This window comes from Struthio camelus, chromosome 2, assembly GCF_040807025.1.
Source record: "Struthio camelus isolate bStrCam1 chromosome 2, bStrCam1.hap1, whole genome shotgun sequence".
Classification (NCBI taxonomy): Eukaryota; Metazoa; Chordata; class Aves; order Struthioniformes; family Struthionidae; genus Struthio; species Struthio camelus.
Window position 1 is genome coordinate 62,579,807 of NC_090943.1, and position 144,179 is coordinate 62,723,985.

Sequence of the window (144,179 nt, forward strand, 5' to 3'; positions counted from 1 at the left end):
CGCCTTGCCTCCCTGAAGTGTCTGCAGTTCACAGATCACAGTGCAGCTCTAGAAGAAAATCCTCGCCTTCTAGAAAGTTAAACACAGAGGCAAAAAGCCCTGTCTAGTGCAGGATGGCAATGATGATGGTGCTAATTCAGACCTTCCTCCTCCCCACATCTTCCTCACTTTCTGTCAGGCTTTTTTGTCGTTCCTCGCTTATTGACGGCCCTATCTTTCCCTTGTTTTAGGATTTTAAAACAATGATGGCTTTACCTCTGTATAAATACAAATTTTGTAAAGTACAATTTAAAAAATTAGCTTCCAAGGTTGAAAAAACAGTCTTTATTTTTAATGATCAGTCCCCCTCCTTTGGTTCCCCCCTCCTTCTCCTCCAGTCTGTCCTTTCCCGGCTCTTAACGCACCGCGCAGAACTGGCCGCGCTGATGAGGTGTGCAGCGCAACGTCCGCTGCTACCCTCTAACGTAACTCCCGTGTGCTAACAAGCCAGAAACGTCAGTCATGCCTAGGAGCGGTATTTGCAAAGCACGTCTACAAGGGGCCAAACTAACGTGAGCGCTGCGATGCCATCCCGCTGACGGCGTCCGTGCTCTGCTATTAAACCAGCCCCTAAAACAGCGCTGCGGTGAGCGTTAGGCCAGAACTGTTTCATCAGAAGAGCCGTGTCCACGAGTTTGCTAGCGCCCACTTCAGTGGGTTGCGCTGAGGTAAGGCGTTATTACACAAGGAAATAATTTTACAAGCACTTAGGTGACTAAGGGCCACCCACTTTGAGAAAGGCCAGTTTTTGAAAATGGCGCACAGCTGCTGGAGCCAGGATGCAAGCGAAGCACTTTGCAAAGCAAAGATAATGTCTCTCTGTTTCTCCCTATTGTTTCCCCATTTTCTTTCCTTAGAAGCTATCGCACTATCGCATTTTCTGGAATGAATTCCAACGTTCTTTATTCTAACGTAAAGGAGTTAAAAAAAAAAACAACAACAAAAACCTCATCTGAATTGCTCCAAGTTTCGTTTGGCCCAACTCAGACCCAGAACCCGACCCCCTCTCTGCAGGGGAGCTCACTCAGCACGGTTTGTGATGGTGCAGCACAGAAAACCTCGGCAAAGCAAAACACAAACATCCACGTGAGGATAACTTAAACCCCATCCTTTTCTTTTGCAGCACAGCTCCACGAACGTAATTCCGCAGCTGCCCGGAACAAAGACGACGACAGGACTGACTCCAAAACGTTACTTTTCCCCGAAGCCCGTGTTAACTGTGGTACGATGCCGCACCACCCGCTCCGCACTGTTACACGCAGAAACCAGCCGCCCCCGCGTGCCGCCTACACAAAGGCGATGCTACACGCGCTGCCGCGTTTCACCTTTTCCCTTCACACACTGGAGCTCGCCACCGGAGCTGCTTTAATTTAAGCCTGCCCAGGGGGTCTCCCGGGGCCAGCACCCCAGCCGGCTGCGCCCCCCCCGGCCGCCCTCTCCCCAAACCGCCCTCTCCCCTGAGGCAGCGGCCGCCTGCCCGAGCCCGGGGTCGGGGCGAGGGGCGGCGCGGCGCGGCGAGGGGCGGCGCCTGGGCGCGCTCGGGGCCGCGCTGGGGGGAGGCGGCGGCGGCGGCGGCGGCGGCAGAGGGAGATCCGGGCCCGGCGGAAGGGGCGGGCGGACGCGGCCTGACTCTGCGGGACGCGCGATGCTGGTGAGTGCGGGGAGGCCGCGGCGTTGTGTCGCAGCCAGCCCGGCGGCGGTGGTGGTGGTGGGGCCCGGCCCGGCCCGGCCCGGCAGCTGCCAGGAGGGCCGCGGCCCAGGCCGAGGCGGCGGAGCGGAGCCCAGCACTGAGTCACGCCGCGGCGGGAGGCAGCGGGGCGAGGGGCGCCGGGCCCGGCCCGGCCTGCCCGCCCTCCTGCCCGCCCGCCTGCCTTTCTTCACCGCGCCAGGGAGGCGGCGGGCGCCGCCATGGCGGCCCTGGCGGCGCGGGCCCGGCGGCGGCGCGGAGGCCTCTAGCTACGCACTGGAAATACCTCGCCGCCCTCGGAGCCGGGAGCCCGCCTCGGCCCCTCGCTGCCCGGCTCCGGCCCTCTGCCGCCTCCTTGCCCTCGGCCCGGCTGCAGGGAGCTTCCCCCCATGTCCCCCCCCGCTGCCGGCCCAGCGTGTCCCCGCAGCCCCGGCGAGGCGCCGCTGCGGCCGGACAAACCCCCGCGTGTCCCTGGTGCCGCCGTGGCTCCTCGGCGCCGCGTCCCGCGCGTCCCCCCCCCGGCTGGGGTCGTGCTCCGGGCTTGCCCTGGTTGCCCCCTTGCTGTTGCCACCCCCCCCCCCCCAGTAGCCTTTTCTCTGTCGCCCCCGTCCAGGTGAGCGGTCCTGCAGGTTTTGGTCGTGGCTAACAGGCAGCTGGTCAGCCTCCCAGGAACTTGGTCCGGCACTGGAAGCTGGCTGCGTCTCTCCTGGCATCTCTTCCCATCCTTCTTGTTTCCCCTTCGAGTTGTGTTCTTTCATCATCGTTATTCCCTGATTACCTTTTCCCCCTTCCAGCTTTCTTCCTCCCCGGTAGCTGTTTCCTTCACCGCGATTCTTTGCCCTTCTGATCTTATTTTCCTGTTGTTAAATCCTTCCTCGTGATCTCACCTAATACCCTTTCCTTTTGACATGTTCCTTTTCTCCATCGACTCCCATGCTGTCTCCCCCCACTTTGTATTTAAATCCTCCAGCTGTGCTTTTGAGGAGAGGAGGAACTTCAGCCTAGATTGTATTTGTCAGCCAGTACTAGGAGAACACGAAACAAACATTTTTAAACCTGTTTTACCTTATTTTATTTGTTTCTTACTGATTTCCTCAGCAGTCTTTGCCCCAATACATGTGTTTGTGTATATTCACATTCTCTTCCCCCCTTTCTCCACCGACACACACACCCCCTAGTGTTAGTTTAGAAAAACAGCTCTCTTGGAAGACCTTTTGGTAGGACCTGGGGGAGTGGTCTGTGGGGGCAAGAAACTTCCAGCGGCTGTATAACTTAAATTAGTGCCAAGCATTGTTTCTTAATGCTGTATTGTGAATTGGTACTTCAGTTGAGGTACGGTATGTTTGGGATGGTTTCTCTTTGGGGAAGTCCTAAGAGGCCTCACTGGGCCTCCCTGCTACTCACTAGATGCATATTTTTTCCTCAGGAAATGATCACAGCGAACTGCTGCAGTGTTGAGTATTGGTGGCTGGGAGTCTGTGTTGCACTGGCACTTGTGTCTCTGCTAGTGACTCTACTGGAAAGTAGTCTTTTCTTTCTGCTTTGTGATTTCTTTTGTTTCTCAGTAGTAGGTTACCCAACTTCTTATTTTACATCTTTCTGAATTGCTTTAGTTCTTAACATTGGTTGCATTTTATAATCGCATCACCACGACGTATTTGAGGTCCCATTTAAACCTTGGACGTAGTTGTGCCATGGAGGTGTCAGGACTAGTTTCAAATTTTGGAAGTAATTTATACACCTAACTTAGAATCCAGAATGAGTATCTAACATTAACAGCTTATTCACAGTAGGATCTGTTTCTTCCTCATTGAGAAAGTAACTGGAAGACAGCTTAGAGTAACTGAATTAGACTTCTAGTCTGAATTACTCCCCTAGAGGAATCTTTTTCCATCGCCTATCAAGGGGTCGTATGGAGGAACAGTTTCTTGGTTTAGGCACCTAAATAAGACACATGTGCCAATACAATGTTGACAAAGCAGTTGTGCTGATTAAACTAAATGATTCTACTTCTACTTTTATCCTTTCTACACTGGTTTACACTTGCCTTATAGCTTGAGCCTGTTACTTAGTCTGTCAGCATGAGAAAATTGAATCACTAATTTATATCATTTAAATTTAAGCTCAAATGATTCATACCCTTATTTGGAAACTGATGTGAGGATGGCTTTTGTGATTTCAGCTTATTCTCATTATTAGCTTAAAGTCTTACATCCTAGCCATATTGTTATGGATATAACATTGGATCCTCGGAGAAAGTTGTTATATCAGATATTATATCAGATATTAAGAAAAGGTTTTTTTTTTTCTTTTTGTAATTTAGATGTCAAGATCTCTGAATACTGCTTTTCATCAGTTATGTTTCTCAGGTGGTGTCTCCTTTTACATAGTTGCACAAAACTAACTTCTCACTTCAGTGAGACCCAGCTTAATGATGAGTCACATCCTGGGTGTTAGCGGTGAGGTGAATTGAGTGTACCTGGAGTCTTCTCTTCTGGCATTGAAACTGTTTTTATGTATTTATTTTTCCCAGTGGATGAAACAGGTTTAAAGAAGTACTTGTAGTTATACCACTGTCAACGTCAAAAAATTTGCGCTGTGAATGTGACGTGAGCAGATTGTCCTAGTAAAAGGTTGCCTGTATGTAACAGGTAGGTACCTAAGTTATGTGTACTGCACTTCTTAGCCGGGATTTTCTAACTTGCTGAAGGCAGAATCAGATGGAAGTGTAATTAGTGGTTAGATCAGTGCTGCTGTTTTGCTCTGGTGATGATGCTTCTGTATGTAACGTGCTGTCTAACCTGGTCTGTCTTGAGAGGGAAAACTGGGCAGGGGTCGCACCTCTGTCAGCATGCCAGGAGGACGTGTGCCGGCAGTGCCAGTGGTGCGTAGGTCAGTATGATCATCTGCTTTCCTGCTCTACAGAGCATAGAGAAAAGAACAGTAGAAATTGCTAATAAACTTGATCTTGGAAGTCCTGTGGGCGCTTTGAGAATGCGTGAACTTGTTTCATACTGACAGCTTATGTACCAGTATTAGGTTTTGGCAAGGGTGCGCTCATATATGCTGTATAATTACTGCCTTTTATTTTTTTATTTTTTTGAGATAAACTCCACATAAGCAACTGGTGACTGGAACCAACATTTAGAGGCCTAGTTAAAAGTTGTAGCCCACACATGGTGCAGAATTAAACTATTCTTTAAATTTGCTGTGGAGACCATTCAGTTCCTCTTCTTAGTGAAAGTTCTCCTTTTAAGAAGTGTGAAGGCAAAGATCAAGAAAAATAAATGGCTGGAAAATTTTAGAGAGCTCTTGAGCTCATCTACTTTTGGATTCTTCTTTAAGTAACTTGCTGTTTTATTATAAGAGAGTCAGTGAAAGAACTACTACCAGTTGACTGCTGATGGTTGTACCACAGTGCAGTTCAAACCTCCTATAGCCATGACTAAAGGACATGGTAATAAAACTTTCTGGAGCTGATGTGCACTGCTGTAGTGCTGTAACTTGTAGGCTTACTTTAACGTAATTACAGAGCGAGACCATTGTTAGGTTTAAACATTCTTTGTATTATTCAGCATGAGTAGTTATACAAGGTTTAATCATGGAATAGTTGCAGTGCTGCTGGTAGGGAAAAGTACTGTTTTAGGAAATAATCTGTGTCTCAGTGGGTTATTTTCTGATGGGTTTTCTTTTTATCCCCAAAACCTCTGATGTCACAATGGTGAACTGCTTCACATTGCTAAATCACCTGTTCTTATAAATGATACAAGTCCACATAAAATGTCATTTTTTAAAAAATAAATCTACTATTTCATTCCACTTTATTTCATGTAACATTTTCAAAGCCACTCTTCATCTGAGAAGCTTAAAAAAAATTACAAGAATGAAGGCTAATGTGAAGATGAGAAAATGCTGATTCCATTTTGTGCTGCAGGAAACTGTGGCACAGAATAATACTACAATTTGTGTCAGCTTTGGGATCTCTAGGTATTTTATCCTCAAGATTGTCCTACCCTGAATAAACAGTGTAGTTCTGATGTGGTGCTTTTTCAAAGACCTGGATCAAATTAATCTTATCTCCTTTTCTTTCCCTTTGGTTATTCTGGTTTTGGAGTCAGAAGGTTTGCTATTACAGGTTGCTCTAGCAGGTATGAGGTGTTGCTTTAAATCAGTACTCCGAATAAAGGATCACACATGCTTGGTTTCTTTCTAGTGTCCTCCTAATGGTGCAGTAGGTGCCAGTCATAGTTCAGTACCTTTGACTTCTGTTTTTATTAAATTAGAAATACTCAAGGTTGATAGAAAATGCCCCTTATCCTTGGTTCCATTAGATTTGCTCTAGTTAATGTTGCTGCACACCAAAAACTTGGTGTTACTGTCAATGAGAAACTGAAGTTTTTCATTCACACGTAGGAAGGTGAGGATCATGGTTATTAAAAATTTCGCAGTCAGTGTGGGCACTCTCTGCTCTGATGCTGTCCTAATTTTCAGGAGAGACAGAGGTGCTTTTCTTCTTCCCATGGAGCGGCTGGTGGCTTTGCTACAGGGACCCGGGTGTATGTTATTTGTTAGCGCACAAAGTAGACAAAAGTTAATGTGAGGATTCTATTTAAATGTAAAGCAGGAAAATAAAAGAAATTGGGTCGTTAGGAGTAAAGTTTTCAGCTGTAGCTGACCTCAGAAATTGCTTGTTTGTATTTTTCATTTGCGGCTGATCTAACTTGACTTTTTGTGTTCTGTGTGTTTAAGGTCATGCAGTATCTTAATGTTGATAGAATTTAGAATTGAGGCTGCTGTTCTGATCTTAGTTCATCCTGGTTTGCTCTGTAATTTAATCTTAATTTCATATGTAAATTTACAAGCTCCTCTTGTCCCACAGTAGTGGAGACTGTCATCTATGGAAATTTTGCCTATAGTTTGGAGGAATGAATTGGGGGGTGGGGGAGGGGGAGTAAGGGTAAGGATTGTAGGAAGTACTTCTTGTTTTATGTTAGATGCTAGCCTTACTTGCGATCTTTCTTCCCATGGTACTAATGTTGCAGGAAAACCTTCCGCTTGCCTTTTGGTGGCCAAGGGAGAAATTTTTCACTATATAATTTGAAATGCTCAGTTTTTTAAATTTCTGCATTTGCTTAAGAGGACAGTCTGTGTTCTCTTACTGCAGATATTTTTCCAAATGCTGTTTTCTTTCAAAGTGTTCCTTTGCTAAAATCCCATCACTAATAGGAGGAGTGTAACACCAAAAAGTATGTGCTGAGGTAAATTCTTTAAAACTGATTTGGCTAGATTCCAGTGCAGGAGTAGCTTTGTAACTTAATGGTGCAAGCTGCCTCAACGAGAAGCAAGATTTAAGTGTGGCTGTTAGGGATTTGTATCGGTGTTTAACCTTTACAGAATTAGTGTTTCGCTTCTATACTACACATGTGCCTCTTGCAGTTGTTGTGGGACAGAACTGATTAAAAATTTGCTGAATTGTATGTGGAACAAATGTTTTAGGAGATATAAATTCTTTGCTGTGAGAAAGTTAAATTTGTGTTTGTTACAGTTAAGATATTTGAGTTGAACAAGAAAAAACACATATGAATACCTTTTCAGGCTTTAATGAGAAAGTTCACATTGTTTTCTTGTTAGCTCTGGAAGTATGTGGATAAACATTGTCAATATTTAGGCACCGAAGCTGAAATATTTAGGAGCAGCACTGTTTGTCGCTAACAGTGTCGCAGCAGAAGATCCTACTAGGAAGTTACATCACTAGCAGGTGTATGGGTGAGCTTAACATGGACTTACAGTTAGAGTGTAGTCAAATGTAGAAGTTAAACTAGATTTTTTAAAAGTGTGTAAAAGGGGCATCTTTCCCAGAACAGCGATTTTGCCACTTGCAGGAAACGAATGCAATTAATCACAACATTCCTGAAGATGAACTTTTTCAAAACGTGCTACTCCTTGTTATTACGAACGATTTTAACTATGTGCTAGTTGTAATGCCAGTTACTCCTGAATAAAACATTAGTACGAAGACAAAAAAGGAGGAAGCACTTCAGTATTTAAGCCATACTCTTGTGATATATTTGGACATCTAGAAACTGCAGACTGCTTGCAAGACAAATCAGTGTGACTGTTATTTATAAACTGAAGTGGCAAACTGCATTGCCTTGGATCAGTTGAGCCCTTGCACAAGTAAGAAGATGGAAGAAGTTGTAAAATTAGCAAGCCTCTGGGAAGAGATTCCAGCCAAAATTGGATGGCACTGGTTAACATTACTACTTTTTTAAGGTACTGCTAAAAATCACCCTTTTCCAAGAGTGAAGTGAAAACATGATATGCCAACATTGTTGCAGGGAAAAATTCCTGTTCGTCTCTAACAGGTCAGTATGAAGTTGTAAGAGGTGATGTGCTAGATTCTATTACAATTGAGAGCCTTTTGTATCAGGATTTAGAGACTCGTCCTACAAGTTTTGTTTGAGATTGCCTTGCATGTTATGTCGTGACTGAAGTGGATTGTCTGGCCGCGCCAGGATGCTCTTGGTGGAGATCAGCCAGATCAGTGTTGCAGGTTATTAAATTAGTTTCAGATAATGTTTTGATGGCTGCTGAGAGCTTTTTAGGAAATCAGTTATTTGTAAGAATTTTCCTCCTGGAATCATCAGGATCTCTGCACTGGCCCAAGATACTGCAGAGTTCCTAGTCTTTGGTGTTTGTTCTTGCTAAATTGCATTTGATGTTTCTCCCTGCTGCCTCCTGTTCTTTGTTCTATAGGAAAGACAAGGTGCACTGTTCTGTCTTCTGCTTGGAAGGGTGGATATCTAGCAGAGTGCTTTTTTCGTCTGTCTTCCCTCGCCTTTCTTTTCTGCATGTCCTTGGCTAATTCAAGAAACATCTTGATCCATGTCGTCCTTTGAGGCTGCCTAAACTTTTCTTCCTTCGCTTTAGTCTGCTTATTCCTTGACTTGATTTTCTCTGCACGTGATTCTGCTCTCTTCCCAGGCTGCTACATCCCTTTTTCAAGATGCAGGAGTTGAGCACTATCAGTCTTTTAAGAAGTACAAAGCTTATCACTGCAGGCTCAGTTAAAAAGTGGTGTAGGGTCTGCATCATGTGTGTAGTGTGGGAAGACCCGACCACTCAGGTTAAACTGAACGTGTCGTTTCTAAGAGTAGTTCTAACTATTTTGTGTAACTATTACTTGTATGGCAAAAAATCCCTGAACTCCTGTAAGATGGCCAAAGTAAAAAAGTTTTACCAGTATATTAATGATAAGGGTGTGGTTTCTCACAATATTTCTGCATAGGCAAAGGTATTAGGGTTGATGCAGTCACAGTACCTTTTTATTTTTTTGCAAGATTGTTTTTACTGACAAATTTTACTTCAGCTCTGTATGCAGAAAGGATTGTTTGCTTGTATAGAGACATTAGTAAACCTTACCTAGTCTGGAATAGCTTTAATGTATTAGGCAGTACCTACATGTTTTTGTTGTTTTGTATTAGTTCTTGCATTATTGTAATGACATCTCTGTCATATGCTGCAGGAACTTTTTTTGCTCAAGAAAGGCAAGGCTAAAGCTGAAACTAAGAAATAGTGAAAGAATATTAAAGAATTAATAGAAGAAGATGCAAAGAGACAATGTGGAGAAGAGACGCATTCAAACTGGGTGCTTTTCTGAGGAATACTCGTTTATGTCTTGGAAAAGTCTTTATAATTGGGCATGCAAATTAAAACCCTGTTGAAAAGGTCATGATAATGTGCAATTTAAGTAAAAGTCTAAAAACTGCGATTCCAAATTGCATTCATATATTGTGTTTACATTTGAAAATAAAGGTAGCCTTGAGTGTCTTTCTGGTTGTGAAGAACGCATCCAGGGTCTCGTTTTTCTTTTTCTTTTTTTTTTTTTCAGCTGGCAACTGTGTCCCTGGCATATGAAGTAATGTAAGGGTGTATTCTTTATACAGCTTTAGATGTTATTGATCAGAACTGTAATCCGTAGAAAGGAAAGGAGGTAGGGGAAGAACACTAGAGTCCCAAAGCCCTGAATGGGAGCGTTGTCATAGGAGTAAATCGGCAGCTGTTCAACTTTCATACCAAATTTGCACATCTTGGTATTAAACTGCTGGCAAATTGAAGCTCTGCTTCTTAAAAAAACATGCCATGCAACATGCTTTTCCCACCGAAAGACAGCTTTTGGAAGGAAGGAATATATGCATGTATACTTTTTTCATAATGAGCTGTGCTCAATTTAACCCTTCAGAAAATAAGGTGAGCTGAAGCTTTTCATGCTGTATCTAACTCAATATTTTCTAATAATACAGGAGAACTGAACACTGTAATTTGTGTAACTCATCTCTTGAATATCTTTGCCATAGTTGAAAGAGGGGGGAAAAAGTATTCTAATATTTCTCTTCTGATATTGATATGAATTTTGGAATAGCTGTTTTTTGCAGTAATTATGGCTTCATTTTGCTGGGATGCAGTGGATGCCGTCTGCTGTAGACAGTCTCCAGATTTTGTGTAATGACAGAAGTGTGGGGTGTAAAGTGCTAAGGACACGATGCGTGATCCCAGGCTTGACATAAGGATTGGGTCATTTGATATGCTTCTGCCTAGTTTATACTCCATATATTTAGTGACCTGAAATACTTCTGGACAGAAGCGTCAATGCTATAAATAAACAAATTAATTTGCAGGCATATGCATGTATAAAGTATCCTCAGAATCCTAAATTATGAGTGCAAGTGATTGTAAGGACAATATAATAATTTCTTCTGCTTCTTCCCACCCCATCAAATCAGTGTGCTGGAACAGAGGCCATGTCCTTTAGGATTTTAGAGAAACCTTTATAAACCTGAAAAAAAAAAATCCCAAGAAATAGCTTATATACATTTTAAAGGTGAGGAAGTACTTCATTTTGCAGAGGATACTTCCATATGAAAATTTCTAAGGTTTTTTTTTTCTCCCTCATGCTAATGCTTATATCTGATTAAATATGTAGATTGTATCTTACAGTTTTACAGGCTAATGAGCAGTGAAAGTATTGTTCTCATCTCTTCACTTTGCATTTATGTTGTGCTTTCAAAAGGTGTGTGTGTGTTTACATGACTTCAAGAAGAGTCCTAAGTGTATGTGATTTGTAGGATGGAATATTTTCAGTATCATACCTATGGAGCCGCCCATCTTTGGTAAGAAAGGCTATATGAAAAGTAAATTGACTTCTTTTGACTGTGAGAGGGGTTTGGCTTTTTTTTTTTGGTATGTTTTCAGTGTTAGGCTTGGTGCGAAGTAATAGACATGCCCTTGGAGACTTGCAAGACACAAACTTGCCAAATATGTTGTTGTGGTAATAATACTTTAGAGTCATTTCAACTACAGTAATTCTGAAGTATACTGGAGCTGGAGTGGAAACCAGCATTCAATATATTCAGTTGTTTTTAAAACAAGTATTTAAAAAAAAAAAAACAACTTGCGTTAAACCAAATACAGTGTTTAATGTGCTCCTGATTTACTTTTGTGAAAATACTTCTTGTGTATTTGTTTGGTAGGGAGCTGATTTGATCCATGTTGTGTATCCTAGGTAAATAACCTTAATAGTTACCTTAGTTGAATGTGCAGGTAGCAGAGACTTTGCGGGACTAAAATTGTTTGGGAACTTTCTCAAGGGTTGCTATTAGCGGAATACAAGAGTGTCTGTTGAATTACTGGATCAGACTGTTGCTGAAATACAGCAACAGGAGAGGGGGATAAGATTAGTTAGAAAAGTCAAGCAGGAAAAAGGGGAGATGAAACAATTTGGCAAGAGGAATTTTCATCTTGCATTTTAAGTGTGTGGCTGTAATTTTGATAAATTTTGACTTCTGAAGCCAAAGATTGATTACACTTTATGCTTTGAGCAAAGAAGGTTACTGTTTTGCTTATAGTAGTTGTTCAATGAATATGGTCAGTGCACAAATTTTTACCAGAGTAAGAACTGCAGCTGTTTTCAAAATGAATTTTTGTTCCTGGGAAACTTGCATTCAGTTTTATAAAAAGAAATTGGATTTCGAGCATCGCCCAGAGGGTAAAAAGTTCTGACTTTTATTAGGCGCATGTAAATTTTGGAATCCTCATAGTGTTGAGGATTTTTTTTTTTTTTAAATGGATTTCATTGTGTTGTAGATTATCAGTGAAACTTGCTTCTTCTCCACAATATATTTATTTTTACCGTGATGAAATCTGGTCACCTTACCTCATGCTGTTAGGAGTGACAAGAGTGGTGTTCTTATGTTTGAAATTAGACAAGGGATAAAATATTTGGAAATGACTCTGTCACTTATGGTCCTGTGCATCTCTACTGTGTCTCTAAAAAGTGCTGTTTAGTGTCCTGAGTCAGTTAGAAAACCTTACGCTGGAGCTGCAAGTTCTTACTGGGGTCAAGAAGCTAATAACTAACTGTATAAATAACTCTAGATTTGGAAGTTAAGTAAACTATCTTTAAATCAATAATTTGGAACAATGGATGCGTAGGCGTTGGGGTTGTGAAGTAGGAAGGTATTGTAGTAGGACGTCAAAATAGGGTAATTAACTCTTGCAAGATAGCTTTAGATGCTGTAAATTCAGTGGGTTTTATTATGTTTTTTGAATAAAAGTAGAGTTAATCTTCGGAGATGTTCTTGTAGACCTTAATTAACATATGTATCATTTGCCTCAGATGGAATATAGTTTACTATTAGAAGTTTTGTAAAAGCAAAGATATTATCAAGTGAGCTCATCTGAGCTGCATGAGAGTTCTTGTGTGTTTTGTTTTGTTTTTTCTTTTTTCCAACAAGTCATAAAAGGGAGAGGAATAACACTTGTCTCTGTCCTTCAAGGATGTAGTTTTGAAGTTTTGGCAGGAATATTACTTTTGACATTGGTATGAGCAGAAATGACAATTCTGTTTCGACTGTGGTGCTTGAAAGCAAGGTAAGAAATGGGATGGTGTTGAAAAAAATGCAGATGTGATATTTCCATGCTTCTGCATGGAATTGTATCTAAATTGGAAAGTGCCGCAGTAATTATTTTGTTGTTAATTATAGTTGGGCCGGTGGAAATAGTTCAGTCTGGATTCTCCGATCCAAAGCTACAGAGCAGATGTTGTGACTTGGGCAGGTAGTCCTGTTCATGAAACTTTGTGGGAGGAAGCATGGTGACTGTCAGGTCAAGACTCACTTGTACCTGCTCCTACTAAAAACATTTACCAAGGCAATTAATTTGCTAATGTGAAGTTTACGACTTAATGTTGAGCTTTTAATTCACCTGTAGCAGCTTAAGATTCTAGGGCGGGCGCCATGGTCTTGGCAATTGCACATAGACCTGGCATCTAGAAACTGTTGACTTTTAAATTCTAATACTAATTTTGTTATAGTCTCCATACATTCTGCTCTTTGATGTTTCCTAACATCAAGAGCAATGAGGATCGCACTAATAGATTTTCTTGTGTGTTTTCAAAAACATGGAAAGCATCAGCAAAATCAGATTATTGTACGATTTCAGATAGTCCACGCAATATCATCTTGTCAGTCAGCTCTAAGAGCTTAAATCTCTATATAGCTTATCAGAGAATTCACATAAATATTGCTGTAGATTTTTGACCTTTCTTTCTCTTTTTCTCCCTTTTTAGAAGCTTAACATTCAGGACCTTAGGTAAAGAGATGCAGAGTAACTGCTGTGGACCACATTTGACCTTCCAGAATTGTACGTGTCGGAGAGGCTTTCTGTGCTTGAGTCATAAAATCATTTTGAAAGCTACACTTAAACTTGGCATATGGAATAGAGTTTCATATTTGCACTGGATGCTTGTATACAATAGCTGTGCTCAGTAACAAAGCCTCACTTCTCCCTCCCCTTTCTAAAATCTAACTAATCGTATCTTAGTTTAGCAGCTCAGTACAAAAGGCTGCTTTCATAAGTAAGCTTTTGTAATTAAAGTCATCTTATGTAGTGATACTAGTCACTTTTTACTCCTGTGAAAAGTAGTTTATAGCTTTTTTTAGTCTATTGCTTTTTTCCCCTACTGCGTTAACTAACAGCTAACTGGAACAAGCCAATTTATTTACTCTGGTAAGTTAGTGGTATGGTGCTATTATGATTCTGTGTTGATGCATTTAGTTGCAAAATTCAAACTGGAAATCAGCCAATGGATAGTCAGGTAACGTAGTCAAATCCAAATGTTGTAGTGCAAATTACTGATTGTAAAGAGAAGATATTTCTAAGACGTGCAGGGCGTGAAAAAATAAGTTAAATAGAACATAATTTTGATTTGTTTTGTTTATCTTTCTCTTTTCTTTTAATGGCCACATCCTAATATAAAAACAGAGGGTAACTTTAGGGGGATGGCAGGGGAAATAAAGTATGGTATGAATGAGGAATGCTTTAATTCCAAAAGATTGTGGTAAAGGTGGTATTTGTAGCTGCACTTGGGTGCATAAACAATTAGGAGAGTCTTAGTTGGGGAAGGAAGTTAAATATTATTATTATCATAGGGGGGAAAACTCCACCTCTGTTAGGCAGCTGGTGATCACGGGCTTACGTGGAAGAGTGGTTGCCTCTTACTGGCACCTAGAGAGACGTTTGAGTAAGAACACTGGCCGTTGCGGTCTGCTTGGGAACGGACATGAGCTTTGGACCTTGTCCCAGTTGTAAATTATTATATCCTTAGTTCTACTTACTGTGCTTTTTTAACCCTGAGCTAGTTACAGGGTTATTCTTTTGCTGAGAATTTCTATATGGCGTAAAGTATTTTGTTACCCCAAAATATTTAGTAAAATACATCCTAACCCAAGGCTGCTTACTTTTTACAGATTAATAAAAGAATAATAATCAGTTACTTTTTACAGATACTATTGCAGTATTAGACTTTTAGTTTCTTAACCATGTTTTCTCTTGCTTGTATGGAGAGTTCAAGTAATATTAGATTTAGGGAACTAGAAAGTTTCTTCTCGCTTGGTTTATAGGCATAGAATGCATTCTCTTGCTTTGTATCACAATGCTGATCTAGGATCATAGTCCATGTCCGTAGGTGTGTTACCTGCACAATCTGTTTCCGCCAATAAAAGCGAGAGGCCATTAGTGGACTATTGTTCTTCTTGTCCTCTGAGCTGTGGGACTCTGTCCATCATTGGTACTGTAACAAGTTCTACTTGCAGAAATTGAAGAAGTGAAAGATGAACAAGGAGTGATCTGCATTACACTTCAGCTTGGTGGTATATCATTCCCAAGTGTTCTTAATAATCAGTTTGCTGTAGTTATAGAAACACAGAATGGCAAAGTTAAGATAAGTGTGTGTTTTATAAGATATTGATTAAATTCTTGTTTTCTGCCTAACGTTCCAGTAAGTTGCTGCTCCTGTAAAAAGAAAAGGTACAGAAGCAGTTTATGTCCGTAACTGCAATGAGACAGTACTTTCTGTTTAGATCAGCATCATGAAAAAACTTCTCAGTGGCAACTCTCAAGCTTGAGATTTAAATGCTTAAAGGTGATGGGTGGTAAAGGACTCTGAGGAATGGTAACGTCCATGTTATTGCAGTAGGGCTGGTGGTTTTTGGCTGAAAAAAGTGAACAAATGTCTCAATATTAGCTGTTTTTAAGGGTCAAGGGAGAGGGAGAGTCCTGCAAATTTTGTTGTTGTAACACAATATTAGATCTTGAACGTAGAGTAAAATCTGGATTGGAGCATGTAACAGCCCAGATGTGGCTATGGCAAAGCACCTATGAAATATTGTAGATCCTGAAGGAATGTATTTTCCACTGCTCAAAGATCACAAACAAATAGTATGATTAATCTGACCTTAGGTATACTATTCTTGAAGTTTTGTAAGGGTTCCTGTGACACTTGGCCCATAGGCTCCATTGTAGGACAGACTGGCTCATCATAAAACTATATTTATCCTGTCCACAGAAGGATGGTGAAGAATAATCATGCAGTGTTTCACTGTGTTTTGTGTATTATGATATTTCAGTAATAGACAGTAGGGTAGTTGGTTCTGATTTATTACAGCTCTGCTGTTTGTGAGTTAATGTTTTAATTGTATTATCTCTTTTGTACTTTGAGGAATCTTTCTAATTTTGTTGCTACATTGAATGAGCTGTGTTAAAATTGCAAAAAGTTTAAGGGCTTTTCTAAAAATGACTCTTTCTGCTTGAAATTCTCAGTAGTTCTTTCTCAACAACTGTTTTTCCTACTCTCTGTCATTTCATGAGGTTAAATGGTAACAGCCTTTGCGCTAACTTCCAAACTTTGTATGCTCAAACACTTGCATGAATAGTATATTTTCTTAGTTTCTTATTCTTCATTTTACGTTTCACCCAATATTTATTTTGTGCGCTTAGTTTTTCTTTCTTCCCCCGCGTTACTGGCTGCATATTCTCTCACTCATAAGATGACATGCAAGAGAAAGGGATGTTTATTTACTTAACTAGAAATTAATGTAAATATGCATTTACCAGATCTGAAAATTCTTTCCCCAGATACTTTGGACTTTTAGATTACTTGTAACAGAATCTGGAGTCTGGAAGAGCTTGGTGATAACAGAAGAAAAATAATGATTTTAATAGCTTCTGATTAATCTTAGATATTCATCAGGATGTTTATTAAACAGTGGGTTACCACAGAACTCTGAACTGATGTTAGTTCCTGGAGTTTTACTATTGTATAAGGAAGAAACACTTTGTAGTAGGATAGCATCTGCTGCTTGGAAAGATTCTTACTGGGAGTAACTCTACTGCATTTTCTTACTAGCATTAGGTTTTTATTTTCAGTCACACTAACCAAAGTAGCTATAATTCCATCCTTCCACAGCTTTGGACAGATTTGGGCACAAATGATTGCATCTTGTAGCAGATTGCTGAATCATAAAACTATGTGTTTTGGCTGTGATATTTCAGATCTCATCATGTATTTCTCATCATTGTGAATGAAAATTGTTTCAATTAAATGATTAATCTCATATCTTTTCATCTGGTATTAATGAAGCGGATTGGGCTGTCAGTGCATGTAACATATGTTTTTTCCTTTTGCAGGTTACCTTCCTGGGAAGCATCACTTTTTGTATGTAAAGAACATCTTTTGAGTTATTGCAACTGGGTTTAGAATGTTACTTGTGAATCTGATGGAGGAATAACCAGATCTCAGACTGCTGCACTGGAAGACTTTACAGGAAATACAAAATGTCATCGAATAGGAGTCAGAACCCTCATGGACTTAAACAGATTGGTCTTGACCAGATATGGGATGACCTAAGAGCTGGAATTCAACAGGTTTACACCAGACAAAGTATGGCAAAATCCAGATACATGGAACTCTACACGTATCCTAACACCTAAGCCAGTTAGTACTTCCACTGTTAGTATACTAAAGATTTTTTTTTTTTTACGCTTTTAAGCTTAAAACTGTCTTTATAATTATGATCTCTGAATTTCAGGTGTGATTGCAATTAACTTTGACAGAACGGATATTTAAAGTGTTTTTTTTTTATTATTATTAAGTTTAATTTTGAGTCCACAATACACCAAAAGAAAGTAGAATTTCTTTTTTCCTTGTATGTTAGTGCTCTGTGGCTTTATGCTACAGGTCTTATTTGTAATAATGTCCAGTTAACTTGAAGAACTTTCTCTTGTGAACCTTAAAGTAGTACTTTTCTCTGCAGAATTTCTTGAGTTGATTTTACAATTTTCTAGTTGGAGTGAGGATGTGCCCAATGGATCCTTTTCTTGAATTCCCAGCTTGTCTCTTGTATGCTGTTCTGGTGATTGTTCCAAGATACAAAAAAAGATGTGTTCATGGTCATCATATGTGCATATTGAATTACTATTTGGAAAATTCCAGGAAATTTTTTCCTGGCAGGCAGCATGTAAGGATCTTATATCACTGATTTTTTTAAGGAGAGGTGATGCCTCTTACTGTATTAGAACTTCAGCGTATTACTTCAGGACTTGGTTTGGAGTGTGAGAAATCCTGCTTCTAGGCTCTACCTATGACGCAGCATGTGAATGGATTTGATGAGGAACCACAATAAGGTGAAGTCTCTCAGCTGTCCTCTCTTTTGCATTTGTTGGTTGTTGTTTGCTCTTAGAACTGTGTGTTTCCCAGCAGAGCACTACTAAAGATGATGGTAACAGCACAGTGTGTAGAGGCGTGATAGGAGAAATGTTACTTGATTAGTGAATATATATCCTCTCTTGTGTTAAGTAGTTCTGCTCTTAATTCACTTTTAAAGTAACTTTTTTTTTCCAGGGTTCTTGTTCTGATATGATACATAAATTAATGTCTAAAACTCTGACACCGATTTGGAATTGCATATCAAATTTTAGTCTGTTGTGAGTTTTTCTGAAAGGTCAGAGCTCTTACAAAAGAAAGAATCTTGACGGCTATAAAATAATTCTGTCGTTCTCTGGACTTTCTAAGCTGATAGAGAGGAGTTTGCATTCTGTACGTGTAATCTCAGAGTGGGTGTGTAATCTTATCCGCAGAATCCATGCTGCTAGGGAAAATAACCTCAGCAGTCTGCTGAATGTTTGTAAGATGCTTCTGTAGTAGTCATGGGAAGCTTAAATAACGTTTGGTTTAGAGTCAGAATTTTTCCTACAACTTTCAAGACTGATTTCTTTCAGCACTAGATCTGTTGCTGTTCTTGAGTGATTAAAACAAATCTGCAGCAGTTGAGCGTGTGCTAGAATTTGAAGTGTAGCAGAACATCCGAGAGATTATTTTCCTCGGAGTACCTTTAACATTTAACTCCTATTTGTGGGTTCTGTCCAGCAGTCCAGCTGAATACTAAGTATGCCTTATAATGGTACTATTGTTTTATTTCCTCTGCATTTGGTGTTTTCAGATATTTGTGGGACAAAGTTGTAAAGGGCTACATTGTCTATTACCTACTCATTTTCTTCTAATTGCTGCTTCAGCAGCAGTTGTTGGGTCTGAAACTTAGGATAGATAATATCCTTGCTTTCATAGTATAGCGGAGAATTTTAGGGAATAAGTTGTATTTAATGATTAATTTATTAGTTTGGTAACTCAGAATATTTGAAACTGGTTAGGCTAAGAGTTTTCAATCCATTATGTAGATAACAATCCTATTTTAGATGATGCTCTTTGTGTTTTATATTAAGTGCACGTTTCCAGAAGCTGTATTTAGAAGAAGGTTAATCTTTATTTTTACTGCCTCATAGATGCAGTTTGTGTAGCGTGTTTACTAAGTCATCACATAAAGAGAGTCTAGTGGATTGACAGATTTTGTTTTGGGAAATTCTGGCTATAGGACAATTTGGTTTTGAAAGCAAAAGAGACCAGTTTCAGCTCCAGCTGTAATGGGTTTGAAGAACAGCCCTGCTTAGAAGCATGTTAAATGAAACAATAGTTTGGAAATCTCATGCTGTGGACAGCTTAATCTTTTCCTTATCCTCATTTAGCCCCTTTTTTTCTGTAAGGCTATTGTTCCTGAGGTGGATTCTGTTTCTTCTCTATAATTTCGAATAGGAGGAGCACCATGCATACAAGTAAAGCTGCTTTTACTCCTATACCTGCTATCGAATTTTCAGGCAGAATTGAATGGAAGTATGGAAGTTTCACACCTCTCTGTATGAAGCAGTGGCGTCCTACATTCTGAAATAGCTTAAAAAACTGGAAGTTTGTACTTTGCCCAAGTGAATCTGAGGAAGAATAGGGTAAGTTACACAGTTCAGACAGTTCAGACCTCCTTCCTATCTTCACTTTTTTTTTTTTTTTTTCCTTTTCCCCAGAGGCCCTCTTCTGTGAGGCACTGGATTCAGTCACTTTCAAGTACAAGCCAGAGCATTTATTTATTTAAATCCCAGCAGGAGAGAGTGGCTGACTGTTCCGGGGGTTTTCTAGATTTGAGAAAACTGAAGGGACGACCCAAGAAATCTCGTTTCTAAACGGTGGTTTTAAGGATTCTCATCCATTCTCTTTGCACTTTGGATAGGTTTGCACTTCTTGATTTCAGGGTGTATTTTCTGTCAGATCAAAACATCCCTGAATGTTTCTTTGTACTCCATTTACTTTTTTGCTTTTGTGCTACCAGCTATGCCAAAGTGCCTTACCAGAAGAGCAGACCTTTATAGAAGTTGTCATGTTTTTGTTTCTCACCCTTTACATGATTATAAAGGTCAGTGTACTAAAATTATCTTCTGAGGTATGTGCTTCATATGTGTTTCCTACTGAGAATTCAGGACTCCTGTATAGAAACAGGATTCCTTTAGAGCAGTGCTTGCTGTGGAAGAAGTGAGCTTTTTTTCTTCCCATGTGAAAGATTCATGAAGGCCTTTATCTTGATGTTTTTCTGTCACTTACCCAAATAATTAAGTTATTTCTGGTACTGAGGGGTCCAGTAGCTCCTGCAATAATAATATGTTATGACAGGCTTTATTGCTAGCTAGTGTAGAATTACACACCAAGCAATGACGTGCAGAAAAGAGAAATAGTCAAGGAGATGAACTAGATTTCTGGATATGGTAGACCTAATTCATTAATGTATGAGGGGCAGTGTTCTTACCCTAATTTTCCTTCAGTGGCAATTAGTTTGGAGGCCGTTAGCAAAACGGCTGAGTTGTGAAGCGCTCTGGAGCTCTCAGAAGCAGAACAGCAAGTTTTGGTACACTGCAGCTGAGAGTAGCTCATTTACTGTTAAGTAATTCTTTCTACCTTAGGCAAAGGGAAAAGACATTCAAGCCGCTGTCGAGTTGATGTTCTACAGTGAGGAAAAAAAAGAACTCCATTTGTTGAAATTAGTCAAGGAGTAATGAGCTTGTAGAGCTGATATATCCCTTCCCGCGAGTCAGTGGGAGAGAGTGCCATGCTTGTGTGTAGCAAGTTGTGAGCTTCTGTTTTGAGCCATTGGCAGAACACGCAGTACTTCCTTTACTAGAACCATTCTTGTAATGGTATAACAGTGGCACGTTGAGTAAGTCACATGCCTTTATGGCTACCTCTTCTTAAACTGCATTTGACAATGATAAGATATTTGCGCACCTTGCACTAAGGTGTTTTGTGGTTTTTTTTGTTTGTTTGTTTTGCTTTTTGTTTTTTTTTAACAGAAGGTGATGCCAGTTTTTCACACCAATTATACAATAAGTCTGCAAATTTTTTGCCTCAGGCCACACATAGCCTGAGAAGATGAATTGGGATTTACATACATTTGGATTTAAATTCTGCACTGGAGAGGATGAAAAAGATTTGGTAAATCTTTTTTATATATTTTAAGCTGATACTCAGACCAGGTTTCAGACAATCACAAAGCTTTCCTGCATGATATGAAACTATGCAATTTTTCATAGTGTCTTGCACAAAAAAGTGAATAGCTTCTTGAAATTTTTTACTTTTTTCCTCTAAGCACACATGAACTTCTTAATTTTGAACTATGATTGATGAATGGAAAGCTCGGTGGTTGTTTTTCTTTCATATCTCTGTACTTTTGATTTGAAATATCACAATGAATTTTGTGACATAAGTTCAAGATTTCACTGTTATGGCTTGCAAAACAATCTGAGAAGCATAATTTTTAAAGAAATTTTTTAGATCATGTAATTCTTATACTGAACAGAGCAGTCTTTGTCCAGCTTTAATTGTTAAAGAAAATCTACTTGGGAAAAATAACACTGTTTAAACATTTTGGATGTTATTAATTTATAATGAATAAGATTTCTATTTGCATGAAACAGGGAGCTATCTTTAAATGTTTTAATTGGTGAGAGGAAGAGATGAGAATATACAGTACTGCAGGTTGGTTTTGTTACTAAAAATGCATCTGCAACATTCAGATTGACTTTCAAAATCTTTTAGTGGTGTTCACATAAAAGTCATTGTTGGTTTCAGAGGTTCCTTTAACACATTTGAGTAGTAGTGTTTGGCTTAATTGTCGTATAGTTTTTATATACAACTCTGAAGGAAAATGGCCAAATCTTATTATGACTTAGTTTTCTTGACTCTCACAGCGCTAAGGTGGATTCTCCAAATATGTTTCTTTTATTATTCTTTCATTATTGACAAAGTTGTCAATAACGAAAACATTAATTACTTTTGAAAAGTATTATGTAAGGGATTTTAAGGTTTGGTAAACCAGAGGTTGTTCTGTCACGTTATTTTATGCGTATTCTTTTACTTGTTTCTAAATTTGTTTTCATTCAGGTTTTGTTAACTTACTGTGGTGAAGTGGTAGTTACTGATTACTTACATTTGATGAAAAGGATAAACGTACAATCACAGAAGGTTATTTTAATCTGTGTCTTAGGAGCTGGTGTATTGCCGAGATGGATATTAGCAAGGAACAGAGCTGGAAAGGTTGAGTTAAACAGTAAATAATTAAGTGTAGTATGTTTACAATTTAGAGCTAGATGACTCGGGATAGTCTGCCTGTTCATAAATTACAATGTATAAACAGATTTAGTTTTTTTTTTTTGTTTGTGGATAGATTCAGCAGCACTAGCAAAAGTTGCCCAAGCAGAGCTGTCAAACCTGTGTCTGTCTGTATTTGCCAAAGGTTTTGCATGATTGCTTCTATTCGAATCCTTGTCCCCATGGCTTTCACTGGAATTCCTGTATTCTAGTAAGATTTTTAGTAAGCGGGTGTATATTCAAACTGCAAGAATTTTTTTTTTTGCTCCCTGATCACATAAATCTGTTGTTACTAGGCAATACAGAGGTTTTTTTTGTTGTGTTTTTTTTTTTTTTTTTTCCTGAGTAGACTATGCTTTTTCTGTACAGGAAAGATACTGGGACATTTAAACGTTGGAGGTTTTAAACCTGGGAAACTGTTCTGCTTTCTTTGGAGATTAATTCATCTCAGCCATCCTTCCACTTTAACATCAAATTGTTGGAGGTCACTTTGGATACATCAAAGCAGCCTCCTCTGTCTTCTAGTATTAATCCTGTTTACTTTCAATGTGATATTTCATAGCATCTCTTTTATACCAGTTAGTACTTTTAAGGAGCATGAAGGTGGAAATAAATGTATGGGTTTACATGTCCAAAGGGTGTTTCGGTGACGGTGAAACACATGTACACATGTACATCTTAACGTTTTGTGTAGGTGCAACTATAGGTATGGTTCTGTGTATATTTATGAACTTTGCTGCTTTGGTTGGAAAGAACTGCGAAATAGGTTTGTATTAGTGCAATCAGTTCCTTGTTTGATTTTCTTCCCCGTGTTAATTACTGGCTGTTCTACCTGCTTTTTATAGTTATCAAGAATGTTCTGTGCAAAAACACTTTGTGTTAATGCAAATGACTTTAAACTTGAAAGCCACTTACATTATGGTGGCTCTTAGGCTTTCTGGCGTAAAGATTGTACACTTTGTACATACTGTGCTTGAAAATTTGTATTTTCCTCCAACTCGGGGCTTTCCTGCTTTTTCCTTTGAGTTTAATGCCCTGGAGATGGCAAAAAGAAATTATCTAGTGGCCTTTAGATGGGTTTTGCTACACTTTAAGTTTCTGAGATCAGAAAGTCGCCTAGGTGAGCGTAAGCTCGGTTATGCTTGGATTCTAACCCCATCTCCTCTCGTTCTCGCTCTCCCCCTAAAACGGGATTTGCTTAACAACCGTGTGAGAGTACGTCGTATAAAAGCTAAGTGTAATTAGTCTTAGGATAAACTGGATCCTAACAAAAATGGAAAATGTATAGAATTGGAGGGAGGGGCTTAACTGTTGTTTGTTTGGTTTCTCTGAACTGTCTTGTGGGGCATGTGTACCCTACCTTACTAAACAGTGAACTGAACACACTTAATATAGGCTCCTGATGATGCCTCCTCGGAAAAAAATTCTGAAGGTTTGGGTTTTTTGTTTTTGCGTTAATGCTATTCCTCACAAAGCTGAAGTCCACTTTTGAAGCGCTCTTTCAGAAAGTAAATTATTTTGGCAACCTCTTGATTTCAAAAACTGGTACAAAATTCCTTTGTCTTTTTGGCTTATGAGACCTTAGGAAAATCACATACATGTGTCCACTTCTCTTAAACGCTTTATTTATGCACAGGGTGATTCTGTTTGTTTTACACAGCGTAATCTGAATTGAAATTGTAATCTTTTTGAAGAAACCATGTGAGTCTGTTTTTTATTAAATATAGTGAGCTGTATTCTTAATATTAGAAGGTGTTTTACAAGAGTATACAATTCTCAATTTTTTCCTAGTAATTCTTCTAACTCAGTATGTTCAGTGACTTTCTACCCCTTGTTCTTGCATGTCTTAGTGTAATCTAGGAAAATATATTTTATGCAAGTGGGACTAATCTGAACTCGTTCCTGTAGGCCAGTTCTTGAGATGACAGAGCGCTCAACATAGAGTTAATTACTTCATTAGTTGTGTGAAATAGGAAAGTAATGCCTAGATTTGGCCTGATTTAAAAGACTAGAAGTAATCAGTGAAAAATTCTGGTCAGAAGACTGTTTGGCATGTTTTTTTGTGCCCTGCTTCCTGCTTTCAGAAAGCGTTGTTGAAATGTGACTCTCCCATAGCTTTGTGCTACATCGTGCTATTTCTGCTCCCCTTTCAGTTCCTTTTAGTTTTACATATCTGCGCCTCAAACTGACTTCTTCCAGTTCTGTTGTTTTTTCATAGTAAAATGGAAAAAAAATCTTGGGAGGACTCGTATGCCCTTCTGAAAGGGCTACCAATTATCACCTCAGAAGAGTAGGTCCTTTTATTAAAGGTTAACATTAGGAACCGTGTGAAACGTCTAAAATCTGAGTGTTTTCCTGTTGTGCATTGAATTACGAAACTGGTATTTGTCTCCCATACTTTTTGTCTGCACTTGCTCCTTGAGGAAGAAAAAGCTGTATTTCGGCATCTTTCTGGGGGAGTGGGTAGATTAGAGGGGACCTTGGTACTTTCCAGCTTGCCTTTTTAATGGTGTATCGGCACAAAAAGTTTATGGGCCGCTACTGGCGGAGTGTGTTTCACTTCCTCTGCGCTGACACAGCAGTATACAACTACTCAGCAAACTATTTGGGAAAAGGGAGAATGATTAGTTGTAACCTCAGTCACTTCCCCAAACCAAATCACTGTTTGTCTGCATAAATGCTTGGGCTGTTTGAAAAGCAGGTGGCCAGGGTGGGGGGGGGGAAGCCCTCCAGGTGGGGTGAATGTCAGGATCATTTCCTTCCGTGGGAATGGTATCTTGCAAGGCTATAATTTAGTTCTGAAAAGGTAGCTTGGGAATTTCTTTATCTTTTGGATTGTCCCGCTTTAGAAACTGAGAAAAAGGTTGTCAAAAAGATTGTAAATGGACTAGAGTGCTGAAGGCCACGGTGGTAAAATTAGTTTTGGAGCAGTCTTTGGATGCTTCTTGTATCGCATGTTAGAAAGTTTCAAAGACAACTGAAGTTCTGAAAGAGATTTTTTTTTCCTCTTAAATTGCACAACATTGAATGAAGTGGAAAAACTGCCTCATCTTCTACCTTGTGTTTACACATCTAAATTAATTTCTCTCTTACCATAGGAAGAGTGTAGAATTCAGAAGAAATTGATCTTGATTTGCTCTTCCAAAAGGTGCTTTGTCCGGTTGCTGGACCACATCCCAAGGTTACTAGGTAGAAGCTGGGGAAGCAGCGCAACTTCCCCGCACTACCAAGCGGTTCGTCAAAAAGTTATCTTCCACTTGTTGGAATATGTGAATTACTAGGCAGAACTGTGGAGATGCCGTTGAAAGTGTTTCCTAATGGCTGCTTGGATATGTATATGGCTCCCAAAGTATGCGAAGGTTGAGGGGATTAGTTTGCTTTCTGCAGCTCAGTACTTTTCCTAGACTTCTCCTTGCGGTTCTTGGCTGGAGCGTGATGTACTTTGTTGTAAGCGGTGCAGTTCTCGTTTTGTTTTGTATCTGTCAGTCCTTGTGTCAGTGGTTGGCTTTAGCAGATGGGGACACAGATTGTAAATGAAGTGTGAGGGAGCATTCTTGTATGTATAATATATTAAAGATAGTTATTTGCGCTTACAGACTGCCAGGTACACTAAAGCAAAAATGTTGTAACTTCAAATTGACTTGCATAAAACAGCTAAAATTGAGCATTTCAAAAGTGCTGTGATGGGTAGTTGGGCATTTGGCTAGCAAGACTCAAGCTGGGATAACAAGCAGAGAAAGCCATTACTGTATCTGATTTGTTTTTTTATTCCAGCTCTGAAGGGGTTACTGTCACGCATGGAGAAAAGATCTTAGTCTCTCTGTGTTTATCAAAACCAGGACTCCTGGTAAATTAGTAAAATGTATAGGATTGGAAGAAGGTGCATGTCTTCTCACCTTAGTATTTTATTATTCTGAAGGCTGTTGGGATTGTTCTTTTGAGAAGAACAGGAAGAATATTTTTGTCTGGCACTATCGCACAAAACCTGCAAGAGTCGCCATCTGGAGAATTGTCATATTTTGACGCTTGTTTAAAAGCCACTTAGGATAGGAGAGTTGAGCGAAGAAGGCGACAAGACTGGCAAGTAGGTTCTTGTGAACTAGAGCCCTGAATTTCTTGCAGAATTACGGAGAGACTTTCCACGCACAATAAACAGCACCTTAAATTAAGTGCCTTGAACTGTGAAGTAAGTTCTGCTCTTCTTGTCTGTGAGAAGAAGGAAAGTTTTGTACCCAGAGGAAAACTGTTATAGTGTATAACATTCCTCACTTAAATGGGAAATTAAGAAATGGAAGCATAGATGGTAAAAGTAATGACAGTGCCAGCGAAGTGGAGAAACAAGTAGCTAGGAATAGATGTTTGTTCTAAAAGAAGTCATTAATATCTAGGATGTAAGTGGCTGGTAGAGAATAAAGTTTCAGTTACTAAGCCCAAATTTAGATTTTACATTATTAGCTAATATTGTGAGAAATCTAATTGTTTGGCACCTGGAAGAGATAACACGTGAGGAATAAATGAGTACTTTCCAAAAAGCATGGATCTTAAGCAAAGAACATTATTCTGTTGGGCAGAATGTAACGAGTTTCTAAAACAAGTGTGTAAATTGGATGGGAAGGAAAAGAGGAAAGTAGTCTTTCCTTTCTATTTATGTCAAATACCATGAGCCTCTTGCTGTGTAACGTGTAGTACGCTCTTAACTGAAAATCCGGTTTAAGGATCTGACTTGTAGGTGAAGCCATCAGTGTAACTTTAAAAAAAAAAAAAATTGGAAGGGAGTTAACTGGATATTTTAAAGAGACTTTTCTTCTTGAGTGTCGCTGTTCCAATACTACAAGTCTGTTTATAAAAACTCTAGTACATCATGTATTTTGGTTTACCTAATTCCCTTGGTATTTAATTTTGCTGCTGTTGTCAGTTTTAGTGCACTGACCTCTCTGAAGGGAAAGGTAGAAGACAAATATTTGCAAAACATTCATTTCCTAATAAATAGTATATTATGGTGGAAGCCTATCTAGCTGTTAGAGCCTAGCCTATTGATTAAACTGCAAGTTGAAACGGAATTAGACTTTCTGAGTTATTTAACCCGGTGTTACTCTTGACAAGGGCGGACCTCAGACCGTAAGTGGAGGCAGGAGTGCTCAGTAGCTCTGCTCCTGTTGAATACTCATTTGCTGAGCGAGTCATTTTGGTAACTTTCCCTATAAGGTCTGAGTCCTGATCCAGTCTAATTTGAGGACTGCTGAGTTTCATGTTTGTGGAGTGCAGTTTCTTTGAGGATACTTTCTTATTTGAAGTGTTTCAAGCAATGTGGCTTCCACTGATGACTTTGGAGGAATGCTGAATATTTGAATATATGTTAGCTCAGGAAACAGAATGCTGTCTTGAAATGTCATGTTAACAAACATCTACATTAAGTCTTCCAGGCTGTGTTCACATGAGAGAAAAATTATTGCCACCACATACTTCAATGTAGGGATTACACTTGCAGCCCAAAATGCAGTTTCAGTGAATCTCATCGTGTTGCTGATGAAGTTCTGTTACCTTGTCCTTTAGAGAGAGCATCTTTCACCATTGCTACTTTCTAGGTTTGTGCCCCTGTCTGCTTGTGTTACTTGCTAAACTTAATTTTGCAAACTCTATTTTTTAATTAAATTTTCCTCGGTGTTTTCAGCTGCTGACTGTTGCTTGACTGTTGAGACTAGCATTGAAATATCTTCTTGCTCAAATGAAAACTTAAGTATTTGTAGATGGCCAATAAAATACATCAAATAAATTCCATTTACACCTTGAAGGTAAGCTTATCTGCAAATTCCACTGCTTTTTCTTGGTCATCTTGTTACTTACAGTGTTAGGTGAGTTTAACTTGCAGTATGGTCTGCGCAGTGTAAAACACTTCTGCTACTGATAATTCTGCTTAAAGAATTATTGTTTTCTTAGTTTTTTGAGGGCTACTGCATCTTGTAATGTATTAAGGTTAGGTCATTGTTTATGGTCATTCTAAGATAGCTTATTAAAATTAACATACTGGTTTTCATTGAATTTTTAAATGTATCATGCCCGCATTATATATGTTCCTTAACTTTCCTGCCAGTCATGTTTATAACTACTGTACTAGCGTACACCAGTCTAATCAAGCACGGGGAGCTGGAGTGCCTCCTTCAAAGTCGAAAAAAGGCCAGACCCCCGGAGGTGCTCAGTTTGTTGGCTTGGAATTGTACAAACGACTAAAAGAATTTCTGAAGAACTACTTGACAAATCTCCTTAAGGTAAGATAAGGCTGTAGATCAATTGGTAATTACAGCAATACAAGCTGGGTAGAGGACAGCTTTTATCACCAAAATTAGAACTGTATGCAGCCATTGGAAGTAAATTAAATGAGCCTGAAATGTATTTTTTTTCTTAAATATTCCTTTAGCCATTAGAAAGTATCACATGCTTTGCCGTGCGCATAGAGCAGTCATTGAGTGTACCTTTGAGTTGCTTTCCCTCTTACTGTCAAAGGAGTGTTTGCACATATGTTTTATCAAAGCTAACATTATATGCCATATTAAGCCACCCTATAGCTTGTAAAAGTACAGCTAGACTTTATAACCAATTAGCCAGCATATTAATAGTATGGAGAAAATGGGAGGGTTACTTATAAGGTTGAAAATGCCAGATGGCAGTCACTAATTTAATAAGTAAACAACTAATGTAACAGTTATGTTGGGCTACTTTTTGAGAGAATGATTCCTAGATACTTTGGAAATGTATTCAGTATGAAGGAACCACACTTGCTTTTAATTTGGGGGATTTTAGATTTAAGCAGTAATATAAGAATTTCTGGAGTCCTTGTGAATTTACCTTGTAATGTGGTGGTGATGACACAGCTGCATCGAAGTATCTGATGTTTATCCAGAATAGGCTCTTGTTACTACTTCCCTGTCCGTTTGAGCTCTACTGGTCTAGTTTGGAAAGATACTTATTTACGTGTGTGCTGTTCCCCCCACCCTCCTGGTAGCATGAGCAAACATGATGCCATACGCAGATCCAAGGATATAGGATTCCATTTACTCCGACTCTTTACCCCTAAAGAAGGGCATGTCTTTGTTCACTTGTTTCTGCTCCCCAGCTAGCAGCAGCAATGGGAATGGCAGACAGATTTTTATGAAGGTTGCAGGGTTGAATGGTTTGGCATTGCACTGGCATGTTTTACATAGCATGCTCATCAGTGTCACTCTCTGCTTCTAATGTGGTACCTTGTTGTTCCCTTCCAAAAGAGAAAAGGGAGTGTCTTCTGGAGCCGTGTACGCTATTTATTTTTTCCATTCATTTTCTAATTTATAAGTCTGATAGTGGCTTTGTACTTATGAATATAAAAGTTAATATATTAGCACTGTTTCATATAAAGCTGCCATACTGAGATATTACAGGATGCAGAAAGACATTGTACATTGAAGACTTCTTACAGCGTGAGTTTGTGCGCCTCTGTATATCTTTGTGTACTTCAGAAATTGTCCTATGCTACTGACAACCTTTCATCTTTTCCAGGATGGTGAAGATTTGATGGACGAGAGTGTGCTGAAATTCTACACTCAACAGTGGGAAGATTATAGGTTTTCAAGCAAAGTATTGAATGGAATATGTGCCTACCTCAATCGACATTGGGTTCGTCGTGAGTGTGATGAAGGTCGTAAAGGAATATACGAAATTTACTCGGTAAGGTATTTTTTGTTGTGAACGAATTGCCCATTTCATCTGTCCTTTGCATTCTCATCCTACAGATCACTCCTTGAAACTTGCTGTATTTGTATGAAGTTCACAGAAGTTTTGAAGTGTGCTTCATCACATAATTAGTTAAAATAACTATTTTCCCTTTTTAAACTCCCACAGCAGCTTCCCCTGCACACGTATTTCTAAAAGCTCCACGGGTCTAACATGTGAGATGTTCAGTCTGCGTTGTATGTGTTGACACACTGCCAGTATGTCATGGGCTGTCTATTTATGAATATTTTCTGCTTATGCAGTTCTCTTGTCTGCATCAGTGTAGCCTTGTCATTCCCACTTCAAACTGAGTCAACTGTTCCAAACATAAAGCAAAGTAAATTGCATTTCTTTCTCTTAACTTCACTACATCTCTGCAGATTTTTTGGCATCCAACCTGCTACGATTCAGTCAACATTTGGTTTGTAATACAAGTTACTTTCGTACCGTTTTGGAAGACTGATATGTGATCTTGATGGAATTTTTTTTGTAATGTAAAGTAGTATTAACAAGGGAAGAACCTGACTGAAGTTCTCTGTCTCCAATAGCTAAAAATATATATTTTTTAATAAAGGCTGAGTGTTGTCTTTGCTGGTAACGCATTAGAAAACTGATGTTTTAGTTTACTGCTTTACTAAAATAACTGTGCATAGGGTAGAACAAGCAGTTGGTGAGGATATTCTTACTTATCTCCCTCTCCGCTGTTCTACCTTTCACCAGTCTAATGCTAAGGAACTATATCAACTTGAAAATTGCCAGCAGGAAAAACTGTATTTGGTGAAAATAACTAGAAAGGCTTGCTGTTTTTCAGAGTTGGTGGTGGATCATTCTCTGCCAGCAAATGGTACACCTCAGATGGGGTTAGCAAAAAATAAAATTTAACTGTGAAAAATTTTCGTTAAATGAGAGGTTTGTGTCTCAAAACATCATCTAAAAAATAAGTTCTGATTATTTAGCATAATATGTCAACTTTTCTTAAAGAATTATTGTGTGTGTGTGTGTGTAAATATATTTTTCTTCTTCTTCCATCTTCCATCTCCTTTCCTTCTGTTCTAGCTTGCCTTGGTGACCTGGAGGGATTGCTTATTCAGGCCATTAAATAAGCAGGTATGTATATATTTCACGACTGTGGTGCTATATTACAGGGTTGATGTTAAATGTCATTAGTAATTGTTCCGATGAGAACTTCAGAAAAATCAGAACTTACAGTAGAGCCTTCCACTTCTCCTTTGTGGTGTTGAAAAGGTAAATATTAGGGGAGCGTTATGTGGTCTCTTTGCTGAGAAGACCCAGCTGAGGTTGCTATTTCAAGCCAGACAGGAGTACTTACTGACCTTGATGCCTTAAGGTTTGAGCCTCTGTGAGGACAGTGACAGGGCTAGGACTTCAGTCTGTTCTAACGTTACTGTGAATCTTTTGAAACTCGCACTGATGCCTGGGATATTCATGTCAAGTTAACTAAATGTTTTTAATTAGTGAATCGGCACAATATAAAACAAGACATTCCATCACAACATACGTTATATTTCAGTCTCATTTACCAGTACTTCATGATGAAAAGACTCTATTATATTGCATTTATATTGCATTATGAAAGTAATGGTTGCATTTTGGTTGTAAGGAACAGTATATGCAACACTTCAGTAATGAGCATGAGCTATAGCTTTCTTTGTGCAAATTGCAGGTGGTTAGTTCAGCAGCGATTGCAAGATTCCCCTGTATTTAAAGTATAAAACACAGTACTTTGGTATAGAAGGTGCCTTTTTAAAAGCTGGGAGTCGGGGGGAGGAACCCAAGCACTGTCATACTCTTCTGCAGCTCACTAGTAATAGACTGTGGTTATGTTGTAGAACTTACAGAGGTAGCGTGCTCTGTGTAGGGGGGAATTCTTGCATTCAGGTTTCCTATTTTGTTCTCAAGGGGCTTGACTTGTCTTGAATATAGGAGCATGCTCCTGATTAAGTACTGAGCTTGACCTACCAGCTGTTTTCTAACTATGATGCTTGACTCACTTTTAATCCCTGTTTTCTAAGGTAACAAATGCTGTGTTGAAATTGATTGAAAAGGAAAGAAATGGTGAAACTATCAATACAAGGCTGATCAGTGGAGTTGTACAATCTTACGGTAAATGAGATTTCTTTAAGGCTTAATTACTTTCCGGGGGGGGGGGAACATGCCCTATCAGAGTCTAGAAATAGCCCCCTACCCCTTTGGATGTCCAGTAAAGATTTTTGCAGTAAGATAAACCTGGTTATGTAAAAAATTAACTTTGTGTATGCAGAGATACTTGACACATACTTCCAGTTAATAACGCAATGCTTGTGAAAGCAGCACTGGTAGACAAGAGTCTGTTCATTGTTTATGAATCAATTATTTATGAGCTAAAACTGGAAGGGGTAAAAAAGTAGCATAGTATGTTACAAAGCAGAGTGGGGATTTTCTTTTTTTTTTTTTTTTTTTTCTATTTATATGAAATTGAGTGTTTTGTCATACTGGTTAATGATCAATCATTAATAAAAATAGATATATACGGATATAAGCTGGAAATCTAAGAGATAAAATGGAAATGGAATTTGAACTAGTATTTGAGATAGTGAAGTTTCCTGAATCCTACAGTTTGCTTCCTAACTTGTCAAAAAGTGCAATTGACATGAATAATATGATTTCTGCTACTTATTTCTAAATGCAGAATAAATGTATACTTTAAAAAGTACTAGAAGGTGGTGCTAACACTATTCCAATTGATCACAATCACTTCTCTAAAGTTAGAATGAGGATGTCTGTCTGTGTGCAAGAGACCATTTAATAAAAGACAGTTTTATCATAATTTACTTTCTTGTAGTGGAGCTGGGGCTGAATGAAGATGATGCGTTTGCAAAGGGGCCTACACTAACTGTCTATAAAGAATCCTTCGAATCTCAGTTTCTTGCTGACACGGAGAGGTTTTATACCCGAGAAAGTACTGAATTCTTGCAGCAGAACCCAGTCACAGAGTACATGAAGAAGGTAAGTTATTAAATAACTTTGTGATTATTGTCTGAGTCCAGATATTTGTTTGAGGTAGAAGTAATGTAAGTTCTTGACTCTTATGATCAGTTTCTTAAAATGCTGAATATTTTATAGAAGGAAAACCAATTAGTTTTTTTTTCCTAAGGTGATTTGTCCCTGTGTTTATCTCCTTAGTGCATTTCAATAAGTACAATGAAAATTTGAAACTGTAATGAGCAAACCAGAAGAGGATGGTAAAATAAATATAGATTTTGTAGACTTCAAGGTTTGCCACCAAAATAGCCATTTTACTTTGGAACTGCAAGCTTACTCTTCTGGTAGCGTGTTATTGAAATCTCTCCCTGAGCAAACTGGCTTTCATAAAGTAGATCACTAATAAGCGTTAGTTCTTTCAGAATATTTTGGTCTAGTGAACACTGCTCAATAATTTTGATCAACAGGGACCAGATTTGAATTCTTTGATAGTTTCTTTGGCCTCTGGGGTCCCAGACAGGGCAATTAAGAACAAGCTGGATAAGCACTTACTATTCCTAGCCTGGTTATTGGGTCAGTCTTACTGAATTTAAAATAAATTGGTCATGTTCATCTTGTACAAGTGCTGCTATATGTATATGTGTGTGTGTGTGTATATATATGTATGTATATATATAAAATATATTTTTCTAGTACGCTTACTTGCTCTCTAAATTGCTCCCTTTTTCCCTTTCAGTTTAATTAAAAGTTAAAGCTTTGTGAGTATGCAAAGAAAATCTGCTCACACACCTTGCACTAATATCTCTGTGCTGCTTTTTTGTAACTCCTTTTGCTACAGAAAGAATATTGTCTGATTCTTGACTTTGAAGTGGACAATTGAAAATAGAAATAATAAAAAAAATAGGCCCAGGAAAAAACACACTAAAATTAATCTGGACGTCAGTGCATTGGGATAGTTGCCCAGAGTCGGTTGTCTCAGACATATCTATGTTTCCTTTTCTGCTGCTGTTGAATTAATGATTTTTTGTTTTGTTACTTCCCTTTCAATTTCTTGTCTTTTCTTTCATCCTCTGAAATTTATATATAGGTAGAAAAAAGGCCTTTCAGTCCTTCATAACCCAAATGACTGTCTTGTCCCGGCTTCCTTGGTGCAGGACACTAAAAAGCTGTCTGGAGGTCATTGGAGCTATTTCAAGAGCTAGGGATTAGTGACAAATAGAAAGAACTTAATAGTATCCCAGACAATCTTCAAGACTTCAGAAATCTACAAATGGGTTGCAGCTGATGATGTTGAAGCTAAACACCTATAGAAAACTATCCAAATTTAGAGGAAATCTTCGGCAAGAAGTAGTAGCCTTATTGTAGCGTTTGATCAAATTCAGATACTGGAGATACGTAAGCCATTTTGGCTAGCTTGGCATCTCCTTACAGAGAATGTGTCTACCTAAGAATTGAACCAAACAAGAAACTCCATATTCATTACTCATTTGCTGGGATTTGACTGATGAAACTGAAAAAGCTCCATATTGGACTTCAAAGTGAATGTAGTAGGAGCATGCAAAATGGTCTAAGCTGGAGCTGTGACCTCAGAGAAAGGGAGAAGTGTATGAATTGAAGCTAGAAGGTGGTCCAATTGGGGGGAGGGGGGAAGTCTCATCGATTTCTCTGGTCTACGTGCTCTGCCGGAGAGATCGTGCAAGTTATCAGAACGGTTCATTTGCACTTCAGATATGATTTCCTTCAGTTTTATCTTTCTTCGGTATGCATAGGGAATTCTCAACATATTTTAGACTTAAACATCACAAGGGAATTTTGTCAATTTCTTAGTTATTTTCTCCATGTGGGTATTGTATCGTGTGCAACCTAAATGCCTGGAACAGAGTAATACTGCCTATATAATTATTTTGTAGCATATTGATAGAATTGAGGTGTTCCTTTTTTCCCTGTTATGAAAAGCCTTAAATGAGACTGATGTGAAAAGCTGTAAGTAGTCCAGTGGTCACATGACATACCGTCACTAAGATGGTCTTGAAAGTCATCTGTTAGAAGTATGACATAAGAAAAGTAGTGTACTATTAGTACTCTTACTTGGCTTTCTTACAGGAGCCCTGTACATTGAGTTCTGATTGGGTTTAAATGGCTTTGCAAAGTAATTCTAAAAAGAAACACATTGGAGTAACTTAGTGCCTACCAACTTTTTAGCATCACAGCAGAGCATTTCCTTAATAGAAGAGGATTCTGGTTGTTTGCTGTAGAAAATTCAGAGAAAACTTAATTAGAATTGAGATGCGTATATGTAGTTATATAGGTAGACTTACTGAGTTTAAAAGCACTGTGAATTTTTCATGTGAGGGCCGGCCTGAGAAGGAAAGCTGGCATGGCCTGGTATGCTGTAGGAAAAGGTTTGTCCTAAAGAGTTGTGAAGAATATCCCTTGAAATAAAGCCTCAAACTGAATTTGTGGTTTTTATAGTTGAAATAACTGGAGGTACTGTTGTGGGAAGTAATTATCTTTCCCTTGGTTATGAAATATGACTTAAAAAGGAAAATGGAATTAGAAGAACACGTAAAGTGAGAGAGCTTAAGCAAATTTGGAGTCAGAGGTGAGACTTTATGAAAATAAAGGAGTTTAAAGTTATCCATAAACCTTCACTTTATTGTTATTTTAAGAAGAAGCATTAGAAGTATTAACTAGTTAAACTACAGAAGTACAGAGTTAGTCAAACATAAGTAGTCCTACTAGTCTGGTTTCAGCTTCCAGTGGTCGTCAAAAATATTTGATGATTTGCTGCTATTTGCTATCGCTGAGGAAGTTGATTCTTAGTCCTTAGTGCTGAGAAACTGGTATGTACTCTAAAGTATGAGTTTATCCCTTCCCAAACTCTTTTGTTTCTTATGTTTTGAGCTGTACTGGTTTAGCTCGGAAAGACATGTCACCAAAGCTAAGTGCAAAATTATTACAAAAATGAGTGAAGTTAGCAATAGCATAGAAGATTAATTAAAGTTGTCTGTGTATGATGCAATGTTCCTGCAGTTAAGTTGTTATTTTGTTGCCCATAATATAAAAGATCATATTTACTCTGTATCCTGAAGTGTTAGGAAAATGCATTAATCTCATTTCCTTCTCTGGATGACATTTATTAATTCAAATAATCTGGACTGATAAGAAGCCATATGAGCCTTATCCCTAATAACGTGTCACTCTTACAGATGGCTTGTAAAGTGAGTCTTTAACATTTTTCACAAACAAAATAGAGGTAATGGTTATATAAACAACTTCAGGTTTACATTTTGGAGTTGAGCACTATACCTCAAGTGACATTTAGAATTTTGGTTTGGCAGGAACATTTTCATATGTAGCATTTCATGTGCCAAATTAAATGCTAGTACAATTTAAAAGATTGTAGATTATTGGGAGACTTTTCTGTGTGGGAACGTACGTGAGAACATTAACATAAAATTACCATTTAACAGTATGCCCATCATAAACTTATGCCTTTTAGTTTTTGTGAAGGCATGAAACGTTCGTTTTAAATGAAGCTAGCTACCTCCGTGGCTGGAGAGCTTGCTGATCCTAAAAGGGCAAGCATCTCATGTTGGCCACTTTCTTTTTTTCTGACAGCAGATTTTTCGTCTGAAAACGTCTTATTCAGAAGCATAAGGGAAAATAAAATTATCATCAATATAGACATTGAACCCAAATGTATACAGTGGGGGAGGAGTCGCATTATGATTCCCAGAAAAATAACAACTATTTATTCAAGTGGCCTGTAATGCCACATTAGGGAGAGGTTTGTTTGTTTATTTTTGTCTTCTGGATGAATTTACTACATAGTCATCTGTTTTCTGCTGTTAGAACTTGACTCTATCTTTTATACAGGTTTCATGTTTACCTGTTTGTTCTGTAGGCTGAAGCTCGCCTTCTTGAGGAGCAGCGTAGAGTTCAGGTCTATCTCCATGAGAGCACACAAGATGAATTGGCACGAAAATGTGAGCAAGTTCTTATTGAGAAACACTTGGAGATATTTCATACAGAGTTTCAGAATTTATTGGATGCTGACAAAAATGAAGGTAAGTTGATTGAAACAGTGGTTTTAGGTTTTCCTGCAATTCCTCTCTGATTTGTGAGTAATGTAAATTCTGATAATGGCTAAATGTGATTTCTTTAGTAATTACATTGAGGGAATAGATGAATGCTGAACCAGTCAACAAGCAGCTGTTGATTAAATGGGGATGGCCTCGAGCTGCCCGTTCCAATCTCAAATTTTAAGGCGAAACAGTACTAACTTTGATTTCTCTTAACATGTCTGGAAGAGCTGTTTTTACTGTTCTTTCAGCAGGAACTGAAGCTTGCATGAGAGAGGCATGAGGCAGAAAAGAGATCACAGGTCTCACCAGCTGTTTCAGTTTAATCCAAGGCTCCTTAGGAGTCGGCAATGAGAATTTTACGATCTAGTTTGTGTAGAAGCATAATTAGGAGATTTTAAAAGTAGAATAGAAACAAACAGGGAGCTTCTAAATTATTGATGGGTATTGTAGGTGGGACAGATAACACAAAAAAGGGGTCCAAATTAGTAATTAATGATATAATTTTAGCGTGAAAGTTAGTCTGAAATGCCCCTAATGTAATAAGTTGCTATCTCCATGGATAGCACACAGAACAGAGGCTTAATTATTTTGGAAGAACTATTGAAGACAAGATTATCAAAAGTTGAGGTATCCCTAAGAAGTTAGGAACTCTATTGGTTTGTAGGTGTTCAGGAGTTAATGCCTAGAAAAAACAAAGCAGTCAAAACTAAGGCTACGTAATTCTTGTATATCATGCAGGTGAGGAGGGTGAATGGTGTTTCTGATTTTATCCTTGGGGATTAAATCTATATAGGAAATCAGAGTAAGGCTCTATATGTGAAATATTTCTTTTAAGGAAGTGATAGAATTGAAGAGATATTATGATTAAGTTACTATTGCTGATGATATTGGCTTGAGAGTCCTAAGCTTCTTAGGAGCTGAAGCCTCTGAGTGGCTCAGGATGGAGGATTAGTAGCCAACATTACATTTGCCTTTTTTTCCAAAGGTGTTAAGAGTTGTGTTTGTGTTCTATGACTGGTGAGCTCTACATATATCAACCTTAAAGAGCAGCTATGAATGATTACCGTAATCATGTTATTGATAATCAAGAGACACTTCAAAATAAAAAAAAGGACATTTAAGTGTGATTGGTAGGTCAGAATTTACCCGTTTCAAATGTAAATTGAAGATTGTTGTCCTCTACTAGCTCTTAAGGGTCAGCTCTTGTTTACATTTCTAAATAACAAATATATTTCCTCCGTAATTGGAACAGGTTTTAGTGTAGATGGATCTTGAATAGTAAAATGGGTTTATTAATATCTTTTGATAATAGAGATAGCAATAGCACAATCCTGAAAAATCTTCTGGACTCAGGAGGCCTTTCCAGGTTATTTTATTATCAATATTACCAAGTCTGTGGGCTATGTGAGCCTTTAATAACAGTCGTTTACCATAGTGATACAGCTTCATATGTGTGTAGGAGCTTAAAAAACAAACAAAAAACACCCTTTGGCTTTGGCACTGTCTTATTATAGGTTTTAGTTTTTACTTTTACTGAAGCTATTTTAAAGAGCCATTTTTTTTTAATATTTCTTTTCCTCTGCTGTATTTCACTTGCACAAATTACATCAGTTGTTCTTTGACTATTTCTGATGTTCATGAATTACCATGATTAGAAACATTCATTTTGATAATGAATAAAGAATGAATTACCAAAGAATCCATGATAGTTCCCTCTCAAAGCCATGGACTTATGAGTTTAGGATAATCTAAAATAGGTTATTTAAGTATACTACAAATTGATCGTCTTTATTGCCTTGTTCTTGAAAGTAAGTTGCTTTTGAGGTCCTCGCATGTCAAGGGCCTCGCTATTCTGTAGCTTCTTAAATACATTGTGCGGTTGCCAAGGTTAACCGGTTACCAAGGTTGTGGGGCACGTTAGTCATTTGTTACTTGTTCACATCAATATGATAACTACGGGAAATAATTATCTTGATTGGGAACGAGATGTTTTATCCTGTAAATCTTTCCTGAGTTTTTGTAGCATCTCTTTCATAATTCACCAACTACAAGCATCCTGATAGAACAACCGATGATCTCTCGTTTGTGGGTAGATCTAGTAGCAAAACATCCCACCCAGGCTTGTCATTATTGTCCTATTGTTTTGCTAAAATCCTGTAGGTAAAAGAAGAGCATTCTTTCCTTATGTTGTTCTAAAAGTATAACATCAGGCCAAGAATGTGATTTTTTTTTTTTCAGAAAGATCATTTTTGAGAAACAAACAATTTTTCAATCCGAAAGATTAAAATTTGCTAAAGTTCTAACTGAAGGCATTAGCTGGAAGGGGCAAGTGGCTCGAACATAAATGGCATAGCCTCACTGGTAAAGGCATCAGGTTTTGAGTGTTGTGTTTCAGAGTTAGCTAGCAGTAAAACTACTTCACTGCTCCATTTTATTTAATATGTAATTATCCTCAGGTGGTAATAGATTATATATAAGCCCTTCAGAGAAGACTTTACACTGTGGAAGAGCTACATATAGTTGAAGACCTTAAGATAGATCCAACAAGTTGAAATACCCTCATTAGTCTACAATAGCTAATTTGGTGGTTTAGCATTTTACTCAAGTGTCTATTAAGTAAGACCAAGATTGCTAGAAGTTACTAGTGGTTTTATGCATCTGGTTTATATCTATATTAAAGTAGTTAAGAGTACTGCATTCAGAAAGTACTAAGACTCTGCCCTGTTTTAAAGGAATAATAAATGCAAAGCCTTCTTCAGTACTACACCTTCCAAAATTACTAATTGGTTTTTTGGAAAGTCTTAGCTGAAAACTGATGAGATTTTAGTATGAGGTTTTAACATGCATGAAGTTATGTCCAGTTTCTTTTCACCTTTATTAGTCTTGAGTTTTGTGGCAAAGCTTTTCTCAATCTTCTTTTCTTCTTCCAGATATAGTTATTTCTATTACTAATCAGGTACCTAAACCTTCTTTTAAAAAGAGGTAGATTTATTGCCGGGAAGTTGGTTTATAATTTTTCCGTTTTTTGTCTTAAACGTCATATCAACACATGACACTTTACCTCAAGTTTCCCACAATTGCTAACTGTTGTTGCCACCAGTAGAATATACAAAAGGCTGCAGGTGTTATATCTGTGGAAACGGTTTTGTTCTGAGCAGGAGGCTCAGAAAGACTGGTGGTCAGTGGGAGAACATTGTGCTCTTAACCAGTAGTAACACTAATGACAGTCCTGATTAAAGGTAGAAACTTTAAATAAGGGGGGTTTAGTTCTATTTTTAAGTTTTTGCACCTCTTTAAATTGTTCATAAAAACTAGAAATCAGAGGTAAATATATCTCTGTAATTTAAATCTTGGGTTTTGTGCTTGAAATTTCTGTAGTGTTGTGAGGGTAAAACACACTACTTAAACAGATTATTTTCCCTTTTTTACTAATCTTAACTTTCCAGGTTAGTGCAAAGATTTACTGTAGCACTTAATTTTTTACTGTAGCTTGTGTGACTTTTTACAGCGGCAATTGCATGTATGTTTTTGTTGATGGTGATGTTGAATGTTTAACTTCTATTGTCGACTTCGTTAAGTGAGGAGTTGGAGTCATAGCTAATACAAATGGGAAATGTTGGCTTTCTTTTTTTTTTCCAGACTTGGGACGCATGTATAACCTTGTGTCTCGAATCCAGGATGGCCTTGGAGAACTGAAAAAACTCTTGGAAACCCACATTCATAATCAGGGTCTAGCTGCAATAGAGAAATGTGGAGAAGCTGCTCTAAATGCAAGTATCCCATGAAAATAAGTCTATATGTGGTTGCTACCAGTTTTAGGTTATCGAAAGGTGGATGGTTACTGATAAAATTTCCAGTTTACAAGTATTTTCTACTGATCCAACTTGTAAGGACTAGACAATTCTCAGATGCTTATAGGAAGCCTAAAACGGTAGTAACACCACTATGTTACTGCTCTTTGAGCCTTGCGTTTGGTTTTTGTTTGGTTGGCTTTTTTTCCCCCTCTCTCTGAATTTTTGTTGTCTCTCAGGATGTATTGTCTGCAGGGAGTGCTGGTTCTGCAATACAACATCCTACATCTACAAATATGCTTAGAATTCCACTATTTCAGGAAGCATTGTCTCTAGCGCACTTTATTTTATTTCATTGTAGTGTAGACATGGATGGGACTGTTTCAAGAAAGTTTTTGTTGTTTTTAGTTTTTCTGCTTAATAACTTCATTCTATTTGGATAAGCATGAGAAATATGGTGGGAGGAAGAGAAGAAGCAACAACTGAGATGTTTGGATAGGGCACAATAAAAGAAACGGGTCCGGTCTTTACTAATGCTGTGGTCACTGAGCCATATAATTGGCTGCTGCCTTGATTTTTGCCGTATAATTGTAATTTCAGGCTTAATACTTTATCAAGGAGGGATGAATCTTAACGGTGAGGAGTTTTTTAAAACATTTACTAAACTTCTTTTTGTCTGTAGATAATGAGACGTTTTTTAGCAAAAAGAATTACAAGACATTGCATAAAGCAAAAATGGGATAGAATATATATTTTGGCAAATCATTAGTTAAAACTGGGTTAAACTTAAGACTAGTTTGAATTTTTTTTTGACAACGATCATTTTAACCAGCTGTTGGCCTCAGGTATTCTTGGAATATCTTCGTAGGTAATTGTTAAAGAAGCAGTCTGTAGTGACTGCGTGGAGAACAGTAAAAAGTCTGTTTTTAGCATAGGTTAAAATGCTTAGCAAGCATAGTTTTCTAGCACAGTGATCTTTTGTGAATCATGAAATAAGCTCAGCAATCTTCAGGTCTGTTCATAGATTAAATTTAGAAATCGTGTGCGCTCCATGGTAAAATCAGTTGGAGCATCCCCTTGGTGGTCATCACTCTTTAGTTCCTTTGTACCTAGGCCTTGAGGAACTTTCTAAGTGGGGGGAAAAAAGCTCTTTCTCCAGGAATTAGTTCTGGCTCCGTCTTAGAGAGGAAGCCTGAGGTCTGTATGTATTAGTTCTTTTGACTCCAACCATTTACACAAGTCTTTCTGATCGCTTCAACTTTTCTTGTTTCCTGAACACGTGCTTTGCCTTTCTTTTGCTCCTTTTCTTTTCGCGTTTGTTTATTTTCGTAACAATATCTTCTGTCATTTTTCCTTGGGACCATCTTGCCGCCCCTTCCAGTGTATTTCACTCCACTGTATCCCTTTTCATCATTAGCTTGTTAATTCTCTACCATGTTTAGCTCAGATTGATTCTACCCAACTTGATTTATCTGTACCTTGTCTAAACCGATAGAACGCTGAGCAAGTTTCTCTGTTTTTCTGTTGTCGGTGGAGAGAGATAGTCATGTTAGAATGACTCAACTGACCCATTTTAGACTTTTATTGTAGCATGAGTTGTGTTCTAGACTCCACTAACTGTATTAACTAGATTTCAGTCAGAAGATTACCATCGTTAATACCTTTGGTTATCTTTTTAAGAGCCCTTATAATCAGGGGACGCCTCTGTGAAAGTCCTTTGAGTACTCTTGAAATTCTTATCTGAGAGGGTGTCACTAACCCTTCAGTTGTCAGTCTCAAGCATCACATTAGAGCAGCGGGGGCCCCACATGCATCCTGTTAGTTGGTCTTCGTTGGTGATAGGAAAAGCTTTTCAGGGTGCTGATACAAGCCTGGCCATGTTTTGCCATCCATTCCCATCATCCAGAACTCTTACAGCAGGGATGTCACAGGGTACCCCTTGCCCAGTCATTTCAGTATCTATTTGTGGACGTGTTGTCCATGAATTTGTCTAATCCCTTTTGAACCTGTTGATATTATCTGCTTCCACAACCTCCTATGGTAGCAAGTTCCAGAAGTTTACTACCAGACATGTAAAGTCTCTATTTTATCTGTTTTGAACTGACTTCCTATTAGTTTCCTCAAGTGCCATGTAGTTAGAAATTGTACCTTTTTCAGTCATCTTCCTGATTTTGTAAACCTTGGTCAGATGCCTTTTCGACCTTCTGATCTCCAAACAGAAGAGTTTTAGTCTTTTTAGTCTCTTTGTAGGGTAGCTGCCCTATCCACCTGGTATTTTTAGATTCCCTTCACTCTTCCTGCTCTGACTCCACTACAGGTCTCTCAGCAGGGATCAGAACTGCACACAGTGCTCGGTCTGTGGGTGCAGCAAAGGTGATGCTTGATGTTGGTTGGCATTTGTCTGCCACTGCAAGTTGAGCTGAAAATTTTCAAGAACTGTCTTTGGTAACTCTGAGGTCTTTCTGGAGTTGTAACTATCGGAGATATGGTATTGTTTTTTTACTGCAGCGATTTAACTGGAGGATTTCTTCTGAAAAATTGCAGTTTTATGGTTTTCCATGTCTTCCAGGTATGATTGGAGTTAAGCTTGTATCTTAAAAAAATCTCCCTTTTGGAGATATTTGCAATAGTTGAATAAGTGAGTTTTGTTTCCTTTTGTACTATGTAATGTGGTAGACTCTCTCTGTAGTCTGATCCCTGTAAATAAAAACTTGCAGTAATGTAAGTCAGTTGTGAACATAAAGCCTAAATTAATCTGGGTACTATCTTACATTTAAAATGTTTCTAATACTTTGTAAATTTTCACCATAAAGATTTGCTAAAAACAGTGATTAGTTCCATTTTGGAAGAAATAGAAAGCAGGAAGTCAGTGGGTTTCATTGCAAGCAACAAGTTCTTCCTCTTACAGGATCCAAAAATGTATGTACAGACAGTGTTGGATGTCCATAAGAAATATAATGCTTTAGTTATGTCTGCATTCAACAATGATGCCGGTTTTGTGGCTGCGCTAGACAAAGTAAGTATGCGTGTACGTAGTGTCGCGTGATGACCATTTTCTCTCTTTAGTGTTTTGGCTCCCAAAAATTTCACTGTCTTTTGTGTTTTATAGGCTTGTGGTCGATTTATAAATAATAATGCAGTGACAAAAATGGCTCAATCATCCAGTAAATCCCCAGAGCTACTGGCGCGATACTGTGACTCTTTACTAAAGAAAAGGTATGTCTTCAAAGACAAATTATTGTTTCAGGTTGGCTTTTGTTTTTAAAAATATTTAGCATATGAAGTTTTATATTATATCTTCAGAAATGGAACTTAACATTTCAAGAAAATTTAATTATGCCCAATTCTGAATGAAAAATTTCAGTAGGGCTTTTCTTAAAGATTGTATTTCGTTTTCCTTTTTTAAGGTGTGGGAGGGTAACAAAAGAACCAAGCCCTTTTTTTTTTCCTTACAGGAGACTGTTCTATGTGTGGGGTTTTTTTTGTTTTGGGGTTTTTTTTTTTTAATGAAATTGACGTGGTGGGGTTTTCTTCCAAAATTTGACTTGTGTTATACATGTTGTAAAGAGGAGAGGCACTTCACCTTTTTGCATCAAAACTCTTGCTTTCCTCCTGTTTTTTTCCTCTATATCTTCTTCCATCTGAGCAGAAATTGAGGAGGACAAAGACTGCCTTCCAATTTCTTGTGGTTTGTAATTTAATTAAGGTATTTGGCTTTGAATGGTTCAGCAGCTCGTAAATTGAATTGGTATCAGTCCAGCTCGTACTGGATTGGTGTCAGTTTTGTCACTGGCAACTTTGCTAGCTGTTTTTGGGAGGCAGAAAAAAGATAAAACCCAGGAAAGCTCGCACACTCTTCCCTTCCCCTTCCTCCCTGCCCTGCCTCTTCGCTCCTCCCCCCAAAGAAGTTATCTTCCTCTTTTCATAAATCCTAGCTTTCTGCAGGGTAGCTTTGGATTGTGCCTGATGGACCAGCATGATATGGAGGAAAACAGTGTGTTGGCACCTTAGCTCTCACCCAGTCAAGAATGAGCTCTATGAGCTGTTGCTTGTTCGCTGTCTCTAGCACTGAAGATAAGAAATGAAAATAGCCTTTAGCAGCAGAGGAAAGCTAGAAGAGAGTGAGCCACATGTAAACACGCAAATCCTACGAAATATCCCAGGCTTTTAGGAGAACCCAGGCGCTTCATGGTGCAGGACTTTGACCTATTGTTTAAAAATCTCATACTTCAAAATTGCTTAACGTATGTGCGTTATGTGGAGTAATGAAAACTGTTCATTTAATTACATTGTTTCCTGTTAAAAGAGCCTTTGGCCCAAAAAATTCTTCGGTCTGTCGTTTTAGCCATGTTCCTTTGTTTATGAAAAAAACCTTCCACAAACCTCCATATTTTATTTTAATTTAGTTATATTATTTTAATTTAACAATTTTGAAATCATGAAAAATACACTACTTTCATTGCAGCTCAAAGAACCCAGAAGAAGCAGAATTAGAAGATACGCTCAATCAAGTGGTAAGACATATAAATACAGGTTTCTTCTGCATAAGCTTTGACAACTTAGAAGTATTTGATTGTCGCATAAGGTAGATGAAATCAAACCTTTTATTCTGGATGTTTGTTTTCATTACTTAATATTTTAGCTTTTCAGTAATATTCTTAAAAATCTCTGCAAGGCCTATTAATTATATTAAAAAAACAAAAAATTTAACCTTAAGTCAACAACATATTTGAAGCAGTGAACAGAATTTATGCTCACTTGAATCTGTATGTTGAGAGAGAGAGAGAGAGAGAGATAAATATATATAAAACCTGTATATGTACAGTATACAGGTAATGTGTTTACAATTGTATCCCTGTTTAAAAAAAAAAAAAAACTCTTAAGTGTTAATGAAATAGCTTCTGTTGTGGCTCTCCTTCAATACAAGCGCTTAAATATTTTCTTCTTCTCTTTTCCAGATGGTTGTCTTCAAGTATATTGAGGATAAAGATGTGTTTCAAAAATTCTATGCTAAAATGCTGGCGAAAAGACTTGTACATCAGAACAGTGCTAGTGATGATGCTGAGGCAAGCATGATCTCCAAACTTAAAGTAAGTATTCCTTGATTGTCCCATGACCTGCCATATTTTAGATCTTCGCAATATCTTGGAAAGTATTGACGTATGTTCTTCCAAAATATTAGGATTTTATTCAGATTTTGTTACATATGCTAGAAAAGTATAGGACCTCTGCACTTTTGACAGACGTATATGTCTGTCTGATGGAATAATTTTAATTCTAATGCAAATAAATTACATAAACAACGTTATCCAAATGAACGACTGCTGAAATGCTGCCAGTCATATTGCTTAATTCCATTAACCCTTGTTGGTACAGGAGTCGAGCCAAATAAAGTCTAACAGTCTTTTAGTAGTGTGTTCATTGTGTGTGGGTGTGGGGGTTTTATTTTTGTTTGTTTGTTTTTCCAAAATTGTCTTCTCCTGTTTTTGGTGCCAGTGAAATAGCCCTTGTCCAGTTTGGGGTCAGTACTTTGAGTAAGAGAAATACTGAACTTTGTACATCTGCTTTTAAGAAAATGGATTTCTGTACTTTTTCATTCTTCGGTGTCAAAATGTATGGTCTTGCTGACATATCTGTGCTTTTAAAATGCAGCAAGCTTGTGGTTTTGAGTACACTTCCAAGCTGCAGCGGATGTTTCAAGATATTGGTGTAAGCAAGGACTTGAATGAGCAATTTAAAAAGCACCTGACCAATTCAGAACCATTAGATTGTAAGTAATACATTTATAATTAGCTGTTGTTGCAGAATCTGCATTACTGTTAAGTAGTTTAGCTTCCCTTCATTTCTACACAGAAAAGCTAAGTATATGACAGAAATATTTGATTTACACATCATGCCCCAACAAAGTTACCATTATTAATATTTTGACCAAGATAGGTAGGGTGTTTAAATTAATGTTTTAGGTCTGTGCTCTATCTTCTAATAGCACTTTATATCTTCTGTTACGGGTAGCCTCCTCCTGAATTTGCAACTCATCTTTAGGTAGGTAATTAAGTTAAGTTGAATCCTGTCGGGTTTTTTTTTTTATGATTGGAAAGATGTTTTTGTTGAAAAGGGCTTGCTTTTGAACACAACTTGGCTTAGGTAATCAGACTCGAATGGAAACATTAAGAAAAAGGGTGCTCTCATTCAGATCAGTAGGTAGCCCTATTTCTTTCTTACGAAGAAATTTTTTTCACTGAAGCTTATTGAACCAAATCCTTTCAGAAACTGGTGATTATCATTTGAATGACTATGCTGTCAGGCTTAGTTTTTATTTATTTGTTTTATAGTGTATTTACTGACTTGCCCCAGATGCCTTACAAACATGAACATGAAAATTTTATTCTTTGCAATGTGTAATGTAGGCTGGCGAGTTTACAGTTGCGCATAAAAATAAGCAAATCTATCTTTTTTTTTTTTCCTGTTTGCAAATTAAAAGAGAAAAATCTCTCCTGGGGGTAGAAACAGGGTAGCGATCTCTGCAAATCAGAGAAAATTTAGTTACTGTCACAGTAACTCTAATGTTACCCAAGAGCACCTTCGTCTTACATGGATTCCTTTTGTTTTACTCTTACACTTTGGATAAAAAGTTTTTTATATTATTTTATGATTTCCACCATGTTTGAGCAGGACAGAACCCTTTCTGCTGGTTTATGTTAGAACTGTGAAACTGCATGGTTGAAAAGAGGGTGGACCCAAAGAAGAGAGTGTGGTTAAGCCTATTAATCTGCCTGCCCCTCTCTTCCAGTGGACTTCAGCATCCAGGTCCTGAGCTCTGGATCGTGGCCGTTTCAGCAGTCCTGCACCTTTGCTCTGCCTTCTGAGGTGAGGCGATGCCCTTCTTTAGCGCTTAAGAGGGAATTACTTTGCAAGAAGATTGCTGGTTTCTCCTCCTGTTTTTTTTGTGTGTCAGAGGGCTGGAATTTTTTTGTTTTGACTGTTTTTATCTAGTTTTGTTTTTTGACTGGAGGATGTTTGGAAGGAGACAAGTCATTCGGGTAGTAGGGGGAAATTATCTGAAAAGTAAACTGTTGTCTCTGATGGAAAGACCAAGATTAATGAATCTTTCTTCCAAACATTGAACAGTAACTGAAGTAAATCTTTGTTATTTTTCTGTGTATGCCTTTATTTAACAAACACTATTTTTTTCCTAGCGGTTAACTTCAGTCCGGTAAACTCCTCAAAAAGTAAACATTAGTTTTCTATCGAGTGTTTATCCAGAATAGACAAGACATGCTTAACATGAGAAATAATCCTCCATTTAACAACATTTACTTAAGGTGGTTAAAAGAAACTCTCTTTGTAGCCTTGCCTAACCTATCATAAAGGAAGACTGGAACCTTTGCCCTTGTTTAGGTTTTTATTGTTAATGATTTTTTTTAAAGAGAAATTCACCACAAAGGGAAGCTTTCATCTAATATGAAGAATTTGGGTTTCCATTTGTCTCTCCTAGAAAACATGGCAGTTGAGTTACCTGATTTGATTCTCTTGTGGTAGGTTTGGGAGCATATTCTAGAACAGAAGTGTAAAGGAAGCTAATCTTTGTTGCTGTTGTTTCCATACAGTTAGAACGGAGTTATCAGAGATTTACAGCATTTTATGCCAGTCGTCATAGTGGAAGAAAATTAACATGGTTGTATCAGCTGTCCAAAGGGGAACTGGTTACCAACTGTTTCAAAAATAGATACACGTTACAGGTAAGAATAACATCATACTAACGGGAGCACTTGATTACTGCATTGTCTAGAGGACTGAACGCTAGCTGATTGCTTGGAAGACGTGTTCAGTCTCTGCTGCACTGCTCTTACATTGTCTGGATGAGCTCTTTAGTCTCTTTACTCCTAAATTGGAGATAATAGCTTTTCCCTACCTTACAGGAGCATTGTGCCAGTAAATGCAGTAAAAATAATGAAGTGCTTAGTGCTGAAGTAGTGAAGTTCATGCGAACACCTGCACCAACACACAAAACTAGTTGTAACAGAGTGCGTTGAGCTGTGTTTTCTTCTTATGTCAAAGTATTCGTTAATAGTATGTAGTGATGTGTTACATTAAGTATTTTAAATCATTGAATTCCTTAGTTAACATGCATGTGGGTACACATGTATGTATACACACGCACACATATGTTTATCTGGTGTTTAAAATGCTTGTGTGCATTGATTTAGCTTTACTCCCATGAGTAATCCTACTGGCTTTAAATAAAACAAAGTACAGATGCAAGATCTGCTCGGTATAAATCTTTGATGTATTGCTGAAGTGAACCAATGTTGTTAGCCTTCCCCAGATAGCTGAGGTTGTTAAGATTCATAGAACCTTTATTATATGCTTGAATTATTCACTGTAATGCTGCTTAAGATCTACATTTAAAAGAAAATTGACTTACAGAAGTAAATTGTGGTTTAAACAGTTGTGGAACTGGGTTGTATGAGACCACTGCAACCTTTGTATGTGTTCTTATACTTCTCTTGCTTTCCTGTCTGCATTCTCTCAAAAAGTAGACAGAGGAGAGGAGCTCATAACAGTGAGAAGAAACAAGATAATCTCAGACTTTGAACTTGTGTGATCAACATATGTTAACCTGCTGGTGATAGACATGAATGAGCCACTGATGGCTGCCTTGTTTATACTTTTAGTTTAATTACTCTGTTAGAGTTGGGAGGGTTGTGAGGATTCAGTAGTCTATGTAGGTTTTTAATGAGGATGTAAATGGGTAAGAGTCAGGGACTGGCAGAGGAGAAATATTAAAAAAATAATATTAGCGAGTAAGAAAGATAAGGCTTTGATACCAGAGCAGGAAATGTGAAGTAGCGTCTGCAGCTAGTTGAATGTCCATATTCTTAGAGTTTATGTTTAGATAATGTTGGAATGCAGAGTTCTGGTGGTGTAAGAAATATCAGACTATTCTGTATTATTAGCACTAGTTGGATATTTTTCGTTATCCAACTATTCAGTGTATGTGTACACACTGGTGGATTTTAAGCTGTTCAAATTCCGAATGTATGTATGTTCACTCATTTTTCTATTTTTCTTCCCTCCCTCCCCTTTCCTTCTCTTTTTGGGATCTGGAAGGCATCGACATTCCAGATGGCAATTTTACTGCAGTACAACACAGAAGATGCCTATACCGTGCAGCAGCTGACAGACAGTACCCAAATAAAAATGGTAGTGACTTTACACGTTTAACAGCACTCTTGTGGAGTCTCTTGGGCTTCAGAGCTCTTCCTGGTATCATAAGAAATTGGGATTAGATATGCCTGAAGCCAGAGCTGATTCCTTTTCTGAAGGAGCAGTTGTTCTCTTTGGCTTGGTCAACTTGCTTTCCTGGTTTACTTTCTTGTAATCGTAACTTCTTAGACTTGTTAGTGTGGATGTACTATTGTTGATCAGTAGAATGAATCTTGTGGCTTCCTGCTGAGCTCTCGTAATGAGTTTTCAGTTTTTCACTGCATATGTTTTAATACTTATTTAAAAAAAAAAAAAAAAAAAGAAGCACACACTTCTAGGAAACAGTTTTTTCCCCACGTTAAGGTGTTGTGTTTCTTCCTCTTTGTATCTCAAGGCTTATAGCAGAACCTGCAGATTCATTGTCTCGCTATGTGTTGTGGAAAAGGTTCCCTTCTTTTCTTTTCAAGTAGACTTTGTGGCCCACAGTTTATTAGACATCTATGTCTTTTAATAATAGTTTTAAACCAAGTCTGCTGGATGGTACTTCTGGAAAGTCAGGCAGTTCCTAGTCAGTGAAGATTTTTTACTTTCAGAAATGTGCATCTGTAAGTTACTGCTGCTGATGCTTTACAGGAAATTCAGAGGTCCTATCTATGCCTATCTATAATAAATAATTGCATTTATTATAGAAGCTTGTTGGCTGTCAGAGATATAAACATTTTGGCCCAAATTCATGGTTAGGCCAGAATAAAGAAGCTCTTTGTACGGACAACACCTGACTGTGTAAAACCCAGATAATTTTCACAATAAGACTGTTTAAAATAGCAGCTCTGCAAGCCTATGTGGTATATTTACAGGAGGGTAGCCACCTCAGTCACTGCGCAGTGACAGTAATCAGGGCAAGTTCCTGGTGTAGGCCAGACATGAAAAATGTGCAAATCAAAAAGCAGAGGGTGCTCATTTTCTGAGTTTTGAGCCTGGCATGGTACCTGTATTTCCATGGTTTGAGCAAAATGCTTTCTTACACTTAACAGCTATTTTGCAAGCAGATTTATAGAACAGTAATTGGAAAGATCTGTTCTGTGAGATTAGCCTTTCTGAAGGATTTGACAACAGTTGATTAACTGCAAGGAGAACATGTCCTTACATCCTAAAAGGGCCCTACAGTGTTTTGTCTTTGTGAACTATGTATTTACCATTTCCCAGCCCCATCTTATAGCTCATGGAGATTGTGGAGTCTCCATCCTTGGAGATGCTCCAACCCCGACTGGGTCTATCCTTCCCTGCTTGAACAGGGGGGGTTGGACCAGGCAACCTCCAGAGCTCCCTGCCAACCCTACCTATCCTGTGAATCTGTGTTCTGCAGTCTTTGCTGCTTTTTCTGAATCTGTGTATTTTTTAACTGTACTTTTCTGTAGACGTTTAACAACATGATTCAAAGTTGTGAAAAATGAAATGTGTATTAAATGCAGAATGTTGCACTGTAAGATTTTAAATTTGAGAGAAAGGTGCTATATGTCTGTGCTGATAATTTTTTTCCTGTAACTTTTCAGGATATCTTGGCACAAGTTCTACAGATACTGCTGAAATCAAAATTACTCGTAAGTGCTTTTGCTTTTTTATGATCTGTTTAACATTCAGCAAAATGTCTTAATACTTATTTACTTAATTTATTTCTTACAGGTTTTGGAAGATGAAAATGCAAATGTTGATGAGGTGGAGTTGAAACCAGATACCTTAATAAAACTCTATCTCGGTTATAAAAAGTAAGGAAAAACTTCAGCAGCATACATCACTTGTGTATAATTGGCAGCATGCTGCCTTTCTGCTTTCAAAATTTGCATATACCCTAATACGTGTGGGATGAAAGCTTTGTGGTTCAACTGCAAGTTCAAATGTGGATCCAATATACCTGCTTCAAAGGAGGCAGTTGGCTAGTAGGGGAATGGAGAAGATTTCAACTGTTCAACTTTGTCATAAAGTCTGTCAAGGCCTGAATATGTTTTTGCATCTCCATTTTGTTCCTTGATTCATGTCTGCATAAATATTATATTATCATGCCCTTTTTTTTTTTTGCCAGCGTGCATGATTTACATGCACTCAGCAAAATACATTATATTTTATAAGGTTACCATGATGTACAGTGATCAGCAAAGGTCAAAGTTTTAAGTGCTCTTCCACTAGAGATAACCTGATGAAGATCAGCAGGCTCATTGTAGAGCTTCAGAGTGTAAAGTGCCTTGAAAACTGATATAATGAGCACAATTTTCCATAGTCTTTACCAACTTAACCAGTGCTGTTTTCAACATTCATCTGTTGTAAGCTGTACACCCTACTGTGGTGATTTTTTTTTTTTTTTTTTTTTTTTGTATCATGCTTATCAGAGTGTAGACAAATTCAGTGATGAATTTGGTACTTTTAAAGATATGCTCTCTGGTGAAAGAAACACTTTTTAAAAACCTTGGGCCTCACTTTTTATCTGCTTTCCTCCCTCCTTGATCAATAATTACAGATCTGTTTGTGGTCTTTTGAGAATTCAGGGCCAGTTACATAGCGTAATAAGGGAAACGCCTCACTGTTGCTGCACTGTCCTAGAACACTGGTTCCCAAATTATGTCACGAGACTGTGCTCAGTAAATAATGGCTCGTCTCTCACCAGCCAGGCTCTGAGTGCAGCCAACGGGCTAAGCGCTGCCACGTGCTCACGCCGCTCAGCTGGCGTGGCTCCTTCCCTGCCTGTAACTCAGCAGCTTGCCTGGAGAGCACGGGCCCATGATCGTGGAGTTGCCCCACCATGGTGGGGGCCCTGGCAAGCATATGAGCCATGCTGGCTTTTACCTTGAATAAGATTATTTAAAATTTTCCAAAGTGCCAAAGTCACATTTTGTTTAAAAGTAATCTCTAGGCTTAAGTCATTTTGACTTTTATTTAAATACCTGCTGAAAGTAAGGCTATGGCACTTTTGAAAGTGGTAATTTTGGCTCCTACATCCAAACTGAGGCAGTTTGGGCGTTAGGTTTTTTTATTCTATTTAGGAACATCTTAATTTTAAAAAAAAAAGGGGAGGGGTTGGGTAGCTCTTAAAGTATAAGAATTAAAAAGATTACTGTTTCAGTGTGGGTTTTGGTGGTGGTTTTTTTTTTTTTTGGAAAGCAGACTAATTTTTTTGCTTAACTTTTTTTTTTGGCAGCAAAAAGTTAAGGGTAAACATCAATGTGCCAATGAAGACTGAACAGAAGCAGGAGCAAGAAACTACACACAAAAATATAGAGGAAGATAGGAAACTACTGATTCAGGTGATTTGAATTGCAGAGTATTTGCACACCATGCACCTACAATTGTAACTGTGAAATTCTTTAATGAAGAGTGGATTTACTTATTTTATTAAAAGACAATGTGCTATTCCAGTGCAGAATCAGATTTGATCCAGCAATGTATTTATAATACTCTTAAAGGCTATTAGAGTCTATAATAGAAAATGTAAAAAGGCATGATAGGATACTGTTGTTCTTCATTGTTTTAACAACATGCTAATGAGTGTTTGGCTTGCAAAGATGCATACCCTCACCAGGTACTGATCTTGGAAGAAAACCAGTTAATATCTAGACAGATAACTAGATGGATAAATAATAATACATAATGTCTGGATAGAGGGATATGTTAAAAATAAGTCTTGAAGATGTTATTTTATCAGTTCATTAGGAAACCACTTGAGAAGCAAATGCAGGGGAAGGAAGTAAAATTTTTTACTAAGAATATGCAACATTAAGGTTAAATACATGAATAAGACTTAATGCTATATAAATATTTTTATGTTGATGTTAGTACCATTATTATTACTGACCTTAAGCAAGGTGGTTCTTAATTCAATTCATGTGTCGAGAAACACTTCTAACGAGCGTATGCTGCATACAGAATACTGAGCTCTTAAAGTCTGCCTGAATAGTTGGCATTTGCAGGCCTGCTTCTCTCCATCTGCTGCTCAGGTCTGTTGTGGTGATGCTTCTGCATGATCTGCTGGGGAAGTAAAGTGGGTTGATCCAGAAGGACAAATTGCATGCTCCTAAGCACATCTTTCTGACTTTGCTCTTCAGGCTGCTATTGTGAGAATCATGAAAATGAGGAAAGTTCTAAAACACCAGCAACTGCTTGGGGAAGTGCTAACACAGCTCTCCTCCAGGTTCAAACCACGAGTTCCAGTAATTAAGGTATGTGAGAACTGCAGCTCTGAGTCTGTGTCAGAGGAGGGAAGGGGGGAGAAGAGTGTTGTTTCCAAATTAAAAAGGGCAACTGAGATGAGATCAGTTGGGACAAATTTTCATAGTTCTAAACAAGCAGGAAATATTTGAACACAAAATACTGTATTTCTCCTGCGGTTTCTCAAGCAGTCATGTGCTTGTTTGCTTTTGTTTGCAATGGCAAAATAGAAGCTCAAGTGCTGCTTCCAGCAGCAGCAGTGCTAGCCTAAAGCAGCCCCTGCCCCGTACCTACTTCTCATTCCTGCGCTTGCGCGGCTCTCCCAGTTGTGCCGATGGCCATTGCTTACAGACCTGCTTAATACAACAGATCAGAGAACTGTTGTAGGATAAAATAACTTGAGGAGTGGGGGAGGAGGGAAGTGGATCATACTTAATTCTTGTTCCCTCATCACGTTTGTTTAGTGGTCCCACAAATAGTTTTACTTGCACAGCTGAGAGGGCAGCATGGAGCAAGAAACAGGCAGTGGAGAGTAGTTGGCACTGATGCTGAAAGAGATGCTGTGTGTTCACGACCTAACTGTGTACTAGTTACTGCAACCCTATATTTTGCAACATTACAATAAGCACTCTGCATCTCGGTTTAATTTTTTTTGTTTGCCATCTTACTGTGAAGTTGCTCAGCATACTGATAGTCACTACCCTGGAATGGCATCAGGTAACTGTAATTCAGTTTAGTGGATTAGTGAAGTCCTCTATCTGGATGTTCTCAGTAACGGGAAAGCCAATTGCTGCGGTTTGTGCCCCTTTTTTCTACCCCCTCCTCTACTTGGCTTGAAATTTGACAGCCGATATTGTTAAAACCTTGTAGCCACCACAGAAAGGGTGTTTCTGCTGCAGTGTCCACTGTTTACCTTTTTGTTTCCTCCTACAGAAATGCATCGACATTCTGATTGAGAAGGAGTACTTGGAACGTGTTGATGGTGAGAAGGACACCTACAGTTACTTGGCTTAACGTTTTTATTAGCAATTATCTGACTGTGTGACACTCAGCAAATAGGTATGTGATGGAAAGAACGAAAGCAACTGAACTTCATAGCAGCCGCCCTGCTGCCATTTGGACCTCCCTTTTTAATAACTGAGACCAGGACTCCCATCAGCCAGTCTCAGATTTACATCAGAACTGCTCAGGATTGATACATTTCAAGTATGTAAATATGGACACCAATGCCATTTAACCTAATTTAAGAACAGAAAGGAATCAAACCCTTCTCCTTTAAGGGTTGCATGCTACTGCATTTAAATCAATACATTGGCTATATGATAAACAGCTGTCATCACAGGCAGCACTTATAAATGTTGGCAGCACTTTGAGAGCGAGTCTGAATGGACCCATGTGTAATCTGCTATGAAAAACCATTTGTATAGTGTGTTTCATTTTTTAATGTGTGATAAATAAAAAAAAAAATTAAAAGATTTCTGTACAAGTTGCATTTGGTTTTATTGTTTTAAGTTTCAGTACTTACCTTTCTAAATGTAAATAAAAGGTATAATGGTTATGAAAGCTATAACAATGTTTTACTTTTCCTCATTTCCACTATTTTCCAGTAATTTAAAGCACATTTTGTCCTTTAAGGAAATTAATTTTCATTTCTAATCAAAGGTGCGTGTTGTTTCTTTTTAAAAGGAAATGTTTGTTTTGGAAAGAGAAGAAAGTTGTGCTGATCTCAAAAAATATGTGGAATAGAAAATACTTAAAATATTTATGGCAGTACTTGATCACTTGAAATGAGAGGCATTTTTTTGCTCCTAAACAGATATAAAATGCATTGCACTTACATGCTGCCCAGAATTAATAAGCAGCTTAGGCTGTTCCTCTGTCTGAATAGAAGAGGAAGTTGACTATGTTCCTGAAGAATAGTTCCCAATTCCTATTGAGTGCAACCTGCCATGGGAATAAAATGGTTGAGTGTTTGTTAGTATGTGTAAATTGACTGAGCAGCCTTCATTCCATTCTCAGTGTTGTGTGTTTATGATGAAGTGAGTATTGGCTTTCAAATGTTAACTGTCTACTCTACAAAAGGTTACCATACTTAGGTCTCGGTTTTGCTAAGTATATGATGGTGAAAAGACCCTAGCTGGCTGTAGCTAAACCTTTTTCTTTCCCCTTAGAAATGGTAATTTGTTCATTGTTTGTCTGTGGCAAGAAGAAAAGGGGCCCGGGATTGGTGTTGATACTGTATTTCAGTGGGGAAAATTAACTTTTAATGGCTACAATTGTGCTTTGTTTTGTGGGAGCTACAAAAATGGGTGGTTACAAAGAAAGGAAAGCTTAGTGAAGTCCCTGCTTGAATGATAGAGCAGTAATAGAACCGATTTGAAGTGGTTTGGAAAATTGAAGTAAAGTCTCATCCCAGTTGGGACTTTGCTTGCTCTTTCCATCCTAAAAGAACTTGAACTATTCTGAAGATTGCCACTGTGGGAAACAGAAACACCTCTCTGAAATTACTGAATTTCCTCTTATAATTTAGAAGAATGTAGCTTGGGATGATGTCCATGTTGGGTGTTGTGGATTTTTTTTTTTGTTTGGTTGGTTCATTGTGAGTTTTTCTTTTGGTTGGTTGCTATGTTATTTTTACAGTTCTGCAGAATATCCTGTGCTTTGCCATGGCATAACTCACCTGAGTGTAGCATTACCTAGAGCAGTGAATGATGATCCCATCATGGGGAAAGCCAGAAAGAACCTGCCATGTGAGAGCTGCCTCTGAAAGCCTAGTTGGGCAGCCTAACACATCACTGGTAAAGCAGCATTGCCTCTGTCTAGGGATTTGGTTTGGTTTGGTTTTAATGCTGTGTCTTACAAATATCTTTATTTTTAAAACCCATCTGCTGTAGACTGAACTGGAAAACAGATTAGTTTTGACTGGCTGGTACAGGTGACTAGCTGACTGGTCAAGTTGCCCACATTGCCACCATACTGATGGGGGGAGACTCAAGAGAACAAATAACAGGAGTTCCCCCCAAGGGAAAAGTTTGAACTGTTCTGGCAGTTTTGCATTAATAAAATGAGAATGTGAATTCTTTGTTGTTCTTTATGATGTACTTACTGCTTGGTGTCCTAAAAAGGTAAGAAGGTATTCTAGCAGATGGCTGCCATGCTTGAGAGAGGACTGACTGACTACTCTTAGGTGAGTAGTACCAGACTGCACTGCTTTGCTTTGGCCCTTTGTTCAAAAGGTTTAACTAGTTAAAACCATCACAGTGACAAAGAGTCAGACAGGTAGGTTTCCTTATCAAAGCAAAACAATTGTGCCCTCTTCAGTAAATTTCCACATTGATTGAACTGAGCAGAGATTCAAGCCAACTGCGTGGGACCTGGGTTGTCATTAAGCTAATATGCATAGAGAAGCAAGTCTTGCACGACTAGATATAAAGACACATCTTAAAAATCTGTCTTGAAAGCTTTGCTTGCCCCATCCCAGCTGCTCCCCTCCTCTTTCTTTTTCCTAGGCACTAGCAGCAGGAGCAGCTCTGATGACAATTTCTTGTCAGCCTGTTTCCCCTGCCTTTAAATGTATTCACTGCTACTGGACCCTATTTAGGACTAATATGTGGCAGCAAGTTGGGGAGGGGGGGAATTAAGTGCAGTTACATGTTGTGACAATGTGTTAACTGGAGGAACAAAATAGTTCTGAAACAGCAAAACATTTTGGAAAACCTGAATTTAATCCAAAGGTTTCCTGAAAAAACTGAGGCTTACTAATATTTCACTTAAGTACTATATTTTCAAGTTTCCATGGTTAGCCTGACAGATCTGCACTGTTCATTTCTTTACATTCATCAAGTATGACCTGAAGTAACAGAAAGAGAAATAGTTAAGTAGGGTGCTGCTTTTGTTGTTCAGAAGTTGAAAGCAAGTCTTCCAACCACTTCCTCAACTGGCTAAAACAGAATTTTAACTCAGTTCCACTAAAAATGAAGAAGTTCAAGTATCCTTTATTCAAGGTTGAAAAAATGTACCACACCACATTATTGCAAAAGTTCATAGGTACAAAACACTTTGCAGCTGGTGAGAAGGCAATAAAAAGTTGTCTTTTAAATTTGTTACTATAAATTACTGTTACAGTACTTTGCAAATTCAGAATTTCAAATTGCATCATTTTATTTTTCTAAAATTGCCCACAGTACTAGAAATTCCTGAAGATAAGGCAGCTGTTTGTTTAGAAGAAGAGGTAGCTCATGTCAAGGGATTTCCATTTCTCTTTCAATGCCCACATATTTAAGGGCATCAGCTTGGCTATATCTAGGAGGAAAAAAGAAAAACAAAAAAATAGTAAACACTGAATATTTCAGCTTCATTGTTCTGGCATAACAGTAGAACCTGGAAGACTCTTGTACCTAGCTTTTCTAGTTTCCTCAACAGCTGGGGGCACTAGCCCCTATATAACTGTGCAGATACAGAATAATGGCAAACAAACATTTAAGGAAGTGCTTTTTAGAAGCGGCTGAACAAGGGGTTGGGGGGGGGGGGGGAATTCCACACTCTCGCCTCTGCTTTCACAGCAGTCACTCTCATTCTAGCTAGTGTAGACTAAACCACAGTTCTCAAGGTGACCTTAAACAGTACTGTTTGTTGTCATTAGAGAACTTTTAAGTTTTTCTAGAAGTGAGACAATTTTAGAAGAAAGTATGAACAAAACAATTGTAGCAACCACTTCTGTAACAGAGCAAGCGTATTTCTACCCTTTCTGAAGGATGGGAGGGACAACCCCTGATGCTACCTATGGGACTCAACCAGTGTAGTCCTTTAAACATTAATACAGGTCTGCTGGGAAACAGTGGATGTCAGTTCCCATATCTCAGTCATAAGAACGAACCTTGCTCAATACCAGCTGCTGTTTTGAAGTTTGCAAGGTTCTTTGCCAGCTGTTTTGCTAAAGTCACACTTCTTATGATAGCTGGCTTATTTAAAAAAAAGGGGGGGGGGATGGACAAGGGCATTGCCGCATAGCTGCTGAGAACTAAACTCTGGACAGGAGGCAGACATGGGAATTAGAGCTGACCCAAAATACATGTAAGCTAATGCAGTGTATGACAGGGAAGAAGTTGCAAAATACCATCTACCAACCTGTAGTCAAAGAACAGTTCTTCACCAGTCTGAATGGCTCTCTTAGCAAATATACCTATTCTGTGATCACCATTAACCATCATAACTGTTAAGAAACACAAACATTTTCACACAAATAGTGATAGATGTGTATTCTGAATTAGTATCCTACATTTCATATATTGTTAGACTAAAACAAGTTAAATGTTTAAAACTTACCTTTTGCATAGCAATTTGGATTTACTGAATGGTTTGCAAATCTAATTTTGTTGCCTTTGCGTGTTGCATCAACCACAAAATCTAGGAAAAAAAAAACAAAGGATGGATAGGTCACCTACAGCCACATTTTTGCCTCTCTCTCTTGTTAAATTTTATATGATGTAGCGTGCTTGGATTTTTGCAGCTAGAAATGATATAACAGCTCGGCTTTCCACATGGAAGAGCTGGCACAGTGTTATACAAAAGCTTTATTGTGCTGCAAAACTCAAAAGCTTCCAGTTGCCCCATGCTGTGCCTTCCCCATTTATCTCCTGCCACTGTGACATTACCTTAGTTTCTGATTTGAGGCTTCTTTACCTTTATCTCACAAGTACAAGTATAAAATATACTAAGTCAACATCTATAGAAGGTAGTTTTAAAAAAATTTTTGTTTTGAAGTACTTCGTGCTTTACACAGTGCAGGATTTTTCTCTTCAAATTGCAGCAGCCACACATCTGGTTCCCAAGGTTTCCCCACCACCACCAAATTGCCTCCATAATTTACTGCTAATTTTACTAATTGTAGTAAAATGACTGCAGACAATAGCTAGTAAGACTTTTTTTTATTCAGGCTATCTTACTGATGCTTGTATGTAATTTTACTCCATGAAATTCTATTTCTGCTCAAGTCATCTTGTGTAGTTGGCTTGGGTAACAGGCTCCATCACTACTGTTTAGCTGTCTTGCATTTCAGGAAGGTGCATTTCAGAGGTGGTGGTGATGGGGAAATAAACCCACCCACAAAGTTAGCTGTCAGTGTTAGGGGTCTGTAAATTGCTGAGAAAAAACATGCACAAAAAAGGACTTTTCAGTGTTACCTGCTACCTGCAAAGAACAGGGATGAAAAGAATTGCTTTTTTTTTTTTTTTTTTTTTGCTGCAGGGGTTGTGACTAGTACATACATACCATTATTCAAGTTAAACAGAAAGCTGCACATGTACTTGTCATATACTTTTCCTCTTCTGTCTGCCTCATCCTGAGAAATAATCTGAAAGAAACAGTACTAGTAAGAGACTATCTCTCTTCTTTTGTAACTGTAGTGGCCTCAGATCGCAAAATAAAGGGCTCTGAAAGAAAGGCTTGTTTTTTCCATTCTCTGGCATTAAAAATATTCCCAAACTTAAAGTATGTTTTTCAGCAAGTATTTTGGGCCTACCACACAGTCATGGTTGCTCTTAGCATAAATCAGTTGTTCTTTCAGAGCAGCGGGAAAGCAAAAATTACAAGAATCTCAAAATCAAGACTGCATAACTGATTCAGGGTTGTCTTACTAGCGTGGAATATCTTTTAGAGAAAAACACTTACTCAATTTTAGCAGTACATTAAGTGATTTTGCACAAAGTTCCAGGCACATCTGAACTGAAATGAAATCTGAGATGCAACCGACACTCCTGCCTCATTCTCACAAGAGCCTGTGTCAATTTTTTTGTGACATTTAAGCCATCTAGCTCCTGAGTTTGGAGCCTTTGACAGGAGTTGCTGAGACTGTCTCAGAGACAGTCTCTTGATCTCTAGCCAACACACAGCTTTACTAGTTAAGATTATGCATAAGCAGTAATGTCCTTCCTTACCTCACCACAGTATTCAGAAATGAACTCATTCTTCTGTACAGGATCTTTGATGAAAATTCCCCAGCCTGCCACATCTGAAGGTGCCAATAACAAGTGCTATGGAAGAAGAAAAAAAAAACAAAAAGGCTTTAATCATGGCTGGTTTGGATTTTTTTTTGGAATGTACCACTTCAATGAAATAGGACAAAGATTCTTCTAACCATCAAATGCACACTAAAATTAAAGCATGTAGATAAGAAGTTGTACATGACAGAAAACCACATGAAGTACCTGAAAAACTACAAATTTAAAGTTTAACCTTGAAATAAAGGTGTTGCATATATGAAAAAGCAACTTTGTATACACTAAGGACTTCAAACTATAAAAGTCTGCTGACAGGATCCTAATATTGACTAGTTTAATATTAGACTGACTGGGCTGTGGGAAGATGTTCCAGAGCAGAATGAAGAAACTTTTTTCAGCAGAGAACTAAGTGGGCTTTTCAGACATCTTTGGTAGGCTATATACACATCTATCCTTCAGCATCAACTATTGAAACAATAAATAAACAAAATCAAGCCAATATCCAGTCTCTGAGCCAAGATTCCTTGAGGTTGATCTAGGGAAAAACTTATGAGCTATTATTTTAACCAGCAGCCTATTCTGCAGATTACAAGCGAAGCCTGAATAGGGGAACAACAGATACTCCGCTGTAGTACTACATACAAAACACCAGTTTGGTGCTGACAGATGATGAAGTGTACAGAGAGAGCTTAACACAGCATACAACTGAGAACAATACACAAGTGAAAGAACTACCTCCCCTTCTAGATTATTTTTTCTTGCTGACAGCATGAAGTCAAAGAAATTCCTTTCTCTGGCATGAAAACATAAAAACCACCTCAAAAAAGACAACAGATGTGTATATTTGCATACTTTTTTGGATCCTCTCTGAATGCTGCAGTTCTTGCAAGAAACATTTTTGCTGTCCCAGTGGTCAGCTGCTCCACATGTTAAACAGAGATCAGGATCACATTCACGTACAGCTAGGTAACATGGACACTGCTTAGTGTTGCATTGTGCTTTACAACGACATCCAGGAAACCTGTTTTGGCCTACCAAGAAACACATGGAAAAAAAGGCAAACATGAAAAATTGTTTTACCATGCATGGTAAAATTAAGACAATACAGATTATAGCTGATCAGAATATTTAAAAAATATATAACCATTGAAACTCTGTGTAGGACATTTGAAGAACTGTATGTTCTTGACTGTCCTGAATTTCTTACAGTCTTTCTCAATTCTAAGTCTTAATTAGCCATTAAACAAAGTCCAAAGGAATCTTAAAAGAGCCAACTTAAACAGAACATGTTCTCCCTTCTTGTACTGTATACTGCTCTTGAAAACATTGCTTGCAGTAGGGACAGACAGCTCATATGAATTTACATGTTGGGATATGGAACAGTGAAAAAAGTTATAGATTGCTTTTAAAGTTGTTACTTACATTCTGAGCTGCACTGACAAAACTTCTCACAGAAATTTTGAGCAATCACACACGGGCATGAGCTGTCACAAGGCTGACGCGGATGATCACATGGCTGATAGTTGTAAACATGATTAGACGACCCATCTGAATGAAAATAGCAATATTTTGTGAAGTTGAAAGGTGTAAATAAACAAAATGCAATTCCCTTCATTCTTTAAAGCAGAAATACCCTTTTAGTCCCTTAACTTTCTAAAAAAAAGAAAAAAAAAACCCAAAAGCAAACAACAAATAAACCCCAAACCTACAATCAGTGGAAGAAAACAAAAAAGGACACCAAACCAGAATTGTAACGGTAATCAGGTGTTTGTCAGCGTTAGTTGCTTGCTTCCTAATGCACTTTATTCTTCCCATTACTCATCTGCTTAGAGCATTCAGAGCAGAAAGCTCTGAGCTGTGGAAAACTGAACTACGAAACTACAATGGTATAATTTCCTGTGTAAGCAATGTTCTAGAATAACAATGATATTACTCAAAGTAAATTTGTTTGAAATACCACAAATCATTTTTATTCTGGAACAACAGTCAACTCTCAAACAGATAACACTGGCAAAATAATACCTGGTCATTATACCACTGTGCTTTTCCAAGTCAATTTTCCAATACAGACAAGTCTAAAATCTTGCAGGCAAGGAAGGATTATCAGGGCAAAGTCTAGAGCATTATCTGTAGAGCAGCTAGGAGAATTTGGCGCTGTATAAATTACATTCGCTGTGAACACTCCTGAGCTTGTGTTGGTTTACATGTATTTGTAAAAACGCTGAGTTACCAATCAGCAACCAAAAGGGGGAGAGAAAAATTATTTATCAATCAATATTACCAATTATTTATGTTGCTAAGCGTCCCAGCCGTTCTCATCGACTTATCAGATAACAACTTCTAAAGTAAACTGTTTTCAAAAAAGCAAATGCTGCTTATTACTGCAGATTATACTATTAGTACTCCTTGTGCTTCAATGAGGCCATCCTGAAAAGATTATAAATTCAGCCTCCTTCCCTTTTTACTGAATTATACAGAGGTCTTCCAAACAGTTACATAAACCAAACAGAATCCATTGTCCCTTCTGTATCTGTTATAAGAGCTTACCTTTTTCTTTTTAATGCCCCATGATCTCTAGTTCCCCATGGAATGTATACAATGGCCTAACATTAAAAAAAAAAAGCAAAACAAAAACAAAACACCCACAAAACCAAAACAAAAACATAATAGTAGGATCTTAAAAGTTCAGGACATAAATTGAATGGAAAGATGCTAACCCTTTTTCAGCTGTATCTTTCTGCAATGAGCAGCCCACAACCTGCAAAAACACAAAACAAACACAAGAAGGTTGACAGGAACTCCTCCTGTAGTGGGCTGGGAAAGGTAGCTGCATCTTGCGCCCACGCTTGGATTAAAATGGGTGAGTTTCTGCTAACGTGAGCAATCTGCTAAGCATGTAGAAATCAGAAGTGGTTGCAGCAGAACTGCCCTGTCCCCAGCTCCTAGAGCTGTCCCAAGCAGTCCTGCAGGCTATTCCTTGCCTTCCCCCCACCCCGCCAGCCACACTCCTCTGGTGCCAGGAGCGTACAAAGAGCCACCCCCACCCAGCCCAGGCTTAGACTCAGGTGGCTTTTGAGGAAAACCTGCAAAGAGGAAGCTGCCAGAGCTGCTCCCAGCAGGCAGGGGTAGCGGCAGAAGGACGGACGTGTAAACCACGGATCTGCAGCAGCATGGCTGAACAGAGGAGCAAAAGGTCTGCCAGCTGCTTGCTTCACCAGCCCTGGGCCCAGCCCAGCCTAGTACTCTCTGACAGGTCTCAGCCGGCTGTCGGCTGAGGTCCGAGTACAGGACAACAGAAGATCACATTTGTCCAACACAGCCACGTTGACACAACCTCAGTATTATCTGCTGGTTGGACAGACCTTTCGCCATCTCATTCTCACTGTTGATATCGCACTAACCCTTTTCCGTTCTACTTCAAACTCTGTATTTGTCTATTATGTCCTTTAGTCCTTAGGGGACTCTCTCCCTTTCCTTAGCCTTCCAGTTAGCTAATGCCCTTCTACGCAAACATGCTCTTTGCAATTTTATTTTCATAGAAATAACATGCCTGTAGTTATAACATAGCTCACTATACTTACAAGTTAGTGATTACCCCTTTTCTTTATTTTATATGCATTTCAGATCGCAGTTGCTTCAGGCAGGGACTGTCTACTATTCTATGAATTGCAGTATGAGGCACAGTTGAGCAAGAGCATCTGTCTGGTCTTTAGGTGCCACACACAGACTTATACTTCAGTAAGCTTAAAGTGAAAGTCAAAAGTCAATGGTTTAAACTTTTTTTTTCAAAGCTGGAGTACAATTTTATGCATTTTAGTTAGCACTTAGAGTTAAGTGACCTAAACCTAATAGCTTCTTTAAAATTATCTGGAGTAAGGATTTTCAAAGTTTATTCTTCCCAGGGTTTGTTAGGATGTCACACAGCACCATTAAGAGTAAGGGAGCACTCCCCTCTCCATTCCCTGGCCAAATAACTATTAAACATGCTGTTAACTTCACCTACCAACCTCTTTCTATGCAGATTTATTACTACAACTGGTCCAAAATACTAGTGAATACATGTAGTTAAAAATCCTCAGCACAGAGTACTTGGAAAACTGCACTGCTCTTCAATGAATACAATGCTCAGAAGTTTGCATTCCAAAAAAGTAACTTCTATATGTAGTCAAACAGGAATTTTTAGCTACTACTTTCTTTTGTACATGCATTATATCAATTTCTATTTTAACTAAGTCATTCCCCCCCACACACACACACACAAAACAGCTTTAGGCAAACATAAACCAGATTCTCTATGCAATTGCCATTTCAAAGCCTTACAGTTGCGCTTCATGTTAAGTACTCTACAGCTAACTGCCTTTCAATTTTTTCAAGGAACCCATAAGAGAGAAAACCGCTGAGGTAGACTCGTGCAGGTAACTGTGAGGATGGGGGGAAGGGTACAAACCCAAAGACTTTATCAGAACTACAAAACACTCTACTAAATAGATGACATTCTTACGAAGAGTGGCATGACATGAGACATTGACTCTCTGTAAGAAGCTGTCCCCCATATAATTGGAAGAACGAGTGTAATTTTGACTTAAATTACTCTAATGCATGTCAAACTACTTTTGTTTGTCTGGTATTTGGCAAATGTAACATATGCAATACTTTTCAACAACACTTCTTTCATATAAGCTTGTCTCAGCCCAAGATAATAACAGCCTACTAGCATACCAAACCCTTGAAAGCTTTCTGTGGATGAACTCCTTAATACACCATTTCATTAGCAGAGAGCCAATTAGTATGAACATGCTTTGAGTTAAGCACTGTCCGAATACTTCAAAACAAAATGCTAGTTGCCAACTAGTTGCCAGCTGGGACTTTTAGGTTTCTATGGTAATTGCCTTAGAAAATTATAGATTGTATTGACAAGGTGACCTGAATATGACAAAATTACTCCCATCAACAAGAAGTTCAGCATACAAACAACTCAAACCTACAGAAAAATAAATACAGAAGTCACAACTACTAGTCTCAGCTTAGCCAGTCTTGTAACAGAGACTGGTGGTGGTCAAGGAAGACACCTTGGCAAGAAAGGAGTAGGAGACACACAGTGTGACCAGGAATTAAGGGGAGAATGACAGAAGACAACATGCAGCAAGTTGCCAGTGCTGACCAATTAGCAAGAAGAGGAGGTTTGATTAGCACAATCAAACACTACATTAACAGTTTTGTAACGTTCAAAACCTGCCAGAAAGCTCTGCAGTTTCTCTTCATTATTACACAGGGCTGAGGCCTGAGCAAGTACGACACCAAATGTGGAAAAAGTGATTTTGCTATGCTACCTGCCCTGTAGTCTCCTATCTCAACCAGAAACACAAGGCCCCAAAAACAGGAAGCAAGTAATCCAACTACTTACTGCTTGCTCTGATGCAGAAATCTCCTAATCTGAAGGCAGTCTGATAATACAGAGAAATTTCAGATGTTTCCAAAGAGGAGACAAAAGGCTATGCCAGAAAGTTGAGAAAGCATTTGTGAGTCTAGGCTTCAGAAAAAGCAAATTGGAAATTCAGTGGCAGATTTCCAAGCAAGCAGGTGGATTTCTACATCCGGTTCCTGGCATCTGCATGAGAGCCAGCTTAAAAAAAAGTTTCCACAAGCATTATGACAGAAGCTGTCAAAAATATTGTTCTTTGCTGCTAACAACCTATCAGGTGTTGCCAGTGTTTTTAGGAAGTCCTGGTATCAGCTAATCAGACAGCTGAGATGCATTCTTTGGAAGAAATTACTAACTTTTTTTTCTTATAAAGGCACAGGGATATTGTGATAGCACTGGAAATTCAAAATACACGACAGTTATTCCAACATATGTGGCTAACCCTTGGTGGTGATTGATTTTCTGGCATCACTCAAATAGAGACTTCTCTTCTTTCAAGTCTCCTAAAACATACACCCCACCAAGACTTCACCTTCCGTCTAGGTCGCATACAAGAATATTTGTGCCAAGGCCTCAAAAACATCTTTGCCAGACAATGGTGAGTCTTTAATCCATTTATAAAGGCACTAGGAATACTAGGCCAAATCATGCAAGTTAATCAAATATATACAGTGAATAGTAATCTAGGGGAGGGCAGAGACACAGCAGAAGAATGAGAAAATAGAGAAAAGGAAAATACTTTTAACAATAAAGTCTTTACTATGAAAACTCACATCTGAATGGGGGGGGAGGGGACAAAGAAAATCAAAGCGGGGGGGGGGGGAAATCTTTTTTCAGCATTGCACAGGACTACTAGTGATAACAATCCTTATCAATCCAGAGGAAGGTGTACTGACTACTGAGAACAAATAAGATTCAGCTCCTAGCAATGGAAGAAAATAAATAAAACCATTAACAAGTACTTAAGTATTTTCCTTCCAGCATACATACATGCTTTTTTGAATTGAAAGAGTTCTTTCTTTATTCAGCTTCTTCTATTTGCTGCTTCCCATACAAAACACTTTCTTCCTCCAGCAAAACGGTTTTTACAGCCTGCCCGGTTAGATGCTGATATATCATAAGACTGGCTCTGAAAGATACTGGATCTCCAGAAAACAGCAATAGAAAAGGCATTCTACTCTCCTTTTATCACTCTTATTACAACTCAAAAAAAAAAAAAAAGGTAGGGAAGGAGAGAACATCTTTTACTAGCAAGAACTTTTACTAGTCCTGTCAGCTAGTTGCTTGGTATGCGTATATTGGCAACCCAAGATGGTATGGGAAACACTAGAAAGGAGAGGGCAGCAATTCAGCCCCACTGGCAAGATGATGTCTATCATTCTTTAATACTACACAGATGCTCAGAAAGATGTTGAACACGAAGTCGTGTTACCAAATCAGTTAGAAAAGCCCATTATTTGAGCTCTCTGCTGCTGCTTTTCCTTAAATGCTGCCACATGTGCGTGAGGGAAACCTGTGGACCAGCGAGTTCCCCTGCAATGAAAAAGTCCCAATAGGAGACAAGGGCTTTCTGGCTCTGGGACTGGATTTATTCTAGCAGTGAGTAAACTCAGACCGGACTCAGTATAAGAAACAGAGGAAGACTTAAAGCTAGTTTTCCCAGTCACCAGTTGTATGACGTCTTTACAGAGTGCTCAGATTACACTATGACATAAAAGGGCTAAAAGGTTGTTTTTTGAAAGACTATTGCACAGAGAAAAACAGAGACAGCTTATCACCATGCATGCATGTATTACAAGGCATTTCAAAACCAAGCTGCTGACATCCAAGTTACCTTGGTAGCTAATAAGAACAAAAGAAAATTCAAAACCCCAAATATTGACATACGCTTTCATTTATGTTATCAAAGAAATAAAATAATAATAATAAACCCACACACCACACACTCCTCCAAAACCCATCAGCCTGGTAATCATATAATCCATTTCAGCTTCAAAATATATGTTTGAGCCTTTCAGTTGCACTTCTCAAACAGATGCAGTGGCATTATTTTTTATAGTAATTTGCCTGAATCTGAAAGAAAGCTAACTCTCAAGTGCAAATTCCAAATTTGCAGTGTGGCTAATAACTCCAGATTTAAACAGCCAAGCACACAAAATGCTCAAACTTGAAAGCTATGCTAAAAGCCTTTAAATCAATAGTTTTGCCCAGAACAAGCAGAACCTCTTCCAAATGCTCACTGAATCTTTTTCCATCGGTTGCTTCTATGCTACAAAGAAGAAACATTATCATTTTACTTGAACAGTAGTTTTTGGAACCAGTATCAGGAATTTCACTAAGCCTAGAAGTAATTAAACCTAGAGAAGCAAGACGAATTACTGGGAGAAGAACTAGAAGAAAGAAGCTGTAGAGGAGGGAAGATACGGAAATTTCAGGGGAGAAATAGAAAGTGTTGTGGAAAAAAGTATACTTATTGCTTCCAGAAAGAAGTGATTTTCTTGCTAATTTTCAGTCAGTTATTTATCCCTTATTTTCTTACCCCTGATAATAAAAATAATCATAGTACAGAGCTGTCACATTTGTCAAACCTCAGGATTCTCAACAACAACAACAACAAAAAAATCATTACATTCACAGAAAGGCGCCACTAAGCTTAAAATTTCAACAGAAATAGTTTTGGATGGGCTTTCTGGCTCCAGGAAAAGCTTTCTGATCTTAATTACAACTTCTCTTTAAACAAGGAATAAGATAAAGCATCCCATGATTTTTGGGCTGGGAATTTAATAATCTGCTAACCTGGTTCTTCAGTTGAAATTCTAGTTGGTAATGAAGCTGAGGTCCTTGCCCACATAGCAAGGAATCTTTTCTTTTAAAAAATGAGGCAGTCTTAGTTTACTATAACATTTTTGCTTTCTGATCACCTGAGTCTTTTAACAGAATACTTTCCACCATAAAAACAATATGTTTTAATTTGTGAAATACCATACACAACCCCTATTTAATCCAATTACAATACTTGTAAATTTAATACTTATTGCTGCAAACTAAATCGTACTGCAATGTCTTGAATATTATAACCAATTGTGTAGAATATTCCTAATCTAACTTTAGTTTGAATATTTGCAGCAACAAACTATAAGAATCTGCTAACAAGGATCTGGCTGTTTTACAGGTTAAAAAGAAGGAGGAGGGGAGAGAAGAAGTGTTATACTTGCCTAAGTAGCAGTGTTTTGACCCGAAACCAAAACACTTTACATATGAGACCATATTGTTTTATTGCTGCAAATTATTTTCGAAAGGAAAAGGTGAAGAGTTCTATGACTTTTCCTTCAAAATACTTTGTGTTATGATTTACTACTGGTCCACTGTATTGCCAATGTATTATGTTTAATGCTAAGGTTATTTAGTAACAGATTTACCTGTGTTTCCTTTTCTTCTTTCTGGGAGGAGTATCAACATCTTCAGCAGGGACGGGAGCAATAATACTAGATTCCTTTACTCTAAACTCATACACCTAACAAGAGATACCATAACACATCCACGATAAATCTCTCACTGGTAGAAAGTTACTCATTTTCTAAGTTAGTACGATTTCCTCCAACCAACGTCTTACAGATTATATCTGGTCATAGTCTCTTTCCTACATATTTAAGTAGATTTTTTTCGTCATTTAAGAACAGATAGTCTAATTTAAACCTTATGTAAATTTAATTTAAAAATAGATTTAAAACTAACTCTTATACATTTGTGGAGTAAATTCTGGATCACAGCATTCTTGGGAAAACCAAGACAATTAATAAATTTTCTGTCTTAGTATTTAATATTAGTATTTATACTCTTCCCTCCAGTTTTGAAAGTAAAATGCTATCATCCTTAGTAAGTAATTTCACTTCTTACCTGCCTGCATGTTTTGGTCCCAATGAGTCTGGCAATTGCACAAAAGTTGTCATAGTAGGTGCCAATAAGAACTCTAAACATTGAGGCTTCAGCACCACTCCATTCCACATTCTCTGGAGGCTCAATATTTGGCTTCATCTTTATTGGTGTCTGACACCTAGAATTTGCTTCTGTAATAAACAATTATTGAGACTATGGGTCAACGTAAGGCTTTGTTCCACAAACTCTCCACATCTCTGGAAACTGTCAAGTTACTAACCTCTCCAAATATAATAAAATAAAATAAAATGCGTATTTTATAAAGTGGCACAACAAATGTAGTAACTTGCGCGTAGCTCTTGCAGGTATTAAAATGACACAATCGCACCTCTGCGCATAATCAAGAGACCATATCGAACTTTTGGTATAGGGTTCTTTTTGATTAACCTAAATATTCTGTCTTTTCATCGAGTTCCATACGTTTCAAAAATAGCGTTTCTAAGATGGTGTGGCTCAACTTTAATTCCTCCTTTCAAGCACTGCAACTAATTGAGTAAGGAAGCATTGACTTAGCCATACCAGAAGAACTGGATGTTTCATCCTTCTTTTCTTCTTCTTCTTTATCATTATTTTCTCCTCCAGTTTCAGTTCCAGCTTCTCTGTCACTATCTGTGTCTTTTGATTCTAATACGTTTATTGTCGGTGTGCTGGGTCTGCTGGTGTTATTTGGAAGTCTTCCTCTTCGGCGGCCACCTGGGCGCTTTGGTGGTGTCTTTATACGCTCAGCAGTCAGGGCAGCTGCAAACTCCTTTGCGCCTTCCTAAATACAAAACACTCTAATTTGTATAATACAAAACCTCTCTCACCTGTGGTCAGAGGTTTGGGGAGAACAGGTTCTAGGTACATACTGTAGAAGTTTGCATTATTCTGCAAGTTAATCATGTATATATGAATTCCGCTTAATGTCCTCTAGCATTTATCCAAGTTGTTTTTAAGAGTTTCTGCACATACAAGTGGTTTTTATTAAATCATGAACATGAATACTTTCAATGCTATAATGAATAAATCTACTTTTAAAAAGTGTTTATGCTGGTATGTCAGTTCCACCCTCATTTTGGCTGACAAGTGAAAAATAATTCAGTAGTAAGTTTTCATCTTCCTTGACAACAGAAAACGAAGATTTCCCGCACAAAATACCCTTCAAAGCGCAACAGCTCTTCTTGCACAGGGCACCTAAACTGTACATATTCTGTATTTTTCAAAATGTAATCAGTGGTAATTTGCTTCCTCGTGAAAAGGGGTATCATAATGCGTAGCGAGTTAGTTTCTCACACTGGACAATTTAGGAGAGGTATGGGAGAGATTCAGAAGTATATTAGCAAGAGTTTCCCACTTTCCATTATATTTTTTAAGAACACAAATATGAGATGGAATCCTTCAGTTAACTAAACCTTTCCAGTCTTCAGTTAAGATATAACTTACAAGACAACTAAATATGCAAGGCCCTGTTTTCAACTAGATTGGACACAATGACAGCAACACATTATTAAGAGATAACAATCTTTTTTTGCCTACAAATATCTTGGATTACATCCATTAGTGTTCAAAATTATTCAGCTTCCTTCTTAGACTTTCAATTGGATGACTGGAAACTAGCAAATCTTTTGCAGCCAAATATGTTGTGTTCCAGTTTTTGCAAGTGGCTCACATCTATGTTCTTCACATTCCAAGATGCAGCATGTCCTAACACCAGGTATACTTTGCTATTCTATAAGGTAACACTGCTTCAGTGAATTCTAACAATCCATTTGAAATTTTCTTACCAGATGTTGATAACAGTGAGGTCCACAAGGTTTATTATCTAGTGCTGTTTCTGTATTCTTTCGTTTGTAAGTGTTAGGAGTTGCGTGGAATGCTGTAGAATCAAAATATTGCACTTGTAAGTCTTAAAATAAAAGAATGCATTAGATATGTCATCTCACACAGTATGTAAGAAACAAAGCTTACCCCTCCTTTTTTTTTAAACCAAATTTTACCAAAAGCAGCACAAAAATGATAAAAACTGGAAAAAAGTAAAATAAATCCCATCTAGTGACATCTGACTTACCATTTAAATACACACAGAAAGCAGGTGAATAAGTTTTGCATATGCCCATTTACATCAGTGAAGATGATTATCACATTTGTTTCATACATGAAGGAAGATTTCCTAATTTCACTCCCCAAGCAGAACAAGTTTTATTTCTTATTCTGGGTTTCTACTACTAACGCTTCTCTCTCAACCTCTTAGATTTGGTTATTCAATATTTTGTTGGTCATTAAAAAAAAAAAAAAAAGCAACCCCATAGATGCTGGAAAGGCAATGGACCTAATTTTCGTTTGCACTAGTGAAAAGGGCATATTAGCATTTTTACTTAAAAAAAAGTTACTAGCACCCCAGGAAAGTTGAGGGGCTGTAAAAGTACAGTTCACCTACCCCAGCTGCAAGGTAAAATGGGTTAGCACCAAGCAGTCACTATGGATCAGAATAACCACAGCAAGTCTGCAACTTGCAGAGAACTATCTATTGCTATTTGCACCCTTGGATCCTGATGGCTTCTTTACAGTGCTTAAGTTGCACAATGGTGACTTAGAACAGAGCAGAATTAGGTATATTACAGATGCAACATGCACTCCTGTACAATAGCATCACAGGATAGCAGCCTGTGACAGCACATGTGACAAACACCCAGCCGTTCCCTTTGCCCAAACTTGTCTCTACCAGCTCTTCCCTCTCAAACACCCCCTGCCTCCCAACAGAGAGAGAGACTGACTTTCCGTTTTTTGCTGGAAGCCTTAAGTACTTTGAGTACCTACTGCTGTATGAACTGAAGTCTGAGAAACTTGTAGCTAGATCGTCACTGGAACACGTGTTCCCAAACCACATAAGGAGCTGTCTAAAATACTATCCTTAGTTTTCTGCAATTTTCTTTTTTAACTAGCCCTCCATGCTCAAGGAAAGAAACAGCGTGTGTATGCCTGTTTGCGTGTACGTTTTGTAAAGCAGTTCTAAGACATAATCAGAAGTATTATTTACTATTTCTACTGTTCTTATAAACTGAAGGGGAGGGGAGAAGAAAAAAGACTGAGAGAGAGACAAGAGACAGACAGACAGATTCACTCCTCTTAATTCCATTAAGCATAATCTAGTCAACACCACCTTGTGTGATCTGGGCTAGAACTTGTCTGGGTGAAGGGAGAGGATGCTTGGGGTGATCAAGGGGAGGAAAAAGCCCTCCAGAGCAATATCTAGTAAAACAGCAAGAAACTAGACATTATTCTCCAATTGGTATTGCAACAGAATGAGAAAAGCAAATCTTTATATGTATTAGTAACTTCATCTACTGGTATACTTTTAATGAAGTTGTCATTTACTGGTATACTTTTAATTAAGTTGTAGTTAATGCTCTAGTATATTCCTTGAATTCAGTGCTCTGTTACCTATGTATACACAAAACGTGTTAAATAAAAGACTAACATGGAAACTAAACTAAGATAATGTGGGGGTGGGACTGTTAAAATTCAGAAATTGTAATGACGTTATGAGAGAACCCCTAGCCTTTATTTAATCTCTAGCATACGTTTTGTTTTTAAGAACTAGACAGCCACCACAAAAGAATTTTGCCTCACCGTTATGACTCTGGCAACGTTCACACTTCTATTTAGTGTAGCAATAACTTGGTAACATTAATAACCTTCAAGCAAAAAGGGAAAACATTTAAAAAGCAACCAATTTGAATACAAAAGACTGTACATCAGGTCTCAATGACAAGCAATGCATTTCCACTGTGAATAACATACTCTCCTGCCTGAGAATATATCACTAGCCCAAACACCAGACAACGAAGGAACAAACTGAACTTTCAACAATAGCAGGAATCTTGCAATGCTGGAACAAAGGCCAAATTTTCTGCCACTATTATTCGGTATCATCCTATAGATTTGCAGTAGGACACCAAGACTTTACATTTTCCGTGATTCAATGACCTACTCAATTTAAAATAAACTACCTTTAAACTCAGAAATGTATATAACTCATTTTTGAACCAAACTGTTACCAATAAACACTATTTCCCTTAAATGTAGTAACAGCGGCATAAATAACTGAGGGAGAAAAATGGAGAGAACACTTAAGGGAAGGGGAGAGAGGAGAAAAAAAAAAAAGACCTGGTACCAGTTGCCTGTTTTGTAATGCTCAGTGAAAACCTAAGAGATGCCTATCCGAAAAAACTTAATTCTCAAGCACTGTAAAAAATTTTATGCTACAGTTTTATAACATTATAAGCCTTAAATATTACATAATTCCTTAAGGCTGTATTTTCTAACATTTAGTGAAGAGAAAGTGCTAATGTTCAAACTGAAAGAACAACTCCTTTCTGATGCTTATTAATCCATAAGAAGGGCCATTCTTTATAAAATGTACTCTTTATAAACAAACAAAAAGAAATTCACATCTTTCCCCTTCAACTTAAATAAATCACTTTAGCTTTTCCTACTCTTCAGATTCCTAGATTCTGCACAGGTTTGTAATTTTAATAGTCCACCAAGTTTTTAAGGCTGTACTTCTTTAGTGCAATTCTGTTCTTTTTTAAAGAACATATTTCATCTGTTAAGGGAATAGCTCACATACGTCCTCACAGATAAAATTTTTAAAAGCAAATCTCATTTCAGCACTCTGATTTGCAATGTAGCTCCACAAGCACTTGTTTTGGCCCTAGTGGTGGTAGGAGCTTTCTAAGGGGGCTTTTCTGATGGAACCACTGCATCTTGGAGCCACCACTGCACGCTCCCCTTCCCCCCCCATAATGAAAGGTGAGGTGGAAACCAAGTCATAAATTCTACAGTTTTATGCCTGCATTAATGATAATAGGAGATGGGAATCTCCAGGAAGCAATGCGTTCCAAGGCTTGCTTAGTATCTGTTAAGTGCTGGACACAAAAAAGTACAAATGGATATAAATTTATTACTAATTATATATTGCATCACTTTACTGATGTGTGTCACAATTTATAAACCTGAAAACACAGCAAAGCTTCCATTTACCATATCCAGGCATACAGATATGTACCAGGCATATAGATATGTAGAAATCAATTACAGGCAAAAAGGGGAGTGTAATTTATGGACATTGTTGCTATTAGCACTCTTTCCTATCTTGCCCCACATTCCAGTTAAGAGCTTTTATATGGCATGTCACTCTAATGTTTCACACTTCCTTGATGCATTCATATGTTCTGCAGATAAAATATGTTACAAAATAAAGAAATCTTACAATTTAATGTCAAATTATTCCACCTTTTTTTCCAATTTTCAAGCAATAGTTAGGGGAAGGGACCTCTCTCCCCCTTGGAACGTGAGGGCAAAAAGTAGGTTTTTCAATGTAGCATCTTTAAATTTGCACAGACTACCATTTTATTCATTCAAGTTACTTCTCTTGGCTTATCCTCTCTCATAACATAAAGAACATGGTTTTGCAGCAATGCGAAAACACAGTAAAGCATTTGTAAGCCATGATCCTCAGACTGCTCCAATGTGCAGAAATAAGAATTTTACATGTCAGTGCCAATGCAAACATTTCTCTCATTCTTTTGTGTAAGGTCCTAAAAATTAGTGCTATTTTTTAAATTTTTTTTTTTGTAGACTAGAAAATGTTTAGTTTGTAATGCACTGAAACCTGCCAACATCTGACTTTTTTTTTCAAACCAGAGATGCCTCAGAAATATGCTATGTCTGATATTTATTCTGACAGCTTTATCTTGTATTGCTTTATTTTAAAACACCCAACACAGTATAGTATTGACAAGTATAGCCAGTATGTATCTGAACTGTGCAAGGTGTTTGTTTAGAGGCAAAGAAAGGACCAGGAATAAAACTATGCTTGTATAGCTCTATTATGAATGTTTCAACCATCAGTATCAAGTTTTTTTCAAAAGGGAAGAAGATTTTGCAGAATTTCCAAAATAACTACACTGCCTATTTCTTCAGTTTCCCTAAGAAATTCATTCCAGATTTGGTTCCCTGAGCACATTTTCTGTCTTTGCTTTGCCTTGCATTTGTCACCTGTATCATATCCCCAGTGGGCTCAATTCTCTTATTTTTCCTAATGTGAAAGTACACAGGCAATAGTTCAGCCTGAAACGTATATTTGCTTCACAGTCAAGCTATTTGGGAAATTCTCCCTACCCGATATTTTTCTTTCTTCTAAATTTTTTGTTAGTCCAGACACTTAAGCATAACTCCTTGCTGTCAGTAAACTAAGTTGATACATAAGTTTTTCAGTAATGTCATCACCTGCACATAAAGGGATTGCTAGCTCATCAAGGGGATGTGACATGTTAAAAATCTGATAACTTTTTCAATATTTAACTCAAACTTTCTAGAATAAAGATTTAAAACTACATAAAATAAGGCTAATCTTAACCAAAAGGGAATCTAAGAGGAGACATTACAAAGCCAAAAATAGAACTAACAGAATCCTTGTGTTTTTTATTCTCTATGCCTCCTCCAGAGATTAGGGCCTCTCAAGTTAGAAATGCGATTGCTGTAGCCAACCACATTTTACCAAGACAATTCATCCACGTCATCTGTGGAAACCAGGACATCATCCTGCAGTGCTTGGCAATTGCATGAAGTAGAACATGTGGGTAATTGATTAGGTTGCTAGCAGGAACGTATCGACTTTGTTTAAAAGACAGTGATGTTGTTTCAGAGACACTGAAAACTGCTAGTGCAGCCTTCTGATTACTAATGTAGTTTTTTCTTGATGACTTACTCATTCCCAGCAATAAAGTTGGTGGATGTGGACTAATAGTTTGGAAACTTCACAGAAAGTGAAGAGATCACACAACTGAATTTCTCAGTTCTTAACAAATTCCTAGCTCTTATTCACTCAAAGAATATATCGTAAATCCTGTTTTTTAGGTGTTATTATAGAGAAGAACAGAAGGAAGTGATGCATCCAGAGCAGTGACCAGTCATAGCAGAGGTGGGATCTCAATATGCATTCAGGAAATGGTGACTGAAGCATCAGTTTGATAAATTCAGTGTCCAATCTGAAGGCTTCATAAATAAACTATATAGTGAATGTGTGAATAAAGCTTCAAGAGTTATCTTCACAATTATCAAATATGTTTTCATCAGTGACACTGCACATGCTGCATGATCTGCTTAAGTTATTTCACGTTGTCTTGAAACAAAGGTGTATTTAAACTGTCTCCTCAGCAAAAGCATGATTTTTTTCCCCTTCTTTCTACTATGGCCCCAAAAATCTAAAGAGATTGCTTATTTAGTCCTTTCTAACTAGAAGGCATGACTTAAAACGAAGCCTTGGACACAAACCACTTTGGAATGAACACTGACTCATTTAAGGGACCTAATAAAATCAGCAGCAGCAAGAACATAGGCAATCTTTAAGAAGAAAGACTTTGTTTTCCATCTGAAGAACATGAATAGAGAGAAAGAGAGCACAATACTTTTGGCTCAAAGGATGCTGCTACTGTGAGGGCTGAGGTCCCATAAAGGATTAGTAACATGATTCTGGACTGTATCACGGGTTGGCTCTTGCGCTTAAAAGCATGGCAAAATTAACACTATGAACCAGCCCTCTGCAGCATTAAAAAGAGGTCTCAGAGTTGGTCCCTGAAAGCTATGGACTGACAATATCAGGCTCCCTAGAGTAGCAGACACATCATGCCTACTTCAGTTCTATTTCTAAGGACCTGCAGAAGGCGACCAGGAAAGTGAAATCCATGTAAGTTACCTAAGTAACCAAATATATATGTATTTTTAAAGGAACCTCTGTCTACACTGGAAAACTCTTATGAGTTTATAAAATACTATGCAAAATTGCTGAAACCACTGCTCCAGAAGCCCTAAAAAAAAAAAAAATTCTAGGTGTAACTGGAAAAAAAAAGAACCCACACACTAAGTTTGAGCGATGCCTTCTTGTTGATTTAAAAAACAAAATCTTTTTAAAGAAGGAAAACTGGACTGGCACGTAAATTCCCTGGTAGACTATCACGAGTGCCAAGAACTTCTGAAAACAACAGCCTAAGGGTTTTACCAAGAGATAGCATACATCTTTGCTTCCCTGTCCTACAGATGAAGACTGTCTACAGAGCACTTCCTTGGAATGAGTCATCCGACAAAGATGCTTTTAACAATACGTATAGCTTCACAGGACATAATATTGAAGCTGGTTGGTCAAGGCAGCAGCTCTACCTCCAGAAACATCTTTCTGTTCTTAAACATTATTGACAGATAAGAGCTTTTGGGGTTGTATTTCCAGCAAGGGCTGCCAACAGAACGTAGGTAAGAAGTGAAACTTACTGACCAAACTCCAAAAGCTACAAGCACTAAAGAAACTAGGAAGAGTAAAAGCTTTTTTCCGCTACGAGCACAACTCCAATTCCTCCTCAAACTGAAAGGCAACTAACAGATACTAAAAAGCAGCAGCACTATGTAAAGCCTTCAGTGTAAAGTACAAGCACAGTGAGAATGCACGCATGCTGAATGAATAGCTGCTGACAAAGCACAAATATTTCCAAATAAGTAACATGTCTGCACAGTCACAGTGGAACATCCACAAGAGCCACTCAGTCAAGAGAGAAAATTAATTTGAAATGGAGAAGATGATAGCATTCAACTGCAAGTCTAAACCACTTTGTATTTGACTGTTAGGCTCCCCTTTACATTTGACTCAGTTCTCAGAGAAAGAATAGTCTCAAAGAGTACTTTAGAATCTCTTCTCATTTTCAACTGGAAACCAATATCCTTGCTAACACTCTTGTTTACTATTTCCCCCAAAAGAATGGGGTAACATGAAAGGGAATTCAATGGAAAGGCTATCACACTTTCTAAAACTGAACCATGTGAAACAATTCCTCTTCAAATCACCACAGAGAGGCAAAGTGGTTAGAAAGTAAGGGGGTGGGGGTGGGGGGAAGAAAGAAATAAAAAATAAAAAAAGATAAAACTACTCATAGATATTCAGCTTCTCTGCTGGAAAATTAAGCAAGCCTGAAGAACAACCAGATATTTTTATGGAGAAATATATTCCGTTCTCAGTTTCTCTGCACAAACAGTATAAGTGTAACACAGAGACAGTGCTGGAAGACAAGGTAGTTTTCTGGCAAGAATATAAAAAGAGAAGTAGCAACAGGTTGGACCAAGTCAAGCATTCTATGGAAATTCCTAAATGCAAAAGGATATCAAACTACCCCTAACAGGGGCATTCAGTTTTTTGAGATATAAAATTCACTGCAAAATGATGTTGATAAAAGCACTAATATCTGCAAAGTTCATAAAAGAAACTTGCGTATATTTTTTATTCTCTTGTTCTGTATTCCATCCTACAGCACTTTTAAGTTTCCTCAGTTCCAAAAAGCAAGAGATGTACAAGCCCGCTGCAATTGTACTTACGATGTAAGAAGCAATCATATTTAAAACAGCGCCTACAGAAGAGCGTGTGAAAGGAGTGCAGGCTCTGCTCCCTCTGAACAGATTTAGCATTTGGTCCATCTATGTTTGGTGTGCATTCAGGAGGAAGAGCTCCTGGAAGCTGCTGCTCTGTGAGCTCTTTGTATCTTGGAAGAAATAAATGGAAGTTATTTATTCAGTATAATAAAAAGATGAAATTTTTGACTGCAGCATCACTCCACGTTTTCAGTGACAAAGTAAAAAAAAAAAAAAAGAGAGAGAGAGAGAAAAGGTAACAGTGCTAGAAAGGTAACAGTATGTCATGTCAGTGATGCTGATGAACAAGTTATTAATTCCATACTCATTAACACAAATATAAAATTGTTAGGAAAGACAGCATTTACTTCCTAGAACTTCAATTCCCAAAAGGAGACTTTTGTAAGAGCACCTTTTACTTTCCCAACTCAAAAGAATGACATTCATTATTAAGCACCCACAGGCACCCACATTTTGATTGTTTGCAAGGAAGGCTAATGCAACCCCTCTTGATTGATTCAGTTGGAAGGAAGAGTCTCTCTTTAGTCTTGCCTAATGTAGCCAATTTCCTTCCAGTATCAGTTGCATATCAACTGCCATGAAACCTAGAAGCAGGGAGGATCACTCCTGATCATCAAATATTTAACAGAGTCAATAAATTCATGCTTTATAATGCAACACAACAATACATCCTAGAAGAAATCCTGTCTTACTTTTCTTTCAGTTCTTCTGCTGTACCCTTGTCTGGAAACATTGAGGAAATGGCTTCAAATATCTTGTCAGAAGGAAATTTCCGAGGTGGGTGGCTTTCTTTCTCTGTCAAAGAAAGAAGAAAAATATGGAAAACAAAAAAATTATATTTCTGCTCCGTTGCTACTTCAAGGAGGTGTTGAGAGAAAGAGGAACTTCTCCAAAATCCTAATAAAAAAAAGAAACAAAGTTTTTTATTTCTAAATTATGGAGAATTGGATTAAACTGCTTAAAGTGATCTTTCCTACTGACAGGATTGTACTTGTAAGATTTGGTCAAACCATTATTTCACCAGCAGATGGAGATGGCAGTTCAGAACTTTGCCAACTTTAGGATATTATTATTTTACTTTCTGAGCAGTACAAAAGCATTTATGAGATACCTTACAGATTTTTGAGCACTTGACTGTCTCTGTATGCAGAGAAACATAAATTGGCAACAGCACTTTTCATAGCATTCCTTATGGAAATCTTGAACTAAATGGCAAAGGAAATGATGAAGAAAATGATGCAACTTTAGGTCTGAAAACTATCAAGCAGAAAGGTTTGAACAAATTTAATTTACCAAGTGAGTAAAGAAAAGGATTTTATGTCGTGATTTTTAAAGTCTGCAGACAGACATACCCATCCTGTTACCTTCTCGATCTTTTTGCTTGTCATCTCTTTCATCAGGATTGTCATCTCCATCATCATCATCATCATCATCACTATATTGACCAAGTGCGTTGACCAGCTCAACAAATATTTCATCATTGATAAATCCACATTCTGAAATTCAGTAAAAGCGGGAGTGAACAGAAAAGCACAATGTGTACATGAATTATTTTTAATACTCCATAAACTTGACTTAACAAAACTCAGTATTTGGCTTTTAGACTGATAAATGGGAAGGAAGCCAGCTGATTTTATGTTCCTAACTCTCCATTCTTCATACTAACAGGCAAAAATAAACCTTTCTCTTCCCTACAAGAAAGAAAAAGGGACTAAACTTACTAGCCAGACTATTTAAGAGACTTTATGCTAGAATCCCAGTTCCAATATGGTCAGATTAAGCCAGTCTGGTATTGCAGGCAAACATACTACAAAGTTAACCTTCTTGGAGAGCTAAGGAATCCTCACATGGATTTTTCACTGGTAGTTCTATGCTATCCACTTCCCCACTACAGATCCCACTGGCAAGGTGATAAGAGTTCAGTTATATGCAACAAATTCAAGAGAAAATTGAAGGATACTATGCTGCATATCTGCTCATTAGCTCAGATTCTGCTGTGAAATTCAGGGGGCAGCACAGACAGACATAAGGCATTTCTGCAGGGAAGAAAATCATAGTTAATGCTAACAGAAAGCAACTGCTATTATTTATTTTAAAAAAAAGGGCGGGGCGGGGGGAGAAAAAAAACAGGGAACTGTGTGGGGAATTTAGTGCTTATCACCATCCTTTTGAACCTGGAGTGGAGGCGGGTGTCAGACTAACTTGTAGCAAGCTAATAGATATATTACTTTGTAGACAACGGAAACAGGCACATATTTCATTACAATGTTTCAAATAAAATAGTAAATATCTTTAAACAGAACACACAGGTTTAGCACGAATTTCCCTCCCCAAAAGCACAGTCACAGAACTATTTTACAGTTTTACCTCCTATGTGGAAGCTTTGCTGAATTACAGATTCCCACAGCATTTACATTTAATTACATAAGAATATTAGTTACTGGGAAAACAAAAAACCTCTTTCTACTTTAGATAAATAGTTATGATGGACTCATAATAGTCATTGCTATCATAAACTTGGGACAGTTAAAAGAAGATTAATTAAAAAGCAAGAATCATTTAATAATAAATCAAAATAGAATACATTTATTAATAAATCATTATCTTGACCTAACAAGTTCTCTGGGTGTCAGAGGACAAGTAAATCTAAAAACAATCAAAGGCAAAAATCCATGAGCTTGTATAAAGCTTGCATAAAAAGGCACCAGCTATCCTGAAGACATTAATAACAAGATTAACAGAGGGCAGAGAGTAGCATTTACTATTGAATCACAGCCTTAACTTTCACGAGCAGGACACAATGTACCCAAAAACATAGTCCCCTTTCTCCATCATTCCACTATTAACAGGAATTTAATCCATAAGGAACTTGCAAGAAACAATTACCTGCACTCAAAAAAAAAAAAAAAAGGAAAGAAAGAAAAAGAGAGTATAGTGAAAGGGAAAGCAGATTAGTCAGAGAAACCTTTCCAACTGTAAGACTCAGGCTCGTATGAGCCAGCTCTGAGTGGGCACTTAGAACAAGCAGATCTACTTGTTGCGGAGGTGGGGGGGGGGGGGGCAAGAAATATGCAACTAAAGGGTTGCTTACTCCCAGAGACCTTAGCAAATTCAAAGAGGCAGATGCTATCACATGTAGTACCATTCCTACACAAAATAAGAGGAAAAATACCTCTGTGAAACACTGCAATACATGAACAGAAGGGTACAGCTTTCCTCAGGTCTGTCTCAAGAGGAGGAAGTTTTAAATACCCAATCATCTGTGATAACCAGTGAAAAAAAAATTATTTCCACCATAAAAAAGGCAAGGAAAAACCTATGCAAATGGTTATTCTGTCAAATTACATTCGTAAGTGTTGTCATCAAAGTTCCATGTTCTTCTCCTGCCACTTTCTGCTAGGCAGGACGCATTCAGGGACATTATTATATTCCAGAGCACTGAACATAAAACTGAAGACCAAGAACTTCTCCAGGTAGAACTTAGCCATTATGATGAGTCACAGTACGTTCTTGGCAGGGGGAAAAAAAAAAATGTTCAATTTCTCCATACCACTTCTTTAACACTTTACAGCCTTTGAAAATGCAAAGCAGTATATTTAAATAAGGAAGACTGTTATACCCAATGTTTACATAGTATAGAGACTCTACAGATACTACTGTAACATACGAGCATCAGGCCCTATGAAAAAAAAATTGATAGCAATTATTTATATAGAAAGAAGGGATTAGTATACCTGAGTGTTTGGGCTCACCTCTGTCTCCATGCACTTTTCCATCATAGTTCTTGATCAGTTCTTCAATAAAGGTACCATCCTGGTCAAGCACTTCATCTCCCATATACGGAATGTTATGTAAGACAGTTTCATCCTCTACCTAGTACAATGATTACAATTATGACAGGGTAGCGTTCCTCAAATAATTTGTAAGATATGTCTTCATTTGACCATTTCAGCATTACTATTTTCACAATCTACAAGTGGCTAGTTATCACATTTAACAGACTTCACTGCTATAGCACATTATCACAATTAAATAAATAAATAAAACAATCCCCGTTGCACTAGCAGTGACTAGCTCAAGATACTGACACTAGCTCCTAACGTGAAGAAGGTGTTTGTGTAAAACCTCTACTACTGAAACACAATAAGCTCCCAAGCCTTGGGAAGGGTTCATCTAATAAGTTCTTTCCCCCTTCCTTGCTTCTCTTCCACTGTAACACGTGATAGAAACCACTTTTTCATTCTTTTGCTAGAGATGTGAAAATATGCTACAAAAATCATACACAAAAGGATACTAAATTCAAATAGTCTAAACAGCAAGCATAGAAACATGCCACAAACTACTTAATCTGAACTCCTTTGCCATTTTGCTTTGTCTGTACATAGACTAAATGTCTAATACTCCAGTATCCTATCAGTAGAATTTATGGACCTTGAAATTTAGTTTTATTTTCCAATATTTCAAAAGAATCTCCAACTGTTTAAAAACAAAAAACAAAAAAACAAAAAAACCCCACACTTTCCTGCTGCTGAATCTACAGTAGTGCAAAACATCCAAACACTGACGAATTGAAAATAAGTATTAAAAGATATGGAAGAAGTGTTTTACATGTACTGATAAAATCATTTGTTTTGAATCTCCTTGCTAAGATTATTACTATCATAACCATGTCAGCAAAGGCCATCCTATACAAAACGCCATGATAGAACTTTGTTATAAGCTAAGCTTTTCAAATAAATCAAATACCTATATCAGAAATCTATCTTTAGGGCTTGTACATACAGCGAAACTAATCAGAAGGACAAGCTATACCCCAGTGGCTATATAAGATCACCGTTATTTATGGTCACTATCTCATGAGTAAGTTTTCTTTATTCCGTAAGAATAATTGTTCTGCTCAAGGTACATTGGTCAGTTGTCTTTCTTACATAGACATATTAATATCCCTCAGAAAACATTTCTCATTACACTAATTATATAAGCTCTCTAAAATAAATCTGCATTTGTTAAATGCTATACAGTCCAGCAATCATCTGAATTAAATAGAACTCTCTCTTTACAGCAGGGTTTTCAAGATGCTGAGATTCAATGACATCAGAGGTTGAGTTTGTAATTTAAGTAATAATTATCTGATTTGGGGGAAATGAGTCATTATTGACATCAAAACGATACAAAGGTGTAACTGGCAACAGATTTACTGGCTTTTTAGTTCTAAAATTAAAATGCTCCTTTTTCACCAAATATTTCTTTTCCCATCATTTTTTTTAAACTTACCATAAAATTCTGTTGAAGAGGAGACCAGGAATACATTATAGGCACAGAAGCAACAGCATTGAGTGTCTTTAGTGGGATGACTTGTTTTGGAAAATCTATGTCACTGGTAACAGAGCACTGAAATAAGAGGTTGAAATTACACTTAAATAAAAAATAAAAAAAAGTATGAACACTCTACAGCATACAAAATCCAAACTGTCAAAATTAAACATATCTATCTCCTAAAAATGCATCAGTTTTTTAGGGAATAACAGCAAGAATAGGTTTAACAGACAAAAAGAGGCAAGAATTACTTTTTCAATAACTTCGTTAATAGATTATGGTGCTTTTCTCCCCATTATATATAACGATGCACATGTAAGTAGCTGCGACAGATTCACAGTCTCAGGCTATTCAGTCTGCAACACAGATCATCTTTGTTACCTCAAAACAGATTTAGTACCTGTTGCTGCTACACTGGTGTTAAGAGTGTATTTACTCAAGACATCAGAGAGGCAGCTGAATTCCCCTGGTTTTAGATCAATACACTGCAGAAACCACATAAGATTTATGTTAAAATAAATAAATTACACTTTACTGTCAGCAAGACTTTTGATTATGCTTACTGCTTACAAAAACCAGAGGAAAATTGAAAATTAATTCCTAATAAACAGCTCTGGACTTGTTAATGAGTTTTTAGCTATGGGACAGTATTTGGAGACTCAGAGGTTTATGTAGCCTCCAAAAGATAAACATGTCATAGAAATACAGACACCTTTTCTCAATTATTTGGACAGCAGTATGAAGAATTCTGAAAAAAGTTACAAACAAAAGCAGATAGGAACACACACAGCCAGGAAACGTTTGACAAAAGATTTGGAGGCAGGTAAAACAAAGTTTAGAACAGCTATCATAGCTACCTGAAAGGAAAAAAGGAAGTGGAGACAAAAGATCTTTCTCCTTTCCAGAAGGGAAAGATGAACAGAGCTTCACATTTCTAAAGAAATACACAAAGTAATGTAACAAACAGTATACAGAGACAGTACCCTGATAGAATGACAAAAGTCAGACTTTTTTTTCTAGCTGCCGGCAATAAAGTTAGATTTCTGATGCGTATATCAATACTAAAGACGCTTTCCTACCTTAATACCTTATATTCATCTCAGGTTAACATTGAATTTTCTAGCTAGCAATCTAGAAAATTTTTCATGCATTTCTAGAGAAAAATGAAAAGAAAAAAAAAAGGCAAAAAAAAAAAAAGAAATTCCTTTCATCTTTGGAACTAGAAGCCTCAAACTGACAGATAAGCTATGTCAAGACGACTCAACTGTTTGGTACTAAAACTCAGTTATGTTCCCCAGTTGCTCTGCTCTGGAGCTCAGTTCAACGTTCATTAGCCTAGCGCATGTCATGGTCTCTGGTGTTGCTGACCAGATTAGCCATTGGGAGCAAATCAAAACCTATACAGAGAAAGAGCTATGTCACTAGCGAGGTTCAGCAGTCTTTAGCAAACACGTGAAGGCTCTCGTAAAACTTTTACATCAGGTAACTCAAATTCTAGTCAATGTCCCATACAACTCTGAAGGAATTCAGCATATTTAAAAAAAGATTTTAAAAAAACTCTTTTAAAACCCCCGCCATTTCTCAGTCTCACTTCTCGTACTATAAATTATGGCAATGTTAAAATCAAGCACTAAAACTCTTCTAATTCATGATGGAGACTGGATTTGAATGAGGTACTTAGTGACGCGCTTCATCAATTCAGATAAGAAATTAACATAGAAGAATGCTGAATTAAGCTATTCCCCCCCCCCCCCAAAAAAAAAAAAAAAAAACATCCAAAAGTGATATGTTTAAAATCCAACTCTACTGGTGAGATATGACTACCAAAAAAACTAAAATTGGATGTGCACTTGTGTCACTTATTACAGAATATTATAAAAACTTCTGTTCCTACAGTGTATATGCAACATTTACACAAACATACGTACATACATATACACATGTAAAGGTGTGCATAAGTAATTGTGTTTAAAAGAAAATCCTCTGGCAAAGGTACTTTCCTGCTTACATTTGAACACACATGCACGTAACAAATCCCCAGTTTACCTTGAAAATCTTAGGAGATGAAAAAAGGTAAGTCTAATAAACTTCCTTGAAGGCTTTTTTAAGCTGTTCACAGTAATATCTGTCTAAATTCACCCTCCTGAGAAGAGTTAGCTCTTCATATTATTACATGTCAAACATCCTCAAATTGGCTCAGTTTGAAGAAGTGCCCGCAGAGCAATTGAGAAACAATATAAGTTAACGCAAGCTGAAAGCATAGAGTTAGGATGGACTTCAACCACCATTCAAGCTACTTATACAAAAGCCAGTTTAGGTGCTCAAACTGCATTGCCATATTGGAATTGATTTTTCACCACTCTAGTGTCTAATTTGAACGTGCAACATGGAGGGGGGCACCAACCTAATTAACTCTTTTTAGAATTTATGTGGGTAAATAACCAATCAGTATAAAGATGGCTTAGTCAAATGGTTATGTTCACAACTTTCATGTGCTTTAACTGAATAGCAGCCAGACTATCTCCTCATTTGCACTAAATACTTCTGAGACAAAGAGATTTGACTAAAGGATACTTAGCAATAATCTAATATTTTCAGGAGTAAAGATGCTGTTTCAGTTCTGCATGTAGTTCAAAGCTAGATAGGCTGCTATTTATTTATTACTTTCCAGAAGTCAACTGATGGATGTAAATAATAAATAATTCCTTTAAGAGACTCATAAGAAAAATATTTAGCTGCCAAGTCATGTAACACTGAAAACAAACCAATAAAAACAAACAAACAAACAAACAGCCAACTTTCCAGAAATAAAACAAAAATGTGCCGACAACCTTGTAACTGGAATTACCACAACACATGTTAACCAACCTCCCTGGTCCCGCGCAATGAGCTCACAGAAGTCATGATGTGTACAGGCTGTATCCTACGTAGTTTCCATTCTTGATTTAAGATCTCAGTTCTTTCCAGTATCTTCTGACGATTAGAATTAAACATACTCTAAAAATTAAACACAAATGTTAACCATTACATATAAATCAAGGCTTTGAACTCACCTGCTAATCTCTTAAAGCATCATAACATATACTGAAAAGCTAAGCACGAATGGAGAAGATGAAAGAAACGTGCTCAAAACTGAACCATCCTAGTTTTGTTTAAATGCCAGTCAGGCTCTTTGTCTTTCATTATCCCTTTCTCTGACTCTAAATATGTTTCCATGTTTAGAGACTTACAAGTTTAGCCACATATTCTTTCTAGTTCCATTTGGAAAGTAATTCCATGCTAAAGGAAAAGCCATACTTACTCTCTAGAATCTCTGCTTACATTCAGCATCTCTGATTAAATTAGATACAAATGTAATGTTAGCTATCACACCTGCTTATAAGGTCACAGAATTAAAATCAGTTTTCAGTTCATTAACAAAATATTTCATGAAAATGTTATTGTCAGTGCTAACTGCAAGACAACTTTGAGAGTCACACCAACCCACATTTCAGAAGAAAATCAATTTTGATAACAGTTTTTAAACAAAAGAACCAAAAGATGGCATACCTTTACTTCATCTGCACGTCGGAACCTCTTGAGCTGCCTCAGTCTCATATATTCTGATTTCACACGTTTTCGCCAACAAATTGGTCCTTTCTCAGATTTTTTTCCGGTTTGACCCATGATTATCCTACAAGTGACAATAGCATGTTAATAGTATGAATTCTGACCTCTCCACTTACAGTAGAGGTTAGAACGATGGAACAAGCAGGATAGAGACATTCCTTTAATACCAATCAGACCCTTGCAGTATGGTCCCAACTTTAAAAAGAAGAGGGAGGGAAGTGCATGCTTGAGTGGTAGACACTTGAAAAAAAAATAGTTTGAATCACAAGTCGGTGGAACCACTTACACATTTTGCCTTAAGCACCTCTAATAGCTGTATACAGAAAGATTATGGATTTTAAAAGGTGAAGAACAAGTCAGGATTCCCACTCGAAAGAGATATGCTGGCTTGAATCCTTGCAGGCAGTCTTGCAAATTAACTTCTGGACAGCTATGTTTAAGAAAAAAATCTTTTCTTCCTCACAGAGTTTGCCCTCTTCAGACAAATATCAATCCCTGCAATAGGCTTTTGACTAGATTTCAAGTGGAGAGAGGTACCCCTAATACAACCCTCCCAGACAGCTACTCAAGCTCCAAAAAGATCTACATACGTACTTAGTTTTGGAACAGTTAGAATAGAAGACCTACATTCTCAATCTCTTTTTCCTCCCCCTCTTTTCCTATAAAAGGTACTCTAATAACATGCAAATTGTCCAGGTGGACACAAAGAGGACACAGATTCTGCTTTTACTGATCAACTTTCTAATACTAAGAGCTTTATTTTTATATTTTTCAGGACTTTTGGCAATGAAGTTGTATTTTTATATTATAACCCAAATGCTTTGCTAGAATATGCCAATCTGCTCAGTGTTTTTCAGAATGAAGCTCCATATGCTACAACAATGCTGGCAATGACTATTTTGACAGCATCCTGAAACAAAACCACTACATCAAAGATAGGCTTCTCTTCAAGAGCCGCACTGTAACAACCCATGGTATTTCACTGAATAGCCTGAAATAGCATTCACAATAGCCTTCACAGACTGTAAGGCTGAACAAAAGCCCAGTTGCCCACCAGTAATATATTATCAAATAAGCATAATCAATTTGAGGAGAAACAATCTAGCTGTTATAATTATGAGGATAAGTAAACATGAACAGAGCAAGTGATTTGCTGTCTTCTTCAGGATGGATAGTAAAACGTTCAGTGCTACCTTGCCACCACAGCTCCCTGACAGTCACAAAGACAATTTTATCCAAGCTATTGAAAGTTCTTTGCTGTTGTAGGCAGAGCTCGATTTTCAATAGTTTTGTATAATAACTTTTTTTTAGATCTGATGTGATTTCTACCTGACTTTAGGATGATCTTGAGAAGGAAATCCATGCAACCTGTTTATTCTCATGACTAGATCTTCATTTATATTCAAAAAAGGTAACAGCTGTCTACTACTGTGTATCCATTTTTATGCAAGATATATTAAATGATTATACTTTATCAGAAAGTTTGGGGGGGGGGGGTCATTTTCATCCTAAAGGCAGTGTTACCAGCCCAAATCATAGCAAGTATCCTAAGAGGAAAAAAGTTAAGGTATACAAATAAGTCTTGCATTATGCCCTAGCATCTAACCAATGCAAAGGGAGAAGACTGAGAACCAGCAGGGGGAGTTAAAACTAGAGCAAAATGCCAAACATAGTTGCTTGCTTCCGTGCCTCCAGGCAGCAAGTCGAATCTACACTTTTATTTCATTTGCCACAACACATGCAATGATAGGAGAAAGAGATCTTTAAAAATAGAAATAAAAAATCCCAGTCCACTAATGTTAGAGTACTGTAAATAGGAAAAAGTGCTTAAAAATGCACCATGATATTGATTAGAGGACAGCATAAAAGTATTGTGAAGTACAGCAAACATGCAATATGCTATATTAAGCAAAGCAAAAATGCAGAAAAACATTCCCTTCATCATAATTAAATCATACGTAGAATAAATATCACTAAATGACAGAAAGAGAGAATCTCAATTTTTAAATAATAGGGAGCTTCAAAATCACCTTGGTCAGATTCAGTCACAAGACATGGAAAAATTATCAATGAATTCAAAAGGCAAATGAAACTTCAACTGACATTACCAAATTAGCATAACCCATAAGAACAAAGCATGGATTATGTTCACTTACTAATACCACATCAAATACAGCCTTTATCATCCCAGTTTCTTGGAGAATAACAAATGACACAGGCTGTAAAAAAAGCTTTCTTAACTAAAATTAAATTGCCAGATAAGCCCCACTCATCAAAATCAGAAATGTATGTGGAAATCATATATAATTAGATTAAAAACAACAACAAAAAAATCAAACAATTCCCATACTTTGTTTCATATAACTGAAATACAGCCTCAGAAGACCCTACAAATAAGGCTCTAAGACTTGAGGAAATAAATCCCACTTGCTACACAAATTCAATCTATTCAACTATTTGGTCATGAACATCACTGTTACTTGATGTGCTAAAACAGTACGAAAAATAACACTTCATAGGAAGACAAATACTTCCTTTTAAAACAGCATAACTTCTGTACACTCAGGTCACTCATCTGAAAAAATATGGACTTACAGGAACATTCTCCTCTTACACTAGGTTCAGCTGCTATCAGGGTGCAACATACACAACTAATTTAATCTTTGAGGCACTCAATAACAAGTCATAGAAGACAAAAGAGCACTGTTGTTTACGCAGAGTTATAGGGGAAAAAAGTTATTCATCTGTTCTAGATAAAATAACTGCCAGTGTGCAAAGATCAATGGGCAGTGCATAGAGTTAAATAGGTATAAAACAAATTAGAAAAGGTCTTTTTACATAGTCAGTCACTAGGAAGACAAACACCACTGAACAAAAAGGAAATATATACACATACATATGCTGTAAAAAATTATAGCTAAGAAAAGAAATAAAACATCATGAAGGTGTTTGTATAATGCTAATTCCCACAAACTCCAAAAATTTATCAATGAATGTTCTTTTTAGAAGCAGTTTTCCAAATCAAGTGAACTATATTTGCATAGCAAAATAGGTGGGCAGCTGCACACCACGGAATATGAATTACAATGTTGTAACACATGTATCGTGGTAACATGCTAATTCTTTTTTTGCTCCTAACCTCAGAAGAAAGTATGATAAAAACAGTGGGGGATGGGGGGAAATTTGTATAGGACATAGGAAATCATTAATTTAATGATTTATAACAATATATGATATATAATATATAACATTGATTAATAATAATCATTAATAATAAATGAGAGAGCAGCCAACAGAGGCAGCAAACAGATGCAGCAGTTTGCGCAGCAGTGCCTGGGCTCTGCCTGGGCCTTTTGTGGACCTTGTTGGAAGTTGTGGAGGCTTTCTGGGGACCCCCGAGGAACTAGACGGTGCTTGCTGCTAGCAGGAAGGGAGAGCTAGGCAAGGACTCCTGCAGGGGGCCTTGACTTAACTTCTCCTGGGAAGTTCTAGCTAGGTGGGGCTGCTGCTAACGAGCTCTCTGGGCTGCCCTGGTCAGAGGGAGTTGGGGCTTTTGTTTCAGGTGGCTCCTGATTGGGTGGCTCAAGCACCCTTGTGAGTCACTGCTAGGCAGAGGCCTATATAAGAGCCAGGCCTAGAGCGCAGCTTGCAGAGTACAGCCAACAGAGGCAGCTGTTTGTGCAGAAGGGTGCCAGAAGGCAAAGAAGGCACCTCTCCATTTTGCACAGTGGTGTGTCCTTCCCCAGGCATGGTCATGACATGCTGCAGAGCACATTCCCCAGTGGCTGCGGGAGGTGCTGCATCAGCTGTGTCTGAGGCTTCAACCCAGACAGACCCTCAGACAGCAGATGCAGCTCTTGCAGGTGTCAGGCTGCAGGGAGTGCCTGGGGCCCCTCTGTGAGGACTGGGCTGACAGTCAGCTCTCCTGTGTGAGGTGTGCTGTGGTCGACCAGTTGTGTCACCAGATAAAGGAGTTACGGGAGGAAGTTAGTAGGCTGCGTAGCATCCGAGAAGATGAGCAGGAGATTGACAGGGTATTCTCGGAGACTGTGCAGCTCCAGGAGTCCCCACTCCCCACTGCAGCGGAGTTGTCAGAGGGCTCAGTACCGTGTGTAAAGGTGCATCATAACACTGTTGAAGAGGGCTGGAAGCTGGTGACCTCTCGTAGAAGGAGAAAGGCTCTTGCTCCTCCTCAAGACTTACTCTTGAAGAACAAGTTTAGCGCCCTCCAAGCTGAGGAGGAGCTGGGCATGGCTCCAAGGGAGGCAACTGGCCTGGCAGACCCTGTGCCGTGCAGGAACACCCAGAAGAAGCGGCAAGTGATTGTTGTGGGTGACTCCCTGCTGCAGGGGACAGAGGCACCTATCTGCCGACCTGACCTCTTGTCCAGAGAGGTCCCCTGCTGCCTGCCAGGGGCTCGAATAAGAGATGTCATGGAAAGACTGCCAAGGCTTGTCATGCATCAGACTACTACCCTCTGCTGCTCTTCCATGTGAGCGCTAACAACACAAAAGGCAAACTGGAAGCCATCAAACAGGACTTCAGAACTCTGGGAATGGTGGTGAAGGGTCTGGGAGCCCAGGTCGTTTTCTCCTCAATCTTGCCTGTGAGGGGAAAGGATGGGAGGAGGAGTAGACGAGTTTTCCAAGTTAACAACTGGCTGCGCCGCTGGTGTTGGCAACAGGGCTTTGGTTTCTACGACCATGGGACCCTGTTTGAAGATCAACAGCTGATGGGGAGCGATGGGATCCACCTTACCAAGCGGGGCACGCGCGTCTTTGCCAACAGATTGGCCAGCCTGGTAAGGAGGGCTTTAAACTAGGCAAGATGGGGGAAGGGGAGTGGTATAGTGGCAGGAGAGTCAGTAAAACACCGCTCAAGTCAGGATGCCTCCAGCGGGTGCATACAGCCAGGGGAGACAGCATGGGACATGGCTATGGAGGATCCTCTGGCACCTCTCCTGGGAAGCTTGCATGCTTGAGTGGCTCTCTGAAATGCCTGTATACCAATGCACGCAGCATGGGGAAGAAACAGGGAGAGTTAGAGATCTGTGTGCAGTCGCAGGGCCATGATCTCATTGCAGTTACAGAGACATGGTGGGATAGTTCACATGACTGGGATGCTGTCATGGATGGCTATGTGCTTTTTAGGAAAGACAGGCCAGGAAGGCGAGGTGGTGGAGTTGCCCTTTATGTGAGGGAGCAGCTAGAATGTATGGAGCTCTGCCTCGGGGTGGATGAAGAGCAAGTTGAGAGCCTATGGGTAAGGATTAAAGGGCAGGGTAACATGGGTGACACTGTTGTGGGGGTTTACTACAGGCCACCTGACCAGGAGGAAGTCATCGATGAGGCCTTCTACAGACAGCTGGAAGTAGCCTCACGATCACAGGCCCTGGTTCTCATGGGAGACTTCAACCACCCTGACATCTGCTGGGAAGACAGCACAGCTAGGCACAAACAGTCAAAGAGGTTCCTGCAAAGCATTGATGATAATTTCTTGACCCAGGTGGTGGAGATGCCAACAAGGAGAGGTGCATTGCTAGACCTTGTACTAACGAACAAAGAAGGTCTAGTTGGAGAGGTGAAGGTTGGGGGCAGCCTTGGCTGCAGTGACCATGAGATGGTGGAGTTCGGGATCCTCCGAGGAGGGAGCAGGACAATGAGTAGGATTGCAACGCTGGACTTCAGGAGAGCTGACTTTGGCCTCTTCAGGGACCTACTTAGGGGAATCTCATGGGGTAGGGCCCTAGAAAGAAGAGGGGTCCAAGAAAGCTGGTTAATATTCAAGCATCACTTCCTCCAGGCTCAAGAGCAGTGCATCCCTCTGAGGAAGAAGTCCAGCAAAGCGGGCAGGAGACCTGCATGGATGAGCAAGGAACTCCTGACAAAACTCCAGCAGAAGAAGGAAGTGTACAGAATGTGGAAAAGGGGACAGGCCACTTGGGAGGAATACAGGGACGTTGTCAGAGTGTGCAGGGATGCGACAAGGAAGGCTAAGGCCCAGTTGGAATTAAATCTGGCAAGGGATGTCAAGGACAACAAGAAGGGCTTCTTCAAATACATCAAGAGCAAAAGGAAGACTAGGGAAAATGTGGGCCTGCTGCTGAATGGGACGGGTGCCCTGGTCACAAAGGATACAGAGAAGGCAGAGTTGTTGAATGCCTTCTTTGCTTCAGTCTTCACTGCTAAGGCCAGTCCTCAGGAATTCCAGACCCTGGGGACAAGAGAGGAAGGCTGGAGAAAGGAAGACTCTCCCTTGGTGGAGGAGGATCAGGTTAGAGATCTTTTGTCCAAACTTGACATCCACAAATCCATGGGCCCCGATGGGATGCACCCACGAGTGCTGAGGGAGCTGGCGGATGTTATCGCTAGGCCACTCTCCATCCTCTTGGAAAGGTCCTGGAGAACAGGAGAGGTGCCTGAGGCCTGGAAGAAAGCCAGTGTCACCCCAGTCTTCAAAAAGGGTAAGAAGGAGGAGCCAGGAAACTACAGGCCTGTCAGCCTCACCTCCATCCCTGGAAAGGTGATGGAACAGCTCCTCCTGGAGGGCATCACTAAGCATCTGGAGGACAAGAAGGTGATCAGGAGTAGTCAGCATGGATTCACCAAAGGGAAATCATGCTTGACCAATCTGATAGCCTTCTCTGATGGGATGACTGGCTGGGTAGATGAGGGCAGAGCAGTGGATGTTGTCTACCTGGACTTCAGCAAGGCTTTGGACATTGTCTCCCATCACATCCCTATAGGTAAACTCAGGAAGGGTGGGCTAGATGAGTGGACAGTGAGGTGGCTTGAGAACTGGCTGGATGGCCGAGCTCAGAGGGTTGTGGTCAGTGGTGCAGAGTCAAGATGGAGGCCTGTAGCTAGTGGTGTCCCCCAGGGGTCAGTCCTGGGCCCAGTCTTGTTCAACATATTCATCAATGACCTGGAGGAAGGCACAGAGTGCACCCTCAGCAAGTTTGCTGAGGATACTAAACTGCGGAGAGTGGCAGACACACCAGAAGGCTGTGCTGCCATTCCGAGGGACATGGACAGGCTGGAGAGCTGGGCCGAGAGGAACCTCATGAAGTTCAACAAAGGCAAGTGCAAGGTCCTGCACCTAGGCAGGAATAATCCCATGCACCAGGACAGGCTGGGGGTTGACCTGCTGGAAAGTAGCTCCACCAAGAAGGACCTGGGAGTGCTGGTGGACAAGTTAAACATGAGCCAGCAATGTGGCCTTGTGGCCAAGAAGGCCCATGGTCTCCTGGGGTGCATTAGGCAGAGTGTTGCCAGCAGGTCGAGGGAGGTGATCCTGCCCCTCTCCTCAGCCCTGGGGAGGCCTCACCTGGAGTCCTGTGTCCAGTTCTGGGCTCCCCAGGACAAGAGAGACATGACACTCCTGGAGAGAGTCCAGCAGAGGGCTACAAAGATGATCAGGGGACTGGAGCATCTCTCCTATGAAGAAAGACTGCGAGAGCTGGGCCTGTTCAGCCTGGAGAAGAGAAGATTGAGAGGGGATCTCATCAACGTGTACAAGTATCTGAAGGGGGAGTGTCAAGAGGATGAGGCCAGCCTCTTCTCCGTGGTGCCCAGCAACAGGACAAGAGGCAATGGGCAGAAACTGAACCACAGGAAGTTCCACCTAAACCTGAGAAAAAAATTCTTCACTATGAGGGTGACAGAGCATTGGAACAGGTTGCCCAGAGAGGTAGTGGAGTCTCCTTCGCTGGAGATATTCAAAACCCGTCTGGACGTGATCCTGGGCAATATGCTCTAGGGGACCCTGCTTGAGCAGGGAGGTTGGACTAGATGATCTCCAGAGGTTCCTTCCAACCTAAATGATTCTGTGATTCTGTAATTCTCACAGTATGATTGATCTATCACATTAGGACTATAATCAAATGGCACTTACAATTGCTAAAGCCAATTAAGAGCTTGGCCCAAAAACTCTATGTCTAGAAAACTTTATTTGAGAAACTGGGATAAAAAGTATCATAAACAAGGACAGCCTATGCTGAGTTAGAAGTGCAAGAGGCAAAAATGAGACAAAGATCGGCTTTTACAGACAGGCGCTGGAAACTACCTTCATCCCTGGAAGGAAAAGTAATTTGGAGGATTAAAAGATTTTGAGGAAACATCAACATAAAGTCAATCTCTGGTAGCAAATTAACTATTGCGTATGCTGTACCAAGTTTACTACTGGTACATTAGCACTAGTACCTGGCTGCACGAAAGACCCTTCCCAAGTAACTTTCTCCCATCATTTCTGCTGTTCACATTGATAAGTACTCTGAGCTGCAACAAATACATAGCTTTCATCCTGTTAAACCAGAAAAAAGCCTATACATATTTCCATTAAAGCATGTTGTACTGGACTTGCAGCTAGGACTGCAAAGCAGAAAAGCTAGTGGATAAGATCTATCTGTCAGAACTAGTCAAATTTTGATATAAAAATAAAATTTCAAGATATTCCTTACAGTAGCACAGTTGCTCAAGCAATACGTCTAAATACAGTTAAGCCTGTCTTATAAGAATAAGATAGTATAACGTTAAACAGTTTCAACTTGGCAAATGAAAACTTGATACTGAACTATCTTAGCACAGCCTCCAGGTCACGTCTCTCTCTGTTCTCATTCCCCCTTCTGAATCCTGCTACCAACTTCTATTGTTTTACAATCTTTTTCTTTCTTACTTGTATGATCCTCTTTGTACAAACGGCCTACAGAAACTATGGAACTGCTTAAGATCCCATCCTGAAAACACTTATCCAAAAGAAACAAACAATGCAGCCAACTCTCTTTATGGACAGCTTTTCTCTGAATCAGATAGTAGAGAGAAAGCATAACTCTAAAGCAGTTACATTTATAAAGAAGGTTCACTTCCTGAAGTGCAGAATGACTTCCTTGCACCACCTTCAGTAACCATGCCTGACCTTACCTTGCTTCACACTAAGGAGGGAGACCGTGACAAAATTTCCTGTACCCTTTTGCCAGACCCTGCACTGGGTAGCACTGGGAAACACAGTGAGACACTTGCCTGGTCTCCACTCCCCATCTCAGTTGATTCTAGAGTCAATCTGGTGCAATAAGTAGTCTGGTGCTGAACTGTCTGTTCCAATAGGGAAATCATTCTGATGTCAAGGAAAGCCAGGAGTCTCCACTTCAACACAAGAAAACACTTCTTTACTGTAAGGATGGCTGAACTCTGGAACAGGCTGGCCAGAGAAGCTGTGAAGTCTCCATCCTTGGAGACATCCAGAACCTGACTGCATGCAGTCCTGGGCAGCCTGCTCCAGCTGAACATGGCTTGAGCAGAGTGGTTGGACCAGACAATCTCCAGAGGTCCTTGCCAACCTCAACTATTCTATGAGAAGTATGCGTCGCATTTAAATGCAAAGGCTTAACATCTGGGGTCCAATGGTGCACAGAACCTAAGTAGTCCTCCCAAAGCACATCACAGCAGAATTCAGGTGGCCCCTCACTGTTCCTTACAGCTGAGTGTTTCCACACTGTGCTCTCCAGTACTACCATTCACACTTTTCCATTACTTGTAATACTACAGCTACCTAATTCTCCAAGTTACAGAAATTTCCAGTATATCTAAGTGCATGGGACTACCTTTGTCCTCTCATTAGTTAAGTCACTAATTTTAAAGAGTATCATCAAATACACTAAAAAAAAAAACAAAAATATTTCCCCTCTTTGGCCAATCAGTATTTTTAACTACGGCATTATGAATGAGACATACTCAACCTACCAAAAAACCAATCAAACAAACAAAAAAACCTACAAGAATAAAATATAGCTGTTCCTTTAAGTTTCCATTCATGCTTACACATCTGGAAATGGAAAATACCAAAAAAAGGCAGTGTCCTAGTGCGTGCATGTTTGTTTTTTGAATAAACTCTGCTAAGAATTTCCTAATGAAGTTATGGACAAGATCCATACGCTTTACAATAAGCGTTAGAGAGACTGAACGCTTTTGAGCTTAAATCAGTCAATTACTTACTTTCAGTAGCCAAAGCGTGTACACTACAACTGATAAAAGTTCACAAGGAGAGACAACAAAGTATAGAAAAATGTCTGTTTGAATTGCTACAGAATATAGAAATAGCTTTATTTAAAAACAATATCCTTTTTTTTTGACCATTTTGGCAATATCCATCAGTGACAGACAAGTACAGAGATAATTCTCTAAATTAGGCAGTCTATTCAAGCAGTCATACTGCTGTTAAATACTTTATTTAGGTTTCTTTGGCTGCTCCATCAAATTTCTTCTGAAATTTGAAATGAAACTTCCTGAAGCAGAAAGCGTGGCAGAATAAACGAAGGGGCCTGCCCTTTTAAAAGGGTACTATCAGTTTTTAATTATGCCTAATATTACACAATATTTCCAGTAGTAACAAAATTACATTATGTTCCTCCTATTTAAAATTTATTTTTGGTAATATTTAAAAATTAAAACATTATGTGCACAGTGCAACTTCTCAGCTCTTATTTGTCAATGATTCTACATTCAAAAAGTTATTTATATATACACACACGATACCCTAGGGCACCAAAGAGCACTCTTAACTAACAGCTTCAGCATTTCTGGGAAGAGGAAAAAAAAGGGAGGGGGGGGGAGGTGAACATAAAGCCCCAAAGAAAAATTGCATATGCTATCTGGTACAACCTGAATAAAAAATAACTCATCATGTTTTTGTTGCCTACAGCTATGAAGAAGTAAAATAATCAGATTAAAGCGGGGTAGGGGGATAGAGAACACACTTCTTCCTCCCATAAAGCCAAATGTGAATGCATCTGCATTTGCTTCTCAGAACCTCCAGTGCTAAGGAAACTTATTTAACTGCACAGCACTGCTCAGTGAACTTGCACTGTTTAGCTTCTAGACCAGTTCTAGCTCACAGTTAACCTTCTCTGCCCTGCAAGTATGCCCATAGCTCTGTGAACAGTAATATACCTCCGCTCAGTTCTCTGCACTGGAAAGCTCAGAGCATATGTCTGCACTGACTTCAAGAACTGTCACTTCAGACGCATAACCTTCTTAGCTTAGATTCAATGGTACACAATGAAGGTACAATTCCAAGTAATTTCCTCAGCAGTAATAGCATCTTGCTATGATTCCATCCTTCCAAACCTTTTATTCCCATCCCAAAACTGCCCATTGAGATTGAGCTGCATCCATTCCACTTCTCCCAGGGATACACACTAAGCAGGATCAAACAGATCCACAATAAATAAAAACTTGTCCTGTGATTATTTTGCTACAGTACTGATCATTTTGATGAACCCATCCACAACTGAGGCTCCACAAACACTTGCACACAACACTGAAGCAAGAAGGAATTGTTGGGAATTCCGACCAATCCTAGGGAGAAACAACAGTGCATGAAATTACACCATAAATCAGCACAGGTTGTTATACACAGGTTTGCTCTGGGATGGCAGATCTGCACTTGAACTGTAAGCTGTTATCAGATCCAGACAGCATGAACGTCCCTCAGTCTGAGCATACGTAATCTCAGTAATGGAGAAATGATTGTATATTAACTCTCTCCAAATTCATCATTTAACTTCTTTAGGCATCAATAAAACTTGGGTTTTAGCTTAAAAAAAAAAAAAAAAAAAAAAAGGAAAAATCCCCTTGCATGCTCTTCCCCAAAATGAAAAGCAATGTCTTTTGTTTGAACAACAGAATTTAGGTCAACTTTCACATTCAGCTCATATTAAACCAAAAAAGAGAATTTTACCAAGAGAAGGGAAGAATTAACAAGATTTTTCCATACACCTCCCCTCCCAATCAATACTTGCTAAAAACACTGAAAGAGACAGTAATTTGCAAGTATCAAAATCAACACGTTCAGCTTCGACCTAAAAAAATCTGATGAATTCAGTTCAAATGATCCTCGTGTATTACAGGATTTCACACAGCACATAGTAACAACAGAGTACATAAATACTACCAAATAGTTGTTCAACTGCAGCTAAGCATTTTTGGCTATGTTGAATCAAACTTTATTATTTAGAAATTTGGAAATTTTTAGTATTTTACTACATGCTCTCTAAATGCAAACAACATAATACTCTTCTTGATCCTCTTCTAAAACCTTCTAGAGTAAGCAGTTTCCAATAGACTTATTATTCTTATCAAGCACTTGAAAATAAACCATCAATAGAACACATAAGCACTGCCAAATTTCAAAAAGCTGACTGAAATTTTATTATTATTTACTGCTGTAATCTGCCAAGCAACTATCAGACTCCTTCATTTAGCTCAAACTTCTTGTGAGCAGTGTGCAGAGATCCAAGAAAAATCTACGGTCAAGAAACAATATTATTCTCTTGGGCTGAAAATTGTTCAGTGCTCCAATTTCAGAACTGCTCACTATTTCCACACTAAGTTATGCAAGTTAAGGGGGAAAAAAAAATTACACTCCTTGCACCTCAAAGGCCTTTTTCACCTGTGCTATCAGGAGACAATAAAAACATGCTTAAGAATTTTGTAGTTGCTTGTTCCTCTACTTTTTGGATTTTCTAAAGAAAAACAAACCTATAGCACTCTTTCAAACTTCTCTGCATAAAATAGCACATTCTCATTTCCACAGGAAGAAAAGTATTTCCAAGGTCACTCTCAGCCTGTGTGTTTCGGATACCAAATCAGATGGACTAACAAAATCTCTAGCTCTGAAACCAAATAGCATAACAGAGTTTTTTTTAATAATAAATACTCCACTACAAATAAACGGCTACAGCACATTCAGTCTTTATAGAATTAGGCATACGCAAATAGATAACAGTAAGACGTAGTGTGTTTTTTACTGTTCTTTATTATAGAAAGGTGATATTATAGGTTTACAGTGCAGTTCAATGTCTTTTTTAAACCAAGAAATCACTAAAAATACTCACTAATACTTTAAAATTCACATGAAGTTGTGTTATTCCATATGCTGAGGTTCCATATCATTAGAAATCTTTAAATTGAGAGAGAAATCTTACATCAAATGCTAAGTTAAACTGTCTTCCACAGTCTGAGCATTTGTGTTAGTTTTACCAGAAAAGACATCATCTGTCTTCAATATCAACGTCCTCTGGCCATTCATTTCCACCTCTACTCTGTCTCCTCTATTGCAAGGGCTTAAGCACTTATGATTCCATTCAGCAAACTAGGTCAGGAAAAAAAATCTGGCCAAACAGCCCAAAAGATAAACACGTTTAGTTTTTAAATACTATTCTTCAACAAAATCAGTTCCACAAGCTGGTTTGTTCAGCAGCCACATGAATTCTTGTGTCAACACAAGAGAAGGGGCAAGTCTGGGGCAGGAACAAGAGGCAAATGATTGTAATTAGAGAGGGCAGGAGTTTAAGTGAGTCCTGCCTGCAACAGGAGCGTTCATAAAGCCATATCTTCTCTCTACCACTCAGTTTTACCAGTGCATAAAAATCCTTCCTATCAATTGGAAACAGGAGACATTTACAAATCCACATGCCAGCTTTGCCACTCTTCAGCCAGATAAATGCCATCAGGCTTATGTTGGCCTACGCAGGCTTAACCTATATTGTGCTCTCTTTGACAATATCTAAAAGAAACTGACTGCATTCATGAATGTAGGCTATGAAGGTAACTCAAAACACCTCATCCGCCCTTCCTCACCCAGACAGGCTTCAGCAGTTGCGAATGACTTAATATAACACTCATATAACCAACAGCAGCATAACCAACTCTAAAGAAATTCCATGGTCTGCAAGAATATTCTTGAGTATTCAAAAGATGGAAACTGCTAGACAAGCTGCTGTCAAAGAAAGAACTATTAATTTTGACACACTGCCTTTAAAAAGAAGAAACACCAACAGCTTCAGATGTACGAGCCATAATCTTGAACCGAGGAGGAACGTCTGTGTACCAAAGCGATGCCCAAATCTCAGGATACTTTCTCTTCCGTCCCCTCAAGTTAGGGGAGGATCTCTTTAAAAGCCGGCTTTTCAATCGCAGCATGAGCAACAACCACATCCAAGATATTTTAGTGCCAGCCCTAACACCAATACAGACTACTGACAGTTGTAGAGCTTCCAGTTAATCTGGCAGCACCAAAAGCAGAAGGTATGCTGCTATAAATAGGCATACTTTTATTATGAGCAGTCTCATCAAAATTAAGCTATTTACTGTAATACATTTAATTATATGCAGTTATTATTCGCAACACTAAATTACATTTTAGCTAGTGGAATCCCTTCAAAAGTGGCAATCTGTCACTACTTTTTTTTTTTTGATTTGATATAGCAAGGACTTTAAATTTTTGCTTCCACTAGAACACGTTTGTCAAACTCAGGGCCAATGCATTCTTCCCTCCCCTGACAAATGCATAATCAACAATTCCTAGTGCATTAACAGCTACCTAACGGAATTTAACTTTGGAGAACATCTTAACTGAACCAAACCTAAGCAGCACATTCATTTATCTGCTTGCTTTTGGAAGCTGATGACAAATAGATTCCATGCTTCCTCTCTTCACTGTCCGTTTACATTACTTTAGCATTTCAGATAGAAACTGCATGACAAATATGATAAATTTTATTGTGGTGATCAGTGACATCAAGGAAGACTTTTTCTGCCCCAAAAGCAGCAGATTTTCGTAGCTGGATCAAAAGCCAGAAGGGCTCATGCCATGGCCCGCTTAGCGCCCTAACTGGCGGGGAAGAAGGAACATGCAACCAGGGACAACGGGGAAGAAAAGCAAATCCTCTGTCGATGTCAGGTAGCTCATCTTAGCTGCTTGCCTTAGACTAGAACACTTATCTTCCATTCCCTGTAAAACATACTATTTACACCGCGTAAGATTTATTTTTAAGTTACAAGGCTTTTCACAATCAAAGCAGTTAGTTTGCCAAATTACTTCTGTGAGAGTAGAGAGATAACATGCTTCGTGCTATCACTGGCTCAACTAAAGATTGCTCTGAAAAGATGTAGTAGCAAAAAACAACGACCATGACACCACACACCATTCCATGACTTGTCTACATTAAGTTTCCAGTAGAAGACTAGAAGATCAGGACAGATGTCTTCAACAAATGAAAAACTGGCGTAGGCTTGTTCAGTTCAGTTTCGTCTCATATCCTGCTATCGCATCCCACTACAGCCATTCACAACAACTATATATTCAAACCACCTTTACAATTGTGATTTTTTCAACTTCTTTTTATTACAGCAACTCTAAGGCCTCAAGGAACGTTTCTGCCTATTCTGAATAAAATAATTTAGGAATTAAACTCCTAAATAGACTTTTTTTTTTAAATTTGTATAATGATTTTCTTTGTTTCTGGGCCTTGTCAAAAACTGGAAGAGTCACTTCAAGGATTTCAGCCAATACACGAGCTAATTAAGTCCCTGAACAGCATGCTTTCTTACACAAATCAGAGCTAAACTCAGACAATCACAGGAGTTGAACGCTATTCCAGCCCTTCTACTGAGCCATGCTAACCTATGCTAAATTAAAGTCCATGAAGCAACGAACACAAGTTTCAGCAAGGGATTTTGTTTAGACATAGGCAGAAAATTCTTCACAATTTGTGTGGTCAAACATAGGAACAGATTAAGCAGAGAGGTTCTAGAATCTCCATTTTTGGAAATAGTCAAAAAGGTATCTGTAAAAGAGTGTGAGGTTAGATGAGATTACCTCCCGATGTCCCCTCCAACCTAAACTATTCTATGAGTCTATGTTACATTTCTGAACTGGATACCTCATTCTCAAAACCAAGGATCACATTGCTGATGCTATGAGTTTGCTTGTCTTTTAAATGTGGATTTAATATTTCAGAAGGTGAAAAGGATCGGCACTGCACTCTAAAATGCTTGACATTTCTATTAGCTATAGGTACAATTTGGAAAATACTACTACTACTAAGGGAATAATGGTTTGTGAATGAAAATGCTTAAAAGCTTAATCAAACTGAACTCTAGTTTTGTGCCTAATCAGGGACTGCTCTTATCAGTAGAAACATTTGCTATATTGCACTATCTGCTTCAACAATGCCATGAACTACTTGCTTCACACACTCCTTTCCCACTACAATCCAGTCTTGTTTGTTCATTTGAAATAAGCCTTCTCTGCTTAACAGCACAGCTGGAACCTTCAGTTCCGCCTCTTACAAATCGCTACAACAAAAAAAGATTAGGAAAGCTCTTCTACATTTAAGAATGTAGCCTAACTAGGGTGCTACATACTCTCCATAAACTTGCCAATATGTTAAAAAAAAAGATGATAAAAGTACTTCACACAGCCTTCCTTCTAAAGCTAGACAGGGCGAAAGAACATGATTTTTTTTCTGAAACTAGAACAGAGAATGGCTGAGAATCCCAGAATGGCTGAGGTTGGAAAGGACCTCTGAAGATTACCTAGTCCAAACCCCCTGCTCATGCAGGGTCACCTAGAGAGCTGTAACTCTGCAAATTCTGCTTCAAAAGCCAGTTATTCACTGCCTAAATTAATCCATCAGGTAGACAGGCTGTCTCACTCAAGACAAAGTATTTCTGAAGTATGGGAGACATAGCTTGGTGAGGGGGAGGTTCCAGAAAAGGAAGGACTAGAGAGATGAAGGAAAAGACAATAAAAATGCAGTGAAGGAGAAAGTGGCTGAGAAGAACTTAAAAGCAGACTTTTCCCTATCCTGAAACTAGAGTTCTGCTTCTCCTACATCTCAACCTTTGTTTCCTTTCAAGTTTCATTCTCCTCCAGCCTTTTACTTCATCATTTAAGTGAATACAACTTTACTTTGCTCTTGGTGTTCTTCAGAACAGGAGTTTGATCTTTACCCTGAAACATTAAATATCTGAAATATTTTTCAGATTTCAAATTCATTTTTTTTCATTTTTAAGTAGATTTAAAGATAGCACGGAAGATTATCAATAAGCAGGCGAAAGAGCACCCAAGTTATCAGTAAGCTCTTACTCTGAGACTTACTTTTCCCACAACTGGAGAGACTGACCTCTTCACTTATTTCTTCCCCAGCACAATGCTCCTCCTAGCCTGGTTATTATCCCAGCAGCTCCTGAAGTTAATGTCTCCTAATTGATCCTTCAGCATAGTCTCAAGGGATTTCAAATATTTTTTCTGTATCCTTTGATCAAGGATTTCAGCAAGAGGTAAAGGTCCAAATCATTTTTCCCTTTTCTACCTCAAAGATTTTCTACCCACTTTTAAGGTTACCTATGAGGTACTCATTCAGGAGCTTATTCTCACTTCATCAGCAGCTCGTTTTGCTGCTTTCATTCCCAGATTCTTTCCAGTCATTTGTACTTCGCCTTAAGCTATAGCGTAGCTTCCTTTTGCTGTGTTTGTCAACCCTTACACCGTTAAAAACATTCAGTAGCTCCGCAAGCACATTACAATAGCAAGTTTTTTTTGAAAACCATTACTTTAATTTTTATTTCCAGTTTTGAAGTTACTCTTCTGTGCATATTAAACTGGTCCTTTTCAAATATTTCTTAGAAAGAATAATCTTCTGCATGTTTCCCCTCTTTCAAAAGAAGCTTAAAACATTACCCCTTCGTGGCAAATCCATGCTTTGGTCACCACATCCAATCCTACTGATCAAGCGGCTACTGACCCCGAAACCTGTACACTCCCTTTTCTGCTACAGATACATGGGCAAATGTCAGTGAACTAACAGTATACTTTCACAGTATACTTAATCCAGCCAAACTACTGGCTGCAGTCAAAACTCGCAGTCCACTTCACTCTACGTGCTTTTTCATATTGCTTCCCTTTGCTGAATCCAGATACTGAATAAACTTCCTAACTGTAAAGAGTTTTTATTTGCAGTATTATTCTCAAAACTGAAACTAGTTGGAGCAGTTACTAAATTACCATAATATAGGCAAGACCTTGTAATTGAGCTAAGCAGTGTAATCAGAATTTCCTTCAAATGATTGGCCTTTCTATGAGAACAAGGCTGATGGCATCATTTTGCATACATCCTCTGCAGTAATTTTTGATGCAAATGGCAAACAAAACAAACGTGACAGAGATTTAGAGATAATTAATCATGTATGTTTTCTGTAACATATTCATAGAAGAAAGCAAGTACCCTAGCTTTATGAAAAGCTTCAGTGTAAAGTCATGATTTAAAAAATAAAAGTCAGGGAACTCATGAAAAACTAAAACAATTACTAGGGAGAAACACCACCTTGGACTCCGATTACTGATGTATCAAGCATCGCAGGCGATTCCTACGATTCCTATTTAGGCAGTGCCGTTGCAGTTAACCACAATTGTGAAGATTCACTGACAAATATGCTGTCTGCTCCACCCGTGTAATGCAATTACGTATGCTAGTTTATAGTAGCTACACTCCTGCATTGCACTCCTAAATCTTACTGGGGAATGCTCCTATCCTAGATACTATGTCTTCTAACCTTCAGTCCAGTTTCCAGATTTGGTAAGACCCCTGTTTCCCTTCCCTTCCAAACTCCTGACCTCTGTTTGTCTTGAGCACAGTATCTACCTTCTTTTACCACTCATTGTTTCTAGTCAAGGTTTAACATTTAAATGCATCCCTTCAAACACAGTTTCCTATTGTTGCCCAAATATTATACCACACAAAAGCTGTATGAAGAGGCAGATAACTTTGACTTCCGAGTTTCACAAATACTTTATGCTGACATTGCTACAGAAAGCAGCTCTTTTACCTGTCACTTGTTCCTGCATCTGTGCTATCCCTTCCCTCAAGACAGCACAAGTATTTTTGCAGCCAGACAGTGACAGAAGCAAGGAAGTCCTCTGGCTAAGAATAACTACTTTTTTCAATTGGAGAAGAATCTGAGCATTCAGTCCTGCTGTCTCTACTTAAAGACACTGTGAAACCATGGCCTTAAACACTCAATGTTTAACTCCTTGTGAAAGCACTTAGGGCCCAAGCCTGTAGATCAATTTCTGGATGTGCTCAATGCATACTGAAACTCATATTGCTTGTTTGAACTGCTTTCCTTGCATAGTAAATCACAGAAGAGTTCAGCTACTGACACATAAGACAGGAAGGAAGCCAGTCTTGGTTCTGGTGCTCATATAACTCACGTTTTCTTCAGTCATGCTCCTCATCTGATTTTAAGAAATATTAATTTGCCCCTCACAGTATTTTATTCTTCCTTTCTCCCCTAGCAGTACATTCATACAGACTGTTTAACACTAAGCTACTCGAATTTTCTTCAGAAAGAGTTTCTAGCATCATCATAAACTGACCAGGCAGATATTAGAAAGCCCAAGCCAAAAAACTTTCTCTTTTTACCAAAGGGCATGCAGCAGAGAAAGGGAAGAATGAGGAGTCAAGCAGCTCTTGGATATGAAAGAGGAGGAAACCTTCCTCCACTCCCTTTTCCTTCCTGGAAGAATAGGAGTAATCTTAATTTATCTTCTTGCTGTTTTTACCTTAGAATGTTTTATTTGCTGGGTTAGGAACTAGCTAAGTAAAGTAACAACCAGCTAGTCAAAATCCTTTATCCTATCTGTCAGTATATTAAAAACTCAATAATAACTTTGCAATTAACAGTTTATAAAAACCCAGACCTTCCAGAAGTACTTTAGAAAACTTATCCAAAAGAGTCTCTGGTTCTTCATATCTAAAATAATTAAGAGCTAATCAATCTGCTTCAAACATCAAAAAAAAAGGAAGAGGAAAAAAAGAAGAAAAAAAGAATCAAGTGTTCTTGACAAAATCCTTCATTTAAAGTTTTCAGCACTAACAGCTAGTTGATTCAACATAAAGTACCTGAAAAAGATCCAACAACAAAAATGTATGAAAAACTAAACTTATTTCAGATTTTCTACCAGTTGAAGAAGAGGGCAGCAGCCTGAGCACTGCCTCTAACTTTATTTAATTTACCTCATTTTTACAGGAGAGTTTCCTTTAGAATATTTATTAGTCAGAAAACAATGATAAGGCTACTTCTCACAGTTTCATTTTCTTTAATAAAGATAAAAACAAATAAGAAGTTAGGTTAGTTAATAGCAAACTAAAATTTCAATAGAAATAATTAGGTTTCCAATACATATCTTTCAACCAATACAGCAACTGGACAAAAAACTAATGCAGTACATATTTTTGTCAGACAGCTGGCAAAAGGAAAAGATAAATCTTTACTAGAGTGCTGAATCACTTTGCGTATGCAAATCTGTAACTTTTCAAGGTATTTTTCCCTTCAAAAATAAAGATCTTTTTCTATATCCTTGCAGTTTTAGGACTTAGAAAAACAAAAATCAGATACAACATGTAATTACTAAATACCTCGTAAGGAATTATCATTTGAATGATAAAACTTCTTAATTCCCACCATTATTCTCTTCCAGAACATTTCAACATTTGCTATTTTTAGAAAAACACTGTTTTAGAAATACAAATGATACGTTTAACTGTTTGTCCACTTCGGGGTGACAGGGAACAGATGGGTAGATGACAACTGCATTATTCAATATTAAACATCAAACCAAAACAGGCACTAACTAATGTACTGAAATCTCACTTCAGTTTGAGTGACATCAGCAAAATACTATGCAGCAGGTAGTGTAACCATTTATTTTTACCTGGATATTTGCACGTAAAAATAGCTTTAACTATATTTACAGGTATGAGTAAGACTATTGGATCAAAAATAAATAAAACATTTTAAAAAACCAAACATCAGAACAGCAACAAAAAGTTTGAAGCTTGATTTTGATACGTCCTTTGCAAGTCACAATTAATCATGAATTTCCACATCCCTTACACAAGACCAAGCCTGATTATTTGTCAGGAGAAAGTAAAGATTTAGCCATACAGCTTACATTTTAAATTCATACGTTCAAATTTCTCTTTTCACACTCATTAATAGAATGCCATAGGATACATTTTGTCTAATTTATTTGAAAAGATACAACTCCCACACAAATTCCAAACAACCTCTGTTGCCTAACAGCTCCATCCCCTAAAATTTAAGGACTTTTTGATATCCTTGATAAACCTGGCAGAAAGAGTGCTGGGAGCACTTACAGCATGCCTACACAGGCAAAATAATTTAGGGTGTGAATTTAAAGTGCAGTGGCAATTCTACCCTAACTTGTTTTTATGGACACACCTATTTTACTCTAAAACAGCCAAAGGTTCTTTAGCTCAATCCACACAGAAACAAAAACCCCACACTCCACACGGAAAAAGTAAACAACAAAAAAAAAACCCTGCCACGCAACAATTGCTTTTCCATACTTATTTCCTTGCACAGGGAAAAATCCCAAATTTTGAAAGATATTACACTTCCATGTATGCAGAAACCTCATACACAATTTATTGCAAAACAGTCTGAAAAAATTTTGGAGCTTAACAGGTGTTTGGTAGATTTGCCAATGATCTGAAAAAGTCAGCAATGAGCTTCTAATGATGAAAGCAACCAAATTAGTTATTCAGTCAATGCTCATTTTAAAGCTCTCAGAATAACTGAGTCTAATGCACAGCATCCATATCTCCCTAAAAAGTATATGAGGATTAACCCAACAGCACATTGCTCTTTCCTTACAAGAAGTATTTTTTTCTTTACAAGCTGTATTTAATCTAAAGAGGCTACTTTTCCAGAAGCTTGATTTAAAGGGGAAAATTAATGAGAAACTGTTAATCTTAAAAAAAGAAAAATCATCTAGTGAAAAAACTCTGCTCCCTTAGGCTATGGAAGAGAACTATGGATAGTTCCAAGGCTTTGGGAAAAAATTATGCCTCCCAATTTCAAGGCAGCATTTGAACACCAGTGGTGGTTACATAAACCATTTTACTTTCAAGTGTAAAACAGCTTCTGTCAATTTCCTCTTCCAAGAGTTGAACAGTAGATTTAACTTTGCAGTAAACACATTAGTAATACCCACTAGAAATACAGCACAAACTGGTGGATGCATAGCTGGAAGAAGTTATCGTGAAGGATAGATTTTAAGCTGTGCCCAATTACAAACTGTATCATAAAAATCAGAGAAAGCATAACCTTAAGATTTTAATCCATCTGATATAGTTTAGTTATGCCTGCAAGTCAGGTATCTGCAACACGTCTGCCTGATTTCTTACAGAAAAAAGTAATCCAAGTCCCAGCCCTAATTTTTTCTTAATCTTACTAATAAAAATGAGATCGGACATCTACACACTGGAAATATAAAGCTTGCCAGGTCCACTTGTGCTAAGAAACGTGGAAAGGAAACTAGCTAGCATTAAAAAAAAAAAAAAAGAAAAAAAGTATGAGTAGTTAAGATTTGAGTTTCCTTCCTTTCAAATAATTTTTTTCTTTAAATTACATCAGATGGCTTTGGGATTTAAATTGAACATGCAGACTGTGAAACAGAGAATGCATGGTACGGAAAAGCTGAACCAACCACGTAAAAGAAAAATGAGAGAAGGAGTCAGATGCAACACAAACTGACAAGGGAAACAGGCCTGGCTCTAGATTTAAAGAGAGGGGGGGAAAAAAGGACAAACATTGCATACAGTCCTGAAAAGACTTTTTTTTTTCCAGCCCAGGCTGTGGACTGTAACTTTTACTACTTTGCTTGCATAATTACACACACAACATTAGTTAAACAAGCACCATATTTATATATATATATATATAAAAGTAGCAAATTCTGAAATACTTCTACAATTGCATATTAATAAAGTCATTAGTTGCATTCAGAAAGATGGCAGTACATTCTCTGTCACTTTTACCTCATTTGTTAACGAAATCATATACATCCAAAGTAGGTGCTTTGACAGTACTACTATGTGACATTTTCAAGCAGTTGACAGCACTGCACTGATCCAGTCACATCATTACATTATTTTTCATCTGCAGCCTTTAGAATATGCACCATATCTGACTAGATTTCCAAGTGGTCTTGAGCCAGAGACTTCCCACCTTAAAAGCACTACCATTAGAAAGGAAGCACAGTACACATTATAAATTTTTACAAGACAGTGTTATTCACAAATTGAGCAGAGATGCAATTACTTAAACATCCTATACGCACACTTTAGCTGGGCAACCAAAACATTCCCAAAAATTAGAGTTTGACTTTTTTTTTTTAAGTATATTTTTCCTGGACATAGGAAGAACATCTAACAGACATCATCTTCTCTGAAAATATATATATTTTTTACAATAATCTATTTACAAATCTATGGCTAAATAATTCTTATGTTTTTCAGAATTCCTTTATCTTCCACCTTTTTTTAAAAGGAGCTTAATTTGGCTATATTATATGCAAGTGATACTCTTACTCATCACTCAGATACTTCAGAGTAACCCCTACCCAAGTTTACTAATGTTACTTTATTTTTTTAATCCAAAACACATATTCCAATTGTAACACTGGGTTAGTTTTTCAGTTTCACCAAGTACTCAGAACTCAAGTCCACAGTTTGACAGATCTTAGTGGAGATCTAGGTGTACAACCAGAACAAGTCTTTAACAATCAAAATATCTCCTGTTATCAGTTACAGAAAACAGCATTGCCACTACTGTCTTAAAGGAAAACAACTGCACAGTTTTTTGCTTGGACCTTGGTAGACCCTACTCTCCCTCCACCCCCACCTCAACAAATTTCAGTCTTTAGTTTCACCTTATCTGTGAGCAGTGACACACTGAGTCATTCTAAAGTCTTCAAGTGATTTCCATGAGGACAGGTAGAACATCTGCTTAATAATTCTAAACACTGTTTTCCTTTTAATCTTTAGCTTAGCAAAACTCTTGGGTATATACTTAGAGCTAAAAAAACAAACCCAAGCACGTTAACTTGGAACCAGCATCTTTGTTGTTCCCCTGCAAAATGCCTCTCCCTGTTCTGCATCCTTTTCATATAAGGTTTTTCTTCTTCTCATCTTTCCTCCTCCAGACATATCCCCTTACCTGAAGTTATCATTTGAACTACATCAGCATTGGAGTAACTTTGTCGATTTAAAAACTAATTTGGTTATTCTAGAACATCTGTACAAGTTACACATAGATACTAAACGCCACTTCAATTAGACATCATTTCAATGAGCCTGGCACCACTCCACAGAGTTTTCTGACAGGATGAACAGAAGGTTGGTAGCAAAATTACCATTAAAATAATCCTCCTAGTACTGTCTTACAGCTAGCTTCTTTTTACTTTGGTCCTGCTTCCAAAGGTAGGTGCTATTCAAGCACCTAATGTAACCCTTAAGAATTACATTCATAGTATGCAGACTACACCCATTCCTTTCACATTTTTAAAATCTGGTAAACTGTATTTTGCTTAGACAGGTAACTCTAACAATGACCTACCTGACTCAGCGAACTTTCAAATTTTCCTTGCTTAGCAAAGGCCAAGCAAGGAAAATCCAAGCAAAGGCAAATCTTGTTCCTGAGATTTCCAGCATCTCTGTTGGGGACAATTTTATTCCTCCTAAAATTTCACAGATGCTTCTGCTCGACTCAGTTACACTGCATCTATAAATGCTAACTACAGATACCACACAACATTCATATTATAGCCTCCACTAAAGTTTCCCACAGTGCTTTCACTTGAGTACAATACAAAGCAAACATTTATTAGATATGCCTTGTCAGTATTGTTGCCATTTTTAAAATTAAAACCTTCTCTGTTCAGTCATATGGCATTTAAAATTGTCATCCAATTCTAACTTTAAAATTGAGAATTTATTAAAATGTATACAAGATATATGCAGCTAAAGAAGTAGAATCTTCTTGTAAATGTAAACATTTCTTGTAAAAATAACAGAGTTTTTTGACTAATTACAAAAGGAATTTTTTAAGGCACCAACTTTTCTGGGAACATTTTTGGAGCGCACTAGACGCTAGATGTAGTTTATTCTGACGTAAGCTGCTTTACAAAAAGTGACGTTTAGCCTGCACTCACAACATATGCAGTTGGTGCCTTTGCTAACGCACTAGCAAAGTTCTCCTCTCTCTAAGCCAAAGTCTCTTTGCAGATAAGCAGAAGTGCATGATCATACTTACATTGCACCTTTGAATGCTGCAATGTTATAGAACAAACATAATTCTATTCTGGCATGCAATCTTCAACAAAATCACTAACCATATTTCAGCTTGGTGGCAATTCTAGCAAAAGGGAAAAAATCCAGCTTGAATTTCAAGTCTCTGGCCTAAGTTTACACACCATCACTTTAGTTCATTGTAAATTCAGCAAACATGTTTTATGACCTTTTGACAATACGAATTTTCAGTGTCTATCACTTTTGAGGATCAAGTTGCATATTAAAAAAAACAACTGCCCTGTGTTTTTTCCAAATTTTGTCCTAAATTAGAATCTTGAATTGTTTTAAAATTTCAGAACAAAATAGCTGTCATCACCTCATGGAACATTTTACTGTCACAGTTCTCCCCATGTGCCGTTTAACTTTTAATTTCCTTCTTCACGTAAATGAAGGAAAAAATGTATTTTTCTCTCTTTTTTTTTAAACTCTGGAACAAGAAATATAACCCTTTTGATGTAAGAAGCTTAAAAGAAACCAAGTAGCAAAGCATTAGATCTTGAAGTTAAAGACACTCAAGACACCACACAAAACTTTCTAGCCATATCTCCTAAAACACTGGAAGCATGCTTTCTGAAGGTCTCTACCGGCCTTAAACATTCACATTTTAAGGGGCTAAACTGAGAGTAGTTATTGTACACTGGGCTGAAATAATACTCACCCTCCTGAAGATGCTTTATTGTTACTGCAAATAACATTACCTGGACTCTCAATCTGATATAGACAGTGAGGACAAACATCGAATGACCTTTTAATTTTTACAAATCACATCAAGAATCTGAACGGGCCAATCCCTTAAAAAAAACAAAGAAACAAACAAAAAAACCCACACTATCTACAAGGTAATCCTAAGAAGTGAAACCTGCACTGGGAAAACTCTTCACTGAAATATATATTCGGTAAGAATCAAACTCATAATAGTTGGAACTACAGTTGCTAGACTTACACAAGGTTGTTCAATTGTTACAAGATAGATTCGTCCTTGTGTAAAACTGTTGTACAGTTTTCTTAAAGAGACCAAGGATCTAAACTTCCAACTTCCTAGTTAAACTCTTCTCTAGCTCCAATAAGGATAGTGTTTCATAACTTAGAGAAAGTACTTCAAGCAAAGTACCAGTTAATTATTCTATTCCCACTGCACATATCCACCGACTGCTTTTCTTTCGGTGCTACTAATAATTTTTCAATCACCACGAATACCTGTTAATGTCAAATACATAAGCCAGGTGCCACAATGCACCGATTTCTTCATCTTCACCTAACCACACATTTTTTGCAGAGGGGCAGCTCTGTCCAGTACCCTCCTTCACACCTTCCCAAACACCCTGGTTTCTGAAAGCGCTCTGTACACCCGTGCTTGACAGCCTTAGAGCTAAAAATCGCAATTTCCAGCTCCCCACAAACTTTCTTGCAGCGCTCTGGAAAACAAGAGCCAAACGGTGCCCTTCGCCGTTAGGAAGTTCACTCGAGTTGCCGGTCTGGCAGGTTCCCCCCCGCCCCTTAAATAGTTTTTCTTCCTGAACTAAGAATTTTCAAAGGCAAAGGGGGGGGGGGGGGAAGGGGGAGGAAGAAAGGAAACACCTATGGGGAAAAGAGTGCCCAAACAAGCACAAGTTTATAGGACGAGTGCGCGGAGATGCACAAGCCGGAGGGCGCCGGGCTCGGCTCGCCGGGCAGCAGCTTCCGGGAGACGAGGAGCCCACGCGGCTGAAGCGGACCTGTCCCAACCCCTCGGCGGGGACGGCGGGAGGCAGGCAGGGAGGGAGGAATACTCCGCTCGCCCACCTCTCTCGGGGGAGGAGTGGGGGGGGGGGGCGCGGATTTCTCCGCGGGTGTCAATCAGCCGCTCTGAAGCCTTGCTGGACACGCTGAAAAATCCACGCATCCTTCAACAACACTGCGCCCAACGCCGCCAGGCAAGCAGCCGGCTCTGCTCCACGCCGCCTCTCCCGCGCAGCGCGGCGCCTCGGGCCGCCCCCCGCCCGCCCCCCCTCCCGCCGCCGCCGCCGCCCCCCGGGCCGCCTCTCGCCGACCTGCGGCCGGGCTGCGCGGAGCCAACTTAGACAAAGGGCACTTACAGACTCCATGCCGCTCCCCTCCAGCTGTCACCGGCCGGCGCGCTCGCCACCCCACGCCGGCCACCGGCTCCCCCCCCCGCGCCCCGTCCCGGCCCGCCCCGCGGAGGCTGCCCGGCGGCAGCCACCGCCCCCCCCCAACCCCCCTCCCCGCCGCCCGCTCCCTCCTCCCCTCCCCCCATTACAAAGGGAGCCGGTTATAAATAGCCGCTCCCGGCGCCAGCGCCTGAAGCCCGCGAGGTGTCGCTCGCTCGCTCACTCACTCACCCGCCCGCCCGCCCTGGCCTCGCGCTGCCGCGCCGCCGCCGCCGCCGCCAGCTCCGCCGCCAGCTCCGCCGCCAGCTCCGCGCCGCTCGCCCGCCCGCCCGCGCTCGCTCACTCGCGCTCCCTCCCCTCCGGCTCCGGCTGCCGGATTCACCCTCCCGGACCGAGCGCCAAACGCGGCGGCCCAATCGGCATCGCGCTCATTGGCGAGCGCCGAGCGCCGCCTCGATTGGATGGACGCGGCCGGGGCGCCCCGGGCCAATCAGGCGCGGCGAGGGGCGGGGAGAGGGGCGGGGGGTTCGCTCCCCACGTGCGGGGGGGGGGTGGGAGAGCTCTTTGTTCTCGCGCTGCCGGCGGGAGACGGGGAGTTTCCAGCTTCCCCCCTCGGTCCCCCCGCTGTCCCTTCCCCTGCCCCCCGTCTGCCGTGCCGCGGCATCGCCTCCCCCTCCGAGGGGGGAAGAGGGGGCAGCGGGGCGCGGGGAGGCTTGAAACTCTCGACCGGTTCACGTGGAGGGCGGGAGGGCGGCGGAGCCCGGGGAGGGGCGCGCTGTTCGGCGCTGCCGAGTTTGAATCAGTTCGAAAGTGGGAGCTGTAACGGTTTTAACAGTCACGCCGCCGCGGCGCGCGCGGGAGGGGGTAGGAGGTCTCTGTGGGAAAGGAGGGAGGGGCAAAGCCTGCTCGCAGCCCGGAGAGGGGCCGGGTGGCCGTGTTGCCCGCTCCTCGCCTGTTGCTTCTCCAGCGGCGGGCAGGGCAGCCCGCCCGGCCCTCCCTATGGCTCCCGCGCCCCCCTATCCTCCCCCGCCCCCGGGCCGGCCCGCAAGAGAAAAGCCGTGGTGTCTCCCGAGGCTCGGTCAGAAGAGCTGTCCCGGCCAGCTGCGGGCTGAGACGAGGCGGCCGTGGGGCGACCTGGCCCCTTTCTGCTGAGCCGCCTGTGCCGCGAGCCGGGGTGTCGGTGAGAGACGTGCGGCGGCTCTGCGCAGCCCCTGCCCCCGCTCGCTGGCGGATGTCGGCTGGCTGAGTCACTTTCCAAAGTTGCGTGATGCACCCTCGTCTCACGTCGTCTGACCTTTACTTACCCAAACGCTACAGACCTCTGCCCTTTTTCTGTGTGTGTTTCGGGCTCTTCCGCTCGATTTTCTGTGCCTGGTGCTTTGTGTCCAGAAAGGTTTCTGTAATGTCTCTCAAAATCCTACACCGTTTTGGGGCTGGTAATAAATCACAGCAGTAGCAAGGTGTCCGCATCAGGCTTGGATCATGTTGCTGGTTAAATGCTGTCTCCAGCCGCTAAGGCTGCGATCATTTTCCCTCCTTTCTAATCTGTGAAGCACGCTCATCAATCTTGTTCCCAAGGTTGTGTTTAAATCGTGAAGATCCGTCCTTACTCTTCTGTCATCTCACTCGGATCTCAGTCACTCCATTCTTCACTTCATTAATCAGTGAAAAACACAATTGCAAAGACAAGTTTCCTCATGCAATACTTTTACCTTCCCTCGCAACCGTATCTCTTTCCTGTGTGACTTGTGTTAGCACGGCCTCCTAGGTAGAATGGGGCATAAGCCATACCCTCACTTTCACAGGCTATTCCCACTGTCATTCATTACCAAATACCAGCTCTCCCCTGCCTTGTGAATGACTTCATAAATCTTCGGGGAAGGCACTTCACCCCTGGGTGAAGCTCCAAAAATGAGCAGCACCGCCATACTGAAGTCCTAGGGGGATAAAAAGCTCTTGTGAAAACATTACCAGCCCAACCTCAACCTCACATCATTCAGTTGGCTTATGAGTCAAATGAGGCTTGATGTTTTCCTCCTTAAAAATGATGTATTCGTGTGCTTTTACTTTTTCTGTCTTTCAGTGTACAAGTATTTGAAATTTCCAAGCTTCTTTTCATCACCTATGAAGCTTGCAAAGAAATCTTAAGAGCTGGTGTTCCTGCACTGAATGTTCTCTGGCTACCTTTCGGCCTTTACAAGAGGTTTCTACCAATTAAAGCTTATTTTTATGTTAATGTCTCTATTATTTGTAAATTCATTTGTAAAAATGTACAACTTAAATTCTTTCTTGTTATAGTCCCATGTCAGTGTGATAGATTGTCACACCCTTGTTCTAACTCAGTGGCGTGGCTGACAATTTCAAAGATTTTATTAAAATTGTCATATTTGTAAAATATTCATCATTTCTGGAAATTCAGCTATTTAAATCTATTTTGCCCCAAGATGGCTGCCACCACCAAAATGGCTACCCAGTCACTTCACAACTTAGAATTTATAATTTATTTTAGTTGCTGGAATTGCACTTCATGAGATCTGTTTCTAGGCAGAAAGTATAAATAATTCTTAAATAAGCTTAGGGTAACTTAATGTAAGTAGCATAATTGGTCACATGGAGGAAAAATTAATATTACAGAAGCTACGCTGTGATCTAAACCTCATTACTGATAGCTCTTTTTTTCTGTCTTACACAGAAAGAAATTCATCTGTAATAAGAGAAACTAATACTTATAAGAAAATAAAACACATTTGAAAGGGAGTTGTTTTTCGTTTTGCATTGCAGGAAAACTATCTTCCCACTTAAGCTCAGTTTTAGGTTCTTAAGGAGTTGAATCTCCATCAAGAGGAACTCTTTAAAAACAGATTTTCTGATCAGTCATTCAGTCTGTTTCAAATAACCAGGAGGATTTTGGCAGCTGTTTTTTCTGCGCACAGGGGTTTAATGTTGCAACGAGCTCCTTATAGGCGTTCTGCTCTCACAGAGTAAACCACCCAAGCGGCTTTCTGTTTCTGCTGTATTTTTGTGATTAAACAGCATCTATTTGCACAAGGGTCAGCTTCATGAAAAGACATTTAGACTAGCTCTTTAGACAAATAACACAGAAATTTCTGAAAGAATGATGAGATCTGGTATTTTAAAGAGTTATTCTGAAAGGAGTGAAATCTGATGGCAGCATGTAAAAATAGTACTTTTGAAAAAATGGTTAATATTGAAGAAATATATATATTGCATGACAATGAAATTAATATCAAACTCACGGAAAAAAGTATCAGATTTGGTTTGCACCCTCTGGATTGTTGAAAACTTTTGTCTTTTTAATAGATAATACATTGTAAAAGAGTTGTTTCCTTGTTCCCAATATACAAATGAGACATCTTTGTTTATGTTTTTGTATGTAAATAAAATAGTAGAATGATTGGTGGGTGCTGGATCGTTAATATGAAGTAAAACATAAAAATAATTGTTTAACAATGTCACAAGACAGTCCTAATTATGATTGCTTACACTGGAGTGTAGTAAGATGCCTTTTTTCACTTTTTAAAAAGTGGCATATGACTACACAGAAAAAGAGGGCCAGCTCTACAGGGCAAAATTAACAGCTTAGTGATTTATTTTAAAGATTCTCAGTGCTCAGAGAAGGTGATATTTCCAAGGCATAGACTATTCTTTGTGCATTTGTCATTATTATTTAATGATTTCCTTGCTGATTACTGTAGTCAAAATTGCATGGTATTTCTTCCCTCTGACTGGGAGAATTGAGCAAAATCAGTTAGCCTGTGCCTCAGCCTGAAGTAGCCACAAATGTCAGTCAGATTTTGCATTGTCTTTCTCTGCTTCGCTAAGGAAAAACGCAGATAGGCCGCCTCCACCATTAGCACCCCAGAGTAGGCGTACTGCTAGCTGAATCTATAATTTTAAGCTTACATCACAGTATCGCTTTCCTTTGCGCTTACCCCTGTAATATATTTATTTTGTGGTGGGTCTCTTCTGTGGTGCTGTCCAGTGGATGTCACATACTAGCTATGTAGCCTCAAAAAATTCAGTCTGGTTCTTCTTGAGCTCAGTTGCTCTTTGAGTAGGAGAGAAAGAAGACATACACCTCGTCCTTGTTAAAACCACCCCCACGCTCCCCTACTTTTTACCTTGGTACAAAGCCTTTAGTACTGCTAATAACATGAAAGGCTATTTAGGTAGATGGTTTGCTGTTGTGTTAAACACTTTCCGTGTCTGTTTTGGCAGATGTGTCTTCCATACACTATTCTTAACACTAATCTGTGTTAGGACTAACTTTTAGGTCTTTAGGACTAACTAAAACTAATACTATTCCTGATACCTGGGATTGTTTTGTGCCTCAAATCCTGAATTTTAGTCCACGTGAATTTGGTACAATTTTTTATATGGAAGTGTACGTACAAAACTAAAAGCACAGACTGAAACAATGGGTGTCTAAGTGTTAAACTGTTATCGGATCCAGTAACTACATAGTAAAAGTTAGTATATACCCTTTTTACAAAGATTTGGCCTCTTGTTACATTGTTACATTATTATTAAAAAGCAGTTCTGTGTGTTTTTTACCTAGCTGTTTTAAGATAAACATTGTTTCAAAATGTTTTTCCAATAATATCTTTACGGTACTTATGGCTGATTTCCCTGAAGAAAATGCAACTTTGTGTCCTGTCTCACAAATTGCTTCTGACTCCTGGTTTTACTGCACGCTTCTCTGTAGAACTGGATGTAGCAATCATGTAACTAGCCAACATAATTGTGAACACAATGTCCATTACGCTAGATTAAGAGACCAAGAAATATAGTCACTAAGACATAACATGCATGCACCGAATCGAACGCTGTTCAGACCTGTCGAGTCTCATGTACTGTGCTGGAGACTCCTGCTCCATGCAGCCCTGCAAAATAGCCTATTTCTCACTTGTTTGCAGTGCAGCACTGTGGCCTTGCCTGCTCTGGTGCCTCACATGCCTGAGCCACTAGGGTCTAGGAGGGGAAAGACTGGGGCACAGAGCTGCAGCTGAAGGTATGCCTCCAAAAGGAGCCCACGTTCAAAGAATCCCCGCTAGAATAGCAGGAAATTATTCCTGTTGTGGACTCTTTCGCTGTCATGCAACCAGATGGGCAGTTTTGATATGACTTGATGCAGTTGTCACAGGACCCAGATAGCTGCAAACTCACATGCTGGGCCAAAACAAAATCGAGAGGTACATACAGTAAGAGTGCAAATATGCCAACCGGTATCAAGTGTAGGTGGAGTGGTTGTCTCAAAGTACCCATGCCAGAACACTGAAAATTAAATAGACTGCATGAAAGACAATGTATAGCAAGAAGCATGTTGCTAAACAGATTATAAAGATTTGCTGAAATGCCATTACACTAGAATACATAGATTTCCATGCCATTTAGGGACTGTCTGCATCTGATGCTATGAATGATAATGCATGCAGCTGATTCTTAGGTCTGCAAAAGCATCAGTTCTTCCCCAAGTAAACTAAAGCCACCTGACTTTTCATTGGATGCTTGTCTCATATGTAATATGTTTTATGCAGAGTGTGAGTGTTTTCAGCATATTGGACTAGCTCAGCCCTATCACACTGAGTTCAAGGAGATTTTTAACTTAAAAACATTCCATTTCAGGGAAGGGAACGCATGACAAGAAAGGTAGACATGAGAGTGTCACAAAAAAATCAACTCAAACTGTGACACACTGTTACAGAGGATAGTATATTTTCAGCTAAGAAGAAATGTTGCTGAAAGGAAAACTCCAATGTTGTTGCTTTTAGACTTTTTTCAATTTAAAATGGAAGCAATGGAACAAATTTCCTATTAACTTATTTTTAACATGCAGAGATAAAGCCTACTGCATGAGATCATCCATTTCAACTTATTAGAGGGATTAATTGACTTCCACTGATTTCAGTTAGAAATTAATTTGACTTTAAAAACCATTCATACATAAAGGTTTCATTTTAAAGGATCTACTTTTGTTTAATTTGGGGTCACAGAGGTTGCTTGAACTATATAAGAAAATTAATTCAATAATTCCTCATTCTTGTGTGGTTGTTCTTCACCTCCCTCTTTATTCTTTACCTATGCCTGTGTTTACTGATGTATTCAAATCATTTTAAGGACTACACGACCTTAGCAAAACTACCATGAAAGCATATGGTTGAGAACTTAAATCCCATAACCCATTCCCATTTTCCAGGCATATTTGGCTATAGAGCTATATGATATTGTTGGGTGTTCTATTTGCAGGGAAAGGTTTGCCCATATAGAAAAAGCTGCAAATTTAAAGAGTTCAAGTGGGCATTCAATAAGAGTTGATGGATGGTCTCCCTTTGGGCCAAATCCATATTAAAAGCCTGAGCTTGCTTTGAGTATTCTGTTTCTGGGGTGTTAAATTTCTTATGTGGTAGTGGCTAAATTACCCTGACAGATGTACAAAATTCATTGACTAGAATCAAGCATTCTTGTTTGGTTGCAGAAGTACTTCTTTAGATAGCTAAGCACAGTATATATGTAATGATAATTCAGATGGTTTGTAAAAGTAAATGTAATTGTTTCAGTACATCATTTCATCCCTCAGAAGTATTTCCTCCAAGTGTATGACGACTACCTTCCCATCTCTGTGTGAATTTTCCATGCGTATGCCTTCATTTTCAGCATCATTCACCCCTCCTCCTTCTCTCTGATTTTTATCAAATGCCTGTTTTTGACGTTTTCCTTGGAAAGATGCAGTCCTGTCCTAGTACTGTTTAATCCTGACATCTGAAATAGTAAAAGGTATTTGCTATTGCACTGACTTCAAGTAGCTTTTTAATGAGATAATCACGCATTTTATGTTGCTTATACACAAGAACTTATAATCTCAAGAGCAGTAAATTCATAAAGCTAAAAATGAAATTGTTGTTTGTCAGCACAGACTTGGTTAAACTGAAAAAATATTGCATTTACAGGAGAAGTCCAAGAATTTCTACACCTTAAAAATAGATTTTGATAATCTCTTAAATCTTAGCAGCAAGAGTAAATTATATTGTCAGAAGAGTCTTTTTAGGGAGATGTATGATAAAGAGTTTAAACTGAAAGTAAAATGTGATTCTACTCATCCATCCAATAAATAAATTCTGTCTATACGAGTCATAGAAAAAAGATATTCTTCCTGAGGTGTACAAAGCAGAAATACGTATGCTATTTGAATATGCATATGGTTTTTTTGGCTGTTTCTAATGATTTAGAAGCATTTTCAAATGATAGCATCTTCCAGATTTAATCACCTGGGCCTGGGCTGCAGACAGCTTTTGTTAAGTCCACATTAAACTGCTGCCCCATTCCTGTTCCTTGTCTGCCATGTTTGTAAGGAGTCGAAATGCTGATCCTTTCAAACACAAGACAAGCACTTCATTTATCCACCACCACTTGGTGGCTTTTTTTTCAGTCTTAGCCTTGGATGGAAATGTCCACAAATAAATGCAAATAAATGCAAATTTAAAAAAAGGATTACACAGACCCATTTGTTTTGGTGACTTTCTATCAATACATTTACTTCCTAGCTGTTAAGGATTTGCATTTATTTGGCAGTCTTTTTGACAAATATATGATTGTTTATCTCATATATATCTCTGCAGATCGAAATGGTAAAACAAAAGTCAAGCTACTGCTCTGAGAAAACTGAGAAAATAATATTCCATTCCTAAAATCAGAAAGTGACAAGAGTTTTCATGTTTCATGACAGAAATCACTGTGATTTATGTGTGTGTACAAGTACAAACATAGCTATACATCAAAATCTAATACACAGCAATGCAAAACTTGGTCAGGAGATGGGTTGGCACCATTACATTCTAGTGACCAGGTACATGTGCTGAGCGTTAGCCAAGAAAACATTGAAAGAAGTGAGTGTCTGCACAGGCTGATGCTGAGAAATGCTTTACGAAGGATAGATTGCTGACAACTGACAACTATGTAAGTGTTAAAACTTTGTCTGTAATTTATGCCTAACAGGCCACATTTTGCTCTCGATAACAATTAACTAAAAAATAACAACGGCAGAATCTCCTCTTTTGCTTTCAAAGCAAGTGAAGTAAAAAGGAGAAGTAGAGATGGCTAGGCACGGCCTGTGCAGCACCAAAGCTCTGCTTAAGATGTGAAAATACTTCCAAGTCACACTGATAGGTTGTTTCATGAGGTTCAGTATCTGTCCGGATGAGGGTGTAATTCTGATTTTCTCAATCTGTGTATCTCTTAAGTGAATTTTAATTGGCACTATTCCTGTTTCTCACTGGGAAAGTGAGATCAGAGTCTAAGCCTGTAAGTATGAAGGACTGAGTCAACCAAGTGAATGAAACAGTGACTAACTAATTATGTGAATGAGTGAGCACGTCATTGTTTGCTTTTGTGATCATTTCTATGCATGAGTGAATGGCAGGGCAATTACATGTGTGTGAATGAGTGGGGTCAGGGTTGTTGAATAATCCATATATTTGTGTGGTCTTCCCATCTTTTGATTAGACTAATGAGCCAAGTGCTTGGAATATCAATATATGTAAAATAGAGATAAGCTTATTACATAGTTTGGAGAAAAATTAAAAAAATATGAAAGATAATGTGCCAAAGTCTGTTTTCAGTTGCATATGTGCAACTCTGGATTGGGTAATCAGCCGTTCTGCAGTAGCTTGGTTTTAGCCCATTGAGTGATACTCCATGTTGGTGGCAGGAAGCTGACAGGTACACAATTATTTCCTCTAGGATTAGTGTTAGAAGTGACATTACCAAATCTGTCTCCAGTTTACTGCAGATCTAACTGTGAAATATAAACTGAAGAATTATCAGACAACAAAATGATTTTCTGTCTTACTACACTTCTATAAAGGAACAGGTTTGGCCTTCCTTACGTCAGCTCTTGTGTTTCCAAAGTAGTTAACAATACCAATAATCTGGCACCATAAAAGCTTATTCCTTCATCTAGCACAAACAAAAGCAGAATAAAACCTTGTTCTATTGTGTCACATATAAATCATATCCTTTTGTCGTATTTCATTTCCTAGCTGCACACAATTAAGTGAATAAGAGTCAATACTGTGCTGCTAAAATCCAATCAAATCGTATGTGTAATGGATAGAAATTAACATGAATATAAAGAAATAATCTAGAATCTTGCAAAAATCCATTTTTTTCCTCCCCATGGGAATTCTTCTTCTTCTTCTTCCTCTTTTCTTTCTTTTTTCTTTTTTTCTTTTCTTTTCTTTTCTTTTTTTTTTAGTGAAGGCCCACTGGCCCTCATTACCCTACTCTTTTTCTAGAAAAAAAAAAACTCACTGTAACTTCCAGTAGTAGCAAAAGTAGGAAGAAAATATATTAAAAGCATTAGTAGTTACCAGCTTTTTAGCACCTCTGATGTCTTGACCTGAGCTGGGAAATGCTTTTAATTATGGTAAATTATTCTAAATCTGAAAATTGAGGTTATGGGAAACATATGTGTCCCATAATTTGCCCAAATAATTAATCCTGCATTTTTTTCAGACTTCTCCTGTGTAGGCTGGTCATTCCAGTAGAAGATATTTCCTGATCCTAAGCCAAAATCTGCCCTCTCATCTGCACTGTACTGTCTCAGAATGTTTGAGTAAATTGAGCAGCTGGCAGTATTTTTTCATGTATCTTATGATCTGACAACAGTTTGCCATTCTTTAAAAAGCAGCAATCCTTAGCTTTGTACATCCTCCAGGTTTGGGATGGCAGTTCTCCAAAGAAGGACATGATTTGGCAAACAAAGTGTAATTTAGCAAAATGCTGATATTCTGCATATGCTGCCATCTTTCCAAGTGTGTTTGGTCTTAATTTGGATGCCTTAAGCCCTGTGGCTAGCTTTTAAAGAGAATAACAATTTTTGGATCTTTTGTGGGTTTGTGAAGCTGTAAGAGCCATCTGACTTTATGAGTAAAATTAATCACAGATATATGTATAAAACCAACATCCAAAATCAAATTGTATGGCTTATGCTCTGATCTGGGTCACATAAGTATGTTTTAGTTACCCATGCAGTGATATGATTAGGTTGGGACTCCACTCAGGTCTAATGACAAAAGGGATCAGACCCAGAAATAAGCAAAGTCCACTATTATTGAAAGAGTTTTCCACAGCTTTTTTTTTTTTTTTAAGGAAAATGAGATTTATCAGTCTATGTCTTAAACTGGTAGCTAAACAATAAAAACATTCAATTTGTTTCTTAAATAAAAACATGTGCTCCTAGCTAGTGCTAGTATCAGTAGCCATTTTATTAAGAGCTGAAAATTGACCACTATTCTTTTGAGATGCTAAGCCTCTATCTACTAAGCCTCTACCAGTAGGTTCCAAACACCATTATTGGATAGGGAAGGCTGAACAACATTTATGTGATACATATTGTTTCAGAGAAGAGCTTTTCTAGGTTATTTCACTCTAGTTCTTTGGTTTAGGATTAATTGTTGGGAGTTTGAAGTGTGAGAAGTGCATGATTGCAACGACACAGAAACAGGTAAGATTTACAGGTAGCTCTTCCTTTGATTTGCTCTGTGATTTTTGGCAACTACACTTCCATGTGCCCAATTCTCACATTTTCAAAATGAGGATAAGATTAATGAATATTTATAAATACTTTTTACTGCCTAGGGAAGCGGTGACTTTAGCATCACAAAGTGTCATTGTAAGAGCAGAAACTTACCACGGTAAGTTGTCACTGATACTATATATCTGTGAATTTTAAACATTATTTTTGATGAAGTACATTTGATATTGTAAGAATATCAAATGCAATACTAAAATACAGTGTCAGAAGGTACAGTAGGAGTTAAATAGTGCCATATTTGCTCTAGGTGGCCAAATATGTGGAGAGAGAAACCTTGCCCACAGCTGGATCAGCTTTTCAGATAAGAGAGGGCAATGTGCCATGTCGGTTACACCATACAGCAAGCAAATGCTTGTCTGTATGTAATTCTTGCAGATCTTCAAAAGTTCACATTCTGGCTGTGGCTTGGCATCTACCATAGATCATGAAACTTGCTTCAAGTGCATCCATTGCATGCAGCTTTCATATTGCAACCTGTTTCTTAAACTAGACTAATAGACAAAAATAAATTGAAACGTGGAGTGGTCTATTTTGTGTTTGAGCTTCCACCTTACGAGTGATATTTGCACAAGTGCAGAACCTCATGAACATTTTTGTGTACAGGATTGTTGAGGATAATGGATTACTCTCCAGCACTTTTCAATCTTTTTAGTCCATATTTCCCGTAGCTGACTCAGAATTCTCCTCACGCTTCCTCATAGCACGTAAGTCAGATACAGATGCTTTGCACCTCATTTACTGTTTCATAGTGCCTCTTTGGCTAGGTGTGCCTCACAGACTGAGAAGTGCACATTAGTGTGAATATAGAGCGGATCAATAATTCAGAAGTGCTGCCATTTGACAGCTGCTCATTGTCGCATATTATGACTATCTGAATCTTTTTCACCAACTCAAGCATTTTTGTTCCCATTCCCTGTGTATAGACTCAGGGGCCCAGAAAACTGCTGAACTCTTATTCTAGAAGTTGCATCTTTGAAATCAGTTTATACAATGAGGAATATCCAGCATGAAGAGCTTTAAATTCATACTTTGAGTAAGTTTAACACATTCTCAGAGCTTTCTGAAAAACTATATGAAGGTAGGAAAATAGAAACTTTATTAATCCCGAGGTTCAAATTGTTCATGAAGGAGAGCAGCAGTTCAGAGATCGCTTCCAAATGGCACAGTTGAGAAATACATAATCATCCCAGCGTGCCTTATCCAGCATATAGAAAATGCTACATCAAAAGCACAAAATTAACTTCATTAATCTCCATAAACAGAAGGCTTGTGTTTTTATTCTCCCTTTCCCCCCCTCTCTCTCTTAAAAAACTTTTTGAAATCAAATGAAGAAATAAATAATCAAAACCCTGCATTCATACTCGCATACAGTTATCCTGTTAAAATATAAGAAGTCAGGAAGTGTAAAAGTTAATGTTCTTATGTCAACTCTGTCGCACTGAATGGAGACAGTCTTTTCTCTTCCTGTTTTCCATGTTACATTTATTCAGGTTTATGGCCCCTATCTCAAACTCCAGATGCTTCATAATTTGGAGAGTAATATATTAACATCTGGAACAGACCTATGGAACTGCCCACACTTGTTTGGAAAAATAAAATCAGACCCTTGCATAACAATAAATACAACTCAATGATAAAATTAAGTCAATACATTTGTTGCTATATTTATGTTGCTTAGTGTATACTATAAAATAAACCAGATGTACATTGTACCTAAATTAATATTGCTGGGGGAGCTTTATGTTTGCGTTTTGTGGTTGCTAGCATCCTGCATTAGTGAATTCCAGAATGATTCAATGCTGTGGGCTTTTTCTTTTTTTAATTATCGCTTCATTATAACCTTAAGTGAACACCCAGAAAGTTACTAACCAAGAGAGAATTCCCAGCACCTTTCTGCTACAGTAGCTTCTAAATTTATACCTTTCTAAGGATTGCTGAAATATCTGCATTAATTAACATCCTGTTCTTCATTAAAGAATGTGTGGTATTTGACAATTTGTTACCTGAACAACTTTTCATATATGGTAAGACATAAATGAAATTTAGGACCTAAGTTAAGTGGTTAGGAATCTTTCTAAAACAGTTTTATAAAATGATTGATCACTAATATTGTTTGCTAAATATATGGAAAGTTTGAGCTGGACTAGTTTTATCCAATGTATAGTCATCAAAAGACCTTTTGGGGTTTGGCCTGCTTTTGTTACTTTTTTTTAAGGGAGGAGACATCTGCACTTTTATTATTTAATATTATTCTTCTGCCTTTAATACTGGATATTAAATTTGACTGAAAAGATCAAAAAAAAAACAGGTACCAAAAATCCTCAATTATATTCGAAGGATAAACACTGTACCACTGCCCCAAAAACCTACTTCTAGTCAAGTCTTCCAGTTTAAGTCAAGTTTGCCAAGAAACACATAATTTTGATCTGTTTAGTAGCAACAGCATAATATGTTGGAGCTGGATTTTTAAATGAGCTTGCGAATAAATGTGCCTTGAAAACATGAATGTTTCAAATTAACTGCTAGTCCCAATCTTCTTATACAAGTCTGCAGTGTGTGTTGGGTAAAGAAAAGCAGCTTGCAAAGGCAAGCAAAGACACCTAGAGCGGCTGCTATTTGCTCATTCAGTATTCATTGTTCATAACCAATGGAAGTAAAGCAAAAACGTTTATGAATCCTGACCATTTCCCATGGGATTTGTAATGTAAGAATTTGAACAAGAGCACTTTATTTTCAATTTATGCATCACATTATGGTTTCTAAGGTTTTAATCATCTGTACATTTCAGGACATGACAAAGGGGGTGCTGTGTGGAGGAGTCAAGGCTTTCTTGAGTAACGAACGAAAAGCAGACCGTGGAATACACCATATGGGAACTACCACAGAGCTTATTATGGTTGATTTCAAACACCTGACCCTTTTCTTTAATATTATCTTCCCTGAGGAAAAAATCTAGAATTTGCAGTTACTTAAAAAAAAGGAAAAACAGCCTATGCACACACTGTCCATAGAATGGAAGAAAGGGGATCAGAGGATGGTTTCATCCCTTTGGTTCAATATCTCAAATTCAGAAAGTGATCTCCTCATGAGTAGAGTTTGCCTTGGACCTAAGTCAGAAAAACATTCAGACTTAGTGCCAGAACTATATAAAATAAGTAATATATACACAGTACTAAATATTAATGTAAAAGAGGATATTTAGATATAATTATAAAATTGTGGAAGGCTCTTTCTTGGCTCCTTTGTGAAAATGTGTGCTGCCACATGAAATGTGCAATATTAAGGTACTATTGGCCTATAGAAAGACGCTTGCAATTGTATAGGTTTTCTTCCTCTTTCTGTTACTTTAAAATTCTGTTTGTTATAACAAGTGAAAGCAAGGGAGGACAGATAAGCCTCTGTTCTGCAAAACTTCAGTCAAGACAGATTGTGTTTGGCCTTATTTTTTCCCTTATGTGTAAAACACTTATAATCTTATTTATTTTTTCCCTGGTGCTGTAATCTTACAATAGGGGCCACACAAAGACGTGTAGACATTTAAGGTGGCAATCTTACCTTCCAAAAAACAGCTGCTGAACCGACGACATTTTTGGGGAAGCATTGGTTCTTCAGTCATTTCTGGGCACTGCGAGATCCCCACAAAAACACCTTTGGTCCAGCTGAAGGGGCCCAGGCCCATATTGCTGTTGAATTAGTCGGCGCGTGCAGTTGTTCTGGCGCGCTGCTGTTCTGTGCAAGCCTACGGCAGGACAGAGGAGACCTAACCCATCCTAAGGTTCGAGCAGCTCCGCGAGAGAATACCTGACCTGGCACAACATCTGTCGGGACAAAGTTCTTCATCGGAGGCCATGAACACATTGGAATCGGCAGAGAGAGTTTATACCGGGTCAGTGTTTCAGATTACATGGCCATTGTGTTTTCCATCCAGTGCTAAAGTAAGTGTAAAATTCAAATTTATGACACCATGAAATCACAGTCTGACTTTAAGCTCATTTAATGTTGAGTACAGCAGTGAGATGTGATCATACTTCCTAAACTGCCGCTGCCCTAATTTGAGAAATAACGCTTGGCAAAGATCTCAAGTGAGGAAAATATTTAAATATACACCAAAATATTAACACTGCAAAGAACCTAAAATAAAGTGTGTTTTCTTTCCTTAATATAAAGGCATAAGTACTTCTTTCCTTAATATAAACTGAAATACAAATAAATTTTCTTTATGCACGTGTATCTTATATTTTACTATTAATGGAAATAATTTTCAGCAATAATTGAGAGAGGACAATTTATTTTGAATTATAGAACTGTTCAGAAAAATAAGCAGTATGTTTGTCAATGAAAGACACCTAGACAAACTTTGGAAAGCACTGTGCACCTGCTTTATTACTGGAAAGCAATAGTAGTCACAGGAGTTCAGCATCTTCCAAAATTTAACACACCATTGGTATCTGCCTTAGTTCAGTCAAACCGTAGGAATTTTTCGGTAAAACAATCCTCGCTGTGTTCTGGATTAATTACTTTGAAATTCTATGGCTTTTGAAGGAGATCAGTCAGCTGAGAAGTAAAAATTTAGAAAACAACAAACATGCAGTATTCACCGTACAGACACTTGTCTTCCTTGATACTTTATAGGAATCTTCATATCACATGAATATGACAGTTCATTTCATTCAAGTGCTTCAGAGGTTTATTGGCTAAATAGTATGCAATAGCTACACATCTCATAAATCTATACTCATGTAAGATTTTTGGACTGCTCTCAATAAACTCCTCCAATTTAATGAAGAAAAGTATTTTTAATAACATTTATCAATTGACAAAGTTGCTCTATCTAATAATAATTTCAGTTTTTGTGAAGTGCATTTGAATTGTCAGATTTATTTCTTGATGGGCTTACCATTCCTGTGCGAATCATATACACACTGTTTTGCACCTGGGGAATAGGAGAGAGGAATAGTATCTATCATTACAAATGTATACATGGTACAAATACCAATCTGATCTGAAACTCTTTGGAACACATTTTGAAAGTGATATTTTTGCCTGATGACATGATGTGACACTGTCACAGACTACTTCATTCTACATTTTAACAAGGATGATAGAATTATATTATTATTGTCTTAGAAACACCGATACTTTTCACTGGGTACTTATTTTATTGGATTGCTTTGCTTTTTAATCATGGGGTATCAGCTACTTCTCCCTGATTCTGTTTTCCGTTGTGTTTTACTCAAGGTTTTCGCTCACATTCACGTTAGTGGCCCCACTGAGGTAAAAAAAAATCCCAAACACTTTATCCTTTCTGTCTGGCCCGAACATCCTTACAATACGCTCTTAAGAACTGCAGTTCAGGCCTAACAAGTAAATGAGATACTTCAAGTCTGCAATTACGTGATTACAGAATGGTCTGAGACAGCCATCAAGGAACCAATACCTATTATCTTGTTACCACATATTATACACACATTCAAAATAAGCAATGAAAAGTATAATGGATTGGAAAGGGTTGATGATGTTTAAAGTGCAGCTGGTCAATCTTTCTCATGATTTTAAGTGTATATACTGCAAAGCAAAATTGCACAAAAGCATAGCAGCGCGTGCTGTATGGCTGATTAAAAACATTTACAAACCATCAGAGGTCATTGAAAGATGAAACAGGTATGTACCATTTCAACTTCCTTTTGAAAGCAGAGGATCAAGTTTGTTTGCCTTGACTTCTTTTCATGGAGAGAGCCAGCCAGTAGCATACTTCCATGCTTAAACTTTGAGCTCCAGCTTCTGAGATCTGTTGTGAATCTCTGCTAGCTCCCAATTGATCGAGGAGGAGAAAAGATGCATGTTTGTAGGAAATCAGAGAAAAACATAAAACTTTGGTTCTTAGTGTTACAGAAGAGGCTGTTTTTGCCAAAGTTATGAGTGTGTAGCCCTGTATATATTAACAAAAGCTGTATACAGAGCACACACTATGATGTCTTAAAGTTATAGGTCGTTATTCAGCAAAGTTTGAGTGTAGGCTTAAGTGCTTTGTTGAAAGGGCACCACATTTACTACAATGTTCAAATCTCCTATGGATTGCAGCTGTCTGAAGCAGCTCAAATATTTTAGTGGCACCTCTAGAAGGGATATGCAGCACATATGCTTTAAATTGTAGGTTGTATTGTTCTCTGAAAACTACTAAAGCTTTAAAACGTATTTCAACCCCTTTTCCAGCTGTTTCAGGTTGGAAGTGCAAAGAAGTTTTTAATATAATATTGCAAAAAATTAAGGCAAAGGCTATTGCCAAATGTTCCTTTCCTTCACAGTCGCGTGGACAGAGAAAGATATTTATCGTAAGCCCTTGCGTGTGTGCTGTCCTGGGCTATCCATTCTCAGAGTCAGTCTCAGCCCACTGAAACCTGAATGGCCGAAAACTTTGACAAATTCAATGTCTCACAACTGGACCCCCAAGGAAGAATTTTACGGAAAGGGAAACATATAGAGGAAAGTTTACAGCCAAAGACCAGAACAAAATGTGTATTTTTATGTGCCCGTGGCTTCTGGAGTTTTGTCGTTGCATCAGAACAGAGAAGCTGGCTTGGCTGACCCATCTGATCAGCATCTCCTCTACTACTGACTTCCCTGCTAGAAAAGCCGGTGTCTCTAAATAAGAGAATGAAACTGTAATTCTCCTTCTTTATCCCCATACATCAACTAGAAGGTGAAATCATCCACCACATATTATGAAAAACACTAGACGCAGACAAAGCACGAGTAAGTGGAACCCAAGATATTGTAGGCACAGCTGGATATTATTTAACTCTTTTTTAATTTAAAAACTGTATTTGTGCTTATTTCCATAAGCGAGACTGGTGGTAATGTCTTTGTTTAACTGATCACTGAAACAGGTCAGTTATATGTAAAATTGTTAAAACATTGGTATAAACACACATACATGTTTTATTTTTACCGGTCCAGTTTCTAGTTTAGTATAAATTGTAATTACATTGTAAATAATGTCTATCTTTAATTGATAGAATAATATTCTATTATTACATTAGCAGTAAATTTGTTCATTTAATATATCAGAGGACTCTTTTCTGTGCTAAATGTGAAATTAACTCTAATCTATGGTTAGATGTTAGGTCTAGACCTTAGGTTAGGTTAGAGGTAGGTCTAGACATTAACCCTATGCAAATCCTAGAGATCACTTCAACTACAAGGTGCCAAAAAGGAGGTCACCAGAAGTAAATTTTGTCTGGTGCAAATAGATACTTCTGAATTAATTAAGTAGCTTGGGGTTCAGAGCATTTTCTTTGTTTGCGTGTTTTTAAGTGACTTTGAAGGGTTAAATTCTCTGTCTATAGCAGGGCTTTCCATGAAATGGAGCTTAGTGTTTCCTGAGAAGTGCTGTGGTGCAAAGAATCAGAACTGAAAGTTAGAAGAAAACAAAAGGAGGGAGTGTTTTCTCTGTGTTTTTGGTATTCTGCATACTGGAACTCAGTGGGAAAAAGAAGGAGGAACTGTAAACATTGGAGCGTAAATGAGTGAAAAATCGAAAGAGGCGGCGGGGGGGGGGGAATGCAAAGAAAGGGGAGGGGAAGGCATTTAGAGGTGTTGACTAGATTAAGAGTTGGTGAAAGGAGAAAGAGTTATGGAGTAGAGAAGGTTATAAAATAAATTATAGGATATGGCGCTTGCAATAACAGTGTTAGATTTGATGGCCTGGAAAATAACCTTTTGAGTTTTCTGTCCTAAATATAGGATAGGTTTCTTAATAGCACTTCAGTCTTTTCAGGATTACTTCGTGGGGTGTAATGCTAATTTCATTTTCTCTCTTTGGCTTTGGTCTCACTTTCCTGAGCTACTAATAAGGATGGGCAGACCGAAATCTCTTTGCGCTTTCAAGATGCTGATTACGGATTTTATGAGGACCACCAAGTCCTCTACCAACCATAAAGAAAATAAGCACCAGCACTCTTTCACTCTTAATTCATACTGAAATCCACTCATGTAAATGTAAAGCCTACATACTCGTTTAGTCTCTCCTTAGGGCTCTGCTTGAATGGTGACACAATAGAGGAAATGAATAAGAGTCAGGAGACCTTGGCTTTGTTCTTGACTCCCCCAGTCATACTGTGGTGTTTGCAACAATTCACTTCACACTTTTCATGCTTCTGCTTTATGTGTTATCAGAGAATACTGATAATGCAGGCTTTTCCAAAACACTTTAGAAACCTTTAGAATATCAGATAAGTCATCGCTATTATTTTAATTTCCCAATAAGATTCTTTGTATCAAGCATTCCCTACAAAATCCACGGAAATAGAAAATAATAATAATAATGAAAAAAACCCACAGCTCACTGCACTTAAAATTCCATGCTGCTTTTTAGCTGTGCCTAATTTCAATCATCTTTTCTTTGCAAAGGGATATTTAATTAGATTTCAGAATAAAAATTGTCAGACTGGTTTCATGTAAGTTTTGAGTTCCTGTTTTATGCAGGAAAATCAAACAGTACAGCATGTTCCTTCTGGATGATGTAGTATTTTAAAGCGTACAGCAAATTACTGCAGGTTATACAATGGAAATAATCACTCTAGATCAAATTAATAATAGTGTTATTTTATATTTTGATTTCCCCTGATGCAGGCAAAAACGCAATGTAAAATATAGGTTGGGAACCAGGATTATTATTTTTTAATGTATATATAAAAAAAAGACTTTCACAAAAAGTGCAGTTAAAATACTTGTATTTGCAATCAGAGCACTATTTTTAGAATACTATGTTTATAGTAGATATTTAGACAATATAAAGGATTTTACACGTCCCCATATTCAAAATTTTTAAGTGTGCTATTTTACTGTATGACGTATCTCTTCTATTTCTGGCTTTTACACGCTTGCACTGCTGACATAACTAGGCCCTTAACTAATGTTAGCACTATAGAACTGGAACAGCTGATGGAGAGTCAGCTGGTTTTTATTCAGGTTTGCGAATCTCTAGTGGAATGAGCATTAAAATTCTAATTCCTGTATCTTTCCTACAAGTGGCAGGATATGAAGCAGACAGAGCACTCGGATCACTGTCAGACCACAGTAAGCAGTGCTGTCTAACGACAGCGGCAGAAATAAGGTGAGACTCACTTTGGGCGTTCGTGATTCTGTCTTCTTGGGGTATAGTCAGCAGAACATGATTTAAATATGTTGTTTGCCTACCACTAGGACACGTACAGATGCTATACATGAAGGATTTGTAAAAAGGTCATCCAGCACCCTGAGGTCAAGGAATTGCTAGCCAGCCTCTTTTTTGACCGAGAAAAAAATAAAGTAATTTTCTTGATAGATGTTAAGAATCTACTTGTTAAGGCTTCAGGAGAATGGAGAGCCAAGAGAGTCCATGTTTATCCAAACATATTTTATGAGTAAATGCAAGCATAAAAAATCAATCCCCCTTCATACTCAGACTATAGATTTTCTACGACTCGTTGGTTAGCTTGCGATTAATATCCACTCACACGTTCAAGTGCTAATTATAAATGTTGACTGAGACTACTTACTTTACATCTTGATTTATATCAGGCTTAACTTTCACTAATAGTTAATATTCTAAGTAATATATGCCATGATTTAAAGTAAAACGACTAAAATAGTAATAAAATAGACAGCTACAACTTCTACATGATGCATATCTTTTACATCCACAAAGCTAGCTAGTATAGTCCAGTGAACGTTTCTAAATTACTTCTTAAATTATATTTTCCTCCTTTCTACAGGAAAAGAATAGAAAAACATATATGCAAGAATGCATAACTCTAGGATCATCACTGAATACATTTTCACTTTTTTCTTTTACTTTTCTATAATTATTTTCATCATAACTCTTCTTGCTCGGTCCTTCCTATCTTGCTTTTGCCTTTTTGTTATTTTTAAGAGAATATCTTCTTCCTTTTTGAGTCACTGTTTCTTATAATTATCCTTCTGCAATGCCTGCATTTGTCTGCAAAGGAAACTGAGCAGTGTCTTAGTTCTTGCACACAGAAAAACGACCCAAAGGATTGACTCTGCAGTATGGCTTATCAGTGTCAGATCACTTCTGTTTTACCTTATTCAGAGGAAGACCTAAATTTAGAAATTTAGAATTCAGTTATTCAAACACTGAGGGTATTTAGATTCTGAATTTGACTCAGATAGTTCTTTGACTGTAATTGTTTGTTTTGTTTTGTTTAGAAAGCAGTGCATAATATTCTTCACAAAAACAAAAAATAGGCCATAAAAAGACACTAATGTAAAGTGACAGGCATAGCTTGAAACTAAAATCCACAAAATATAGGAAGAACAAACATTTTCTCCTAACACGTGTATCTAAACATTCAGCAGGCAGTAACAGATGATATTCTACATGGCTCATTGGCTAGGCAGAATGGCAAGATTAAATTTCATGTTAAGAACATATCCAAGATAATTAACATTATGTTAGTAATCTTCGTATCTTCTCTCTGTTTGTTTGATACGTATAATGGAGTAATAACTTCCTTTGAAAGGTTGAAGAACTGCTGTCTTAATTACTGAGAAACTGGTAGGTGGTTTTACTTAAAAGCTTGGCTATTCATGTCCAATAAGGTACTAGGGAATACGGCTTCGAACAAGATAAGTTTTTATATAATTTGAATTTTTTTTTATGGCTGGTAATACCCCTTTACATCCATCACATTACAGATAGAAGCTAGAGTTTTGTTTTCTCTCTGAATGGGAATAACATTACAGTATGCTTCTTCAGCAAAACCCCCTCAAGAATAAAAGATGATGTGGGGAGTAATTAGCTCAGACGCCAACAGGCTGGCCTGCAGGCTATTGTTAAAATCATGAAATAATTCCCTTCATCGTCATTGACTAGTTTGTTCCAGAAATTGTTTTCCCTGGACAGGAATGCCAGTTAGGTAGATCTATGAAAACTAAGAATTATTTTAAGAAGTTCTCCATTATGAAATGGAAAACATCGTCCTCCATGATGCAGACACATCTGTCAGTGGTCTGAGCTAACGCCAAGCAGGCAGAGAAGATACTAAGCTTCCTGTGTTCAAGTTTCCACACTAAAACAGGCATACTAAACCCTGTTTGGTTCATTTAGGAAGCATAACTGTTACCCTTTAGTGGCATTAATTCTACAATATACTTGCTGGATTAGCTTCACTTTATCAAAGCTGGCTTTCAGTAGATGATTGTTATTATAATATTATAATAACCCTCAGTATTATTTTCTTTTTGAAAGCCGCTTGGCTGTCGCAGTCTTTTTGTGAAAAAAAATCTAGATGTTGTTTAAAAAAAAGAAAGAAAACTTCTTCCATGTTAAAAAGTGAACATTAGGCTATTCATTTATGTTCTGGGTCAACAATAAAGGGGAAGGAAATTTTTACTGCCTCTTTAAAAAATATTTGTCAAGAAGACAGTACCCAATATTGTCCTCAGCTCTAAATATTAAAGAGCTTTACTGAAATGCTGATCACTGATGACTTTCTTGAGAGGCAGAAAAGTCTAAGCCAACCTTGCAGCTGGGCCAGGGGAAAGCTGAAGAGATGGAGAGAGCATAAAATTAACTCGTTTATGTGGCTGTTTTTTCAAATGAGCACTGTGATTAACACTGAAATCTCATGTGCCTCTTCTTTTAAAGTACATTTCTTGCTCTCATGTTCAAAATCAAGGGGATATTTCCTGGAGAGAAATAAGGAGGTTTCAGCACCCTCCATTAGCTGCTGCCTTCTGCTGCCCTGAGACAGCGCTCAGGGTGTGAACCTGAGCTGGAGCCGAAAGTTGTGCCCAAAGGGAATGGAGGGGGCTCATTTTGCCAACTCCCACTGTTTGTTTCTATCCTTAACATTCATAAAATTACGGAGCCAAAGTGCTCAGAAAACCAAAATATAAAATTAAGCCACCTCCTTCCTAGCTCCTAATTCCAAGGCCGCTCTCATGCTTTCCACCAAATCTGGCTACAACACAAAGCTGGCTCCAGCCACAACCCCCAGAGCCTGTGAATTAAAGCCCAAAGTTGCTAATTCGGTAGAAAAGACAGTGGGTCCAGGCATCCTGGAACTGAGGAGGCTTCCCTTTAAAAACTGTTCTGAGCAGTATAAAGCAATAGAGGATTTATTTTTTCATTTTTAGCCAAGTGTTCAGGAGATACTAAAAATTACATTGTCATCTCCTGAAACACCTAAATAATACATAATGTTTTTCAATAAGGCATGCCCTATTTTAGCTGGAAGTTGTTATACTTTTTACAAGAAATACATGGTGAAATTCTATACCCTATAGCATTTGTGATACTTGTAGTGTTCTATCTTTTTCATATCGGTATGAATCCATGAAATATTGCTATTTAAAAGCCATAACACTGGATTTATCTGACTCACCCTTCTAATCACTGGAGTAGGTGTTTTTAAAATACATCTAAAATGAAGTCTTATTCTGAGTAGATGTGTCTAAATATCAGCAGCTCTTTCTTTTTATTTCTGTTCATTTATGATGACAGCTTCTCAGTGATGTTCTTTTGAACTTGTGAAGGCACTCATCTTTGAATCTTTCTGTCTTTTTTTTTGATTTAAGACACTTGCCAACAAATATACTAGAGCAAGCTGAATCCAGACAGGTAAAATGGAGACATTTAGCAGCTCTAGGCCAGCCAGCCAGTGTGAGGAATGGTAAAGTCTGTAGGCTTAGAGTAATCCTGAGATAAGCAAAGGATCATGTTTCCTTTGTACGTTACTGCCATCTGCTGCATTTTATCAGCAGCCTTTTCCTTTTTTTCTCTTAATTATAGCCGGAAGAGATCAAAAAGTGCAACCAGCCCAGCAAAACTCCTATTTCTTCATCAGTATCAAAGCTCCCAACTTTTTGTTTTAATTTACTAACTAAAAAAACCTTTTCCTCGGTATTCCATCAACTAAAACAATTTTTAATAGCACAGAGAGTCTACAACTCAGTCATTTGCTTATATTTCCCATCATGCAAATTTGTTGCAATCCAAGAACTCGTTCTGTCTTCTGGATTTCCAAAGAACTGCAGAGAGATGATAGAGCACTTGTTTATCGGTGTTTGTGATATAAAGTGTAGTGTCTACAACAATCATTTTCTTTGCTTGTATCAGTAAGATAAATCATCCTAATTAGGGTGGAACAGTGATTTGAGAGATTTATATATAAGCTGAAGAAAGAGCAGAACTGGCTGGTCCGATGGTAGTGGGTTAACAGAAATTATTACTGTTAGTTAAACTAACCTTTCTATATTCCACCCCACTGCTAACCTTGACTGGTCTTTTTAGTGCCTTTTGTGCACCTCTGTTTTTCCTAATGGATTTACTGCTGCTGGCCCCAACTATTAGCAGTTAAATAGACTTTCTGTCTTCTCAGATACACTCTTTGTGCTATGAATGTCAGCTCTCAGAATCTAGTATAACTTTTACAGGAGGTGGTTCAGTATGTGGCACTATTCGCTCTAAAACAAAAGCAAATAATTGTCCCACTTTGGATTTTAAGGGGCATTGAACTTCCAAACTTCCATTTTTTTGCAGAAGTAATAAAGCCATGATTCTAGGTACTTCAGCCCGTAATAGTTAACAAAGGAGACTACATAAAAACAGAGACGATAAATCCAGCTATGTGACCAAATTAAAACACATGATGTCTGATTTATACAATTTTCTGTGACATTTCACGCAGTCCAGTGTCACTATCTGCTCTTAAACCACTGCCAAGCATCACAGTGGAGCTCTGTATGCCAGTGATCGTTCTGCTCAAAGAAAGACCTGTGACGACCGATTGCGTACTTCATTTGAGCAGGGGGTTAAGTCCCACTGAAGTCATAGAACGACAACATTTTCTGTGAATGGGTGACATAGTATAGTACCCCACAATGCCTTGATTTTAACCTTTCTCTGCCATCTGTTACAGGTGACTACATTTTTAGACTAAAGTTCAGATTTTTATTAAGATTAGTTGATAACTTTCTGCTAAATTGTTAAGTCACCAGTATTTTATGGTCTCCTTTGAAGTACAACTTTTCATGTTTCACTTTTTTGATCTAAAAGGGTACTGATGGTGGATTTAGACAAAAAAGCAAGAGGAAAAGTAGTACTTAAACTTGGATCTTGGATAAGATCTAGGTGGTATTACATAATTTTCAGAGAATAAAATGAAACCGGTGAAAGATGGGTCTGTACTTTTAAGAAGCCAAAGAGAATTGGGAAGGAAAAACTGCAACAGAAAAATGCAAATTATACCCATATGGCAGTTGGTGAAAGGTGAAGAATGTAAAGAACTTGTGGGCACCTTACTCGCTAGGAAGTTAAGGGTAAGTAAGACAAAGATAAGGATGAGGAGGCCACATCTATACGATTGTTTTAAAGAGGGATTTCTTAGATTGCAGATTGATTTCTCTATCTGTTAGCAGAGTGACTTTAGAAAAAAAATGTACCTAACAACTGATTTTAATTAAAAAAAAAAAAAGTCAGAAAAACGTGGATTCTTGCCTTTAAAAGTTGTATGGCAATTTAAGCCTCAGTCTTGAAGTGAATAGAATCCAGAGCGGGGAGATATTCCTGCAGAAAACTAGGCTGACCAATTTAACTGTTAGTCCAACATTTGTACGGCAATACCGTGTGTGTGTAAAAACTTCTCTTTCATTCAGCACACAATTCTCCCTGCCAGAGAATTGCAGTTCCACCTCCTGCAAGTTCCACCTCCTATTTGGCAAACAAGGAGATGGGCTATGCACTTCCAGTCCCTGGTGTAACAGTTCACTGGGCTAAGACCCGATTATCAAGCTTCCGCGCAAATCAGAGCAGTGCATGTAAATCCCTTCCACAAGGAGCAGTTAGCAAAAGATTTACTGACTAACAGAAATTACTGTAAATATGTGGCTTCCCAACGTGTTCATGATGATAAATTATCCAGTTTGTCATCTGCTGCCATGTGTTCTCTGGCTCTGTATCTCTGCTGCTGTGAAAAGGTCTGGTAGGGCAGGAGGAGTGAAATGTAGATTGTGTTTTGTTTGTATTTCTCCCTTACAGAAGAATGTCTAATGTCTGCCAAAAAAAAAAAAAAAAAAGCCATACTTTAGGCTTGTTCATAATGCTTGTCTTACTTTGAGCTAGCGTGTAAGGTAATTACATCTTGTTAAGGTCAAAAGGTCAGGGCCTCTCAATGTCATTTCTAAGATGGACAAAATACGACAAGAAACGCTGTCCCTCTCCTGATCTGGCTATTTCTCTGGAAGTCTCAGGACTCAGGTCTGTCCCTCTGGCCAGGTTTCAGTCATATTGACTTTGGTGGTTAAGTTAGCAGTTGGACTTAAAACTCCTCCCTGCTCCTACTCAGTAAGGTGGGTTAATTACTTTACCTCACTTGTTTTTGCCACACTAGGTTTTCAGACCAGCGAGTGAGGAAGACGGACCTAGAGTAAGCGTCCTTACTGAAGCTCAGGTGTATCAAGTGAGCAATCCACTGGCTGGAATCAGAGTCTGAGCAAGACTGAGCAAACAAACAAGAGGGGATCTTGTGCCCGATATTACAACAATTTTCAGAGTATAGCCCTGGCTAAAGTTAAAATCCTATAAAAATCCCAGTGATGTTTTTACAGCGGGAGTGTTTGATTATTGCCTTATGAATGGCCTATGAAACACAGCACAGACAGGACAAGCCAGTGGAAGCCAAAAGGAATCGTATGTGTACTGTTTAACTGAAAAAAATGCATGTAACAAAATAGGAAACCTAAGCAACGCTGTGAGTGACTCAAAGGAAGTGTCTACTCCACAGACAACAAGGATCTAAAAATGTAAATGAATCATTAGGATCTGTAAAGAAAGGAATTGAACACATTTGATGGTAAACCATAAATCTTTGGCAACTCTTCAATGGGAATTTGGAATTCTTCTCTGGTGATTCAATGGAAAAAAAAAAGGTGAGAAAAAAGATGTATGGACGGCCAATGGAAACAACAAGATGCACAGAAAGCTTTCACATCATGGGAGAGTGAAAAGATTGGCCTGTTTAGAGAAAAGAGGAGATGACTAGATGGAGTTATGAGAGAGGGATGCAAAATAAAAACACAGCAGAAGTTCATTTGGGACACTACTTATCCTTACGTCGTATTAAGACAAAAAGTGAGTTTTAATAGTGATGAAAGGCAATAAAGCTAATGAAACAAAACACATTTTACTTCACTCGTTGGTAACCTGTGCAAATCGTTGCCACAATATAAACTGATGTGGCACTTATGTGGGCAATTTACATATGCACAGAGGTCTATGTTTCATACACCAACAAGCAGCTAAAGAGGATTAGGAAAAATCCTTGTCTTGTGATCAGAAGTTCTTGCAGCCTCTTTTAGAAAGTGGCCTCTCAAGTACTGGCCCTGGTTACAAATTATCCTACTGGATAAATGTTCTATGTTCCTCGTAGGATTCTGAAAAAAATCTGTTTTTTTAGAGGCCCCCGAGGAATATAGAACATTTATCCAGTATGATAATGCTTGTATTTTTTTTCCTGAAATTTTTCATTCCTCAGACATATTTAGAGGGCTTTACTGTCCATTGATTTTTTTCCAATGATTTTAGTTTAAGAATTTCCCCTGTAAGGCATTACCTTATACTCTAAAAGTCAGGAAGATTCAGGGACCACTGTATAAACATCAGAGAAAACCACCAAAGCATCAAGGAAAACTCTCTGTAAAATGGGCTGCGTGTAAATTTATGTAATTAATCTGGATCTCATCACAGCAGTTGAGTGTCAGGTAGCATTTGCCAGGTAGGGGGGAAAATGGAGTGGAAACTCCCAAAGGAAGATTCCCAGCAGTTAGCAGTCTGAAAGTGTTCTCACGCAAGGATCCCACACTTCCAATACAGCAGAGTACTATTTTTTAAGGAGAGAAGAGGAAGACCACAGGCACAAGGGATTTTGGGACTGAAACTTGCCTGAATGCTGTGAACCAGACCCAAACTCAGAAGGAACTTCTTTTCTGGTTCCAGTTTTGATGTAACTGATGTTAAAAATGGTTTGCAGTGTACGGAGAAAAAGATCTAGAAGGAAGACTTTCGGAATGAGAATCTCTGGCTCTGACTTGGATAACAGCCTAAATATTACTATAAATGTAAACTGTATCCGAATGTGGTCTCCTTAGGTCATTCCTGACTGTTGTAGCAACATAAACATTACTCGCGCTTAAACATAAGCAGTAATGTGTGTGCATGTGTTTGTCCTGTACTATTCAACACCTTACTACAATACATTCACAAGGACCACATAAACTATATGTCCTCTCTCAGAGGAGCTTCAGGTGAAGTTACATTTCCCTGTGTGTCTTGGCTGACACCTTAGAATAAAATAAATGAAGCTATTTTAGGGTAACATATACTGACTATCGCCATTCACAATACAAATAGGAAAACCATGAATATCTTGCCAAACTTCGAAGTGTTTCCTAATGCACTTCAGTCTTTCAAAAAAACCCCTGCTTTCATATTCTATAGCACATTTTTGAGGTGCAAAAGTAACTGTTATTTAGGCTTCTAGAAAACCAAATGTATTATCTGGAATGTCAGCTTTAAATTGAGGTTGCAGCAGAGAAAAGAGACAATTTTGTTTTGTTTGCTTTAAAGCCATTCAGC

General features: G+C 38.5%; 2 protein-coding genes across 27 annotated transcripts; one reads left to right on the top strand and one right to left on the bottom strand.

The window, feature by feature from the left end:
- Positions 1 to 1,566: 1,566 nt before the first annotated feature.
- On the top strand, positions 1,567 to 55,663 carry CUL1 (cullin 1). 5 transcript variants are annotated; one of them, XM_068936040.1, is made up of 25 exons: positions 1,606 to 1,690; positions 4,260 to 4,377; positions 12,562 to 12,655; positions 13,353 to 13,426; positions 16,751 to 17,037; positions 28,174 to 28,348; positions 29,613 to 29,780; positions 30,882 to 30,932; positions 31,859 to 31,949; positions 32,668 to 32,831; positions 36,715 to 36,877; positions 40,535 to 40,665; positions 43,595 to 43,702; positions 43,796 to 43,902; positions 45,152 to 45,200; positions 45,645 to 45,776; positions 46,339 to 46,456; positions 47,477 to 47,553; positions 48,294 to 48,425; positions 49,798 to 49,890; positions 51,447 to 51,494; positions 51,577 to 51,659; positions 53,084 to 53,189; positions 53,988 to 54,101; positions 55,024 to 55,663. In XM_068936040.1, the coding sequence occupies exons 5-25, from the start codon at positions 16,898 to 16,900 to the stop codon at positions 55,102 to 55,104; spliced, it is 2,331 nt and encodes a 776-aa protein (XP_068792141.1). In that variant the 5' UTR covers positions 1,606 to 1,690; positions 4,260 to 4,377; positions 12,562 to 12,655; positions 13,353 to 13,426; positions 16,751 to 16,897; the 3' UTR covers positions 55,105 to 55,663. The 5 variants fall into 5 exon arrangements, with proteins under 5 accessions (XP_068792139.1, XP_068792140.1, XP_068792141.1 ...); XM_068936042.1 differs by lacking the exon at positions 12,562 to 12,655; XM_068936041.1 differs by lacking the exons at positions 1,606 to 1,690; positions 4,260 to 4,377 and adding an exon at positions 10,797 to 10,896.
- A 2,404-nt stretch (positions 55,664 to 58,067) lies between these two features.
- On the bottom strand, positions 58,068 to 117,673 carry EZH2 (enhancer of zeste 2 polycomb repressive complex 2 subunit). Of its 22 annotated transcripts, none has more exons than XM_068936065.1 (20): positions 117,234 to 117,673; positions 88,765 to 88,888; positions 88,111 to 88,212; positions 85,174 to 85,290; positions 83,652 to 83,772; positions 81,264 to 81,395; positions 80,592 to 80,694; positions 79,846 to 80,009; positions 72,210 to 72,301; positions 70,966 to 71,206; positions 70,408 to 70,577; positions 69,930 to 70,024; positions 63,806 to 63,846; positions 62,511 to 62,636; positions 61,941 to 62,119; positions 61,026 to 61,121; positions 60,361 to 60,442; positions 59,416 to 59,496; positions 59,218 to 59,302; positions 58,068 to 58,392 (listed from the first exon to the last, which is right to left on the bottom strand). In XM_068936065.1, exons 2-20 carry the CDS (start codon positions 88,879 to 88,881, stop codon positions 58,332 to 58,334), a joined length of 2,205 nt encoding a protein of 734 aa, XP_068792166.1. In that variant the 5' UTR covers positions 88,882 to 88,888; positions 117,234 to 117,673; the 3' UTR covers positions 58,068 to 58,331. The 22 variants fall into 22 exon arrangements, with proteins under 22 accessions (XP_068792166.1, XP_068792153.1, XP_068792164.1 ...); XM_068936052.1 differs by having other exon boundaries at positions 81,252 to 81,395; positions 88,084 to 88,212; XM_068936063.1 differs by having other exon boundaries at positions 81,252 to 81,395; positions 117,234 to 117,672.
- Positions 117,674 to 144,179: the final 26,506 nt, after the last annotated feature.

Coding starts and splice junctions, on each gene's coding strand:
- CUL1 (XM_068936038.1), top strand. CDS start 16,898: ATGTCATCGAATAGGAGTCAGAACCCTCATGGACTTAAACAGATTGGT. Junction 43,703..43,795: donor TTGTGGCTGCGCTAGACAAA/GTAAGTATGCGT, acceptor TGTGTTTTATAG/GCTTGTGGTCGATTTATAAA. Junction 51,660..53,083: donor CTCTATCTCGGTTATAAAAA/GTAAGGAAAAAC, acceptor TTTTTTTGGCAG/CAAAAAGTTAAGGGTAAACA.
- EZH2 (XM_068936044.1), bottom strand. Junction 70,578..70,965: donor TGAAACATCCAGTTCTTCTG/GTATGGCTAAGT, acceptor TGTTTATTACAG/AAGCAAATTCTAGGTGTCAG. Junction 59,497..60,360: donor TCTGTTTAACTTGAATAATG/GTATGTATGTAC, acceptor TTTTTTTCCTAG/ATTTTGTGGTTGATGCAACA.